Here is a 121896-nt window from a genome sequence, read left to right as displayed (position 1 = left end):
ACGCCTCTCGGCAGCCGGTCCGGCTCCGACCCGGCCGAGAGCTCGCACTGGCCAGAACCGGGGGCCCTGCTCCTACCCTGCCCTCCGGAACCCCACATTCTTGTCTCCTAACTGGGAAAACCCCACCAAATCGTTTATAAATACAAAGTACTTGGGCCTTAAAACTCAGTATACAAGGTAATGAGGTGCACAGGGGGACTGGGGGCAAATCGAAGCTGCATTCCCGAAATTCAGGTTGGGTTGGAAAGCTGAGCAGGTTGGGGTGAGCGGATTGGAGTATCTGTCTGCAGTCGGCCCGGCAGTTAGGACCCAGGTGACCCACGCCTTCTCTGCTACCTCAGCACCTGGAGCCTCTCGGCGCCCAGACGCCCCCTCCACCTCCCCCACCAGCCCCACGGGCCGCACCGACTGCGCACGCGCGGGCAGCGGCACGGGGGGGGGCCGGGAGCGACGCCCACTGCGCACGCGCGCGCCGCCGACTCAGGGATCAGCGTAGCAACACGGCCGCGCGGAGCCGCGCTGGCCAATCAGCGCGGCCGGGGGCGGGGCTTCCCCGCGGCGGCTCCCGGGTAGGCGGTGGGCGATTTCCGGCAATAAATCCCGACGGGCCGCCGTCAGGTGCCGGCTGAGGGTTGTCAGTGCGCCAGGTGGGGCCCGGACCGTCGGCGCGCCAGGTAAGGACTGGGACGCCGCGCGCGCTAGGTGGGGACTATGGGCGTCCGCGCGTCAGGTGGGGACGGAGGCAGTCTGCCCGCCACACGGCGCGGCCCACCCGTCCTCAACCCCACGCCCACCCTGCGCGTCCCGCAACCCAGCTCCCCTCCCGCTCCAGCATGAACCCGCCCCCACCGGGTCGGCCCCCTCCTCCTCCGGCCCGGGGCCTCCGGGACCACCCCTCCCGCGCGGGCACCTGCCCGGGCCTGTCCTCGTCTTCCCGGCGTCCGTCCTCTGCTCCCGTTCTGCTCCGGCTCCGGCCCCTCTTCGGTTGCTTTTCTTATTTTTCTTGAGCGGACGCGTTTCAATTTTGCGTCCTTCTCTTCGCGGTAAGCTCCGTTTGGACCCTTCTCCCAGCCCTGGCCCTGCTCAGACTCATCTTGAAGGAGTGTGGGGAATCGTGCCTTTTCCAGCGGAGCCCTCCTTTCTTGCCTCTTCCAAATCCTTACCTCCAGCCCTAATCACAAAAGACACGCTTTCCCTTATTGTTTCGTGTTCCACTTTCCCCTCTTACGGGAATGTTTTCCGTTTCCGTGAGGCATCCGTGATTATCTCTCAGGCCTTCTTGCAGTAAACCCCATTTCTGATTCTCAGCCCTCGGTTTATCATTTCTTGATGGTCTTTCTGGATCAGATTCTTCCACATTTATAAGCCGTATTCATGTTTGACCCTCAATTATTTGGAAATCTTGTAAGGAAGAGAAAGCAATAGAAAAAGCCAAATGCTTATCAAATAGAGGATCAGTCATTCTTATCTCAGAACAATGCAAATTATTTTCTCAAAATTTATGATGAAATTTCCAGTATAAGAAATACTGGAAGAGAAACTCCTTTGCCAGCTTTTTTCTCTGAATATGAAAGTGCCTTTTATTTTCACTGTAACTTGTTTGTTTATCTGTTTGTAATGTGTTTAGCCATAGCTCTTGCTCTACAGGTATAGTCTTTATTGTTCTGAAAATCAGTTTAGTAACTGAAGAGAGTAAGTACTGTTACACATGTAACCTTTTCAAATTTTTTAGAGCTGTTTCCTGTCGTGTTTTCCTTGTCTTAGTGTTTTTATATTTAGATCATTCATTACTTTAGATCATATCTGATGATGTATGACATATAAGCTAAAAAATGTAAGAAAAAAAAAACTCCTGCAGTTTCATGACATCTGTTTCTAATAGGGTGTTCAGGAATTGCTGTTTTAAAAATATAGTGGTAGAGCATGGATTGTGGATTGAGATTCCATGACTGTAAATCCCAGCTCCACCAAACTTTTTGCCTCAGTTTCTTCATCTATAAAATAGAGATTTAAAACTTTTAAATGCGGATTGCAGCATTTCCTACCTTATACGGTAGTGTGAGGACTAAATGAGATAAAAGAGGTAAATTGTCTAGGGTGATGCCTAACCCATGCTGAGATCTAGTAAATGTTTGCTGCTGTTATCATTAGTTAACGGAAAGTGTGCTTATTGAAGGAAAGACATTTCTTGTTTTGTGCAGGAGTTTCCACTGGCAAATGAACTTCATGAAGCCCTGTTCTCCTGCAGTGCTTCACCCCCATGTCCTGCCATATAAAATAGAGATCGAGGGAAGATCTACAGCAGATGGCCCCATATGCTCTGTGACATTAGTTGGCATGAAATGTGCACAAAATTGCAGATTGTACCAGCTATTTTACAAGAGTAGCCACTTTTGAGTAGTTGCTCTTACACATTTAATAATTTTCAGGAGTAATTTCTAGTTCTTATTTTTGTATTTGGAAATTATCAAAACAAAGGTGATTTTAATTAAATTTATAACATGATAGCGATTCAGATCTTTTAGCAGAACAGATAAATACATTTCCATAAAAAATAATGGCTTGTCATCATTCCACAAGTTTAACAGTATTTTTCGATTTGCAAACTTGTTAGATGCTTCAGACTGGGACTATTTTTGAAAATTTGAGACCGAAGCCTTTCACATTGCAACTCGTGTGTTTTTTCTTTCTTTTCCCTGATGGCTTTTTTGTTATTGTTTGTAATAACTGTGCTTCCAGAATCTCTGCTTTAGTTCATGAACTAAAGTATAAAGTATAAAGATTATGTATAAGTATTATATAAGTATATAAGTATTATATAAGGTTATATATTGTAATAATCTATGATGGGAAAGAATATGAAAAAAAATGTACATAATTGAATCACTTTGCTGTACACCTGAAACTCACACAACATTGTAAATCAACTATACTTCAATTTAAAAAAAGGTTATATGCAAGTGTAAAGCATAAGTATAAAGATTATACACCTATATGGAATGGAATACACACATTTATTTTGAAACAAATTCTTTTCCTCTGTGTTGAAAATAAAACTCTTGGAAATGTACTATTTTTATTTCCATGGTCCATTTAGCTGCATTTCACTCCTTCCAGCCCATGGAAATATAAACACTTAGCAACTGAAAAATTCAGGCTAACTATATTTGTTTCTCACAGAGTTGTTAAAGTCAATATAAATGATCTGTAGAGTTCTGGTAGTTGTAAAGGAATCAATTATCTTACAGGAAACCCCAAGCTGACTCTTAACTTTACAGCAGAAACTTAGTGTAAATGTTATAGGGATTGCTTGTGAGCCCTGAATATAAGTGCATTAAGTGGTGAGTGGGCATGGTGTCTAAATAGGCAAGTACAATGTGTGTCATCAAGTCTTAAAATATCTTGTTAGCTGAGGTGTTGGTAAGAAGTTTCTGTTGCTTAAGTAGTTGTTCTTTCTGCCTCTGTTCTCCACTTCAGTCTGTCCTTCACGCCCTGGCAAATTATTCTGAAAATAGCACTGCTCACGTTGCTGGATTGCTCAAAAACTTTTAACTATTTAGAGAATAAAGTCCAAACACTTTTGATATTCTGCATTCTCCTAGTCCCCTTTCCAATCTGTTCTCTATTTCAGCCAGCCTATTCTGCTTATTCTCAAACATGTCACATGTATTCCTGTCTTCATTTTTTTCAGCCACCATTTCTGTGATTGGTATTTTTTTCCTTTCTTCATTCACTTAAGATCTAACCATGCTTTAAGGCCAAGCTCATGTCCTAGTTTCTCTTCAGAGGTTTCCCAGGTGGTTTGCTTTTTACTCTGAGTTTCTTTTAGTTATTCTCTCTTTACCACTCATTTAGTACTCATATTACAAGATTGCATGTATGCACATTTATATATATATGTATATATTTAATGAGAAACCAATTTTATTAATTTAAATGTATGAAGACTTCTAAATTCTACAAGAAAGGAAAAAACTAAAATAATAAATTTGTAAAATCTGTGAGCATACAGGTCACAAAAGGAAAAAGGAAACATACTGGGGACAATTCTTCAACTGCATCAGGAATCAAATAATATAGGTTAACAATGTCACCATTTCTGCCTTTCAGATCAGCAAGTCGTGTTCTATAAAAATTGTCACATGGGTAATACATTTTCATCTAATAAAAGAAATATTAAAAATAAAAATGCTTCAAATAAAAAATAATGTAAAATCTCTTGAAATTCAAACATGCAGAGATATTCACTGTTTACATTTTGCTATATCTGCTTTCAGATTTTTTTCTATACACACATGTATAAACTTGTGCCTGCATGTAGAAATACACAGAAGTATCACATATATTTTCCTAAAACTTGCTTTGCTTTCACTTAATATACTGTGAATATCTTTTCATATTAACAAATATTTGCACAATTATTGTTAATAGCCATTTACAATCCCAGTGTAATAACAAATATATTTAACAAAACCTCTTTTAGATATTTTAATTGTTTATAGTTGTTACAGTTCCTGTTACAAAGAATTCTTCAAGGGACAGTTTTCTACATAACATCCCCCCTGCCCCGGTTTTATTGAGATATAACTGACATATAGCACTATGTAAGTTTAAGGTGTACAACTTGATGATTTGACTTACATACATCATGAAATGATTACCACAATAGATTTAGTGAACATCTATCATCTCCTATAGATACAACATTAAAGAAAAAGAAAAACTATTTTTCCTCATGATGAGAACTCTTAAGATTTACTGTTTTAATAACTTTAAAATATAATGTGCAGCAGTGTTAATTATCGTGTTGTACATTACATCCTTAGTGCTTATTTATTTTATGACTGTTGGTTTGTACATTTTGACTATACATATGCATATATTTTAAAATATTTTAAATATACTTACATATATTGTGTGTGGAGGGGGTTTTCACTTTTTTTTTTTAAATTTATTTATTTATTTATTTACTTATTTATTTTTTGGCTGTGTTGGGTCTTTGTTTCTGTGCGAGGGCTTTCTCTAGTTGCGGCAAGCGGGGGCCACTCTTCATCGCGGTGCGCGGGCCTCTCACTATCGTGGCCTCTCTTGTTGTGGAGCACAGGCGCCAGACGCGCAGGCTCAGTAGTTGTTGCTCACGGGCCTAGTTGCTCCGCGGCATGTGGGATCTTCCCAGAACAGGGCTCGAACCCGTGTCCCCTGCATTAGCAGGCAGATTGTCAACCACTGCGCCACCAGGGAAGCCCTTCATTAGTTTTTTAGTTCCTCAAGGGTTTACCGGTGTACCCTTAGGGAAGGGACACATAAGGTAATAACACATTTAGTCTGTGCTTATATGTTTGTCATTGAAGTAATACTGTATTTGACCTATTAGCAATATTCTGCACAGTTGCCACTTGATTTTTTTATAAACGCAGTTTAAATATGATATTGAGAGATACTTTGGCAATTGTCAGAGGTGGTCCTCACAGACATTCTTCTCTTGTTTGTGTTTTATGAGACTAAATTTGCCGTTTAAGCATTATCTACTACATCATGGTACTTGCCTTCTTTTGTAAAAGTATTCTCTGGCTTCTGTCTGAAGCTTCATGAAAAAGTATCAGACACCTGCTATTGGAGACAACCTTAAATAATCTGGATGGACTAGACATGGGTGGTAGCTTTTGCATTTTAGGGTGATCAGTAGTTGTGAAACAAGAGCTTAAGATGAGGCTTATCAAAACAGTGTTGAAATTTAAGGAATTATTTTTAATTATCTTCTAAAGAAAGAATTTCAGTTAAACAATATGTGACTGAAAAAGATGTGTTCTGATTATTACTTAGTTTAGCAAGGTTTTGAGATCCTCTTGGTACAAAGGAAAATTACTTCATCATACGTTTCATGTTGAGCACTTGTAGTTGACACAGGAATATTGTTGAGTTATAATTTCCCTCTGAAATTTTTTTGTCTCTTCTAAGCCAGTATAAATGCCTATTTAATAGCCTATTTTTTGTTAGTTGTATTAAATATATTTGGGAGATGGTATTTGAACACTTTCATCTCTTGTGTACTCTATGATATGATGTGATATGATACTTCCACGTTAGTGAAATATCCCAAATCTCCGTCGTCAGACATGAGATTAATATAACACATTACTCTATGGAAACTTTTTGTTGAGTTATCAACTACCTTTTTGTAGCTAAATACGATGTATACTTTTTCATTCTTACCATACTGGCTTCTTTATAACACTTTCCTCTCTGTTGATAATTTCTTTCTTAAACCCGTTCTTCTCTTGCCTTCCCACTTCCCCTACATCCGTGGCTCTTCCTGTTCTGTGTCCTTTCTCGACTTGTCTTCACCTGCTTGTCCCTTCAATGTCAGCGACCCTTGGAGCTGGCTCCTTGGCTTTCTTCTGTCCCCACGCTGTCTGGTCTCTGTCTGGACGGTCTAGATGCTGGTGGTTTTCCTGCCTTGCTCTCCAGCCTTACCCTCCCCTCTGAGCCATTCATTCAGTGATTGTTGAGCTACCCTTGTGCGCCGGGCATCGTTCCAAGTGTTGGGATACAGAGTTGAACAAGACATCGCATTTTCTTGAGGAAGGCAGACTGTAGCCATGTAAGTAATTTCAGACAGCGTTTATTACTAGGAAGACACTAGGCGCTGGCAGAGACCGAGTAGCCCTGAGGTCTCTGTGAAGCTCAGATCCGGTTGAATTGCCTCCCTGCGGAGTGGAGGTTCCTTTCTTGGCCACTTGGTGTCCTCAGAGTGCAGTCCAGCTCCTTTGACTTTGTTTGCCCCCAGTGGCCTCTCCATTCTCACTTCCAGCCACTCCCCACTCCCCCCTTACATGGTCAGCCTCAGGCGGACTGGACTGTGTACAGGGCTGAGCATCCGTGTTTCATGTTCTGTTGCTTCTAATTTCTGGCATGAGTTTTCTGTTCAGTGTCATACTCCTTTTCTTCCTCACTCCCTGACTGCTTGTTCTTCAGGCATGAGCTGAGACGTCCCCTCTGGGAAACCTTTCATGACACGTGCAGGGTTGGGCTAATAAATCCACCAGTCCTCATCCGTGTTATCATTTTACTACAACTGAAGTCCTGTGTTACCTTCAGTGTTTTATCTCAGTGTCCAGCTGGCACGTAAGGCATGTGCAGACATTTAAATATTAAGTAAGAATTGTATTCATTAAAGTTAAGGAATAAATGTTCTAAATGAAAAGAAACTTACATCAATTACACATACATTTTTAACCTAAATTATAGGAGAGCTATGCCATTTTTGGGCCAGGACTGGAGATCTCCTGGATGGAGCTGGATTAAAACAGAAGATGGCTGGAAAAGATGTGAACCCTGGACTGAGGGACTTGAAGGAGAGAATAACCGGTGTGGCGCCAGCCACGGCACGTGAGTCGCAGCTCAGCAGAGCCACACCGTCCCCGCCTGACTCTTACGGCTTCACCTGTTGGAGCCCATGACTTACCGCTTGGCTGAGAATCCCCTCCCGCACCTGCACAAGGCTGGTGTAAGGAAACAAGTTACTAGCCAGAGTCTGAGCCTGGTAGATCGCCTAGTGCCCACGCACAGATGCTGCCGTCTTCTTTTTAATTTGAAACGTTTAACCCTTACAGTAGTCCGAGAGATAGGTATTATTCTTATTAACCTCCCGTTACAGCTGAGGAACCTGAAGGATTAAAAGATGTAGTTTTGGCGGCCTGCGTCAGAGGCCCATGGTGACAGTGGCTTGTGCGAGACAGGAGTATAGTCTTCTCTGTCAGAGGCCTGAGTTGGTGAGGTGGCCTTTAGCTCTGCCATCCCCAGAGGGTAGCCTCGTCGGCGGGGTTCAGGGTGGAGTTCTGCCCCCACCTCCGCGTTCCGCTTGGCAGGGTAGAGGAGGAGGGTGCCCGTGCCACACCTCACCGGCTGGAGTGGGAGCTGCAGGGCAGGCTGGGGGCTGTGGTCTTTCTCCAGAGGAAAGTGAGAGATTGCATGGATGCAGGAGCAGGCCAGCGTGGCCGTGGTGTGCTCACCCGCAATCCCCGTCACAAATGTATTTGAGCATTTGGAGGATTGGGGAGGTCTGCAGGCCTCTTCCTCCAAAGTGTCACGGGTCTAGTCATCCATTTTACTGCATATGTTTATCTCACATTTGCGTAACTATCAATTGTGTATTTCGAACTGACAGGTCATCTGTTTTTCTGATAGGAATTTGGTACCTTTAGACTGGAGATTGGGGTTTGCGGTATTTAAAGCAGAAATTAATTTTATATTTAAGATTATAGGAAGGATAACACACAGTGTTCGTTGAATTTATATTGTGGCATTTCTCTGCCTTTCTGAATTCTAAAATGTCAGTTTAAAAAAAGCTGTAATGCATGAAATAGAAAGTTACTGCTACTTCTACACTAAGGAATTTGCATGTGTTTTTTTCCTCATGTATTCTTTATTTCCCTTCATTCCAAACATGTTGTGAATATCAAAGAATACTTTTTTCTCATATATGCATAGAATTAGAGAAATACAATCAAGACCTCTTTTCTTTGCGTGATAAACTCCATGTTCTCCTGTCTCCCTTCCCACCTTCCCCACAGACACTCCCACTCACCCACTCCTGTGCACACTCATTTGAAAATCCTTTGAAATATAGTGGTGCTGGCAGAGGCCTTTCTGTGTGGGTGTTCTCACAGGGACAGAGGCTGTGTCACAGCAGCCGTGGACTCTCCACCACGGGTGGAGTGAAGACACCTTGCTCCCATCCAGGTGCCTCACAAGTCTGGCTGCCCTCTCTTTATACTAATGGTATATGTAATTACCAACCTTACATAAACTTTACAAACAGGGTGGGACCGTGGGCAACTCACTCACTCCCTGCCAGAGAACATGGTGGGACCATTGTAAATGAATCGTTCTCAGACCCTTGCAGTTGGACTTTTAGTTTTCATCTTTATTAAGTTCATCCTGAATCTTTATCAGCTTCATCCAGAACACACAAAGATGTGTGGATCAGAGATGTTTTCATTAATTACCTTCTGTGAACGGAAAGTGTGTTGGTCTCCCCAGCCCAGTGCTTACTCCAGACCCTTCACAGTGTGGGACCAGGAGAAGGTGACTTTGCTTCGCTTGTCCACAGAAAGGATGCGGCCGTCCCCTCCCCTCCAGAAGGGGCTCCTTGGAAACAGAAGGGGCCTGAGTCCTGCCTGTGCTCCTTTGGTGTGTAGATAGATCCCTCCATGAGCCAGACCTGAGATGCCTCTGGTTTTGTTATTACACATGCTGTTGTATGTGCTCAGTCTATACCATATGTCAGGCATTTACTGTGTATTCCCAGTGCTGGGATCCAGCAGTAAACAGAAAGAGGCAAAACCCATGCCTGGAGGAGCTTGCATTCTAGTGGGACAGTCAGACGAAGGACAAAATGAGCTCTGTGTGGTCTGTTCCATGTCGTAAGTGCTGTGAAGGAAAAAACCCGGGGTGGGAGGGAAGACCATTGGGGTGGGGGTGGTGCGTGGAAGTGTCGAGGTGGAGCCTCTCTGAGAAGGGTCAGCTGAATGACACCTTGGGCACCGAGAGGGCGGCCCAGGTGGGGAAGGGAGAGCAGAGACCCCGAGGCAGGTGTCGTGAACTCGGGAGCAGCGGGGACAGCGAGATGGGTGGGATGAGGGGCAGCAGGGGACCAGATGCCAGCGTGGCCATGGCCGGTCATGAAGGGCCAGCTGGGTTTTCTCAGAGCTAGACGGGGGGTCAGAGAGAGGGGGGGTTTTGTTCAGGTTTGTGTTTTAACAGGCTCCTTCTGGCTTTTGTGTTGGAAATAGGCTGCAGAGAGGTGAGGCAGAGCAGATCGACTCATTCCTAAGAGCCTGTGTAATGACCCAAGTGAGGAATGACTGTGGCTCAGAGAGGATGGAGGTGGCGGGTGATGAGAAGTGCTCAGATTCAGATGTTTTGCAAGTGGAGCTGGCAGGTTGCTGAGCTGTGGAGTGGGTGGGCAGTGGCAAGGGGCGTCGGCGAAGGCAGGCAGGTGGTCGGCCTGCGCGGCTGGGAGGGTGGCCGTTCATGTGATGACAGTGGAGTCTGACCGTGTAGCTTTCTGCGCACGTGCGAGATCCTCAGGGCTCGTGCCCGGGAGAGGAGCTGCTGGGTCACGGGCAGGCCCACCTTCCGTTTTCCAGTGAGGTGGTGTCTATTTCTGCTCCTGCTCTCGGTGCCTGTTCATCTGACCACACTGCTCATCCTTTCTTCCCATTTTTTATTTCTTGCAAGTAAATCTGGGCAGAGAAGAATAAGCTCAACATCATTAGTCAGCAGGGAAGTGCAGGCAATCTGGGAAGACACACGTCGCAGCGAGCCTGAGATCACAGTGCAGTGTGGGGTCAGCAGCAGACCAGCTAGAAACGTAATGGAAGTTCCAGGGGAGTGAGACAGCCGAGGTGGCCTAGACAGAAGTGTGGAGAAAGTGTTCACCTTCCAGATAAGGTGCCATGACACACCTACCACAGCGGCTGCAATTAACAAACAACAGAACGTTACAGGTGCTGGTGAGGGCAGTGCCGAGTGCTGGCAAGAATGTCCTCTCGTAAGCTTGATGGGAGTGTAGAATGGCACAGCCACTTTGCTGACTAGTTTGGTACTTTCTTATTAAGTTAAACATAAAGCTGCCGTATGACCTAGCATCTCAGTCCTAGGTATTTACCCAAGGAAAATGGAAGTTTATGTTTACACAATACCTGTATGTGAACGTTAATAGCAGCTTTTTTCCAGTAATTGCCAAAGCTTGGGCATCACCCATGCTTTTCAGCTCTCCAGGGGAGGGCCACTCAGGAGCGAAAGGAACGAACCGTTGATTGACACAACGTGATGAATCTTAATTTCATCTTGCTTAGTGAGAAAAACTAAACCCAAGAGGCTTCATATTGTGTGATTCCATTTATATGGCCTTCTGGAAAAAGAAAAACTATAGGGACAAAGGGGTGAAAAACAGACCAGTGGATGCGAGGGGTCTAGAGGTAGGAGAAGGAGTTGATTACACAGATGACAGGAGGCTTTTTGGGGAGTGGTAGAGCTGCCCTGTAGGGAAGGCGCCGGTCCCTTTATGATTCTGCATTCGTCAAAACCCATAGCGTTGTGCAGCACGAAAAGCAAATTTTGCTCTGTGTAAATCTTAAAAAAAAAAACCAACCAGGATGTGTGTGATGGGGAGCTGGTCACCCAAATGATCTAAACTGTGACAGATGGATGTGATTGTGTTATAGACGAACCCCATAACCACCCTGAGGTGGGTGTGGAAGAAAGGAGCTGACCTGGGAACTTGGGAAAACCATGTTGACAGGATATTGTCAGGCTATAGACGGACGCTGAAGGTGGTAAATGTGCTTCTCATGCCCCAGGGTGTGGGTTAGCAATTCTGAAACTACTTTATTATGTAGGGTTAATCGGGGTGAGTAAATAAAATGCAGATAATGACAGCCAGATCTCTCACTTTGGAGAAGGAAGTCACAAAATCATGCTAGACTGTACCTTGTGGTGCTGCATTGTTGTGGTGGTGTCAGTGTGTACTCAGGCGGTTGTTGCTCTTGTGGGTGGGTGGGTGTGTAGGTGAGTTAATATAACGTGTTCCCCAGTTCTGTCTACTGGGAGGCCAAGAGCGGTGGTGCCCCAGTAGCCATGAGCAGACTGAATACCAAGATCTTGGTTTTGAAGGGTTCCTGGGGAAGTGGTTGATTCCAGAGCTGGGGTAGGGAAATATAAGCTGAGCCTAGAGCATCTTGTGGTGTCCAAAAGGAAGGAAATACTTAACAAAAAAAAGGGGGGGCTGCAATGGGAATATGTCGGATGTCAAAAGCGCAGAGGCCAACCTGAAAGCAGTCCAGTGGCCAAAGCTGGAGCCATTTGAGCAAAAAGCAAATAATGGTGGTATTGGATTATAACTCAAAGGAGAAGATAAATACCCCTGAGTTTATGGGGATATAATACATGAATAAGTGGGGAAGAAGGGACAGCTCTTCCTGACAGAGTAATTCTAGTTAGTGAATGTGGAAGGAATAGGGAAGTAGAGTGTCACCATTAGGACACCACAGTAATGATGGCTATAGGCAGAGTCCACTGATAGATGCTGAGATTAGTGGGTGAGATGTTTAGGGAAAACAATATTTGCAAAGCGTTCTCCAAAATATCTATGAATTCACAAAGGGAAAACAGTAGCTTTACAGTTGAGAACCCTGGCAGATCCCACCTTAAGCGAGTGATCCAGGTGACATGACCAGGAGCAGGACACAGGGGCAGCGTGTACCCCGATCGCATAGGTCCGGATGGGGTCCTGGAACAGCGAAGGGCACCAGCGGGAGGCTGGCGAGACACAGGTCTGTGGGCGAGTCAGCAGTACTGTGCCAGCATCCACTCCTGGCTTTGGTCGCCGTCCTGCATTCCTGTGAGATGGTGGGGAAGCTGGGGGAGGGGACTTTGTACTGTTGCTGCAACTCTTCTTGAAGTCTAAACCGATCTTTGAAAGTTGCTTTAAAAAGTCACCGTTGAGAACATCAACAGGCAAGCCAGTGACTGGGAGAAAGTATCGTGTTCTGTAAGCTGTCACTAAGCTGTTTTCTGGGCTCCGTTCTACCTACTCACACCTCCCTGTGACACTGCAGCCGGTGGGCCCTGCTAGGCCCTGCCTGGGGAGGGTGCCACGGGGCCTGTGCGGTGGGACTGGGGCAGCTGCTGCCGGGGCCCTTCTGTACCTGTCCCCCCAGGTCAGCAGCACTGGACTCTCCCTCCCAGCTTTTCTGACATTTGCAGACCTGGCTCATCGTGTCCCTTCAACACCAGATGCTAGTGCCCCCACCCCACCCCGCAGCTGGACCCCAGGCCCCCGGGGCTTCTCATCTGAGCTCAGACTCCAGCACCAGCCAACAGTGCTTCCTCCTGCTGGTGTCAGCCTGTGCCCTTCGCTCTCCCAGTGCAGTGTGGTGACGGCTGTTTGCAGTCACTACCTCTGGAATGCTTCAGTGTTCTTTTCGGCTGTTAGGTTACCTAGTTAACAAGGTTTTGTACATATTTGTACATTTTCATTTTAAGTTTCTCAGTTAAAATAATTGATGTGTCTTCTGTGTCCTGATTGAACCCAGCTGTTATACTGACAGAGGCTTTTCTTCCAGGATTTCGGCAACTTAGTAAAGAGACAAGCAACTCAATTAGCAGCTGGGAGAATGACTTGGACAAACATGCAAATAGCCAGTATGATAAAAGTTCAAATCTTTAGTTATCAGGGAAACTAAATTAAAACCCCAGCGATGTGCACCTTCTTCTTGGTTTTGTTGTAAACCTAAAACTGCTCAAAAAATAAAGCCTTTTAAAAAAGCCGCAGTGAGGTAGAACTATCCACCCACCAGAATAGCTGAAATTAAAAAGGCTGACAATAAATGGTGATGCAGATGTGGAGCAAACGGAACTCCCCCGTTCAGCTTTTCACCATTGAGTATGATGATAGCTGTGGGCTTATCATATATGGCCTTTATTATGGTAAGGTACGTTCCCTCTATACCCTCTTTATTGAGAGTTTTATCGTAAATGGATGTTGAATTTTGACAAATGCTTTTTTTGCTTCTATTGAGCGATCATATGATTTTTTTTTCTTTTACTTCATTTTGTTAATGTGGTGTATTACATTGGTTAATTTGCAGATATTGAACCGTCCTTGCATCCCTAGAATAAATCTCACTTGATTATGGTATATGACCCTTTTAATGTATTGTTGAATTCAGTTTGTTAGTGTTTTGTTGAGGATTTTTGCATCTGTGTTCATCATTGATATTGGCCTGTAATTTTCTTGTGGTTTGCTTGTGTGGTTTTGGTATCAGGGTAATGCTGGCCTCACAAAATGACTTTGGGAACTGTTGCCTCCTCTTTGATTTTTTTGGAAGACTTTGAAAAGGATTGGTATTAATTCTTCTTTAAATGTTTGTTAGAATTCACTAGTGAAGCTCTCTGGTCCTGGACTTTTGTTTGTTGGGAGGTTTTTGGTTACTGATTCAATCTCCTTACTCTTAATCAGTCTGTTCAGATTTTCTCTTTCCTCATTATTTAGTCTTGGTAGGTTGTGAGTTTCTGGGAACTTAACCATTTCTTCAGGGTTGTCCAGTGTGTTGGCATATAATTGTTCATAGTAGTCTCTTAAGATCCTTTATTTCAGTGGTATGAGCTGTGATGTCTCCTCTTTCATTTCTGACTCTGAGTCCTCTCTCTTTTTCCCTTGGTGAGTCTTGCTAAATGTTTGTCAATTTTGTTTATCTTTTCAGAGAACCAGCTCTTAGTTTTATTGATCTTTTCCATTGTCTTCCTACTATTTTTTCCATTGTTTTTAGGCTTTGTTCTTCTTTTCTAGTTCCTTGAAATATAAAGTTACATTATTTAAGATTTCTCTTGTTTCTTGGTGTAGGCACTTATCACTATGAACTTTCCTCTGAGAATTGCTTTTGCTGTATACCCTAAGTTTTGGTATGTTGTATTTCTATTTTCATTTGTCTCAAGGTATTTTTTTGATTTCTCCTTTGAATTCTTCTTTGGCCCATTGGTTGTTCATTAGCATGTGTTTAATCTACACATATTTGTGCATTTTCCAGTCTTTGTCTTGTAATTGCTTTCTTGTTTCATATCATCAAGGTCAGAAATGTGCTTGATATGATTTCAGTCTTTTTTAAATTTATTGAGACTTGTTTTGTGGCCTTATAATATGATCTATCCTGGAGAATGTTTTCTGTGCTCTTGAGAAGAATGTGTATTCTCTTGTTTTTGGATGGAATGTTCTGTATATGTCTGTTAAGTCCATGGGGTCGAATATGTCATTTAAGTCGCCTCCTATTGTTGTATTGCTGTCTGTTTCTCCTTTTAGGTCTGTTAATATTTGCTTTATTTATTTAGGTGCTCCTGTGTTTACAAATGTTATATCCTCTTGTTGGGTTGATCTGCTTATCATTATATAATGACCTCCTTTGTCTCTTATTACAGTCTTTGTCTTAAAGTCTATTTTGTCTATTTCTGATGTAAGTTTAGCTACCCCAGCTTTCTTTTGGTTTTCATTTGCCTGGACTATCTTTTTCCATTCCTTCACTTTCAGTCTTAGTGTGTCCTTACATCTGAAGTGAGTGTCTTGTAGGCAGCATATATATTGGTCTTGTTTTTTTAATCCATGCAGCCACTCTGTATCTTTCAATTGGAGAATTTAGTCCATTTACATTTAATGTAATTATTGATTGGTATGTACTTATTGCCATTTTGTTAATTTCTGGCTGTTTTGTAATTCCTTTGTTCCTTTCTTCTTCTCTTGTTTACTTCCTTTGTGGTTTGATGACTTTCTTTAGTGGTATGCTTAGTTCCCTGTTTATCTTTTGTGTATCTACTATAGATTTTTGCTTCGTGGTTACCACAAGCCTTACATAAAACAACTTGTATTTGTAATAGTGTGTTTTAAGTTGATGACATCTTATGTTTTGAATGCATTCTACAGCTACATTTTTACTCTCCCTCCACGTTTTATATTTTTGGTGTCGATTTACATCTTTTTATGTTGTGTATCCATTAACAAATTATTGTAGTTATAGTTATTTTTACTACTACTATTTTTGTTTTTTAACCTGCATACTGTCTTTATGAGTGATTAACCCACTGCCTTTACATTAGATTATTCTTAATTTTACTACATATTTACCTTTACAAGTGAGATTTATACTTTCATGTTTCCCTCTTTGTATTTAGCACCCTTTCATTTCAGCTTAAAGGTATCCCTTTAATATTTCTTGTAGGGCTGTTCTAGTCATGATGAACTCCTTTAACTTTTGCTTCTCTGGAAAATTCTTTATTTCTTCTCAATTCTGAAGGACAACTTACTGAGTAGAGTATTCTTGGTTGGCAGTTTTTTTTTTTTTCTTTTTTTTTTCCCAGCACTTTGAATATATTGTTCCACTCCCTTCTGGCCTACAGAGTTGCTACTGAAAAATCTGCTGATATCCTTATGGAGATTCCCTTGTATGTAAGGAGTTGTTTTTCTCTTGCTGCTTTTAAGATTCTTTTCTTGTTTTTAAATTTTGACACTTTAATTATAATGTATCTTGGTGTGGCTTTCTTTGGGTTCATCTTATATGGAAGTCTCTGAGCTTCCTGGATCTGAATGTGTGTTTCTTTCTCCAGGTTAGGGAAGTTTTCAGCCATTATTTCTTCAAGTAAGTTTTCTGCCTCTTTCTCTCTCTCTTCTCTTCTGGGACCCCTATGATGTGAATGTTGGTCTGCTTGATGTTGTCCTTAATGCCTTAACGTATCTTCATTCTTTTTCATTCTTTTTTCTTTTGGCTGCTCTGATTGGGTGAGTTCCACTCCCTGTCTTTGAGTCACTGATATTTTCTTCTGCTTCATTTAGTCTGCTTTGAAACCCCTCTGTTGTATTTTTCAGTTCAGTTATTGTATTCTTCTGCTTTGTGACATCTATTAGGTACTCTTATATTTTCTATCTCTTTGTTGAAATTCTTATTTTGTTCATCATTTATCCTTCTCCAGAGCTCAGTGAGCATCTTCATGACAATTATTTTGAACGCTTTATCAGGTAAATTACTTATTTCCATTTTATTAAGGTTTTTTTCCCTGAGGTTTTACCTCGTTCTTTCATTTGGAACATAGTCCTCTGTTTCTTCATTTTCCTTGACTCTCTATGTTGGTTTCTGTGCATTAGATAAAACAGCCACCTCCTCCAGTCTTGAAGGAGTGGCCTGGTGTAGGAGATGAACCTTACTGTTCAACCCTGCCCCAGCTCTTGGTTGTCTCTCAAACCTCTGTGATTGTCCAATCAGCCTACTTTATTTTTAGTCTCTCTCAGTAGTTGAGAGTGTGCCAAGACCTGTCAGTGTCACAAAGGGGAGTATATCAGTTGTTACCTAGATTCAAGCTGATTGGAAGCCAGACCCTGAGGCAGCAACTTTTGAAGTATGCACATATACCTCTCAGGGGAAGACTGGGAGGTGGGCTTTTCTGTCGGTTTCCTCTGAGTTGAGCCCTGGGGTAGCCAGTTAAGAACGGTTTCCTTCTCTGCTACTGTCCTGTTGAACCCATGAACAGCGCCACTGGCCACCAGAGCCAGGCTATCAAGGGTTGGGTTCTCTGGGCAGCAGGCATGACAGTCCACGCACCAGATATGTGCATTGCTCCTCACTCAGAGATGCTGATGACCCGCAGTGGGGCAGGGAGAGAGTATGAATGTGGCGCCTGCCAGGCTACTGTCTCTAGAGAGGGTTGCAGTCAGCCCCCAGATGAGTATTTCATTAGCACCCTGCCCCTCCGGCCATAGCTGAAGGTAAACTGACAGGCCTCTTTCACAGAGAGGCTGGTGCGTTTTGGGCTGAGGTCTCTGTACTGTGTTCTGGAGGCAGCTGGTGGAGAGCTCCCTCTGGATGTCTGGGGGCTTGTCTCTCAGGTGCAGGTCTTAAAAGTTGGGGTGCTGATGTGGGTTCACGTCCCTCACTCCTCAGAGAGAAGCTCCAGGCTGGGAGTTCCCTCCCAACTGTGGGCAGCCCTTCGGGGCTGAGGTTTGTGGTGAGATGTGTCAGGGCCTCTCCTACCCACTTAAATGTGTTGTTTTCTTGTTCAGCTGATGTGTAGGGGTGCTCTGCTGGTTTGGGGTTTTTCCCCAGGGAAAATTGTTCCATATGTAGCTGTCAATTCCATGTGTCTGTGAGGAGGTGAGTTTGGGGGTCCTCCTTTGTCACCATCTTGAACTGGACCAGAGGCAGTTTTCTTGAGGCTTTATAATTTGTTTTAATATCAGGTAGGACTAGACTTCTCCCACTGCTGTTTTTGTCCTGAATCGTCTCCTAATTCTTCCTCGCTTTCTTCTTAAATGAACTTTGTATTTAACTAGCTCTAAAGGAAAAATCTGATATTTTTATATTGGTTTAATTTATATTTTTAAAAAACTTGTTTAATTTCTTCCCATTTATTTACAAAGAGTTTTACAAAGTAGCCTTTTACGATTTTTTAAATTTCCTGTCTGCGTTTGTAATTTTCTTCTTGTCATTAATTTTATATAGTGTACTTTCTCTATTTTTTCTGATAAGATATCTAGTGGTTTATCTTGCTGGTTTGTTTTGTCCAATGAACCAGCTTTGGGGCTTATTTTTCAGTTCTATTCTTTTACTATTTATTAATACCTGTTTTGTCTTTTTTTTTTTTTTTTTAATTTATTTGGCTGCGCTGGGTCTTAGTTGCAGCACACAGGATCTTTTAGTTACGGCACACAGGATCTTTTAATTATGGCATGTGGGATCTAGTTCCCTGAGCAGAGATCGAACCCGGGCCCCCTGCCCTGGGAGCGTGCAGTCTTAGACACTGGACCACCAGGGAAGGCCCCACCTGTTTTTATCTTTAACAATTCTGTCTTTTTGTTCACTTACTCTTTTTCTAGCTTTCAAGTTATATGTTTATATTATTTACTTTTTTATCGATATATGTATTTAATGCTATAAAGTTTCCTGTCACAGTTGTCTTTCTTGGGTTCTGTAAGTTCTGATGTGTACTTCCCCATCCGTTTATACATGTGCGTATTCGGTATGGTGTTTGTTTTGCTTTGTGAGCCAACCCCAAACACTTATCCTTTAAGAGTGAGCCAAGCCCCTTCACACTTACTGCTCTGTTTGGCCTCAGTTCCCTGAAATTAATGTTTTGGATGTACAGTACACGTTTGCATCTGTATCTGTCTGTCTTTATTTATGTTCACCTCTCTCATACACACAACAGAGAGTCTGGCCCCTTGTGTTTTGTTTTATTTGCTTTTACTCTTTTGATATTTAGGAAGTTTTTTACCTCTTATTTTCACCTTTATGCTAATACCTTTGTGTAGTATCCTTGGTTTCTTCTTTTTGAACACTGACTGTTGGCTCTGTACAGTGTGTAATATTGCAGTTAGCTGCTGACCTGTCTCCCCTGCCCTCCCCTACCTTGTTAGCCATTGTTCTCTGCTATGTGTCTTATAGCCATCACTTGCTGTGTCTTTTCTGTCATCATGGACCCTTCGTGTACGTGTAGAAACATGTAATTCTACAAGTACATACATGTTAACTTGTTTAACACCAGCCTTCTTGCCTCTGCCCCTCTAGTCCTGGTGGCTTCCCGAGCTCATTCTGTAGTGAATTCTCCACTAATTTCCTGGTTGCAGTACTTCTCTGTTCATGCACATTCATAACGTTTGTTGTGACCTTTACCTTTAAGACTGGGTTTGTCTAAATGATAAATCCTTGGCTCACTTGAGTATGTTAAATATGTCACCTGAACCCATTCCATTCCTGGCCTGTGATTGCTCCTACAGAACTGCTGTCAGGTCTTTGTGTCTTTCTCACGCTATGGACGTGCACTCTTAGAGTAAGCGGGAGTGTGACCGTCGTGAGGTGCTCGGTGGGTGTGTCATTCAGGCGAGGCAGCAGGTTGGAGGCGAGCCGTCAGAGCACGCCTGCGGGGCGTCGGTGGAATGCAGAGGGTGGCCGCTATGCCCTCGTGCCTTCCTGGTTCTCTCTCATGGAGTCTGCAGCTGCTGTGGTTGGACTTCTTACACGGCCCTTCTCCAAGAGAGCTCCCTCTGGAACCTCTGAAAGACGGTGTTCCCCTCGCCAGGTTGCATGGGGGTGTCCACCGCTTCTCCCGCTGGCAGAGCCGTGGGGCTGCCTGGGCCGCTATCCGCCTTGGTCTTCAGTATCCCATCCTGCCACCTGCCTGCTGCTCCCTTCATGCATCATGTCTGCATCAGAGTCCTTAAGCATGTCACATGAGGTGTTTAGGACAGAAGCGCTAATGCGAAAAACAAACAGGTTCTGCATTTTTTTTTTAACTTAAAAAAATTGGACCTTTTTTTAATATCTTTTTTTGCAAGAGAGGCTAATAATACACTGATGCACAAGTGACTTTATATCAGGAAAACAAACATGAACATTTGGCCAGCAGGAGAAAGTAATATAACCCTGACCCTTTGTGGGTAATGTGAGGATACAAAGCTAAGTTTAATAGGTGACCGACATACAACTGAAAACAGTAACCTGGGACTGTTAGAGCAGAGACTGTGGCCCTGCTGGGAGAGAAGTTTCTTTCACTGAGAGAAACTCCCGTGGAAGTCAGCTTGGCAGTCAGTTACTGGTGACTGTGTCTGAGGGGTTCCTCTGTTTTGTTTTTCGGTAAAATGATCACATTTTGTTTGTCATGTTTACTTTGGTATGTTAAATATTTCATTTCGCTGAGTTTTTCTTCCCAGAGTCTCCTCTATTTGAATGGTAGAATTGATAGCCCATATGTGCTTTCAAGAGCAATACCAACTGAAGTAATTTAAGAAGGTAGAGAATTGTATTAGTTTTCTAGGGTTGACATACTGAAAACCCAGTGGTATAAGACAACAGAAATTTTTTCCTTGCAGTGTGGAGGCCAGAAGTCCGAAATGCAGGTGTCAGCAGGGGTGGTCCCTTCTGGAGGCTCTTTGGGAGAATTTCCGGCTTCTGGGGTTGCCAGCAATGCTCGCCGTCCTTCAGCTCCAGTCTCTGCCTCTGTTGTCACTCGGCTGTTGTCCCTTGGCTGCTGTCACCCGCCATCCCCCCGTGTCTGTCCTGTGTGGCCTCTCCCCATATAAGGTTTAGGGCCCATCTGGTTAATCCAGGATGATTTTGTCTTGAGATCCTTCATGTAATTATGTCTGCAAAGACCCTCATATTCACAAGTTCCAGGGGTTAGGACTTAGACATATTTGAGGGGCCACTATTTAACCCAATGCAGCAATAAATATTTCTGGTTTAGTACAGTTTTTAAGATTCTGATTTCAAGCAATTGGGTGGGGATGGATGCTGCAGTTTCCCCTAGCAAAATCCTAGAAATGACTAAAAAGGTATATATTATCTTAAATACTGTAAATACATATTGTACTTGAGAAAAAATGGGGGGCGCAACTCTCAGTGTCTTGGTGCACCCGAAAGGATAAGGAGTCTGTGAGACACGCTTGCATGGTCTGTAGCTGAAGGGCTTCCCGGTGGGGAGAGTGTGGGGTGGTACCGCCAAGGAGGTGGCTGCAGCAGGGGACTCCTCCCAGGGGCAGCCTCGGGGTATTTACTTGAGAAATGCAGTGGGAGCGACCAACAGAACATGTGCTGGGCATCCCTCCTTCCCCCAGGCTGTGGAGGTACCTGACGCCAGCACTGAGCAGTGATGTGGTCAGGGCAACGCCATAGATGGCCAGGGTGCCCGCAGTTCCAGACCTGGTATACACACGGGCCAATAGCACAGCCCACCTATTCCCCATCTCTCACTGAGGGCCAGGCAGGGGCACCCAGGCAGCAGTGCTTGCCCATCCCCCAGCCAGGGGGTAGTCCAGCAGGAATCCCTGCCTTCTGGGCACCTTTAAGAGACATCGGATGCTGATGGGAACGCCCCAAAGAACTCATCCATGAAGAAACACTAATTACACAAATCACAGCAGGACTAAGTATCATCCTGAGACGTTTACACCTGAAATGACAGCCTACCTGGGATTTATGTCAAAATAATTGAAGTGGGTCCCCGGCCAAGAAATGGGTGGAGAGAGAGATGAGGTAAGATGGGTCATGAGTCGATGATCGTTGAATGATGAATTGCCAACCAGAATGGAGAGGAGGGTAGTAATGAGGTTAATTCCTTGTCTCTTACAGGCAACTCAAAACAGAGGTATGTGCCTGGGTGTTTTGTTTTGTTTTGTTTTGAATTATAAAATTAGCAACCAGAACAAGTGAAGATAGAAATAATGAAAATTTAGCCAATTCTCATGCGTGAGATTGGCAAGGGAGACTTTTCATTTTATACTTGGTTTTTTTTTTTATTAGTACAAGTTACCTTTATAAATATTAAAATGTAAATCATTCACAAATCTTGGTAATTTTTCTTACTAATTACAAAACTTTTGTGACTTGTCTTACAACATTACAGTTACGAACTGCCGATTAACCGTTTTCAAAACCGGAGGTTTACCCTCCCTTGTCTTATTTCCTAGAATTGGGTGGAAATGATTGGAAGGTGATAGCCCATCACAGAGTACTGCATTCAAGGCTGTGCTGACCCGAGAAAGGTCTGGGGATGAAGCTTAAGACCATGTTACGTGACTCGAGGAAAATGTCACCAGTTGTCTAATGGGTCATCACTAGGGTGCGGATCATAAGGCGGGAAAAGGTCAGGTCACACTTGGACAGTGCTCAAAGCTGCAGGCTGACTTCAAGGAGTGAATTAGGAGAAGAGGCGGGAAAAGGTCAGGTCACACTTGGACAGTGCTCAAAGCTGCAGGCTGACTTCAAGGAGTGAATTAGGAGAAGAGGTGGGAAAAGGTCAGGTCACACTTGGACAGTGCTCAAAGCTGCAGGCTGACTTCAAGGAGTGAATTAGGAGAAGAGGTGGGAAAAGGTCAGGTCACACTTGGACAGTGCTCAAAGCTGCAGGCTGATTTCAAGGAGTGAATTAGGAGAAGAGAGTTACTTCTTTCCTCGGCCCTTGGTTATTTCTGTCAGGAGATTTTTTTTTTTTAATTGAAGTATGGTTGATTTACAATATTGTGTTAGTTTCAGGCGTACAGCAGAGTGATTCAGTTACACATATATACATACGTATCTTTTCTTTTTCTAATTATTTTCCACTATATGTTATTACAAGATAGTGAATACAGTTCCCTGTGCTATACAGCAGGTCCTTGCTGTTTACCTGTATGTCAGGAGATGTTTTTGATGGTTCTTCTCCACACCCATGCTTGTCTTGGTTGGAAATGGACGTGGGGTGTGGGGAAGCCATGCACCTTTGGTGGGTTTATCAGAAAAACATTCCCGAGAGAGAGGGTGACGGTGTGCTGGTGGAGTGCTGAGCGGTAGGCGTGGAGGGCTGAGAGTGTTGCCTTCGTAAGTCAGCGCGGTTGAAATGTATAGATGTCTGGGCTTCCTTCCTGTACGTCTGTCCCCTGGGCCTGTTGCCTCCCTTCAGACGGCTCAGCCCTCCCAGGGCAGAGTCAGGGCAGAGCACACGTGGGCGCTTGCCCAGTGCCCCTTGCTTGCCTGTGCCTAGCCGGGCACGGCTCCCTCTCCCAGGAGATAACGGGCAGCTCCCTCCTCTCCTGGTGCCTGGTTTCCTTTCTGTGATGCTGTTTCTGGAGAGCAGTGTACTTCTGCTTTCCCTTGATGCCTTTGTGATTGTAGTTGGAAAAGCTGTTCACATTTGAAATCTTCTACCTTCAGTATTTGAATCAGTGACGACAAACCAATGTGAGATACAGCCAGGATCAACCCATTTCTATGAATTGGTGTTATTTAACGCCTGCCACTGAATGTTAAGTTGTTTGTTTTTTCTAAATGCACTTTTGCTTGTCTTCATGATTTACAACTATTGCCAGTGTTCTTTAAGTCTGTTCTGATGGTGATAAATGGATTCATTTGGGAAAATCAGCTGTTTTGATTAAAAGTGAATACAGGTTAGTGGAAGGAGCTTGTGTACAATTTTCTTGTCAAAGAGTGGCGACGAGGCAGCCAGCAGGGTTACTCCCTGGGCTTTGAGTATCAGTCCCTGGCCCTCTGCTAGCCAGCTCATCTGCACAGAGCCCCTCCTTGCTGTCAGACTGAAAACAATCCAGCTGTCAGTGTGCTGAAAATAAACATTGTGTGCATCTTTAGTTTTGAGGGGGTGGACTGCTTTTTGCATAGTCTTATTTATTTATTTTTTACTACAAGGAAGAAATTTTTTTAAGAAAGAGTGTGTTCAAGTTGTTTAGTTATCACCTTATGATTTTATTTTCTTATTTCATCCAAAAGAAAAAAAAGAAAAAAATAGGAAAGCTTTTAATTAGATGTATTTAGGTGGAAAAAAGAAATGTTTTACTTCATCTGGCTTCAGTTAAGCGCCTTAACAGGTAGCATTATTTGGTTGATGCTTAGTAAGGAAATACAGTAGTAGTTCCAGTTAAGTCTTTGGAAGTATGGGGACAAAGAGAAATGTTGAGTTTACTCAGCACTGGGTCAGGCATATAGCAAATCATTAGTATTAGGTATCATGTTGTCATGTTAACTTTTTTCCAGAGTATAGACTATAAAACTATAAGTTTTAAAGTCTGAAACTACCTTGGTTGAGCATTTCAAAATCCTTAGGCGATTCTAAAACTTGTGCATCACTTCCTGATACAGCATTCTGATAAGAACCAGGGTAAATCTCAGGTTTCTTAAAACAAGCAAAAAACGTAGACATTAGCCTTGTAATTTCAAACCTGTGATTTGTTGCTTTGAAAATTAAGGATTGCTTTCAGAATTTAACATGATTTTTATTTTGGGCTCCTGAATTGCAAACCAAATATTTCTTTTGTCTTTTTTCTTTTTAACAAAAGAAAATCCAGATGAAGAAACCCCTGTAAAAATATTTTAATAAAATGTATCTTTATTTCAGTATCTTAAATAGTGAAGATGAAGAAATATTCAATAACGAAGAGCATGAATATGCATCCAAAAAAAGGAAAAAGGACCATTTTAGAAATGACAAAAATACTCAGTGTAAGATCATTTTCATTAATAATTTCATATTTACTTGTTGAATATGTTGATAAATTGAATTGCATTGACAGTGCCGTCTTATGACGTAAATGCTGATACAGTTATATAAGTAGCAGCACTGTATCCAGAGTTGCCCACTGACTTAGTGGTCAGATATTTGCAGCTCAACCATTTAGCTGAGTAAGTCATTAGTAAGATTTGCTACAATGAAACCGAAGACAGGAAAACCTACAAAACAGCCTCTATGTCTGAATGTTGAATAGCAGTCCTGAATTCAGGTCCATTCACTCCCAAGCAGTGGGGCCGAACCTTAGGGACCTTGACATTGGGCTTTGGTGCAGGAGACGCTGCTGGTTCGGAGCAGAAGGCAGACATGGTCAGAGCTGGAGCCATGCAGGCGGGATGGGGACGGGGATGGGGACGGGGATGGGGAGGCTCTGAAAGGGCCCCTGTGCAGATGCCCAGACTTGAGTCACTGAGACCCTGTGAGTGAATCCAGTCGTGCGCCCTCTGGAGGCTCCCATGGACAATGTAGTCGTGATCCTCGAAGCTTTGGGATATGAGTTACTTAGAAAGTGTATTTAAATGGAACACCATGTGGGGCAATGAAAGAGGAAGAGAACTTTTATTAGGGTGTATACCAAATGCACTTTTATAACCATTTATGTTTGGATATGACTGCAGTCACTTGGTGACACTATTTTCTTCCAAGTTACCTAGATGTGGTACTGTCATAAATCATCTTTCATGTAAAGATGTTTCAGTACCTCTGAAACTGATATTAGGAAACGAAGCAATTCTGGTTGCATTTAGCCAAGTCAAAGCATCTCTTATCTATATGATGTCAGATAATTTTGTTAGCATGTGCCACTGTTGAAGTTCCTTAAAATCTTCATTTTGTAATGATTCACCAGCTTTTAAAAACAAAGTTAATTTTTATTCTAGGTTTTTATCGTGAAAAATGGATCTATGTCCATAAAGAAAGCACAAGAGAAGTAAGTATTCTATTATAAATAAGAGTATATTTTGTATTGTTACTGTTGAATATGTGATGTTACATTAAACTGTTTCTTTTGCAATATCAGACCTGTGTCCACATTCTAAGAGGTGAAAGCATAAGAGGGTCTTTGAGACAGTGTTTCGTGTGTGTGGTGTATGTCAATGCCCCGTACGAATCTGAATCAGCAGAGGGCTGTTTCAGAAGAAGTATGGACCCCCAGGTACTTTGATATTTTCTCCCCCGCCCTTCCCAAAAGCTGTTCATAGTGAGCCTCTGGTACTAGTAGGGCTGTGTCTTGGCTCTCCTGTGTTTTGGGTTGGTGAGAACAGTTTGTAAACCCCTCATTTATTTTGTAGAGTAGTAGCTAAGATGATGTTGGTAGTTAAGCTGGAATCTGCAAAGAGCAGTTCGAGCCCTGCCCACCTTTCTTTTGCAAAAGGTTTGTTCACCTCCACTCTGCATGTTTCCTTTTTCTCTTGGTATCTGGGGAAGCTTGCTTCCATCTGTTGTCTGAGAAACTCTGCATTTGCCTTATTTTGCAACAATGGGGGAAAATATTCAGGGAGCAGTTGTTTAGCATGTATTATGTTAGCGTAAGTTAAGGATTCCAGAAGTGTTAATAGTGGGTGTTCTGAAACCAGCCCAGCTTCCTAGAAGCTTAAGGATTAGATTCTGAGATAGAAAATTTATCCGACCTATTTGACGATGGTTAACATTGTTAAATGGGTATGAAACCACTCTAACCCGTAACATACACTCCAGTGCACCATTGGCAGGTGTTTGGTGAATCTGACCTAGTTTGAGCTTATGAAAGACTGTTAGACATTTGGACTTCCCTGGTGGTGCAGTGGTTAAGAATCCACCTGCCAATGCAGGGGACAGGGGTTCGAGCCCTGGTCCGGGAAGATCCCACATGCCGCGGAGCAACTAAGCCCGTGCACCACAACTACTGAGCCTGTACTGTAGAGCCCGCGAGCCACAACTACTGAGCCTGCATGCCACAACTACTGAAGCCTGTGCGCCTAGAGCCCGTGCTCTGCATCAAGAGAAGCCACCGCAGTGAGAAGCCCTTGCACTGCAACAAAGAGTAGCCCCCGCTCGCCGCAACTAGAGAGAGACCGCGCGCAGCAATGAAGACCCAATGCAGCCAAAAATAAATAAATTTTTTTTTTTTTTAAAAAAAAAGAAAGACTGTTAGACATTTCATTTGCTGGGTGTCACCACACTGATTACAGAACAGAGGTCCAGCTTCGGCTGCACATGCAGCAGAGGGGGAACTTGCTGTGAGTCTGCAGGGTGTTGCATGGGTCCTGGGAACCGGCACAGGCAGGCACAGGAAGGGGCCAGGACTCGGAGCTGGTCCCATCTCTCTCCGCATCACATCACGCCTTTGGTCTTCTCACCTGGGGCCCGCCAGGTGTTTGCTGCTCGTGTGCTTCAGACGTGTGATTTTATTTCCCCCCAAAGAAGAGGCTGTTGTGAGATGGGTGGCAGCCTGGGAGGAACACCAGTGTTTGGAATTCTGTTCACTGAGAAAGAGAATAGTTACCGGCTGTGATTGATTTCAGGTTATGATCGATATCCAGTTAATCTTGGCTTCCTCCACAGCTCCCAGGAAAATATTTTGTACTTAGTGGATATTCAGTAAAAATACATAATGAATGTTTTAAATAAGTGTATCTTGTTGGCTTGTGCACACATTGAGAGTGTTGTTGGGATTTGGGTGTAAAACCAAATCAGCCCTCACGGTGCGTCTTCTGTCAGAGACTAAGGATTTCCCCTCCAGCTCCCCCTCTGGCCCCTCTCCTGTCCTCTGTTTGAAATGTGAGGCGTATTTGTCACCTCATGTTTTCTGTGATTATTCCCCACTTTATCTATACCCACAACTCTGCACTGAAGATCTCTTTATGTTCTAAGTATTCCAATACAGAAGATCGAGTTTAAAATGTCTTCTAAAACCTAGGGTAGAGATCTGTACAAACCAGTATGGAATATAGGGCATATCACTGCCCACGGTCACGTCCCGTCACCTCTAGCCCTTTGCACCCACACGCTGGTATTCAGAACCCCACCCAGCTCAGGTGCCTCTCGGCCTTGATCCTGAGCGTCTGGGCGTACGTCCAGGCCTGCAGGCACACAGGACTCCCCGCAGAGGAATCGAATTCCAACGTGTAGTTTATAGCAGATGCTTCTTCATAGTGGCCAAGCATGATTTATGTATTTGTAGTTGCACAACCTAGAATACATCGAGTTATTTTATGATTTTAGGCTTAATTTTGTCCTCCCCCAAATGCATGCCAACAAAGGAAATTGACAAATATTTAATCAATATTTATCCTTGTCATTAAGTGGTGTAGAAATGTCAGTGCATAGTGTCTTGACTGTACATAAATTACTTAAATTTAGCATTGTTTTAATTTCACTCTACTTTCAGCTAAATATGGAACAGATCATAATAAAAACAAATATCCTTTGCCAATATTAAAAAAGAAATTGCGCAGACTAATTCACGTTAACTGTTAGCTCATTTTGACTCATGACTCATTTGACAGATTTTCACTTGTGTCTGTTTTTCCAGAGACACGGCTACTGCACTTTGGGAGAAGCTTTTAACCGCTTAGACTTCTTCAGTGCGGTCCAGGACGCCCGGAGGTTCACTTACGTGGCCAGAGTGAGTATTTTATTTCAGAGACACTTGATGACACTTTGGAGCGGCTGCGTTTTGAAGATTATCATGTGAAATATTTAAGATGCTTTTGACGGCTGCGTACAGTTGTGCTTGTTCGCTGGTAGAGAACCCCCGGGGGCGGGCGGGCGGGCGAGGCTCCGGGCTGGCGCTGGGGCTTCTGCAGGCTCCCGCGGGGGCAGGGGCACGCTCCCCGCCCGTCGCGCTGTCGGAGATGCAAAGAGGAGGCGGAAGTTATCCTGGGAATCCTTACCCCGTGGTTTCACATGCATTTTCTACTTTGTGTTTTTCACGGAGTATGATTCCTGCTTCATGGAGGGACAGTGGGCTAACAGAAAGAAGGAAATCTATACCGAACGGAACTCCACAGAAGCCTTATTGTGTTAACAACATGTGTTTAGAGGAAATTTTTATCTTGGCCTACATTCACAAAAGAAAGGATCTTGCCATATATTCCATTTACTGTCTGCTTTTATTTGCCTAACAAATTTATTCACCTTCTTACTATTATAGGCAAAGAGTAGGTGATGGGTCACGAAGCTGTTAATTTTTGATTTTTAATGGTGCTGTGAGACTCTGGAAAGATATTCCTTGTAATGGCTGCTAGGCATTTGGAAGTGCTACCGGAAGGACAGAAAACTGGGCGGTTAAATGATTTTAAGCCCAAGTGTTTGGTTTGGTTCTGGTCAGAGTTTGCCGGGCATCCATGTGACTAGCACCTGGGGTTCCTAGCCACGTGCTCCCTGCAGCCTCGCCAGGTGGGGGCTGTGTGGAGGCTGTAGCCCCACCGAGGGTTCGAGTTCTCCCAGGTGCCTGCGCACCAGACAGGGGCCTCCACCAGCTACCTCTTCCCTCCAGGTGACCGAACCAGTATTTGACTCCACTTTGTAGAAATGCCAAGATTTGAGTATCCAGGAAAACGTGTGTCAGCAGAGAGGTCTGTTATACAGTAAGCGTTTACCCACATGCTGTGTGATAGTTCAGATCATGCTTAGTTGTCTAATACCAGCCGCTCTGGACGGCGATCTACACAAGGGATTTTACTCGTGGGGGCGTGAGAGAGACTCTGGGGCAGGACGGAGACGCGGGAGGGAGGACGGAGACGCGGGAGGGAGGACGGAGACACGGGAGGGAGGACGGAGATGCAGGAGGGAGGACGGAGACGCGGGAGGGAGGACGGAGACGTGGGAGGGAGAACCGAGCCTCCTGGTTTCAGTGCCGGGCTTTCTGCTCGTCTTGCTGGTCCAGGCCCTTGGTTTGCTGACCAGAGAAGGTCTGAGCGTTCTGTGCTCTGTGTCCTACTGAACCTGGTCACCTGAACAGCCTTGGGATCTTTGTTTTGTCCGCATGCCGATCTCTTTTTCACAGAGGAGCCTTTCTTCAGACGTTGTCCTCATCCTAGACAGTAGTACCTGGCAGATGGTAGACTTTCTCTGCTGGTTCTTTTGTAGTACGTGTAAAAAAATACGTAACTAAAAAGTAAAATGCGTGGTGTGTCCACGTGCTAACGCGTGAAGTGGCGTTTCTCTGCGTCGCCTCTAGAAATGGCCGCCGGGGCTGCTGGCTTTGGCAGCTGCTGAGGCCACTGTGCGATGCCCGCCGCACCACTGGGCCCTCCCACATGGCTGGCCTCTCTCTGTGGCACTTCCATGATGACCGAGTGCTCCCGCCAGGTGGAGCCTCCCCATCAGGGATCCTCACCTCCTCACCCTCCTCCTGCCCCTGCTTCCTGCTCCTTCAAACCCTTCCCGAGGCCAGTTACCTTCCCAAACTGATCTGCTTATGTCTACCTTCTCCGAAAGACAAAGACAAATGAAGCCAGCTGTCAGTGACTCTGTGACCGGGTCCACGTGCCGTGGCCATGGCGTGCTGTCCCCTGGCCCTAGTGACTCTGTGATCGGGTCCACGTGCCGTGGCCATGGTGCGCCGTCCCCTGGCCCTAGTGACTCTCTGTGATCGGGTCCACTTTGCTGTGGCCATGGTGTGCTGTCCCCTGGCCCTAATGACTCTCTCTGACCGGGTCCACGTGCCGTGGCCATGGCGTGCTGTCCCCTGGCCCTAGTGACTCTGTGATCGGGTCCACGTGCCATGGCACGCTGTCCCCTGCCCTAGTGACTCTCTGTGATTGGGTCCATGTGCCGTGGCCATGGCGTGCTGTCCCCTGGCCCTAGTGACTCTCTGTGATTGGGTCCACGTACTGTACTGTCTCCTCTCCCTTCCCTTTCCTCCTGTTGCCTCCCCAGCAGGCCTGACGCCCCACTTGCTTTCTTTTGATCGTGCTCTGTGCCTCACCTTTGGGTGACATGTCCCCCTGCACTTGCTGCCACCTTGTCTGTGGGGGTGGGATCCCCTCTCCCTCGGCATCCCGGCACTGGGGCGGAAGCACTGCTTTGCGAGTCTGTTAGTGCGTCATTGTGTGGTCAGTACCCCTGAATCCCACTGAATCGTAGTTGGCCTCAGTGGCTGGAGTGGTGTCCTTGGCACCTCTCTGCTGCTTTCATGTTTACACCACACTTACCAGGACAGTGAGGGTCTCTTGCAGTTCTTCTCAACAAGACAATTTCCCATAACTTGTGCTGTGTTGTCCAGATGGCCACTCCTTAATATTAGAAGAGCTGTAGATGTACACGCAGTGGTTTTGAAATGACTTATGAAGGAGTTTCCTTACATTTCGGATGGCTTGCAGAAATACTTCCCCTAAGAATTTATATGAAAAAAATGAGTAGAATGCATCTTTTAATAAACATTTTATATGAAATCCCTTTGTTTATCTAAAGTTAGCATTTTAAACTGAGGCTAATCAATAATTACTACATAGTTTTGGAATAAAAATTAGTATTAGAGTTTAGCGTTCAGTATAAATTGTTTTAGTTGTCAAAAATAAGTAGTTTGGAATGGAAGTTTAGTCTTTATTCTCCTATACTTTGGCAGGAACGGAAATTTGACATCTTCTAATGACACAAATCCAAATTACATTGTCTCTTCCACATCCTGTATATGAAATAAGCCACTTTTGGTATTGTCTGTTAAAAAATATTTGAAACATCTTCACACCTAGGTTACTTTTATAATTTTTCAAAATTTTAGTCTGACTTTGAGGAATAAACATTGTTTTTCCAAGCTGCATTCACTCAACTTTTTAAAGGAGAATAGAGAACTAATTTCATGTGCCATGTTCCTCAGAACATGGCACCTAATTTAGGGTCACTGTTGAATCACATAGGCAGTGCCTGCCGGCGCTGGCGGGAATCGTGAGGAAACCTGTAAACATGGGGTTGTGAGCTGCCCCCTCAGCACTGTGGTGGGATAAGTGGGTGGTCTCTCACATGCTCCTCGTGCATTTGGCCTGTTCTTAAACCTCATTCACGTTACATTTTGTCCATCTGGCCACGGATAAGTCCAAACACCACTTCTTGCTCTGGGCTAACACGTGCGTAAACACACACACCGCCTCCGCTGCTGCGCTTCGCCGGCACACTTGTAAACAGTCGTGTTCTTCACCACCATTCAGCAGAATTTGTGTTACAAGTGTAATGCTGTATATTTAGTTTCAGGCTAGTTGGTTGTCAGTGATATGGCTATTGTGTTAAACTGCTGTTAAAACTGTCTTGTAATTTACAAAAAAAAATGCTTATTTATAGATTGAGAGTGTTGTCTTGGCCGGCTACTGAAAAGGCTTTAGCATAATGTATTGAACTAATAAATTTATTTCCAGAAAATCAATAAAAACTGGTCTTTACTCACACTAATTTTTCTCTCCTTAACTGATTATTTGCAGTTATTATTTTATAATATGTGGTGAGAAACTTTCTTATTGGGGGAAAAAAAATGACAGTCAAGATGCAGTTTAGATTTGGCCCTGGTGAGTGGACAGTTCTTAATATCTGGTCCGTAATTGAGCTTACTTCTCATTCATCCCATTTCTATGTAATGTATAAGTAAATTAAAAGCATTTTTGGTCAGTTTTAGGACCTTACTTTCATTAAGATAAATCAAAGACTTAAATTTGGTGGAATTTTGAAAATTTTAAGTAGAAAATTTAACCAAAGACTTGGAATTATTAGCACATAGGTAGTTATTTCGCCGCAGAGGGGGAGATGGATAGCAGTCAGAGTTGATATTTTAGAAGGCCTTTGAAGTGGGCTTTCAGCTCGGTGTCATGGTTGGAGACTGAGTGTCAGCACCTTTACCTCCCGTCTAGCAGTCGGTGTCCCCTGGTCTGAGGTGGGAGGGGTGAGAACCTTGGTGCCCATATTGCTGAGCACCCTTAGGAGAGGTGCACGGTCACATCCTGTGAGGTTGACGTGTCTTTCCAAACTAACGGTGTCAGGGAAACTTCTAATTCACATTCCAGCCATAGACCTCGTCCCGCCTGTCAGCGATACACACTGAAGTTCAGCAGTGCAGAGAGGTGGCGTCTGTCCTGACTGTCAGTGCACACCCGGAAACTGGGCAGCGCCTCAGTGCCAGCCCTTCCTGGGGGAGAGTTGCGTTGTCTCTCTCTGCGGGGCGTGTAGGTCGTGCATGGTGGCTCCCTGGAGTCCGAGGCCCCCCAGCACTGCGGGTCCCCTGGGAGAGACGGGGCGGGCGCAAGGAGGGCATGGAGTGGGAGGGTCTGCGTCTGGGGGCGGTGGCCAGAGAGGCTGTCAGGAAAGTGCCTGAGAGCAGCGCAGGGTAGCAGTTGACATGTATAAAGATGCCAGGTGTGCTGTGCTTCCGAAAGTAGGTTCCTGTTAGGGGAGAAACTCTCAGAATCGTTACGTTTATGTACCTTTATCTGGGTTATTTGGAAAATGAGTTTATACTTCATTCCCTGCCTGTGGTCAATGAGACTTTGCTGCCGTCTGTGACACATTATTCACTTTATTTGGCTTGTAAATAGTGACTTTCTTTTACCTTGGTTACCTTAACTTCCTCACATTAACTTCCCTATAATTGGAACGTGTTACTCACTGACAGTTTGGTTTCTCTGAGCTTTATTTGAAGCCTTGTCACAGGAGCATCAGGTATCATCTGTGACAGTAACTCAGCCTCTTGACGGCCCTTCCAGCTCTCCCGAGGCTCCGCCCTGAGCCCGGGGAAGCCGCGCCCGGCGGCTCTCGGCTCAGGAAGCTGCCCGGGCCGTCCTGCGCGTCGCCCAGGGAGCAGCGCGAGGTGTCGGATGCTGGCTGTGTGTGCTGCACCGTCGTATTCGTAGCGTTAGGAGAGTCAAGCTCTGTAGCTTAATTATTAATATATTTGTTAAGAAACATTTTAACTAGACGTTAATACTCGCTGCTAGCATTCACGGCCTGTTTAGAGAACAGGTGCTGCCTGGCAGGGCGGGATCTGCGAGGTTTAATAATTGATCAGGCCTTTCCAGCGGTGCTGGTGAACCTGTCGTCTGTGACGTATTTAAGTCCCTTCTTGTACTCGGGGTCGTACAGAAGGAATCTACTAACCCCCTAGTCTCTGTAGGGGATCAGGAAATATTAATGAATACAGGGTGTGCTTAGGGTGTAACAGATGCACTTATTAGGGTGCTTACGAGAAGTCGGTCATGGAAGATTCATGTTTATACAAGGTGGGATCACGCAGAATAGTATTTCTCCATTCAGAACATTTCGCTAAAGGGGTAGGTCTTTCCAGAAGCGCATACGATATTCTGAAAGGATATTTCAACAACTTTATGACTTAGAAGGAAGTTTGGCAGTGGAAACCGGATTTCTAAGAGGGATTGTTGGGTAGGGGTAGGGGATTTAGAGGAACAAACTGCTATGTATGAAATAAACAGGCTACAAGGATATACTGTGCAGCACAGGGAATGCAGCCAGTAGTTTATAATAGCTGTAAATGGAGTACAAGCTTTAAAATTGCCAGTCACTGTGTTGTGCACCTGAAACTTATACAAATGAACAAAATAAAAGGATTGTTGAGTGGCTTGGCCAGGAGGATGCAGCAGGGCCGATTTCCTGGTTTTGCGCTGTGGCTCTTGAAGTGAAGGGCGCCAGGGACCAACGGTCGGGCTTGGAGGCCCCATGGACGCCAGGGGAGCTCTGAAAGGCCACAGCGAGTGCAGCCCCTCTGCCGCTCAGCCCGGCCCCCAGGGACTGCCCGCGTTTTGTCACAGACGTGTACGTGCAGGATCCCATCCCGAAGAGCCAGAGACGAGGGTGTCGGCGTGAGCCGGAAGAGGGGCAGTGAAAAGGTCTGGCGACAGGAGGCAAAGGGGACGAGTGCGGATGCGCGACTTGATCTCAGTGGACAGACCCTGAGTTCTCACTGTCCGTCGAGATGGCACACCTCTCGCCACTTTCTTTCCATTTTTGTCCTGTGTCAGGATTAACTGCGGGAGGTGGTGGTCAGAACGGGACCCGGCCTCGGGCCGAGGAGTTGGGCAGCTGAGTGGTGGGCCCGGCCCTGCTCCAGGTGCACACAGGCCATCCCGAGAGACTCGACAGCTCACAAAGCACCCTCCCTGCTTCTTCACTTCTGATCCTCTGCCAGCTCGATAGGCTGGGTCACCGTGCGTGGCAGATGCTGACCTGAGCCACAGAAGGGTTAATGTCTTACGCATGGGCTGCCTGCATGAAAAGTTTAGTTGTAGAGTTTTGCTTAAGTCTTTTCACTGTTCCACATTCCTATATTAGAGGAATTATCATGTTTTTGAGGAATTACTTCTAAATAGCGAGTCTGCAGGCCTGAACAGTGTCCCCCAAGGTTCACGTCCACCTGGAGCCTCAGAACGTGACCTTATTTGGAAGCAGGGTCTTTGCCACGTGTAATCAGTTAGGATGAGGTCCTACTGGAGTGGGAAGGGCCCTAAACCGATGGCTGTGTCCTTAAGAGAAGAGGAAACAGAGACACAGTCACAGGGAGAAGCCACGTGAAGAGATTGGCCCAGGGACTCACAACAGTAGGAGCTGAGTGAGGCGAGGAGGTCCCCTCCCTGGGCCAGAACGTAACAGGGCCCTGCCGACACCGGAGCCTGGACCTGCGACCTCAGAACCCTGAGAGTGGTGGCCGCTGACGTCCCCCACGTGGCGTGGGGCTGCCTCACGGCAGCCGCGGAGACCGTGCAGAAGGGCCGTTACTTCTCCCCTGGGGCGCTGTGTGCTTTTCTCCTTGAGAGGAGCGGTCGTGCTTGTTCATGGTTTGTCTTCTGCGAAGGACCAAGCATACTTCTTTACACGATGATCAGATATTCTCACACCACCTCACTTTGAACATGTGGAAAATGAGCCTGTGTTAATGGTGGGTGAGATGACATGATTGCAAACTAGTCAGTGGAAAAAATTACAAGGAGCAGAACCCGGGAGGCCTTCGGTTTTCTGGCACAGATTGGAAGGAGACCCTGTTGCCACTGGAGTGCGTATGAGAACACATTTTGCTGATGAATCGTTGAAACCGACTGACGGTGAAAAGAGCAGGGGGCCTCAGCAGACGGTTGTCGTGCATGTGGGTCTCCTGCAGACTTGCCGCTGGCCTGCATGCCCGGAACCCAGGCAGCGTCGGAAGGCTCCATAGGGAGGGCTGTCCCTGTGCCACTGAGGTCCCCCAGGAGGTGCCCGTCATGGCGACTCTGGGTGAAAAATGTACCTGATGCACCTCCTCCATGTTAGTGACACCCTTTCCTTCTGTTCGAGGTGAGGGATTGGTGGTGGTGGGGTGTCATTTGGGCCCCTTAGCTGTCCGTCAGCCCCTCTGGGAGGTTGGGCCTCCTCACTGCGGGGCACCAGGTGCAGTGCGTGCAGGGCCGGGGCCACTCGGGTGTTCATGTGACCTCTGCCCTTGAGCTGGGGAGCTGCTCTGCTCATCTTTACATGCCTTCTTAGGTCCTGGGACTTTGGCCCCAGGAGTTTGTTTCCCAACACTCCTCAATTTTTGGACGTGAACTTCAGTTTCCCACGTGCTTCCTGGGTCCTTTAAATAGTGGGATCATGAAAACAAGGGAAAGGACGTCTCTGGCTGGACCGTCTGGTTATGTGAAGATGTTTAGCTTCTTCCTGATCTCTGCCGAGGACGATGTGGCATGAACAGTTCATGAGGAGACAGGAGTGGGGAGACCATGGTCGCGGATGAGCTTCCAGGGACCCATGAGGCAGCAGCAGGGCCGGGGGGTGGAGGGGCCAGACCTCTGTGTTGGGTTCTGTCTTGTTTTCTCAGTTACTGACCGGGGATCTCCTCTTCCACGACACCTAATGGGGTTTGTATCTGCCCCGAGGCTGCCATGACGAGTTCGTGGTGGGATCGTAGCGAGCCCTCGGATGTGCTCAGCTCAGGAGCGCTGCTGCGCTTGGCTGGTCTTTTGAGGGTGGCTTAGATGGAGGGACAGCCCCCATGCAGGTCCAGCCCCGTCCCCGGATTCAGGGAGGAGAAGCGGGCGAGGTGTGCCTCAGGTCACAGGTGGTCCTGACCGCAGAGGTGCCTGTGTTAAAGGTCTTCTTTGTCTTGATCCTATAGCCGTCTCCTCTCGTGGAAAGCAGTGACTTCCTGACATGCGTGGAGACATTAAAAACAGTGGCCTTTTGAGTTCAGGGAGACTGTTGAGAGGGACTGTCCGTAGAACCTCTGACCTGAGCCTTTGTGTGCCACGTTGCAGTGTCTTGGGTCACAGCCCAGCTAGGTCCGTCACGTGCCCACTCCCTGGGCACCTGCCACACACATGTCCCCAGCCCCCGGCACAGACCTGGAGCTGCTCCACTCGCAGTGAGGGGACGGTTGAGCAGGCTGCTCTGTGAGTTGTTTCGGTTGTTTTCTCCATGGTAAACATTCTGCGCAAATTCTACCTGAATACGAACTGGCTCGTAAGAGACTCTAAAGTAATTAATTTGCCAGTGGTTTTACTGATCCTACAGGCACCTCCAGGCACCTCCTCTTTTCAAGAAAACTGGTATTTAGAAATGGAGGAAGTTCCTGATTAGAAAACAGATTCTTCACAAAAGGAATGCCCTCTGAGTTCCTTAGCACAAAAAGATATGTTTACATTTTATTTTTTTAAAAACGTCCTTCTTGTTGATTCAAGAATTGGCTATAGGCTACTTACTCCAGGAGTTTCCTCTGATTTTTCCCCTTAAAAAGTGTTGGATTAAAGTGAGCTAGCAAAATACGTAACTGCTCCTAAGAACAAGATTCATGAAGGAGAAGAGACCACGTGGGACCTCCCAGGGGTGCCTGCTTCCAGTCGAAGGAAACACGACTGGACGCTAACTGGACAGTTTGACCTCAAGAGAATTAAATTTGATGTTGTAGCTCTGACGTTTCATGGGATGTGTGTGTCCAGCCAGCGGGAGTGCGCTGATTAGATGGCATGTCCTCTGGAAATCTGAAATGTCACTAGCACAGAGTCTGCAAGTGTCCAGTACCATCTTCATTTTTCTTTAACTTCCCGCATATTTATGCTGCCAACAATGTAACTTGTAGAATGTGACCAAACGCAAGAACTAAAAATTCTTTTAACAAAACTGAAATTATAAATTGTGTAACAATTCAATTCATAGAAGACAACAGTTTTTCCTTCTGCCAGTATTAGGAGTGAGTGACTAGGATGAGAGTCAAATGAGGTGTTAATTCCCACGGAGGGTGGACAAGAGGGACAGTCCAAGAAGAGGTCACTTCTCACAGGCCACCTGCCCGAGCTGGTCCCCCAGACGGGAGCCTTGTTCTCGACACAGCCTGCGTTCACTCTGCGTGAGATACCCTCATCCCGGGGGAGGAACGGGGCCGCGGACCTTGGGAGAACCTGATGAAAGCTCCTGACACTCCCCAGAGAGTGATGACAACATGGACAGAGTCTGCGAACAAGCCTGGGTGCTGGCACTGCTCCGGCTTCGTGAACATCTAGGTGAGAATCTGCTATTGCAGAGTTTAGGTCTCATTCCTTTTTCATTAAATACAGTAAAACTGAGAAGACCTTTTAAAATCAGGTAATCAAATTGCACATCGCTGAAGCCTGTGGAAGCTGTTCGCTGTGTCCTGACACACGTGAGGTGCACGGGATGCAGCGTGGCAAGAGTTTGCAGTGTTTCAGTCCTGAATCCGGTCCCTGTTACTGTGTGACTTTGGGGTCATTTTCCTTCTCTCTGGGCCTCAGTTCTCGCTGTGCAGCGTGATAATACAGTACGTCTCCTGGGGGTGTTGTAAGAATTAGGCAGTCACATCCAGCCCTTCCGGTAGCACCTCGGTAATAACGGGTCAGTGTGGAAATCTGCGTGAAGCCAGGAGTGAAGACGGCACGGCCCCCGGCCTCTGCCCATTGAGGGTGCCCTGTGCTGCACGGGAGAGCGACCTGAACACGAAACTGTCCCCCTCTGTCCTTCCCGCATGCACACCCACACCGTCATCCTGACCACGTAACGCGTGTGCTCGGGCATTCCAGACGTGCCTGGGAGCTCAGATAGCTGAGGTTTTCTGTACTTTTATTTAATTCTAGCTTTAGTATATTATCATTAGAGAGTTCGGCCTGTACGATCTCTGCTTTTTTGAAATGCGTTAAATTTTCCTTTGTGGCCATTTTCATAGTTGATTTTTGTAAATATTCTATTGACACATAAGAAAAATGCAGATTCTCTATTTGAAGGATGTAAGTTTTTCTGCTTATTTATTAAACAGGGTTTGGTGGTTATATTATTTAAATCGTCCACATCCCTACTTGTTTAGAATTGTTAAATTTGAAGAGACGTATAAAAATCTCCCACAATATTTGTATTTTTGACAAAATCTCTTTAAGTTTCCAACAGATTTTGTCTTACATATCTAGCTGAATAGAGGCTAATGCGTGGTTATATTTTCTTTGTAAATTGTCTTCTGGGGGTTTCCCTGGTGGCGCAGTGGTTAAGAACCCACCTGCCAATGTAGGGGACACGGGTTCAAGCCCTGGTCCAGGAAGATCCCACGTGCCGCGGAGCAACTAAGCCTGTGCGCCACAACTACTGAGCCTGCGCTCTAGAGCCCGTGAGCTACAACTACTGAGCCCATGTGCCACAACTACTGAAACCCACGCACCTAGAGCCCGTGCTCCACAACAAAGAGAAGCCACTGCAATGAGAAGCTTGCGCACTGCAACAAGAGGAGCCCCTGCTCACCACAACTAGAGAAAGCCCGCGCGCAGCAACGAAGACCCAAAGCAGCCAAAAAATAAATTAAAAAAAAAAATTGTCTTCTGCACTTTTATGTTAATTACCATTTTAACCTAAGATTTCACTGTCATCTATTAGTATGGCCACTCTTGTGTTTGCACATCCCACTGTGGTGGTTTTCCTGGTGGGTGCCCTGTGGGTAACTAGCTAACCCACCGTGCCAACCCCACGCCTTCTGCTAGTGAGTTCAGCCTTTTTCTAAAAGATTTTTTTACGTGGTATTAGAAAACTGTAGTTTTTGTTGATGATAGGAGGGGGTAGTTGGAATACTTATTCCCTTTTGTGACAGAATATCCATTCTCAGACTAAGACCTGGTCTCAGGGGTCCTCCTCACTTTGAAACTACTGAGGACCCCAAAGAGATTTGCCTATGTGGGTTTTGTCTATTAATATTTACCATATGGAAGTTAAAATAAGTTTTAAAAAAAACTTCTCTATTTAAAAATAAAGAGTGCCTGTGTCCTCCCGTGCCCATCTTCGCAGCGTCTGCGATGGTGGAAGGTGGCGCGTTCTCAGGGCTGGATTCAGTGTGTGCAGCCTCCTCGGGGGGCCCCGGGACCCTGCACTGCACATGAGCGAGGCGGCAGTGGTGCCAGGGAAGTAGCTTAGATCTGGGGTGCTGGGGGCTCCCTGGACGGCTCTCTGAGGGCCGCGGCCCACGGGCTCCGCGCTCTCATTTTTCTTTGTGGAGCAGGAGAGGCATGTATTTGCATATTCTGGTCTGTTTCTCTCAGGTCCTGAGGGTCTTGAGAGCAGGGAGCCTGTCAGGGAAGGTTGGTTGTTTCTCACACTGCCCAGGGCCGGTGGCTCGGTCTGTCGGTCAGCGCTGGGAGCCCCACCCCTTCCGGCTGTCCTTGGCAGTGAAGCTGGCCTCAGGTCTCTAATTTGGTTGTAAACGCAGGCGGGGGTGGGGTGGGGGGGTGGGGGAAGGGTCTGAGTCAGTGTTAAAGTGGTGCTGATTGTGATGCTGGTCGAACAAGGAAGACGGAAGACGCCAACATTTTGCTTTGTGACCACCTAGAGGGGTGGGACAGGGAGGGTGGGAGGGAGATGCAAGAGGGAGGGGATATGGGGATGTATGTATACGTATAGCTGATTCACTTTGTTATACAGCAGAAACTGACACACCATTGTAAAGCAATTATACTCCAATAAAGATGTTAAAAAAAAAAAAAAAAAAGATTGAGGAGCCGGACTGACCTTGTAGCCTTGGGTTTCTCAGGTGTTCTCTGGCCAGGGCCCTGGAGTGTTGTTTCTGTAATCACTGCAGTATAGGACACTTTTATGTAAATATACTAGAAGTTGCAGAATGATTTTTTTCCCAACAATCATCGTGTGATTGTCATATTTGTAATTTTCTTTTAACTTCCACGGTCAACATGGCAATGTGAGTACGTGAGTTAGCATTTTCTTTTCTCCTTCTGGACACTCACAGAGGCAGCTAGGAGGATTGGAAAGGAGGGATGAAAAATTCCTTTTTCAGAGAAATAGGCAGATGTAGTTCACAGATTCTAAAATCTGTTTAAGGCTTACCCAGAGTGGCTCAGATTGGGCAGAAACAGTATGGGAAGAAGTGAATGGATGTGTCCGGGTGGCGAGGAATTGGCAGAGGCAGGTCTGGACCACACCACAGACACGCGTGGTCCAGGGCGAGGCCTGGCGTGGGTGGCGGAAGTTACAGGATGTGAGGGGACGCGGGGAAGGGGCTGACACAGGACTCCTGAGACCCAGGTTGTACAGAGAGGTGGGCCATGGGTTCACCGAAGACTGATAGGGATGAGCTGTGTTTGAGACACCAGCTCTCCCCGGAGCAGCAGAGGGGAGGGGACAGCACTGGGGCAGAGAAGCGGGAAGGCTGTCCCGTCCTTCCCAGGCCTTCCCCGCCGGCCGCCGTGCCGGCATCGTGTGCTGAGGGCAGCCGAGCCCCTGACGGAGCAGGAGCCTGGGAGGCACGACGGCCAGCAGCTGTGGGAGGGGCAGTGCCGCGCGCATCAGGCGGGAGGCTGGGGGGGCAGATGTGATGTGAGGCCGTCGGGGAAGGTCCGGCTCGGCTCGTGTGAGGCTGGGACGTTCAGAGGAGAGGGCACAGCAGGGCGCTGGGTGGACGCCCAAAGAGGTCCAAGAACACGAGCCGAGCCGAGCCGTCGTGGGGAGGGCGTCACGGCCTGCGGCCTGCGCTCTCCTTCCCTGTCGCTCGGGGGCGTTTCCCTTCAGAGGTGATGCTCACCTGTAACTACCCCCCCGGCCCCCACCCCACAGCTGTTGCAGCTGATAGCAAAGTCCCAGCTGACCTCGCTGAGTGGTGTGGCCCAGAAGAACTACTTCAACGTTCTGGATAAAATCGTTCAAAAAGGTAAGGTGATGACTGATACTTTTAATAATCTAAATCTTAATTAGAAATTCGGTGCAAGGAGATTGGATTTTTCTTTTATTTTCCCCCAGTATTAATGATGTCAAATAATGTGATGGTGTCAAGGCAAGGGCAAGGGCTCGGGTTGGCTGCTCAATTCTTGATGTTGTTATTGTTGTTCTTTAAAAGGTGCTTTTGCATACAGAAGAACATATTGTAATGAGAAAGATAATTTTTTTTGTTTTGGGGCCACACTGCGTGGCATGTGGGATCTTAGTTCCCCAATTAGGGATCAGACCCGTTCCCCCTGCAGTGGAAGCGCGGCGTCTTAACCGCTGGACCACCAGGGAAGTCCCAGAGAAAGGTAATTAATCCCTGAGTTTTAAAAAGACACTTACTGTTTCATGGGTAACTAGTCACAGCTCACCTTAGCTGTATAGTGTTTCTATAATTAGCAAGGTTGTGACTTAGTTCTTAGGTATCAGATAAGCCTGTAATTTTAATTTAATGTTTGTCCTGATTAGTTAGTGGCCAGTAATAAACGCAACTTTGAGTTTATGCATATATATGCCATTTTAAATATCCATTCTCATGATTAAGTATAAAAGAAAACAGAGACTGACAGTTTTAAAGGCAAAACTGTAGACTCAACCAAAAATACACTATCAGACAACATTTTGAAGTTTTAAAATCTCATCATACTTGTGATATCTCAGAAATGATGCCACTTTGGAGTTGCAGTGAAATTAGATCATAATTTTTTATTGTGGTTAAATATACATAAAATTTACCACCTTAACCACTCTTAAGTGCACAGCTCAGTGGCGTTAAGTACATTCACATCATTGTGCAACGATCGCCACCATCATCTGCAGAGCTCACCTTGCAGAGCCGACACTCTGTCCCCACAAACACCAACCAGCACAACCCTCCCCCCACTGCCCAGCCCCTGGCGCCCACCGTCTACTTTCTGTCTCTATGAATTTGACTGTTCTAAGGACCTCATATAAGGAGAATCACACAATACTTGATCATTTGTGGCTGGTTCTTATCATAAGGTCTTCAAGTTTCATCCACGTCGTAGCACATGTGAGAATTTCCTTCCTGTTTAAGGCTGAGTAGTATTCCATTGTGTGTATATCACACTCTGCATATCTGTGTTATCTGTTAATGGGCCCTGGGGCTGTGAAAGCAGGTCATTCTTAACAGCAGGGGTTGACTGTATCGGTGCATTGTTTTTGTTTTTGTTTGTTCCAGTTCTGGATGACCACCAAAACCCTCGCCTAATCAAAGATCTTCTCCAAGACCTAAGCTCTACCCTTTGCATTCTAATTAGAGGAGTGGGGAAGTCCGTTCTGGTGGGAAATATCAACATTTGGGTTTGCCGGTTAGAAACTATTCTCAACTGGCAACAGCAGCTACAGAATCTTCAGATGACTGAGGTATGCATTTCTTGGCCTACAAGTGAGTACGCTCTGTTTTTCTATTACAAACACCGTTGTTACTTCTAAGCATATGTGCAAGACTATTACAGCTTTTCCAAAGGTTTTTTTCCTTTACATTTCATAAATATTAAGCTGTTGTAGGATGGATTCAGACCAGAAGACCCTTTAATGTGTTATAGGTGTCATTGGAAAGACGGTGGGGATGGTAATTATTAAAAAGAGCTGATCCTGTGGGTGATGAGGTGGTGAATTAATTTACCTTTACAGGAGATTAGGTATTTCAGGCTAAAATAACGTTCAATGAATTAAGGCTAAATTGTATAGTGACTCTGTTCATCTGCTGTTGCTTCTCTAGGGTTGATGTGTTGTACGTTGCTTGGTGTGCGTACATGTGTTTATAGTTCAAAAGGAGCATGCAGATCACTCCAGTTGTTCTGATGTTTTTTGTTTATTCTGGTAACTAGTTTCATCAAGAAAAATGTTGACCCTGTTGACTAAAGTAAGTGTTTTAGGTTGTGTTTTATTTATCTCTGGTTGCTTTCAAAGGTGGCCTTGGAACACTGTAACTTTGGGCCATTTATTTGCTATCTAAACGTGTGGGATTTACAAAGAGCAATGATTCCCTAATTAAGGCCCTGCAGTTACAAGGGACGATCTAACAACCAGCGTCCAGGCGGCCTTGGTGTGAGCGCCGCACAGACCCCACCTCGTTCCCACGGGCAGGGGCTTGTGCTGTGAGGACCACCTGCCTGAAGACACATGCACCTGGGGCGTGTCTGCTACCCAGGCCTTGATGGACGTGGCCAGGTGCCACTGTCCCCTAGTAGCTGATGCGTGGTGACGCCTCGTCAGCTGGCGAACTCGGGGAGCGTGGGTGTCAGTGGTCGGGATCCCCAGGGAAGGGAATGCTTGTCGCGCAGGTCCAGGCAGGGCCGCTGCTGGGCGTTATCTGGAGAGAAGTGGGGAGGAAGGAGGGGCGGCGGCCTTCCCGTCGCCTGGGCCTCAGACGTCAGCGTGAGTGCCGCGCTCCTGCGCCCTCTCACTGGAGTAAGCGCGCGGGTCCTCCCAGCAGGTGGACAGCGGCCTGACGCTCAGCGACCTTCCCGTGCACATGCTCAGCAACATCCTGTACAGGTTCTCGGATGGGTGGGACATCGTCACTCTGGGTCAGGTGACCCCGACGCTGTCCGCGCTTAGCGAGGACCGGCGGCTGTGGAAGAAGCTCTGCCAGTACCACTTCGGCGAGAAGCAGGTGAGCGTGGGCTCCGGCCCCAGCGGCCAGGCCTGGCCACTTTGGGGAATGGACGAGAATCACTTACGGGAAAGCTTGTTCTTCACGTTGAGAAAGAGCTGTGATTCTAAACACAGCCCAGAACAGAGACGCAGAACAAGAGCAGGTTCTTCCTGTCGAGGATGGGCCCCTCGTCTTTCCCGTAACTCGAGGCCTCTCTCCGGGGGGCGTGTCACCTCTGAGATCATGGGTGGCCATCCGCTCCCCGCACCCCTGCCCTCCCAGGACCGGGACTAGCCACGGGGTCCGGCGGACTCCTGTGTGTCCCCCTCGTCGTTGCCCCCCTCCTCGCCCCCTGCCCCGTGTTGTTTCTGGAGGGAAGCACCAAGAGCTGGGCATCCACGACACCCATGGCAGCGTGAAGGGCAGGGGACAGTCTCGGACGAGGCGGGACGCGGTCCTGCCCCAGGGAGTCCTTGCCGAGGGGACAGACATCACGTGTCTCTTCAGACACGGGCTCGGGGGACGTGTGGGGTCACGTGCCCATCCCCCAGGGGGACACGGCCACTGCGGAGGGCATGGCGGGCAGGGGCGTCCTGGCGATGAGCAGGTTCAGGCCCTGAAACGGAGAAGCACGCGCTGGAGGGGGTGAGGCTGGGCGCGGCCAGGCCACGGGGCCGCCATGGTCCCCCTTCTCTGGGCGGGGGCGCCCCGGAGTGGAGTCTAATGTTCCAAGGAACCGAGCAGCTGTTTCTCAAAGTCGCCGCCCCGTCGGGCAGCCCCCGCCTGCTCCACGTCCTCGTCCCCGCCTGTTACTCTGAGTGTTTGGTCACAGCCTCACGGGGGGTGTGACGTGCTGCCTCCTCCCGTCCCCGATGCCTGAGGTGCTGAGCCTCTTTCCATGTGCTTGTTGCCCATTTGTATGTCTTTTCAAGTCCTTTGCCCATTTCGTATTTGGATTGTCTTTCTGTTACTGAGTTGTGTTCTTTTTGTGTTCTAGTTACAAGTCCCTGTCAGATACACGATGTATGTAACTTATTTTTAGCTTAATAGTATGTCGTGGACATCATTCCAGATCAGAACCTTTAAGTCTGTTTAACAGCTGCATGGTATTCCATTGTATAGATTGAATTATATTTGAAATTTAATTTCAAATAATTGAATGTTTCATGCAGTATGTTACTTTTAAAATTGTTATGCTATGAAAACCATCTGATTCTGAACAGAATTTTGTTTGTCTAGTTTTGTAGACACTTGATCCTTTCAGAAAAAGGTCACATCGAATGGAAGCTGATGTATTTTGCGCTTCAGAAACATTACCCCACTAAGGAACAGTACGGAGACACACTGCACTTTTGTCGGCACTGCAGCATCCTCTTTTGGAAGGTAAAAATTTCAGATGTGCTCTTGGAGTTTGAGGATGAAAATTTGGAGAAACAAACTATTCACCTAATGGTAATGGTTAAAAAAAAAAAAGGCATGTTGTATTTGTGATAAGATAATGATGCAGCACGAAGGACTGGGGCAGGGGAACAGGTTCACAAAAGTAGAACAACTTGCGGTTGGACCTGAACATCGGGCCACCCACCCCGTCCCCTTACACTGTGGTAGCAGGTGGGGGCCTGTCCCCAAGGGCGGTGAGCGCGCTGGCTGACGCCTTGGCCCGAGTCCTGGCGGGGCTGCTTTCTGCTGTTGTCGAGGCTCAGCCTGAGATGAGGCTCAGGATCCCCCACCCTCTTCTGGAAGCCGAGGGGGGCCCCTCACCTGTCCTCCACACTCGGCCTCAGCCTCCACTGTCGGGACCCCCGAAGACGGCGCCTCCATGGGGCTTCTCCTCACAGCCCTGTGCCTGGAGCAGAGGCGAGGCCCACGAAGGTGCCTGGGTTTCTCATGTGTTTGAGCCACACTTAGCAAGTCTGGTCCTCGGTGGAGACTGAGCCATGTCCGCAGTTGTCTGGGCCCATCCCCTCCCTCTCTGGCTCCCTTACCCTCCTGTCCAGACTCTGATAAAAACAAGTTTCCAGGGCGGGGGAGTGGGGTGCTTCCGTGCACCTCCTCTCAGTAAAATCATTTCCATAGTTTGCCTTGAGTTTCAATTTGCTTATTAACGTTGTGAAATTTCACTAGGGAGAAAAGTGGCGAACCTGGCAGGCGGTCTGCGCCTGCCCCTCCGTGTCCTCGGGCGTGGCTGTAGGGCCGCAGGCCTTCCGCCTGGTCAACACCTTGGCTGTGTATTTGTTTTGCTCTTCGTTTATCTGTAATTTGTTGCATGGATTACATGGCAGACTCTAAACTGTTGGAAGAGAAATGACTACTTTAAGCTGTTTTCATTTCAGATTATATCCGTGGTAATGTGGCTCTTTTTTAACTATAACCCGTGGTTGTGGGGTGAGAGTCCCTGTGTCAACAGAGCTTTACCCTCCTGTGCTGCAGGCGAGCAGGTCCTGCTGTCCCCACTCATGACCAACAGGAGGTCACGTTATGGGTAATCTGTTGTTTTGTATTCTAGTGTGGCTTTTCCCACACAATTAAAAAGAAATGTGTTACGTGGCTGCAGTGGCTGTTCTGTGGAACCTTGCTCCTCTGGGGCAGGGGCACCTCGCGCTCATTCTCGCCGGCGTGCCGGCTGCGTACTGCGGGGACGCGGGCGAATCAGTCAGCGGGATGACAGTACGTAGAGCGGAGCCCTTACTGTGCGCCCTTGGTCCCAGTCACAGGGATAGAAACGCACACGCGGGCAGGTGCCCGTGGAAAACACGTGAGGAGGCGTCTTCACGGCCGAGTCAGAGCAGATGAGACCGTCTGGTTGCTGCTGTGAACTGCCGCTCCTCCCCGGGGTTTTCTGTTCTGCGCAGACTGCTTTCTTCCAGAGAGAGACCAGGAGCAGTGGTGTTTCCTCCTGGGGTGCAAGTCTCCGCCCTTGCATGTGATGGGCGTTTCTCTGAGAATGCCGTTGCCGAGTGTGGGAGCCCTGTCTCTGAAGTAGTGAACAGAGAAGCACCCGCGTTAGTCTCCCTGTTGTTGGTGTAAGAATGTGCTGCTGAGGCATCGAGAAGCACAGAAGTTCTGGATTTTTTAAAATTGAGAGGTGATTTTTTAGGTTTCCAGAAGAATTGGCCTGCAGATTCTTTTGTTTATGAAAATTCAGAACAAGTGTCTCCTGCTGGTCTTTTGGCTCTGAAATGTTCAGTCTTGCCTTGAAGGCTGAGCACCTCGATGTCGGTGCAGCCTCAGGCCTCAGGGCCTGGCTCGGTCCACCCATGGGGTCACATTGCAGCTTTTTCTCCTAGAGGCCTTTCCAACTTTATTCTGAATCTGTGGGTGGAAATTTAAAAAAAGACCACAACGACGAGTCTCTGGAATTTCTGGTGGAAACTGCTTGCAGTGTCAGTTCCCAAGGAAGGCCCCCTGCGTTGCCCCAGCTGACCGGACTCTCCCCCTGGCTCGTCCCGCACCATCCCGCGGCCTCACCCCAGTTCCCAGCCTCGTGGAGCCTCCTGTCGGGGCAGACCTGCCGCATGGAGTCGTGAAGGTTAAGCAGTGCCCTGCCCTGCACGGGGCTGGTGCTCGGAAGTGGCCCCTGCGCTGTGACTCACCTTCGCCGGCACTTTCTGCTGATGGGGAGACAGCAGCGTGACACTGTCAGATGCCACTGGGTGCTGGTGAGGACCCGCCATGGTCCGGCTCCCGCACGCTGCCAGACTCGTCCTCTTCTGCCCACGTGGGCCTGGGCTCTGACCTCTCAGCTGCCCCAGCCATCCTGTCTGTTCTGGCTTCACTCTCTGGAGCCTGGGGGTTAGTTTTCTACCTGCCTTTGTGGGAACTCCTCCAAAGTGAAAGGAGGGGAAATACTGGGCTTAAGAACTGTGCACCACGGTCTTGGAGTCACTGAGCCGAGTCACCCAGGCGAGCTCAGGTGCCCGGCTCGGGGTCTGTCTGGCTTCCGTGGGGCGGCCCTCCCGGGTCGCTGAGTAGTGACGCGAGACCGCTGCGTTCCTTCCGCCTGACCGTCCTCCAGCCGAGTTTCTCGACTTCATGGAACTTCAGTTAACACTGGGGGTTGGGTGAGTTGGAAGCCGGACAGAATGAGTCCAGTTAAAGGCTGGAAATCAGGACCCCGTGTCCTTTTTTGTCTTGGCGTGTCCACTGCCAGGTCCACACTGCGGGTCTGTGGCCGGAGCAGGGAGGCTGCTGGCCCCAGCCCGCGCTGGTGGCCAGCCCCCGTCTCCAGCGAGGGTGGGGAAGCCGGGCCAGGTGGCTGGGCCGGCAAGAGGCGAGAGCGGCAGGTTGGTGCTGACCTCGAGCTGAAAACCATGGATGAGCAGGAGGGCTCCGGGGCGCCGGGGCTCACGTGGGATCTGGTTCATGCACTTGATTCCTCGGAGTTGACTCTCAGACAGTAAAGAGGGAGTGAGGGAGCTTCCGAGAAACCTGCCGTAAATATTTGCAGTGTAAACCGTGTGTGTCAGTGTCGCTCTGCGTACTTTCAGTGAACAGTTTCGGCGATTATTTAGCTCTGCAGCCTCATCAGTTGTCAGTCCGAGACTCGAGGAAGTGGAAACTGTGGCAGTGTCCCAGATGGCCTGCGGGTGCTGTGGCCCTTCAGGTGCCGGATGGTGCCTCTGATTCAGCTACCCGATGATTTTAGCTATTTTCGTAAATAATACACATCCAGCCTAAATGCTAAGTACAGTCTGGCTCTTCCTAATAACCCTGTTTTCCCTTTTTTCCTCCCTTCTCTGCACTCCTTCCTGACCCTTTCTCCGCCGTCTCCAAGGACTGCCGCCTTGCTTTATTACTCGAGGTACCTCCTGCTCTGCCCGCATCTGCGCGCGTCCCCAGGAGGCTGGTGCCCCTCAGGCCGCACCCTCTGCCGATGTGCGACTGGCCTGCTTGCTTCGCCACGACCGGGGGTCCCATGAGCTGCCCTGTAGACCAGAGGGAGGGTGTAGACTTGGCCGCCGGGTCCCCGGCCTAACTGGCCCCCAGTCCCGAGGCTGCTCTGTCTCCTGACCTGAGCCCTGTTTCTGCTGCGGGACGCGGTGCTGGGCCCTCGGGTGAGTGGGGTGGGCGGTGCTGAGAGCAGGTCGCGGGGTGGACCCTGACCCACGGCGGGAGGGGAGGAGCGCGGCCAGGATGGGGGCCCAGAGCCCAGGGCTCCCTCTGGGGCCCTAACTCAGGGCGGCCCGTCTTCCCATCCACTGGAGCAGGAATTCCTTCGGGAAGTCTCCCCCGAGGAGCCACGTGGCTGCCTTCATTTTTGTAGTTCTCATCGCTTGCTGTCCACGCACCTTTGTGGTGGGGTCCGGGGCGCGTTTAAACAAGCAGCTGGCGACTTCTGAGCTGCATTCCCTCCAGAAACACGCCCCGTATGGTAACGACCCACTCCTCCCACAGGACTCGGGCCACCCCTGCACGGCCGCCGACCCCGACAGCTGCTTCATGCCCGTGTCCCCGCAGCACTTCATCGACCTCTTCAAGTTCTAAGGGCCCCGCCGCGCCGTGGCCTGGGCAGCGTGGTAGGACGTGTCCTCCGTGACTGAGCCGTGACCTGGTGCCCAGGCTGGAGGGTGTGGAGGGACGTGGAAAATTGCCCTGGCAGCTGTGGGCAGGAGCACCTGTTGTTTCCACCTTTGAAGCGGGGTCAGGGAACCCAAGGAAAATCATTTCTACTTCCTTCTTTAAAAAATTCGTTTCCTCTAAGCGCATTAAAATGTGCAACTTTGCATGTTTGTGAATGTGGTTCAAAAAGAGTGTATTTTCAGCACCATATTCTGTGCTGAACTGACACTAACAGCCAAGCATATGCTTCTTAATTGTCAAATGATAGTTTCCTGATTTTGTAGTGATTGGGGGTGGGGATAGATCATTGATCCTTGTAAGGACATTGTGCAGAATATTTATTTTTCTTGAGATGTATTTTAACTGCATTGGTCGTGTCCATATGAATCCTCTTGGATACAGAAGGAACCCAGGGAAGTATGTGCATGTCTTCTGGGTGCTCAGCATTGGGTTGTGAATTGTGCAGACATCCGAGACCCACAAAGGCGTGAGTCTGGGGCTGTGGTCCTGGGCTCATGGCCCGATGCTGGCAGGCAGGGGCCCTGACCTGGGGGCCAGCCCAGTGTGACCTGCACTGTACTGCTCTGAATCTCCTTTTCCAGGCAAAGTGATAAATCATGTTTATCTACCGATTTTAACTTCATCAGTTTTGCATCTTACTGAAGGAAGTAGTATCAATGATTTTGATATCATTTATTGAAACCTTTCAAAGATTGTTTTATTTTAAAAATATTGCATGTACATTTTAGAAAATTTTGAAAATAAAGGTTTATAAAAGAATAAAACTTGCATATAACCCTGCCACCCAGAGATAGCTGTGCTTGCCAGAAGGAATGCAGGAATGGCCCTGGCAGGTGTAGGGGAGACTGAACAGGGTCAAGGCCCAAGCAAAGTCATTTCTACTTCCTTCTTAGCACATGGAAATTTGCTGTTTTGCATATTTGTAAATAAAGAGTCTGTATTTTCACTACATTCTGTGCTGAACTGACACAGCCAAGACTATGCTTAAGTATCAAATGATAGTTTCCCTCTGTGTGTATTGGGTGAAAGCTTTTCATAAAACCGTAAACATCACATATACTGTTTTCATTTTATAACCAGCCTTTTTTTCAAAAGTGTTTGTGAAAATATGGTTTTTACTGGCGACATGGTACCACACAGCTGGAACAGATCACTTTTTGATCAGCATCACCACATGTGCACTTTTGTGCATCTGATGATCTCCTTACGATAAACGAGAAGCAGAACCAGGGAAACGAGTCAGTTGTTTGTAAGGATGTTTCCAGAGCACTGGCGAGGATGGAAGGTGGCATCTTTCTCCCCCGAAGATGGACGTGAAGAGGCTGTGAGGTAGGACATGTCTTCTGAAAGCTTATTGGCGAGTTGTTTCTGTATTTTTTTTTTATACATAAATTTATTTATTTATTTTTGGCTGCACTGGGTCTTCGTTGCTGTGCGCGGGCTTTCTCTAGTTGAGGTGAGCGGGGGCTACTCTTTGTTGCAGTGCATGTGCTTCTCATTCTGGTGGCTTCTCTTGTTGCGGAGCATGGGCTCTAGGCACGTGGGCTTCAGTAGTTGTGGCACACGGGCTTCAGTAGTTGTGGCACACGGGCTTCAGTAGTTGTGGCACACGGGCTTCAGTAGTTGTGGCACGCAGGCTCAGTAGTTGTGGCTCACGGGCTCTAGAGTGCAGGCTCCGTAGTTGCGGCGCATGGGCTTAGCTGCTCTGCGGAATGTGGGATCTTCCCCGACCAGAGCTCGAACCCATATCCCCTGCGTTGGCAGGCGGGTTCTTAACCACTGTGCCACTAGGGAAGCCCTGTATTTTGTTTTGCTTTGGCAAATTTACCTAATTGTGTTCTTTGCCTGTTTTACTTTTGGGGTGTTTGTCTTTTTTGTATTAGTTTCTTCTTAAGAGGACATTAACCTCTTGAAGTGAGTTCTTTTCCCCAGATAACATTAAAAGTCTTGGGAGAAGAGTCCAGCTGTTCCCCCTATTAGCCCGTTTCCAGAGGCAGCAGACGTGCTTGGACCCAAAACTGCACACAGGCATTGGCAAAACCTAGAGCAGGTGTGCCTGAGGCCCGCAGCGCTGGGAGGGGGCGTGAGCGGGATACATTTGGCGGCAGGCAGAGAGTTCCAGGCACACAGTTCCTGGGCCCTGATCAGTCATTTACGGAAGATCTGATGATGTGAACAGGAAGAGAGCTGCAGGTCGTCCTGAGCTGCAGGTTCGTGTGGCATTTCTGAGTGTGGTTCCATCAGAGGGCTCGCCAGACTCGGGCTGCACGGCGTCACTCCCCGTGATGTGTCATCTGCACGCCCTCTACCCTCTCAGGACGGCCAGGAGTGGGCCCAGGCCCGGCCCAGAGCTGCACCTGTGGGAACTGCCACCCCCAGGAAGTGGCGTCTGGAAGTCTGTGGCCTCTTCCTTTGCCTTGAGGTACATTTTCTCACCTGGGTTGTGACTCGTGGGTCAGGAGGAGCCACAGTAGGTTCTGCAGCAGGTCCAGGTGCTAGTCTGGGAGTTTCGTGGCATCTGTTGTGCGTTTGCTCAGGGCTGCCCATGGAGAACCATGTCTCCTTTAGGGACAGTATTGAAGGATTTGATGTTATTTCTGCTGTAAATGCTGCTTTTAGAATCATATAGATTCTAACATACAGAATCAAACAAAATGCCCACGTAAGGTGTTTGTATACTGATTTTGTATCCTGTAACTTTGCTGAAATCACTAATTAAATCTAGTGGTATTTTTTGTAGATTCCTTGGGACGTGGCTATACATCGTGTCCTCTGCAAATAGAGGTGGCTTTTCACCTTTCCTTCTTCCCTCCCTCCCTCCCTTCCTCCTTCCCTCTCTCCTCTCCTTCCGAGCTTTCCGGCCAGACCCCCATGCACGTGGACGGCAGTGCACACACATCCTAGCATGCTCCTGGGAGGCTCTCCGCCCTTCGCCTGTGGGTGTGGTGCATGCTGGGCATCTCTGTGGGCGCCTGTATCAGGGTGAGGTGCTCCCTTCCAGCCTCGCTTTGTTGACGTGTTTTTTTTTTTTTATCATGGAAGGGTGTTAGATTTTGTTGAGTGCTCTGTGTCTACAGAGGTGGTCGTGTGTTGACTTTTGTATGTTGAACCAACCTTGCATTTTCAGGCCCACGTCCCATGTGGTTTCCATACACGGTTGGTGAGTTTAGTTTGCTGGTTTTACTGAGCGTTTTCACAAGAGAGATTAGCTGTGCTTTTCTGGTGAGTCTTTGTCTGGTTTTGGTATCAGGGTGAAAACAGCCTCCTAGAAGGGGCTTGCCTTGGGAGCGTTCCCTCCCATTTTCTGGGAAGGGTTTGTGAAGAATTGGTGCGAGTTCTCCTTTAAGCATTAGGATAATTCCTTGGAAACTGAAGTTACTGAGGAGAAGCATCTGTTTTCAGTTTAGTCACATGCTCCCTTTTGGAAAACCCTTTGCCTTTAACGGGATAGGGTAGTTTTGTCTTAGCTGAGACATATCTTGGTTAGAGCTCATTTTCTTCATCATGGGGCCTAACCTAGCAATAAACGGGCTGTAAACTTAATCTGCTGCTTTCCTCCATAGTTACAGAAGGAAGTGTGCTGAAAACCATAGATGAAAAGGCAGAAGCTGTCTTGGCTTATGAAATTTCTTTCATTAACGGTGTGAGAAGATGCATATGCTTCACTCCTCTCCCTTTCCTGTATGCCCCACCAAACGCAGCCTCACCCCCACCCGGTGAGATGCCCGAGGACCTGCAAACCTGGGAGGGAAAACCCTGAGGGACCCAGTGACTTCCCGGCCCGACATCCACTTGCTTCTCAGCTCGCACTCCCTGCTTCTGTCTGGGTGTGGTCGCCTCTTCTGACCTCACTCCAGACGAGCTCTGCTTTTTGCCCCTTTCTGCAGAGGGAGCAGACCCTCACTTTTGGAGAGCAGTGTCCCCTGGGCGCCCCCCAGAATCCCAGCAGGGACGTGCCACGTGCACCTTCCCGACCCCTGCTATGGCTGGTGTGGCCTGCTCCTTCCCACCGCACAGGTGTGACTGCAGTGCCCCCTCGCCAGCACCTTCTGGGTGTCATCGGCACATGCGTCTCTCAGGCGTATTCCTGGGGGGGCCTGCTGCCCTCCCCGCCCCCAGCACCGACTCAGGCCCACATGGAGAACAGAGGTGCTCAGAGCACAGCCACCTGAGGACGCGAGAGGGCTTTTCACGTGCCTCTCGCTCAGGATGGCGAGATCCTCCACACACAGTGTTCTTCTGTGTCAGACGGGAGAGACACCTCAACTGTGTTGTTTTTATTATTTGGGTAAAATTTTCACTTTTCTTTGATAGTCATTTGAGAAATTTGCACAGACGAATGCAAGTAGCTTTTTACTATTTAATCTACATAGAAAATTCAAATGTCATTAAAAATTTTTAATTACAGTAAAATACACATAAAATTTGCCATCTTAACCATTTTTCAGTGTACAGTCCAGTGGCATTAGGTACATTCACATTGTTGTGCAAACACCACCACCATCATCTGCAGAACACTTTTTATCTCTGAAAACAGAAATTGTCCCCTTAAACACTAATTCCCTGTCCCCATCCTCCAGCCCCTGGCCCCCACCATCTACTTTGTCTCTATGGATCTGACTACTGTAGACACACCATGTAACTGGAATCATAAAGTAGTTGTCTTTTCATCCGTGTTGTAGCATCGCTCAGGATTTCCTTCACTTGTGAGCAGAATAGTGTTCCATTGTGTGGTTGGACCACATTCTGTTTCTCTGTCTGTCAATGGGCACTTGGGTTGCTTCCACCTTTGGGCTGCTGTGAACATGGTGTACAAATCTCTCTTCTAAAGGTTTCGTTTCCTTTGAATATATACCCAGAAGTGGAATTGCTGGATCATGTGGTAATTATATAGTTAATATTTTGAGGAACCACCATACTGTTTTCCATGGTGGGAATGTAACATGGTGCAGACACTAAAAGTGCCCAGGGGCTCCAATTTCTCTACATCCTCACCAACACTTGTTATCTTGTGGGGTTGGGTTTTTTTGTTTGTTTTTTATAGTAGTCGTCCACATGGTTGGGAGGTGATATTTAATTATGGCTTTGATTTTCATTTCCCTGATGAGAAGTGATGTTGAGCATCTTCTCCTGTGCTTGTTGGCCGTTTATATGTCTTACTTGGGGAAATGTCTATTCAGGTCCTTTGCCCTCTTTTTAATTGAGTTGTATGTGGCTTTGTTGTTGAATATAGAAAGAACTACTACAACTCTGGACACTAAGTCCTTATCAGCTAGACGATTTGAAAATGTTCTCTCCGATTCCCTAGGTTGCCTTTTCACTCTGTTGATTGTGTCCTTGGATGTACAGAGGTTTTTAATTTTGATGTCCAATTTCTCTATTCTTTTTTTTTTGGTGCCTGCACATTTTGTATCATATCCAGGAATTCATTGCCAAATCCAATGTCATGAAGCTTTCTCCCTATGTTTTCTTCTAAGAGTTTTATAGTTTTAATTTTTGCACATGGCATAATGAGGTAAGGCTCCAACTTCATTCGTTTGCATGTGGATATGTGGTTTTCCCAGCAACATTTGTTGACTGTCCTTTCCCTACTGAATTGTTTTGGCACCCTTGTTGAAAATCATTTGACCAAATATGCCATTATGACTTGGGTGGGGATTGTATTGACTCTGTAGATTGCTTTGGGTGGAAGTTTTCCAATCCATGAACATGGATGTCTTCCATTTATTTGTGTGTTTTTCTTTCAGCCTTTTTCACTCAGTTCATTCCTAAGTGCTTTATTCTTTTTTGTTGCCATTACAAATAGAATTTTCTTAATATCCTCTTTGGATTTTTCATTGTTATTGTATAGAAATGCAACTGATGTTTGTATGTTGATTTTTTGTTGTTGTCTTTAGGATTTTCTACATGTAAGATCATGCCACCTGCAAAGAGAAAATTTTAATACTTCCTTTCCAATTTGGATGCTTTTTTATTTCTTTTTCTTGCCCAGATGGCTCTGTCTGGTGCAGACTTCCAGTCTGTGTGGAACACAAGTAGTGAGAGTGGGCATTTTGTCTTGTTCCTGATCTTAGAGGAAAAGCTTTCAGTCTTTCAGCATTGAGAGGATGTCAGCTGGGACTTTTTATATGGCTGTATAATGTTGGGGCAGTTTCCTTCTGTTCAGGATTAGTTGAGTATTTCCATCGTGAAAGGGTGTTGAATTTTGTCAACTGCTTTTTCTGCATCAATTGAAATGATGTTTTTCCTTTGTTCTGTGTATAATAACGTGTATTAAATTGATTGATCTAATGGTGGATATTGTCTCTTCTTGAAAGTGGGGTATTGGGGTCTCCTACTATAATATAGAGCTTGCTCTTCTTTCCTTCAGTGTTTGCTTCATAATGTTTAGAAGCTCTAATGTTTGTTCACGTATGTTTATGATTATTACATCTTTTGGTAAATTCTCAACTTTTTAATTTAAACAACATGAAGATGATGAAATTACAGGATTATGGGATTTACTTTAACATAATTCTCTTGGTTGAGGCTAGGGGGTGACTAAAGATAAAACAAGATTGGCCAGGAGCTGAAAACTGTAGAGGGGAAGGATGTGTACATGAAGGAGTTTTCACCAGGGTTCAGCAGATTTTCTGTGAGGAGGCAGGTGTTAAATATTTTTGGCTTTTCAGGGCCCACATTCTCTCTTGCGGCCATAGACAATCTATACGTAACTCAGACTTGGACTGCGTGGGGGACATTGATAGCGAGCGTTCCAGTTAAACTCTGCGGGATTTCATGTGTCACAGTATATTATTCTTTTAAGTTGTTCTACCATTTGAAAATATAAAAACCATTCTTAACTTGTACGCCATATAAGTAAGTACAGGGGGACGGCCACATTTGTCCACCAGGCTGTAGTGTGCCAACCCATGATTTATATAATTTTGTTTCTTCTTTTGGATATGTTTGATATTTTCCATTTAAAAAATGAGATGTTACTTTTTCAACATTTGTCGCCCTGTTTTTTGATCACAAAAGTAATGTATATTCACTGTAAAAAGTTTTGTTAAAAAGCCAATATACAAAAAAAAAGAAAATGCTACCCATAATTCTACTTCAAGGTAATTACTTAAATTTTGATATCTTTCCAGTATTTTATCTCACATTGCCTTTTGAAGACCTGTAAGCACCCAAATTACAAAGTGAGAGAAACAGCGAAGTACTAGAATAGAGCTGCGGATCTCCTGGGGGAGAGCAATGCCCTCATCTGGGTCCTGCTCACTGGTTCCCAAGGGAAACGGGTCTTCCAGGCGCTTCTGAATGTTGAGCTTTGGAGATTTCTTACAGAACAAAAATTCTTGGCATCCTGCCGCTAGCTTACTGAGCCAGTTCTAAGTTTCTAGGGAGAAGAGAATTTTGAAACCCTAGCCTCTAAAGAAAAAAAAATACTTCTCAAAAAGAAAACTCAAAGCAAATGGTATTTTTCCCATCACCACCCCCTTCCAGATATATTCAACTCTCTTGAAAGCTAAAATTCTACCCCGCCTTTATCACTAAATTCTGCAATTCTGAAAAGTCATGCTGAGACATTAACTTCTAATTACATAAACTTGCCTACCACTTCACTGAGGCCAAAGACCCTGGAGGGAGGATGGCGACCAGAAGACAGATGACGGAGGCCTGGGACAGAATCAGAAACTTGGCCGATACCCAGAGAAAGGACTCTTTGAGTATCGGAACCCAGCACAAAGTGGTGGATTCGTACAGAAGCGAGTCCCCAGACACACATTCCTGCAGGAGGAGAGGCGATTGCAGGCAGGTGAGGAGGGAGGGAACTTGTCATCCCCATGCCCACATTTCACACCTACCTCAGTATCGGCTGAGCCCCTGCAGCAGGCCAGGCACAATCCATACACCATGTCGTGGTCTTGAGGACAGAATTAAAAGCAGCTAAAAAGGCATTTTGCAGACAGTTGGGAAAACCTGACTGTATCTATGGGTATTGGATGATGTTAGGGAATGGTTAGTTTTGTGAGGTGTGCCATTGACGTAGTAGTTAGTTATGCAGGGGGAATAGATTCGTTTTTAGAAATGCATGCTGTACGCATTCAGGAGTGAAACGTCATGATGTCTGTAATTTACTTTTAAATGGTAAATATATATCTCAGCCTTGAAGTCGTTTATCAGGTAAACACACATGTGAAGCAAATGTGACACATTCAGCAACTGTGCAATCTCAGTGGCTGAGTTGCCCACTGCACTGTTTTTACTTTTGCATAGGCATTTTCCATAATACAGTTTTTAAAAACTGAAATGCTTGTCACTTCCAAAAATAAGCCAAATTGAAATGTGCCGGGTTAATTATGAAAAATAACCACCACTTAGAGGTTTAGGTGTAATCTGGCCTCCCTTGCACATGCCTGCTGCTACCGGGCTCAGGAGTGGCACACGCTGTACAGAAAAAGCACAACTCTTAACACTCCCACACACACTGAGACCCGGGGGCCCCCAACTCCTCAGGACCCACAGAGTGACCGAGGTGTGGGGACTCTTGTTCATAGCCGAGCATGGCCTTTCCTGTTGTTAAAAGGAGAACGACTGTTTCACTGGGGATGGTTCTTCTGGATGAGCTGTGAATGCACAGAAGCTGGGCGCTGGCTTCCTCACCATCGGGACCCTGGGTGGCTGACAGGTGCGAAAAGCAGAGTCCAGGAGGAGCCCCTTTCCTTGAACCAGCCTCACAGAGCCTGCAGACCTGGGGTAAGTTCCCGCTCCGAGGCCCTGGCACCCCTGCTGCCCCAGGAACGTCTCCCAAACTCCGCCAGCCTCTCAGCTTCCCGTCCGCCAGCTACACGGCCTCCTCACCCCCACTGAATCCCATGCTCCGTCTGCTTCATGAAAACGTTTGCCCGGTGCATACGGGCAGGGGGCTCCACCCGTCCGGGAGGGACTGCCAGATGGGGACACCTGCCCAGATGCCCCGCAGCCTTGCCTGGCCCTCACCACCGCGTCCCACGCCAGCCACGCCCTGTCCAGCCACGCCTTCTGCGACGAGGGACAAACTGTGTGGCCTCCCGGGGTCTAAGCCAGCATTTAGACCCCGTCCCTGTGAGTCTGAAGCCAGGCCCTGTGCCCCCAACCAGTCCCGGGGACACGTCAGACCCCTAGGAACAGCAGGTGCCTCCAGCTTCCCCACCTGTGCCCACCTGGATCTCAGCTCCTGGTCCAGCGAGTGCCTGGGCACAAACACCCTTGGAGCCTCACTCTGATCATCTGCGAAACGGGCGCAGCGGCACCGCCTCTGGGAGCCCCGATGGGCCAGGTGCCCCGCGGGAGGCCGGGCGGCACCAGGGAGTGGAGTGGACGGCGCCTGAGACCCTCGCCCGACGCCAGGGTCTGAGGTCTCCTCCCTGTCCTCCCTCTGCGAGGCAGACGCACGCACCACAGCCACGTGCCATCGCTCCCTGGCTGTTCTGTTTAAAGCCACCATTTCTAAATTCAGAATTTCTGCATGAAGGCTGGAGTCGCCACTTGGGAACTGGAACACAGGCACTCGGTCAAAAAAGACGGCCTCTTCCTCACGGGGAGGAAGCCGATTTTTGGTTTATTCCCCCTGTGGCTTCACTGCCAAGTCCCCGTCTCATCTGTGCAGGTGGGGGGACTCGGGGGCCACAGGCCCAGGTGGGTCGTCCTTCCAGGCCACATCCCCACTCTCGTGAGGACTTGGGAGCCGTGCCCAGGCCATGGTAGCCTTGGGCGTGGCCCCAACAACCGAGTGGGTCAGGGCCCCCTGCGGGGCTGGCCCGGCCACACCTCACCTCCCCACGGCCTCAGGACCAGCCGCAGCGCCCTGACCTGTCCTTGTGCGAACACAGCAGGGAGACGACATGGATAGAAAAACCCAGAGCGGAGCTGGTTTGCTTGTTAATATGGTCTGTATGCTTGTCTAACTGATTTTTCAAAATACCCCCCCCAGAAGGCATGAAAAACAGAGGTGAAAGTCACCTGTAATCCCTCACCTGAACGCAACCGTTAAAAGGTCTCGTCTGCCACGTCATTCTCCCCGTGGGTTTGAGGAAAGTGGGGTGCTGGGCCACTATCTCCAGGGTAACACGATGACCTCATCAGGGGCACCAAATCTGGGGTGCTACCCAGCTACGCGGGGCTTTCCTTCTAGACCCATTGCGACACCTCACACCCTGGGGGTCACCTTTGCGTTTGTCACCCTGTTACTAAAAGACGCAGCTCAAATATTTTCCAAATCCTGAGATGGCTTCTTTCAGTAGAAATTTTACATTTTTCAACAGCGGGCAAAATCTATCAATAGTTCATCACTTTGTTCTGCTATTAGTGAAGATTGGTGATTTTTCATTGCAATGTGACTCTTCGTGGCTTTCGAAAATTGAAAGCCATTTAGGTTACAAAGTAGTGCTTTTTCTGAAAACAGGTGCATTCAGCTGGCTGAACGTAACAGCTGGCCGGCACCGAGTGGACCAGGCTGGGACAGGATGTGGCCGTCCACCACCCCACCCCACCCCCTGCCCCAGGAGCCCCGAGGGACCCTGCAACCCAGGAGGTGCCCTGCAGACAGTTCTGGACCAGGCCGGGTCCTGTATCCACGATTACAAATGACAGAACACAGCCGTGAGGACACACACTCACCATGACAGCGTCACGTGCAGGTCGCAGCCCCATCAGACCCTTGTGGTGAAGCGGCAACTACTAGGAAGTGACGGTGCCTGTCCTCAGGGCACAGGCGCTGGGAAACCCCCTCGGAGGGCGTTCCTGCCCCGCATCCATCACCCAGAACCGCTCTTCTGCCAAAAGAAAGCAGTGGCAGCAGCAGGTCCCTTGGTTAGTCATTCAGCACCATCTGTACCCCCTTTGGACTATTTTATCACAAAGTTAAAAAATTTTTAGCCAATTCATTTCTTTAAAGCTTATTAAATAGTGTTCTGCCCTTCTTCGATCAAATATCAACTGAGAACCATAAAAACTAGAAAGTAGATAAATGGCTAGAAGTAAATGGGGAGAAAGAAGAGAAAGTCCCCTGGCCTGTGACAACAGTCGGAAAATATCTGGTGACGTACATCCGTGAGTGAGCATCTGAGGTTCAGGGTCTGACGCCACCAGCAGAACCACACGCCCCCAGAGGCAGGTGTAGAGCAGGACGGGAGCAGGAGTGGGTGAGGTGGGGGGGAGGGGAAGAAGAGGGGACGAGGGCAGGGACAGGCCAGGAGACCAGCAAGGGAAAGGCAGAAACACGCACACCACGGGAAAGGAAGGCGGTGGGACTCGGACGTGTCACCTGGCTTGAGACGGCATCGCGGTCACCCAGTCCCTAAGGGAGGTCAGGGTTTCTCTCCAGAAGAGGCCACTGTTTAGGAAAAACAGATGGAAACCTTTTTACAAGACGAAGATGATTAAGTAAAGAACGTACTCCTATCAGCTGGGTGCTGAGGGGAGGCTTGCTTCAGGCTCTAACTCGTGAAGTCACTGCAGTGCAATCGGAAGCAGGGCCCAGGGCAGGGCAGGCGCAGCGCCTGCTGTTCTCAAACAGCATCCATTCAAATACACAAAAGATACGTCCCGACAGCTGAGGTTGAAGTTGGTCGTTTATTTATGAGTCTACACATTTTGTTGGCATCTTAAATGAGGTTGAAGGTGTCGAGACAGGTGCCATCAGCTCTGAGTGACTGAGTCACCGGAAGCAGATGCCAGTAACCGTGCAAACTAACAGAGTATATAAAGCATGTTTTTATTTTAAAAAACCTCAGCATTAAGGATGAATTCAACCTTCTTTGAAGCCAATCGCTTTCCTGTTAAAAACGACAGTCGAAAGAGCAGACACTTCACTCTTCACACAGAGAAGCTATGTTTTTACAGAATTCAAACAAACCTGTTCTCTCATCAGCCAGTGAACAAAACAAAGATGCTTCGGTAAATTCTATCAAGAAAAAATATCTTTCCCCCAAAGCATACCGATAAATATTTATATTAAAACCCACATAGTTATCTTCGTTTAATCAGATACAACAGAAGAAAAATTCGTTTTTACGTTAATCTTTGTAGGTAAGTGTGATTTATGTGCATATTCCAACCCCGGTCTGGTTTTGAGGAACAATGGTATGAAGGGCTGTCCTGCCGGCTGTGCACCATGGGTGTGTCACAGGCACTGAGCGTCACAGCAAACGGGCACAGGCTCCCCACGGTGGGGACGCTGTCCCCATCCCCACACCGAGCTCCCTGCCCAGAGCCTCGGACAAGAGGTCTGCGTCCCTGCACCTCAACACAGGATTAGCCCAAGGCAAGCCCGCGGCTCCTGCTTTAAAATCCTCGCGTAAATGACGGTCTGGAGCTGGTCTGCAGCCACAGCAAGTGTCTCTTTAGGGAGAAGGACTACAGTCTATGTACTGAACTGTTTACCTGAGGAAACGTGGTTTTCAGTTCCAGTATTAACCATTTCAAGGTTCTAACGCAAACTGGATTTTACCACCACTTACATGTCCCTCCTTTCAAGGCTCAGTGAAGTAAACTTCTTGTCTCAGAAAAAGATGGACATAGATGACTGATGGACGCTATGTAGACAGAGAGAGAGAGATGGTTAGAGGACAGGTATACATTGTACACAGATGGCTGGAGATGACAGAGTGTAGACAGATGACTGAGAAATGACAGATGACAGGCAGACAGTGTCACCCCCCGGAGTCCACAGAAATGCTAAATGACACCCCCTTACATGGAACAGCACAGAACTGCTCACTGAACACTGAGGACAGTGGCTTTTAAAGAGAGGAATGCACAGTGTTAACTGGAGGTTTTTGTTTTTAACCAAAAAACCCCTATACCTTCTCTGTGAAGCCACCGTGACCTGAGATAGACACGTACTCCTGGGGATCGGAGGTGTCCTGCTGAGGACACACGTGCACGGGTACCCGACCAAGGGGCCAGTCTATCAGGGAGACAGAAAGCAAGTCTGGAGACACACGAGACGCCTCAGTGACGTGCCCAAACCAGCCAGTCTCTCATTTGGAAAAACAAAACCCTGGGTGTTAAAGAAGAGAGGCACTTTCATCATTTTACATACAGTTTTAACTCTTAACGAGCGAGTTATTATTTTCCAAACAAAATTAAGTGTCAAGTTACTAAAACTGATCCATGCTTTATAGCATTCTTTAATCTGCAATCAAAAACGGAGAACAAAGTTTTAGAAGAAAATAAGATCAATATTTAAAAGTTCAGGAGAAGTAAAAATAAAACCTCAAGGTAAGAACCACTGTCACCATCTAATGCACTCACGGGAGGCTGGAGATGAAGATGCGTTTGCAGACAGTGTGTTCACGCTGATCAGATAGAGCCTTCGCTTCTCCAGGGTTTATTCTGCTTGCATATTTTAAAATTTAGTACAAAAGAAGAGTTAACACAATGTAACACCACCTTTGGAAGATTCATTTTACACCTGGATTGCAGGTTTCTGGCAACAGAAGAGAATTGCGCAGCTGCTACATTCTTGTGTCATAGACTACACGTATGTGCTACATGCAGAGAAAGGGATCAAGCCACGGAACAAAGAACTGCAACCGAGGACACAGGAAGACGGTTTTGTGGTAAAATGCAAATTACCACTGCGCTTCTCCCAGACAGCAGCAAACCTCACACCCTCCAGTCTCAGCAACACGTGGACGACAGGAGGACGTTTCCACATAAGGCAGTCGACGTGTGGTCCCTGTTTGTGTCCACCGAGGAATTTCCTAAGTAAGCATTTGAAGAGGAGAGTCCAAATAAAACGGCACAGGGCAGATTCTCTGCACTTTTCATCTGGGAAAGACCAAACTTGATACTCTACTAAAAAAACACCATGATACAGCAAACTCTAGGAATCTGAATGAAATAAGATACGAAGGTGCAAAATTAGGCAGATTTTGGTTTGCGAACACGTGGGAGTTGGGGCCGTCACTCCAGCTCCTCCCAGTCGTCCGTCAGGTGGCCTCTGCTCTGCCGACGGATGCTGACCAGCTTCCCCGCTGACCTGAGGCTCCAGCGAGAGCTGTTCCCGGCGCCGGCCAGGCTGGTGTATTTGGTGGAGCCCCTGGCGTCCTCCTCCCAGCCCGGCCCAGACAGACGGTCACTCATGGGGTCGCCCGAGTCGGCTGCCACGTCTTCAAGAGCAAGTTTTGGAGGCTCCCAACCTTCGATCTCGTCTGGTTTCTTAGACTGTGTATTCTGTTTCAAAACCAAATTGTCCCAAAATCCAGACTTCTTCTCCGTCTTCAAGTCTTCTTTTAATCGTAAGTTAGCTCTACAGGAGACGGAAGAGTTAAGTGTTGGTGATCAATCATCTCAGAGCCTCAAGTTGTGTTTATTTTATAAAATAAAAGGTTCTTTTTAAAAAAAGTTTTGTTTGGAAAGCTCACACAGATCTATGTGTAAAACTTGAAATATTAATATTAATAAGGAAAAATCAGTCACTACACATGATTAGGGAAACTTGTGAACACTGTATTTGAGGTACCACACTTGGCAAAATGCAAAGTCACTCTCAGAAGAGAAAAAAGCGGACTGTCTCAAGGCCACACGGAAGGCTGAGCTTGTCTCTGAACAAACCTGAGAAAAGAAGCCCCAGGTCCAGATTCAGAAATGGGGGGTTACTCCATTTACCACGTCAGTTTTCCACAGGTTTATTCAGAGCTGCAGCCTCAGACGTTCAGAGCTCAGAGCGCTGTGCACTCTGAGGAAAACACGGCCGACTGTGGAGGCAGATGCTCACGCACGACTCAGGGCTCCGGCCGCGGTCCCCCAGCCTGGCTGCCGGGAGCATCCCCAGGACACAGGGGTAAAAACGCCGGTGTCCAGGCCCCACCCCTTCAGAGTCTCATTTAATTGGACTGAGCGGCCAGGACAGAGGCGTGTTTTCAGGCCCCCCGTGAGCTGCCACCCTGACATCCAGGAGGACCGACTTAAACAGTCCCTGCAGAGAGGGCGCGTGAGGTCACGACCACGGGGTCAGAGGCAGGGGAGGGCCAGACAGTGTTGGCGGGTCACGAGTGCTGCCGAGGCACCCGGTCCTCAGAGGAGAAGCCTCTCTACAGTCAGCCTCAGCCAGGAGTCACCTGCTGCTGGCAATTCCACTAGGTCGTCACTGAATTTATATTTTCATCTTTAAAAACATTTTTTTGTTGTTGTTGGCCATGCCGCACAGCTTGTGGGATCTTAGTTCCCCAACCAGGGATCAAACCCGGGCTCAAAAGCGCAGTGAAAGCGCAGTCCTAACCAGTGGACCACCAGGGAACTCCCTAAATACATTTTTTAAACTTTCAAAATATTTATAATAAACTAGCAGCACTGTCAGCTTAAATATATTCAATTTTCTAAAATCTTTTTTTTTTTAATTTATTTATTTTTGGCCGTGTTGGGTTTTTGTTGCTGTGTACAGGCTTTCTCTCGTTGTGGCACGCAGGCTTCTCGTTACGGTGGCTTCTCTTGTTGCAGAGCACGGGCTCTAGGCGCGTGGGCTTCAGTAGTTGTGGCTCATGGGCTCAGTAGTTGTGGCTTGCGGGCTCTAGAGCACAGGCTCAGTAGTTGTGGCGCACGGGCTTAGTTGCTCCGCGGCATGTGGGATCTTCCCGGACCAGGGCTCGAACCCAAGTCCCCTACCTTAGCAGGCAGATTCTTAACCGCTGCGCCACCAGGGAAGCCCCAATTTTCTAAAATCTTTTACAGTTTACTATCAATCTTTGCATTTTTAACTGGTTTTTTTTCTTGATTTTCTGAAACTACTACACACCTTAAGCATGGCTACAAGCTGCTTTAAGACTCATAAGTTCTATTTACTGTTAAGTTTGAGAGCTGGTCAGAGAAGCTTTTTTTCCACTTTTCCATAATCTTTCTAAGTGCTTACTGTCAAAATCAGTACAACTCATTTCTGTCTCCTCACACGGGGAAGGAAGCCCTCAGCGTACCCACACACGGCCCTGCTCTCTGCCGCCTCTGGAACGGCCGCCGTCCAGACAGCAGCTACTCACCCTCTGGACTTGGGGGATTTACATCTTTCCAGCAGGTGCTGCTCGTCATCCTTGTTAAACAGCGAAGTCACTTCTTTCCAGCCTCGGAAACTCGCTCCCTGAACCTAATAAAAGGTTAAGAAAAGATCACATCTGACATAGTAAATAAACAGGTCACAGCCGTATTCTGCAGTAACTGCGGGGCTGACATTCAGCACAGAAGCTGGCACCGATTTCCTTACTTGCTGTATCCGCACACCGACTTTTCCCATCAGTTGCAGGTAATCTCCGTTACCCAGTGGGGACAGTGGGTAAACCCACCCACGTTTAATAACGGACGATCAGTGACCACACTTCAGCCAAACCAGGTCGGGATGGTGGGGCTCCTGACACGAGGTGGGGGGCTGCAACAACCTCCAGGTGGACTTTGAGAAGAAACCACACGTTTTTGTTTATTCTAAGACAAATAATTTTGTACTTTTTCATTTCTGAAATCAGCATGTAATTAACGCCTGGCATCTTAGATTCAAAGAGATACAGTAATAAGGGAGGAATGGAGAAAAGGAAGTACATCTCCAGAAGTCTCGTGTCAAGTGCCTTTACCGTGAGCCACTCTGATGTCCCTGGAGCCCAAAATCACACCAACTGCAGCTGGTTTTCTTTGAAGGGGATGGAGGAGGGCATCTCCCATAGGGCAGACCTGGCTTTAAATGCTTTGAAATGTTAAAAATGCAGCAGCACTGAAACCCGAACCAGGAGGCCGCAAGCGAGCACTGGTGTGAGACCATCCACAGAACAGGAAACAAACAGCTTGCGACCCTGCCGCGCTCGCCCCTCCAGGGCTGATTATGTCTCGCTGAGGGCTCAGATGATGGTTGGCATGTTTTTTAGCAATTAAGCATTTTTTAATTAAGGTGTCTACGTTTTTAAAGACATAATACTACTGCACATTTAACAGACTACAATCTAGCGTAAACAACTTTAATACACGCTGGGAAATCAAAAACTTGGCATGACTTGCTTTATTGCAGTGATCTGGACAGAACCCACTCTCTGCCTGTGCAGCAAGGTTGTTAAGAGAGTACATCCTACATTGTCATCAGAAGGAGAAAAACCTATTTCCTTCTTTTTCCTGTATCTACACGAGATGATGGGTGGTAACTAACCCTAGCGTGGTCATCACTTCCTGACGTACGTCAGTCACAGCATCGTACTACACGCGTGGAATTTATACAGTGAGGCGTGTCAGTTACTTCTCAATAAAACTGGGGGAAAAAAGAGTTCTAGGGCCACCACTCTGTAGCCTACAGGAGAAACTTACTACAGATCACTGAGATGATCTAAATGAGATGGTACTACAAATCGTTGAGATGATCTAAATGAGATGGTAAGTCTTAGATGTGGGCCCCAGAGCTTGGGGGAAACTAGAGAGAAAACCACCACCAAAAGGAGCATCTAAAAACGTTTAAAATAATAAAAACCTCAACACAAACCACCTGTGCCCTTCAGTCCGGGAGGCCCACACTGCAGGAACGTGTCACCGGCTTAGGGCATTCTCCCCCTTCTCCCCTCTCCTTTGCCTCTAAACCCTCCCTTCCCAGCTTCTTCTCACCTGTAATTGGGAAACACAGATGCGCTCGCCCTCTGAGCAGGTGCAGGGATGCACGTGAGGCGAAGAGCTCTCTGCGTGTCACCCACCACCTTTCCGTGGAGAGCATAAGGGCCCATGCCAGACCCTGAGCTCTAACAAACCTCAGACCCACACCTCCCACTGGACACTGCCCACCGGGCTTGCCTCCACCTCGCTGCCCCACGAGAAGGGCAGCCTTCTTCCCGCCTCTCCCTCCATGGGCTGGACTTGGTGCCCATAGTCCGGCCGGGCTCAGAACCTGTAGGTGACCCCACCCCCTCGGATGCCACATCTGTCCCCAGTGTGTGAATCCAGGCCTCTGGTTGTGGGGACTCAGGACACCTGTCCCACTGCCACACGTCACTCAAGGGCTGGCAATACCTTCCAGGTGATGTAAGAGCGAAGCTCCACGTCCCCAACGAGCAGACGTCCCAGGTCACAGCTGACACAGCACCCGGAAGAAATCAGAGAGACCAGGTGCGAAAACCTCTCTCTGCTGGCAGATAACTACTAAGTGACAAGTGATGGCACATCTGCAGACAGGGCAGTAGGAGTTCTGAGTGGTGAGCGCTCACGTACAGCGTGGGGCAAACGGCCGGCTGGCAGCCTGAGGGAGACCCACCCTGGGCCAGGCACATCCTACAGGAGCGTGGCCGTCACACTAGGCTTAACGATGCCAAAAGAATGTGTCAAAGCCAGACCGCTCCTTCACTGACAAACCTGCTCTGCCTGCAGTGCCCACGTTTACACCTGAACTGTACCCCGAGAGGGACACGGGGATGTCACCCACAGACATGACTGCAGCCACCCAGCAGATCCCAGCCCAAGGGCTCTGCCCCTGATCTCAGGGAGGCTGCCCTCCACAGGCGCCACGTGAAGGGTGCCCATGGACACGGAAGCGCTCCTGAGCTCAACTGGAACTGTGGGCTGTGTGGAGTGCAAGTGCCGTTCGCAGTGTGGGGTGAGGAAGTTTCCATCCTCAGAGGGCAGAGGTGACAAACTCAAATGCGTCCTGCAGTCAGAAGGGCCAGGGGTAAAAAATTCTTTATAAGTGAGATGAGAGGCAGGGAGAAAGGGACGGCCCCAAAATAAAGACAAACATGATACGCTATGAAACTCTGAGCGGTACCCGAGAAGCTGTCCAAAAGAGATGAGAAAGTGAATTTCAGCTCCGAACAAGGAAGAATTACTTTTCCCTGTGCCCATAACTCAGATGAAAAAAGTACTTCACACCCCATGGGAGGAAAATCTATGAAATCCTAGAAAGAAAGTTGTCATCCATAACTTACCAAAACTCGTTCTGTTGGAGCAATTTAGCGGGAGGGTTTTGTCACACCTCGTCTACTGCCCCACGTGAGCACAAAGCCCAACTGGGATCTCCGGGCCTCCCGCTCTGCCTGGGCAGAAAGTGAATTCACAGCACTGCCCACGGCTGAGTAAAGCTCCCAGCCTTGCCAACCAGAGTCCAACAGGCAGAGCTGATCACCCACAAAGCGAAGCCAGCAGCACCATCTGACAAGGGAACTTGGGGCGTGGGTCAGCTTGAGTCAAGACCACAAAGAGCCTTACCATCTGCTGCTCCTGGGAGGGGAAACCAATCCACGGCCCGCCCACAGCTGAGTGCAGCCTTCAGCCCACCTGACCAGGGGCCCTGGGCAGAGCACACAGGAGGCGGTACTGTCTCTCCAGCAGCCCTGCTTACGGTGGCAGCTGAGTGCAGGGCACAGCCTGAGGTTCTTCCCTTCTGCAGAGCAAAACCGGTGGCCCCGCCTAGCCAGGGAGTTCAGGCACAGTCCAGTCTGATTTGGGATCCCAAACATTGAGCCGGGCAGACCCTGAGGCCCACCCTGCTGCCCCGCCAGGGCACGGAAGCTAATGCACAGCCCCCTCTACTGCTGAGGATAGCGTCCCATCCTGGCTGTTTGTGAAGCCTAACCAGAGAACCCAGTCCCCTGCAGTCCCTCTTACAGTCTCACTTGGGCAGAGAACCAAGCCAGCCAACCTGTCTGAACACTGTCAGCCAGCAGCAACCCCCCCCCCCACCCAACACGACCTCAGGGCCCAGGGCTCAGACAGTGGCCTTGCCCCAAAGTAAACATGCATAGCCCCATCGGCCCAAGCACGTTAGCAGCTGACAGGTCCAGAAACCCAAACTAAGCTGGTCAAGAACTGTCTCTAGCAAAGAATCTATAAGGTCTGGAAGAGGAACCCACTCACTCAAAAGCGCAGAAAACAACGTAGGGAATCAAGCATCACAACAGCAGGTAAATGTCACACCACCAAAGGGAACTAATAAAGCTCCAATAACTGACCCTAAAGAAATGTGATATCTATGAACTATCAAAGAATTCAGAATAACCCTATTAAAGAAGTTTAGTGAACCACAATAACACAAAGACAACTAAATGAAATTAGGAAAACAACACATGAACAAAACAGGAAGTTCAACAAAGAAGTAGACACCATCAAAAACAAAGAAAACCACACACCAGAAATCTTGGAACTGAAAAACACAGTCACTGAACTGAAAAATTTCAATAGAGAGCTTCAAAACTAGCCTTTACAATACAGAGAAACAATTGAAATGATCAGTGACCTGGAAGACAGCTGAAATTATCCAGTCAGAGGAGCAAAAAAAAGAAAGAAAGAATGAAGAAAGCCAGAGGGACTTGTGGAATACAGTCAGAAGCAACAATATCTACATTACCAGAATTCCAGGAGAAGATAAAGGGACAGAAAGTATATTTAAAGCAATAATGGCTGAAAATGTCTCAAGCCTGGGGAGAGAAATGGATATCCAGATCCATGAAACCCAAAGGACCCCAAATAGGTGGAACCCAAATACATCTACATTGACACACACAATTAAATTGTTAAAAGTCAAAGACAAACAATTCTGAAAGCAGCAAGAGAAAAGAGACAAGTTACATACAAGGGAACCCACTACCCTCCCCCAATAAAACTATGGAGAGATTTCTAAGAGAAAATTTTCAGGCCAGGAGAGGATTGGATGATATTCAAAATATTTTTTTTAATTATTAAAATTTTTACTTTATTGAATTATAATTAACATACAATATTATAAAATGTTATAAAATAGTAAAAGAAAAAACTGTCAACCAAGATTTCTATACCAGCAAAACTGTCCTTCAGAAATAAGGAGAGATAAAGACTCTGCCAAACAAACAAAAGCTGAGGGAGCTCATCAGCAAAATATAAGGATTCTAATTAACATCATAAAGACATATGAAGAGAGTGTAAAACTCACTAGTACAGGTAAATTTATAGTCAGAGTTAGAGTCTGTAATATGGTAATAATGGTGGTGCATAAATCACAACTCTAGTTTAAAAGTAGAAAAAAAGTACTAAAAATAATCATAACTACAATAATCTGTCCTTGGATATACAACGTAAAAAATACGTAAACTATAATATCAGTAACCTAAAATGTGAGGGGGGAAAAGAAACAGAAGTTAAATACCACCTGCCAATGCAGGGGACACAGGTTCGATCCCTGGTCCAGGAAGATCCCACATGCCACGGAGCAACTAAACCCGTGCACCACAACTACTGCGCTCTAGAGCACACGAGCCACAACTGCTGAAGCCCATGTGCCACAGCTACTGAACGCTGCACGCTTTAGGGCCTGCGTGCCACAACTACTGAAGCCCATGCGCCTAGAGCCCATGCTCCGCGACAAGAGAAGCCACTGCAATGAGAAGCCCGAGCACCACAACGAAGAGTAGTCCCAACTACTCGCCGCAACTAGAGAAAGCCCGCACGCAGCAACTAAGACCCAAGGCAGCCAAAAAACAAACAAAAACCACAATAAAAGAGAGCAGGATAAAAAGCAAGGAACAATGGATCTATCACATAGCCAGAAATAAATTAACAAAGTGTCTTGCCTATCAATAATTAAATATAAATGCACTAAAGTTTCCAATCAAAAGACACAAAATGACCGAATGGATTAAAAAAACAAGACCCAACAATATGCTTCCTATAAAGAGACTCACTTTCGCCTTAAAGACACACAAAGGCTGAGAGTGAATGGATGGAAAAAGATACTTCAAGACAAAATAGACTTTACAAATGGTAAAGAGAGACAAAGAAAGCCATTATATAATGATAAAGGGGTCAATCCATCAAGAAGATACAATTAATATTTATGCACCCAACATTGGAGCACATAAATGTATAAAGTAAAAACTAACAGACCTAAGGGAATTCCCTGGTGGTCCAGTGGTTAGGACTCAGCTCTTTCACTGCTAAGGGCCTGGGTTTGATCCCTGGTTGGGGAACTAAGACCCCACAAGTCATGCAGTGTGACCAAAAAAGCAAAACAAAACTAACAGAGCTAAAAAGAGAAATAAACTGCAATACAGTAATAGCTGGGGAATTTAATACCCCACTCTCAACAGTGGATATAGATCAGACAGAGAATCAATATGGAAACAGTGAGTCTGAACAACACTATAGATGAAATGAACCTAACAGACACATGCAGAACATTCTATAGCATGACAGCAAAATACACGTTCTTTCAAGCACACATGGAACGTTTTCTATGACAGACCATATGTTAGGCCACAAAACAAGTCTGAGCAAATTCAAGAAGGCTGAAAGCACGGTAAGTATCTTCTCTGACCACAACATATACCATCAGTAAGAGGAGGAAAACTGGAAACTGCATGAATACATGGAGACTAAACAAGGCTCTCCTGAACAACCCACAGGTCAAAGAAGATATTAAAGGGGAAATAAAACTTATCTTGAGACAAACAAAAATGGAAACACAGCATACTAAAACTTACAGATGCAATGAAAGCAGTTCTAAGAGACAAGTTTACACAGAAACAAGGAAGATCCCAAATAACATAACTCTGTGCTTCAGGGAAGTAGAAAAAAAAGAACAAACTGAGCTCAAAGTTAGTAGAATAAAGAAAATGATAAAGAGAAGAAATAAATGAAATAGAGAACAAGAAAATGATAGAAAGATTTACAAAACTGAGAATTGGTTCTTTGAAAACATAAACAAAATTGACAAACCTTTAGCTAGACTCACCAAGGAAAACAACCAAAATCAAAATTCTAAATGAAAGAAACATTACAACTGATACCATGTAAATATAAGGATCATAAGAAGCTACTACGAAATTACAACTCATATCACAGAAAAACAAACAACCATAAGAGAATACTATGAACAGTTACATGCCAACAAACTGGACTACCAAGATGAAATGGAAAGATTCTCAGAAACATATAACCTACTGAGACTGAATAAGAAGAAATATAAAATCTGAACAGACCATTCACTAGTAAGGAAATTGAATCAGTAATTTAAAAAAATCTCCCAATGAAGAGAAGTCCAGGACCAGATAGCTTCACTGGTGAATTTTATCAAACATTTAAAGAAGAATTAACATTAATTCTTCTCAAACTCTTCCAGAAAATCGGAGAGGAAGGAACGCTCGTAAACTCATTTTTCAAGGCCAGAATTACCCTGATACCAAAGTCAGAAAAGAACAGCGCAAGAAAAGAAAAATTATAGGCAGGCCAATTTTCCTGATGAACACAGATGCAAAAATTCTCAATACTAGCAAACCAAATTCAGCAGCACATTAAAAGGATTATTCACCATGATCAAGTGGGATTTCCCTGGGATGCAAAGATGGTTGAAACACACAAATCAAATAAGTGTGATACATCACATTAATAGAACGAAAGAAAAGAAATATCTCAGTAGATGCAGAAAAGGCACTTGACAAAATTTTCAACATTCATGATAAAAACTCAAGTATGGAAGGAACATACCTCAGCATAATAAAGACTACAGATGAAAAGCCCACAGCTAACATCATACTCAATGATGAAAGGTCAAAAACTTTTCCCCTAAGATCAGGAACGAGACAAGGATGTCCACTCTCACCACTCCTATTCAACACAGTACTTACTGGAAGTCCTAGCCAGAGCGGTCAGGCCAGAGAAATAAATAGAGGGTATCAGAATTGGAAAGGAAGAAGGAAAACTGTTTCTATTTGCAGAATCCATGATTTTATATACAGAAAATCCTAGTGACTCCACCAAAAAAAACCTGTTAAAACTAATCAATAAATTCAATAAAGCTGCAGGTTACAAAATTAACATTCAGGACTTCCCTCATGGCGCAGTGGTTAATAATCCGCCTGCCAATGCAGGGGACATGGGTTTGAGCCCTGGTCCGGGAAGATCCCACATGCCACGGAGCAACTAAGCCCATGCGCCACAACTACTGAGCCTGTGCTCTAGAGCCTGTGAGCTATAACTACTGAGCTCTCGTGCCACAACTACCAAAGCTGCATGCCTAGCGCCCATGCTCTGCAACAAGAGAAGCCACTGCAATGAGAAGCCCACCACCGCAGCGAAGAGTAGCCCCCGCTCACCTCAACTAGAGAATGCCTGCGCACAGCAACAAAGACCCAACGCAGCCAAAAATAGAAATAAATAAATAAATAAATTTAAAACATTAATATTCAAAAATAGGTACCATTTCTACAAGCTAACAATAAATTATGTGAAAAAGAAATAAAATGATACCATTTACAACGGCATCTAAAACATAAAATACTTAGGAATAAATTTAACCAAGGAAGTCAAAGATCACTGAAAACTATAAGACGTTGATGAAAGAAACTGAAAAAGATACAAATAAATGGAAAGGTATCCCATGTTCATGGGTTAGAAGAAATTAATATTGTTAAAATGTCCATACTACCCAAAGCCATCTCTAGATTCAGTGCAATCCCTATTGAGATTCTAATGGCATTTTTTACAGAAGTGGAAAAAACAGAAACAATCCTAAAATGTGTATGGAACCATAAAAGACCCTGAATAGCTAAAGTAATCCCGAGAAAGAAGAACAAAGCAAAAGGCATCACACTTCTTGATTTCAAGCTATACTATAAAGCTGTAGTCATCAAAACAGTATGGTACTGGCATAAAAACTGACACACAGATCAATGGAACAGAACTGAGAGCCCAGAAATATACCCATGCATATACGGCCAACTAATACTTGACAAGGGAGCCAAGAATATTCAATGGAGAAAAGACAGTCTCTTCAATAAATGGTCATGGGAAAGCCACACAGCCAAATACATGCAGAAGAATGAAATTGGACCCCTATCTTACACCAACCATTCACAGAAATTAACTTGAAATAGATTAAAGACTTAAATGTAAGACTGGAAACCATAAAACTCCTAAAAGAAAACATAAGAAAATAAAGCTCTTTGACATAGGTCTTGGCAATGATTTTTTGGGGAAATCGCCACTAAAGCACAAGCAACAAAATAAAAAATAAGTGGGATGACATCAGACAAATAAGCTTCTGCACAGCAAAAGAAACCATCAACAAAGTGAAAAGACAACCTACAGAATGAGAAAAAATATTTGCAAACTATATACCTGATAATATCCAAAATATCTGAAGAACTCATACGACTCAATAACAACAACAACAACAACAACAACATTTAAGCAAACAATATGGTGTAGAAATGGGCAGAGGATCTGACTAGAAAATTTTCAAAAGAAGACATACAGGTAGCCAACAGGTACATGAAAAGGTCCTCAACATCTCTAATCATCAGGGAAATGCAAATCAGAACCATAAGGAGATATCACCTCACACCTGTCATAATGGCCATCATCAGACAGACAAGAAGTAACAAATGCTGGAGAGGGTGTGGAGAAAAGGGAGCCCTCGTGCACTGTTGGTGGGAATGTAGACTGGTGCAGCCACTGTGGAGAACAGTGTGGAGGTTCCTCAAAAATATTAAAAATAAAAACTACCATATGACCCAGCAGGTTCCACTTCTGGGTATTGATCTAAAGGAAACAAAAATACTAACTCAAAAAGACATATGTACCCCCATGTTCACAGCAGCACTATTTACAACAGCCAAGATATGGAAACAACCTAAGTGTCCGTTGGCAGATGAATGGATAAAATGTGGCATATATACAATGGAACATTATTCAGCCATAAAAAAATAAAATCCTGCCTTTTGTGACAACATGGATGGACCTGAGGACATTACGCTATGGAAAATAAGTGAGACAGAGAAAGACAAATGCCATATGATCTCAGCTATCAATGGAATCTTGAAAAAAAATTAATTTGTGGTTACCAAAGGAGAGTGGGTGGAATTGGGGGAAGGTGGTCAAATGGCACAAACTTCCAGTTATAAGATAAACAAGTACTGGCCATGTGCAGCGTGATGACACGGTCAGCAATGCTGTAATGTGCATTCGAAAGCTGTCAAGAGAAAGCTGTTAAGAGCTCATCACAAGGAAAATAATGTTCCCTTTTTCTGTATCTATGAGACCATGGATGTTAACTAAATTTATTGTTGTCCTCAAACTAAATTTATTGTTGTCCTCATTTCGAAATATATATAAGTCATCACTGTGCTGTACATCTGAAAGTTATTCAGCGCTGTGTGTCAGTTATATCTCCTAAAACTGGAAAAAAGCAAACTAACTAGACCTATGAACTTCGTCTCTTTGGATCTGGAAAAAAGAGCCTTATCTGACCAAGTTAAACACTCTAAGCTGCCATCCCTCCAACTCGGTCTCACAGTTTGTAATCTTAAAATATTGAACAAAATGTCCCAAAGTTAAAGACCAAAATATGGTACCATTTGCATTTACTCTTGTTTTTCCTCAAATATAAAGCTCTAGCTTTAAGTGCTTTAATTATCCAAATGCGACAGATGCAGGTTTCTCATCTCAAATTTTTCTGGCAAAGTGTGTAACCGAGTTATTAGAAGTGTCTGATTATACGTGCACTGTGAGAAAGCAGGAGCTACCTGCCCCCAGGCTGCCAGGGCAACTCTTGGTCCAAAAGAGGATCAAAACACAAATTTTACCCAAGCAAGAAAAATTACATGAAAACTGCATGGTGATAAATGAGATGCGCCATTTCAATGATGGGGGCGAAGGAAATATTATGCCAAAATATCTCTGAAAATCAGAAACTAATGCAAGGGACGAAGAGGAAGAATACAACACAGTGCTCTGGTGGGTTCTGTGGACGCCACGTGACCTGAGGGTACTGGTCCAGTCCGGATCCCATGGCATGTGAATGCTTTAATAAAAGCAATTATTTTTTAAAGGTATTTAAGGTCAAACATCAGGAAAAAATTGTTACTCTTCCTTAGGTCAGGCATCCCAATCTTTTAGCAGGAAAACACTGCTGTCACCCTGCAGGGGTGGAGCTCAGCTTCGGTGTCATGGTCGTCTGCACCAGGTGACGTTACTGCAGTGCTATCACCCCACAGTCATCTGCCCAGGAGTGCGTTTCCTTGTGTGGATCAAAGAGGTCAAAGCATAGGGCCGGCCGCCTGAAGCCGGAGGCCACGCGCTGTGTCAGGGCAGAGCCCAACTCCAGAGTCATGCTGTCGGCGGGCTGAGGGCCATCACTGCCCCAAGAAGGGCTTGGATCTGTGTCGGGAAGCTGCTTCGGAGTGAGAAGTACTCAGGTTGGGCAGTGTGGGGTGGCTTGGGGCCGGGCGGGAGCCTCCCCAGAGCCCCCCCTCAGCACCCCAACTCTGCCCGGGGACTCTGGAGGCAGTGGGTGCTGTGGGCATGACTTCCAAGCCACAAACCGGGGCCGAGGCCCTGCCCTCAGTACCCCGCACGGGAAGGGGCTCAGTCTGGTGTGTCCCAAAGGACAGCGACGGCCAAGGTTCCGATTAAAATGTAATTAAAAAAGCCTAATTTCCTAACCCTTCTAAATTTTAGAACTCACAACCACTTTATGTTTAAACACTGAATTTATTGAGAAACTGGTAATCCTGGAGGAGACTGATTTCACAGCCCAGTCCAGGCCTCTAGGTCAAGCTGTGAAACCAAATCCCAGGCCCCGTCTCCAGACTAGAGCTCTCCGGCTCCGGGAAAACTGCTAGGGGGCCCTCACAGGCTCACAGATGCACGAGGTGAAGAGGTCTGAGAGGAAGGCGGTCCCGCCGCTGCTGGCAGAGACAGAAACGGGAGGGAGGGCGTGGGAGCGGCCACTGGTGTGAAGGGGGACCAGGGGGACCGAGGCTGGCGTGAGGCCGAGGGGGCGCCCGGCCCTCAGCCCTGCCCATCAGACACTGTGCAGCACAGGGAATGCAGCCAGCATTTTATGATGACTATACATGGAGTATAACCTTTAAAAGCTGGGTCACTGTGTTGCACACCTGTAACGCATATAATATCGTACATCACCTGTATCTCAATTTAGAAAACCCTTCAGATGACACACACACACTTCAGGCACACTCTTCAGACCAGAGGCAGGATGACACCTGCTGAGGACCTGGGGGTAACAGAGGCACCTGCGCCCTCCCTGTCCCCGTCCCGGGTAGAGTGAGGCAGGCGTGCTGGCTTGACCGTGTCCCTGTGCTTTCCCTCTGCCCAACGCAGGGACACAGCAGTTCCCCCACTAGTGCACTGAGCTTTAGGGACGGCTGGGGTGAGCCAAGGGCCCTCTGTTCCCTGCACTGAACCCGACCAGAGGCAGCCACTCCGCAGCCGGGGGCTCTGCATCCATCCGGCTGACAGTCTTAATCTGTCGGGATGGCACTCACCAAAGAACTCTACGCAAACTCCTTGGACTAAGTGGAGAAACAGCTAAGGCTTCACGTGGCTTGCTCTGAAAACTACATTCTGTACAACGGTCTGCTGTGGAAATGCTCCTTGGTGGGGACATGCACTCGTTCTGGAGTGTGCAATGTTACAACTGCGTTCGCTGATAGTAACAAACACATGTAGTAGTTTCTAAAATATGAAAAATGTTCCTGATCAACCACCAATTAAACTTTGGTTACTTGGTTTGTTTGGTCACTTGTTCAACAATGTTTAAATCTTTTAAATACCCTAATCATTTGACAGTCAACTAAATTATTCATGCTAATGGAAGAAAAGAGAGAGGTTCGTGATTCAAAGCAAAGTGCATCTTTGTACCGAAAGCATGAGCAGGAAAATACACTGCAGAGTCCCAAGGGGGGCGACCCGAACGCCTGTCTGCTGAGGCCTCCTTAGGCAGACACGGTGCATCCACACCTGGGGGCAGAAGGGGCCGCAGGACTAACACCAACCCCCCAGCAGGACGCCAGCGGTGCTACCAGCTGCCCGTACAGATCTGGGGACACACACACTCTGTGTACTTAGGACATCTGGGCGTGCATGTGTGTACTGACATGTCCTTCTGTGTTTATATGTGTTACATGCAGACAGGATCTCTGGAGGGAAGAGCAAAAACTGTGAACTGGAGAACTGGGTGGCAGGTAGACATGAGACGCAACGTGTCCCCTTTAGTACAGCTACAGTTGCAGACCATGTGTCCTAGTCGGAGAGCGCAGGGAACAGGGCATCTCTGAAGGGCTGGCTGGCGGGGGCCAAGGCGGGAGGAGGCCCCAGGAAACTAAAAGGCAGACGGTGGACAGAAAGGGTGCGAGGTGTTACCGAGCGGATACTGAGTCTTCTGGGAGGAGGAGACCTCAGTGCGACAGGGCAAGTCGCCAGATAGAAACTGACGCAGGGCAGAGCTCAGCCAGAGTCAGGGTGCTACGCAGCTAAGATGGGTTTCATGAGGAAAAGCAAGAGCACGGCTGAGGGTTTTCCAGAATCAAAGACAGACGTGTAGTAGCCACAGCAGCAGCCCCCAGTTAGAACAGAGCTCCCTGCTGGGGGGACCACGCCTCCCAGACGCTGTGGATAGGAACATGTGCAGCAGTGCATTCTCAGGTGTCGGAAAACGTCTGATCCGCAACAGAGGCCACTGAGGGCATGTGGGATTCTGCCCCGTAGGTGACAGGTCAAATAAAACACATCTCAACCCCGTGCCCGTGGGAAACGTCTCCCTAATGCTGCAGAAAAGGCTGCTCTGAAAAGTGCTTCCCTCTGAAACCCAGAAGCAAAGAGCAAACAGTTTATACACACAGGGGCCAGTCTCTACAGAGGCCGCTTTCTACAGAATCTCTCTGCAACGTACGATAAGCACTGAGCTTGGTAACCTGCAGGCAGGTATCTTGAGAGAGAGCTTCAACATTAAAAGGGGTAACTTCTGAGACCAGAACTCATGGTGGGGAGGGGAGAAATGAGTACTGCTTCTTTTATTTAATTATAAACTTTACAGTTCTTTCTGAATTTGAAAAACAAAAAAAAACAAGCTATTTTTCTAGGAAAGATTGCAAAAGTTTTTGGATTTTTAATGATAAAAATCCAAAGTCCTCAATATAAAGAGTTTTATAAAACAATAAAAAAAAAAAATCAAAACAACCTAGTAGGAAAATGGGCAAAACGAAAGAAAACAGGATCTTCTCTGACTAGGGAAGGCCGAGTATATGGGAGAAGCTTGGTCATGCGACCAGGTCTTCAGCTCAGGAGACACAGGACCCGGTCAGGTGAGCCTTGTGTTCTACAGCCAGAGAGAAGGGGAGGACTCGTGGCCTGAAAGGACTCGGATCTTCTGTCATTAAACAGCTCCCAGCAGCTCTGTGCCCCCCGCCACCGACAGCCCTCGGCCTTTACTGACGCCCGAGACGCTGTCTTCTGCATAACATGCCCTTCTTTTCCTTCGGTTTTCTTTCGCTCGTTTAGCCTTGGGGTGCAGCTATGAAGTGTTACTAAAAGTCCTGAAGCTAGAAACAAGTCCCCAAATGAGGTGCAAATTGAGATCTCTTCAGGAGGCACAGGACCGTGGACACTGTCCCCACAGAGGTGGCCCGGGTCTCTGCGCCTGCCCTGGATCTGCACACGCTTGGCCACCACCTTATCATCACCCAAAGCGTCTCAGGAGGAGAAGCTCAGCACTCGGCCCTCCTGCAAACACTACCCGTTCACACTCCCGGTTCACTGACTTCTTTGTGCTCTACTATCTCAGGAAGTGAACACAGAGATCTTGGAATGTTTAAATTCTAACACACCAAAAACTATTCAAACACAGACAATGGTTAAGACAAAAGAACTCTGCTCTTGGCTTCTGCACGTTTCGGAACCAAACGTAATAAATTCATTCAGAGCTTTTAAGCTGCATCTTTAATCATTTCCCATTCTGAAAAACTTCTACCTTATGTCCTTTTTAAAAGAGCTATTTGAAAACTAACTGGCTAATTGTATGTTATAGTGGTAATTACTTAGAGCAGGATTTAGAGAGTGGGGAAAAGGGAATTTTTCCTTGCCACACCAAATTTTTTAACAAAGTATTTACCCAAAATAAAAATTAACCTTAAATGATGACTTAAATACTCAACTTATGTAACCAATATAAATTATAACCTTCATATAATCTTGTAGGCCTGATGAAAACAAACATTAATACATGTGGAGTACTTATGTAACTGGAAAATCAAAACCCATACACACTGCCCACTACAACCTTCCTTGGTACAAACTGTGCAACAGGTTTGCCAAGTGCTGAAAAGGACTAATCCAGTAGGAGCGTTAACTGTTCCATACAAATCCACGCACCCCAGGCGCTAAGTGCTAATCGGCTTTAATAACAGGCTCATTATGCAGGCCCTCTGGTAAGACTCTGGGGCCGAAGGGCCTTCAGGAGGGAGAAATGCTGTTTGTCAGCACATGGAAGGCCATGGCTTAAATATATGTTTCCCCCCAAAATTCACATGTTGGAATCCTAAACCCTGATGTGATGGTATTGGGGGGGGGGGTCTTTGGGAGGTGACCAGGTCCTGAGGGTGGAGCCCTCGTGCTGGGATTAGTGCCCCAAGTGGGGATGCTGCCCTCCTGCCCCTCTGCAGCTGGCCTTCCTGCCAGCCCCCCTCCCCCTGCCCACGGTCCCCGGAGGAGGGGCAGGCTCCAATGCACGTGGTCTCAGCTCCAGGTCTCCTCGGCCCAGAGGGTAGCCGTTCCCACGCTTCACCCTCGTGTGGCGAGGCCGCTGCCCCACCTTCACACGCGGGCACCAGGCTATTTGCACTTCCCTCCAGCCCCTGATAGCACCACCACCACCGCTGTCCCGGCCCTTCCTGCTCTGCCGCCGTGGGCCTCTGTCCTAGGAAAGGCGATCTTGGCCACCTCCTCGAGGCGGTTCAGCTCTCACCGCCAGAGAGGGGTGCCAGTGAGCCACCAGCAGCGGGCAGAGCAGGAAGGGAAGGCTGATGGAGGGCCCGGTTCCCCTCTTCCTCCCAGGCTCCCGTGTGGGTTACATGCGTGGTTTCCAGGGCAGAAGTGACAGAACAGCCCATAATCCTACCAGAAATTTAGATTCAGTTCTCCACTCCCACAGCGGGATGAGAAGCTAATCGTCGTTAACTGTATAACAATCACATAATCATCAGCTATTCTAAAATTTTAGGTATTTACAATCATACTACTAAAACTAGTAGTAAGAACCTAACTTGTTCTAAGTATCAAAACAGAGCAATTACAAATTGCATAAAGATGCCGATAAACACATGTAAAAATCAGACCAAAGGTAGCTAGTGTTTATAAGTCACGGCAGTATTCTAAGTTACTACTGCAAAAATAAACTTAAAGGTAGACACGTATATGTAAGAGCCAGAGATAAGAATCAATAGATAAAAGAAAAATACTCTCATCTTAACTCAATCCCTCATTCCTTTTGAAAATTACTTGAGACATACAACTCACTAAATGGCACTGATCCTAAACACTGATTTTAAACAGTGGCTCCTGAACTGATGGTAAACGACGGGTGCAGCCTCGGAGCAGAGCTGCGCCCGCAATCACCACGTTGCTGTAGCGTGGCGGCTGCTGTGTCCTCTCCACACAGGCCTGGAGAACGCCAGAAACAGCAAAGGTAACACAGGACTTTTACCTCGCGCACTCCCACCCTCCATTCACTTCTGTACCACATACTTCCTATTAGAAGGAAGAGGAGGTGGAGGATTTGACTTCCGCCAAGAAATGAGCAAAACGAGAAACGGAGACAGCACCGGGAGTGGGTGGGTCATGTTGACCCTGCCCCCGCACAACGCGACACCTACTTAAGTGGGGCTTTAAAAATTAAGGCAAGTATCACCCTCCACCACGATGGCCTGAAGAGACCAGGACCCACTCCCCAGTGAAACTACTGAAATGTGTAAACAAACAGAACCACAACCATTAAAAGCCTCTGGAAATGCTCCTTAGGGTGAAGAGTAAACGAAGAAATATCTACTCAAGAAAATCGACGAATATTTGAAAATCCAGAAATTAAGAAAGTGTACAAAAGGCAAGCAAGCGTCGGTGGCATTTGAACCTGACCACGGCCCCTGGGCCCCCCAGCTGCAGCCGGCAGCACTGAGCCTGCTCTCCCCCAGGCCCCAGGCAGGGTTCAGGGCTCCTGCATTTCTCATCCCGAGGCGCCCGAGGAGTGGGCCCCAGAGGTGAGGCCCCCCTCCTTCCATCCAGCCCCCACTCCACAGACAGAGGCTCACCCTGGGTACGGAACACTGGAAACCCTGGACCCTGGTCTCCTGGTCCAGCTCACGCAGTGGCAGCTACTACACACCAGGAGACCCCAGGCTGCTCCCCAACCCCACTAGCGCTCAGCTCCTAGAGTGGGGTGCCACTCAGAGAGAAGCTTGTCGTGGTCTCCACCCCAGCTCCAGAGCCCTGGCTCAGAGACCCTACCAGAGGAAAGCAGGACACGAGATGCTGTGAGCCAGCAAGAGCTTTGGAGCCATGGAAGGACTCCTCCCAAAGGCACCGACTTCATTTGTGACACAGCACAGGGGAGGGTGCTCTCAAGAGCAGGGGGTGGTGGAGAAAGGTAGTCAAGAGAAGACTTGAGGTACAGCTAAGCTGAGCAGCGAGCTTGCAGGAGAGAAGCGGGGAGGAGAAGCCAGAAGGGGCCCCTTGAGGTCAGAGCAATGATGAACCGGGGCTTCAGAAATGCTTCCCTCAAAGGAGCCAGTCAGAGTGCATGCATCTGCAGAGCAATTTATGCCCCCGAGTATTACTGGAAATAATAGAGTAGCCAGCTGGCAGTCAGTGGAGTTTAACAGCTGGATGTTGTCAGGGCAAGAGGAAGGCAGGCCTGCCAAACCCACCGCAGCCCAGGCGATGTGGGTGCACCCAGAGAAGGGCTTCCCTGAGGGGCAATGCCCAACACTCAACATTGGGGGGCATGGGGCAGACCTCACTAAGATAAATCCAGCGGGACATGAAACAAGGAGGCGATAAGTAAGTTAGTTACGAAGTAAGCAACAGGAATGGGGGGTAGTGCCCAGATTTACTTACATACAGAACAAACAATCCTAAAATTTGTATGGAACCACAAAAGATCCCAAATAGCCAAAACAATCTTGAGAAGAAGAACAAAGCTGAAGGCAACATGCTCCCTGATTTCAGACTATGTTATAAAGCTACAGTAATTAAAATAGCGTGTTACTGACATAAAAACAGACACATGGGTCAATGGAACAGAATAGAGAAGCCAGAAATAAATCCATGCATGCATGATCAGTTAATTTACAACAAAGGAGCCAAGAATATACAATGGGGATAGGACAGTCTCTTCCATAAATGGTGTTAGGAAAACTGGACAGCATATACATGCAAAAGAATGAAACTGGACCACTACCTTACACCATACACAAAAATTAACTAAAAATGGATTAAAGACTTGAGTGTGAGACTGGAAACCATAGAACAAAACACAGCTGGGTAAGCACCTTGACATCAGTCGTAGTGATGACTTATTGGATTTTCTACCAAAAACACAGACAACAAAAGCAAAAATAAACAAGCCAGACTAAATCAAACAAAAAAGCTTCTGCACAGCAAAGGAAACCATCAACAAAACGAAAAGGTAATCTACTGAATGGGTGAAAATATTCGCAAATCATATATCTGATAAAGGGCTAATATCCAAAATATATAAAAAACTCATACAACCCAGTAGAAAAAAACAAACAATCCAATTAAAAAATGGGCAGAGGATCTCAACACTTTTTCAAAGAAGACATACAGATGGCCAACAGGTATGTGAAAAGATACTCAACATCACTAATCATCAGGGAAATGCAAATTAAAACCGCAGTAAGATATCACCTCACACCTATGAGAATGGCTATTACCAAAAGACAAAAAATATCAATAACAAGTGTTGCACGGTTGGTGGGAATATAAATTGGTGCAGCCACTATGGAAAACAGTATAGAGATTCCACAAAAAAAAATTAAATAGAACTACCATATGATCCAGCAATTCTACTTCTGTGAAAACACTAACTCAAAAAGATATATGTACCCCATGTTCAGTGCAGCACTATTCACAATAGCTAAGACATAGAAACAACCTACACACACACACACACAAACACACACACAATGGACTATTATTCAGCCATAAAAAAGAATGAAATCTTGCCGTTTGCAACAACATGGATGGACCTTGGGGACATTATGCTCAGTAAAATAAGTCAGACAGAGGAAGACAAATACTGTATGATCTCACTTATATGTGGAATCAAAAACAAAACAAAGCAAAACAAAAAGAACCCAGTTCAGAGAGACAGAGACAGAGACAGATTGGTGGCTGCCCAAGGCAGAGGAGGGATGGAGGGAGTGGGTGAACAGGGTCAGAGGTACAAACTCTCAGTTATAATAAGTTGTGCAGGTGTGATGTCCAGCATGGTGACCATAGCTAATAACACTGTGCTGTACTTCTGAAAGCTGCCAAGAGAGTAGATCTTAAAGTTCTCATCACAAGAGAAAAAATTTTAACTATGTGTGGTGATGGGTATTAACTAGACTTACTGTGCTGATAATCTGCAGTACACATATCAAATCATTATGCTGTACACCTGAAACTAATATAATGTTGTATCTTAGTTATACCTCAATTTTTAAAAATTTAAATAAAATAAAATGTCCATTTTCTAATGAAAAATTCTGAAGCAGCCAAAAAAGGGGGAAAGTATGACCCATAGACCCTCCCCACAAAAAAAAAAGTGGGCAATACAAACTGACTGTGAGAGCAAACCAGATGTTTGACTTAACAGAAAAACACTAGAAAATAGCCATCATAAACATGTTCACAGGACAGAAGGAAACACGATTAAAGAAGTAAATGAAGGCATGCTGGCACTGCTGCACCAAGGAGAAAACAGGAGTAAAGAGGCAGAAATGACCAAAAAGAACCAAGGGGAATTCTAAAGTTGGAAAGTACAATAAACAAAATTAAAAATGCACTACAGGGGCTCAACAGTAGGTCTTAATTTGGAGAATAAAGAATTATTGAACTTGAAGCCAAAAACCAGAGAGAAAAAAAGATGAAAAAAAAAATGAAGAACCTCAGAGAAATGTGTGATACCATTAAGCACATCAACATATGCAAAATGGAGTACGAGAAGAAGAGAGAAATTAGCAACAACAACAACCAAAAAAATTCAAAGAAATAACAGAACATTTCCCAAACTCACTGAAAAACAAAGATCCATACATTCAGGAAGCTCTAGAAACTCCAAGTAGGATGAACACAGAGACCCACAAACACATACCTCATAGTTAAACAAAGTCAGAGTCAACATCAGCTGTTTTACTGTAATACAATTCTGAGGCTAACTACCTGGAGTTAGTCTCAGACTCAACAAGTTCAAGGCTCAGTCCTCCTCAAGACTGTCTTTACTGAAGACACCAGCCTCATTTCAGTGGCCCCAAGCAATCAAATAGGTATAAATTCAGAGGCTGGGGGGAATGCAGAGCTTCCCTGCCCTCTGCCTGGGGATTCAGAGCCAGCTTCTCTCTCTCTCTCTCTCTCTCTCAAACACACACACACACACACACACACACACACACACACACCCCAATGTGTTTACCAACCATGAAGCTCCACTGAGTCTTTACTGGAATTTCATTCTGTTGGCATGATTCATTGATTAAATCATTGACCATGTGATAGAACTCAGTCTCTAGCCCTCTCCATTCCCTGGGGGTGACATGGCTGAAAATCCCAAACCTCTATCCCTATGCCTGGTCTTTCTGGTAACCAAGCCCCATCTTGATGCTGTGGAGGGGCACACCGTGAGTTCATGTCTTAGCGTAACAATGACTCCTGACCCTCAGGAATCCCAAGGGTTTGGAACCCCTGTGCTAGGAATGGGGGGGTGGGGATGGGAAAGACGAGACATTTTCTTTATTACACCACACGAAGACAAGGAGGAAGTCTTGAAAACTAGAAGGGAAAAACAACCAGTCACTTACCAAGGGACCTCCCCATCCAAGTGAGATTAGGAGCTGACTCTCAGAAGAAACAATGAAGGCCAGAGGCAGTGGAATAACATACTCAAAGTACTCCATGAAAAAACTGACAAACACAAATCCTGTATCCAACAAGCTGTCTTCTCATAAATGAAGATGAAATAAAGACTTCCCCAGATAAGCAAATCTGAAAGAATTTGTTGCTAGTAGACGTGTCTTACAAGAAACACTAAAGGAAGGTCTTCGGACTAAAAGTAACTCCAAATGGTAATTCAAGTCCACATGAAAAAACAAAGAGTACTGGTAAAAGTAATTATGTAATTATAAAACAGAGTATAAATGCTTATTTTCTTACTTCTTGTAACTAACTTAAAAAGTGTATACAATAACATGTATCTAATGTAATGTTGGGCTTATGTAACGCAAGTGTAATACATTTGCCAATAATAGCTTAAAAAAGGCGGGTGCAGGTAAAACTGTACTGGACTGTGAAGATGACTACAGACGGTAAAATAATAAGATATTAAGATGTTACGTTAGAAAGTATACACTTAACACAAAAGAAACTAGTAACGGAGGAACAGCGGAACAAAAAAGACATGAAGAAAACAAAAAATGGCAGATGTAAATTCAACTAAGCAATAATACTATTAAATGTAAACTGATTAAACAATCCAATCAAAGGCAGAGATTGTCATACTGGATTTTAAAAAGTGATGCAACTAAATGCTGCCTACAGGAGACATACTTTAGATTCAAAGATAAAAACAGACTGAAAGTAAAAGGAAGGGAAAAGATAAATCATGCAAACAGCAACCACAAAAAAAGCTGGAGTGGCTATATTAATGAATAAGATAAACATTAAAAATTTTAAAGTTAATAAAGATAAAGAGATTATTTCATAATGATAAATGGCTCACCATCAGGAAGATATAACAATTAAAAACATATAGGCACATAATAACAGAAAAAAATACAAGAAGCAAAAATGTAGAGAAATAAAGAGAGAACTAGACAATCCAACAATAAAAGAGACTTCAGTATGCCACTACCAATAATGGATAGAACTAGACAGAAAATAAACAACACGTGAAAAACACTACAAACTAACTAGACCTAATAGATCTCAATATAACACTCTGTCCGACAATAGAATACACATCCTTCTCAAGTTCACGTGGAGCATAGACCATATGCTAGGCCATAAAATAAACCTCAGTACATTTAATAGGATAAAATTATTCACATTAGAGCCTCTGACAACAGAGGAATGAAATTAAAAATCCATATCAGGAAAAACTCACGAGGTGGAAATTAAACAACGCATGCCTAAATAACCAATGAATCAAACAAGCACTCAAAAGGGAAATGAGAAATAGTTTGAAATGAATTAAAATCAAGACACAACATTCAGGTTTCAAGTATAATTTACATATATTGTATAGTTATAATAGAACTGTCACTGTATGTTCTAAGCATGGTAGCAATAAGTTTTATATGTTTGTTTTGCTTGTTATGCTATTTAAAAAATCAATGATTATTTTTTTTAAAAAAAGAGAACTTCCTCAATCTGATAATGAGCATCTATGAAAAACTCACAGCTAACATCAGACTAAATGGTAAAATATTGAAAGCTTTCCCCCTAAGATCAGGAATGAGTCAAGGATGCCTATCGCTATTCCACACTGTGTTGAGGTGCCAGCAAGGCAATTAGACAAGAAAAAGAAATAAAAAGCATCCAGATTGGAAAGGAAAAAGTACAATACTTCTATTTGCAGATGACATCATATTTTACATAGAAAATCCTAAGGAATCCCCTAAAAACCTATTAGAATAAATCAGTTCAATGTGGTGACACAATACACGATCAATATACAAAAATCAGTTGTGTTCCTATATACCAGCAATGAGCAATCAAAAAAATAACAATGCCACATACAAACACATCAAAAAGAATACTTAGGGATACATTTTACAAAAGTTCAAAATTTCTTCTCTGAAAACCACAAAATATTGTTGAAATAAACTTTTAAAAGATCTGGATAAATGGAAAAATCATACAATGTTCACGGATCAGAATACATAACATGGTTACAGATTCAATGCAATGTAATCCTATCTGACTTCTTTGTAGACATTGATAAGCTGATGTCTTATCAAACCATGAAGCAACTGAACTTCATCAAAATTTAAAACTTCTGTGCTTCAAAGTACACTATCAAGAAAGTGATACAAATAGCCAATAAGTACACGAAAAGATGCTCAATACATCAGTCATCAGAGAAATATTGATACAAATCAAAACCACAATGAAATACTACTTCACTCCCACAAGGATGGCTAGAATCAAAAAGTCAGGTAATAATACGTGTATGTGCGGAATTGCAGAGATCAAACCCTCAAACACTACTGGTGGGAATGAAAAATGATGTCACTTGCAGGAAACAGTCAGCAGGTCTGTAAAACGATTTCACACAGAGAAACCATGTGATCCAGTGTCTTCTCCATGTGAGCTGCTGTAACAGAACACCATGGACTGGGGTGGCTTACAAACAATGGAAATTTATTGCTCACAGTCTGGAGGGTGGGAAGTTCAAGACCAAGGTGCCAGCAGAGTCGGTGTCTGATGAGGGCCCACTTCTTGGCTCACTGATGGCTAAGCCCAGCGCACTCCCACGTGATGGAAGAGGCAGCCAACTCTCGGGGGTCCCTTTTATAAGAGCACTAATCCCGTTCATTAGGCTTCTGGCACCCGACCTAATTCACACTGGGGGTTAGGATTTAACATATGAATTTGGGGGGCATAAACATTCAGTCTGAGGCACCTAGAAATTCCACTCCTAGATATATACCCATCGGAAATGAAAAACAGGTCCACACAAAATCTTTTCCACAACTGTTTATAGTAGCATTCATAATAGCCAAAAAGTGGAAACAACCCAAACGTTTGTGGTAAATTGATAAAATGGAATATTATTCAGCCATAAAAAGTAACAAAATATTGACACATGCTATAACATAGATGAACCTTTTAAAGTATTATGCTCAGTGAAAGCGGCCAGTCACAAAAGTCCACACACTACATGATCTGTGAAAGTCCAAAACAGTGAAATCTGTAGTAATACAAAGTAGATCAGCAGTTGCTGGGGAGGGAAAATAGGGGGGGTGGAGAGCTACAGGGCACAGGGTTTCTTTCTGAGGTCCTGAAAATGTCCTAAAATTGGCAGTTGCACATATCTGTGAATACACTAAAAACCATTTAATTGCACCATTTAAGTGAATGAATTCACTGTTATATGCATGACGTCTCAATAAAGCTGTTTAAAGAGAAAAAGGTAGGTGGTTATATTTGAAAATACTGTGGAAGGGGCGCAGATCACACTCAGAAGCCCAGAGAGAGCTTATTCCTACCACCTCTTACCAGCCTTGGCCCAACAATGGAGGAAAATGCCTGAAATATCTGGTCACATCACAAAAGTAGACTCTTAATAGTAGTTTTACAGCTGAAACAGTTCATAGCAAAGGCATGGTACGCACTACCCTTTTCACGCCTGTGTAAAGATGCCTGAGCGCAGATGCCAACTGCCATGACTGATCTTCACATGTTCCAATCCTGGGAGCAGCACACCCAGGGCCTACAGAGCTGGGTACAGACAATTAACAGCAGCCACTATTTAACTCACATACAGAGATTTAATACAGAAAAATACAGCTGCACGTCCAGCTGCTGAAAGACTGAAGGATGGGGCTCCACACTGAGCCTGCAGGAATGACCCCCAGAAAACGGGACCAGAGCTGACCTGCCAGGGAACAGCCACGGATCCACAACCACAACACGGGAGTGGGGAGGCCGCCGTCCTCCACACTTCTCTGGATCAACATTCTCTGCAACAATCCAGGGTCCAGGATGCCTCAGCCTGACCTGCTACTCCTTAGCTCACACGTGTAAATACAAGGAACCCTTTGGTTACAAAGCCCCTCGGTGACCAGAAGGTCCACATCGGCACACTGGACTGTTTTCTGTAAGTGGCTACAGGGAAGGGTAGTCCCCGCTGACACTGGGAAACGGCAAAATCAGCTTTCCAGCTACGGGGAAGGAGTCCCACCCAAAGACCGTGGGGACACATGCTGAATGAGCTGATTTGCAGCTCTCACGTGCCATCCTACCCTCGCCCCCAGAGGCTGGCACCAACAGGTTGAGAGTATTTGCTTCTGGCCTTGAAGGGCTACCTAAAATAAAGATTCTCATTTTGTATGTCGAATGAACTGGATATTGATGGAATTTATCCTGAAAAAAAATCTAGGAAAGGAAAAGTCTTACAATTCAGACTTTATTACACTTCAGCTAATATCTCTGAATAAAGATACCACAAACACTGGGAATGCAGGTCAGGTCAGGTCCCCACTTACCATCTGCAACCTAGTGGAAATGACCTACTGCCTACTCAGCCTGAACTTCATTAAATTCGGACAACACTGGACTCTGCATACTGAGACAGCGGTGGGACTGAATCTGACAGGTTCCTCCTCCACCCTCACTTTAAATATATTTTCTGCTCTACATTTTCCATGATTTTTAAATTCTCACTAATCTCTTGGCCAGCCAAAAAAACTGTATCTATGAAACTATGAAATCTCCCTCTCTGATTAAAACTACAAATACAGGCATTCAAAATATTGTGTACATGAGCATGCTTAAAGTACTATCAAAATAAATGATATTCTAGCCAGCATAACCCAAAACAAAGTCAGAAAAAATATATAGCAGCCCTCCCACATTATTACTCAGTATTATTCTGTAAGTTCTAATCAGTACAAGGCATAAAACAGAAATGAGTTAAAACAACTGGAAAGGAAAATACAATTATTATGATTTAGGCAAAGACCATATAACTAGAAAATGGAAAAGCATCAAATGAAGAACCATTAGACCTAATGAAATGGCTAAATATAAAATAAGTGTATAAAACTAAATAGGTTTATTGCAGTTAAAGACAACAGAAAAAATGCTATTCTCAAGACAAGAACATTTAAGATGTCCAGAAAAAAGTTACACATTACCTTGACAATTATATTTAAAAAATAACTTGAATAAATGATAAAAGATAAAAAAATCATTACCTGAATGACAAGAATAAATATTAGGAAATATATTTCTTCTCAAATTACTGATCTGGTAGTATGATTTCTACCTGGGATGGGGGTAGAATATGTGGCAGCTCTAAGTCCTATGGGCCTCAGAAGATGCAGGTCTAAGCCCCTTGCTTCTCCCCAAGTCCCTCCAAACAGTGAGCTGCTGCCCCCATCAGCATCAAATCATGGTCCTCAGTAATGTGGAATACAACAAGAAAAGGTGAAAATTCAAGAGAGTGAGAAGAAAATCCATAGACCTGAAGAAAATATTTGCAAAAGACATACCTATCAGGTATTTGACTATTGTCCAAAACATACAAAGAACTCTTAAATCTCAACAACAAGAAAATGAAAACCCAATATAAAAATGGGCAAAAGACCTGAACATACCCCTCACCAAAGAAGATATACAGGGTGAAACCAAAAAGGTGAATTCCTATTTTCTCATACAAAAACAAACCTGTTTTCCACTTCCACATGCAAAAGTGAATAATCAAAGATGTCAGCTGTAACTGGTGTCCCAGCCAGTGAACCTGTGTACACTCATTAAATATCGGGGGGTCCACAGCACATTTATTTCATGGAGAACAATTAAGCGTTAACTAAAACATGTATAGACAGACAGTGACTAAGCATATGAAAAGGTGACAAACAACATATGTCATCAGGAAACTGCAAATTAAAACAACAGTTAGATACCACTATGCAACTATGAAAATGGCCAAAATGCAAAACACTGACAACACCAAGTGCCGGTGAGGATGTGGACCAACAGAACCCTCATCATTACCAGCAGGAATACAAAACGGAAAAGTCACTTTGGAGGACAGGTTGGCAGTTTCTTATACGAATAAACATACTCTAACCATAAGGTCCAGCAATCACACGCCTTAGTATTTACCCAAAGGAGTCAAAAAGCTATGATCACACATAAACCTGCATGTGGATGTTTATACAGAAGCTTCATTCATAATATCCAAATCTTGGAAGCAACCAAGATGTCCTTCAGCAGTTGAATGGATAAATAAACTTGGTCCATCCAGACAATGGGGATATTATTCAGCTAAAAAGAAATGAGCTATCAAGTCATGAAAAGACATGACAAAACATTAAATGCATTTAACTGAGTGAAAGAAGCCCATCTGAGAAGGCTACAGACTGTGTGATTCAACTCTATGACATTCTGGAAAAGGCAAAACTGTGGGGACAGTAAAAAGATCAGGGTTTGGGGGAGGGAGGAACAGGTGGAGCACGGAGGTCTTTTAGGGCAGTGAAACTACTCTCTATGACTCTATAATGGTGGACGCCTGTCATTAAACATTTGTCAAACCCACAGAATGTTCAACGCCAAGAGTGAGCCCTGATGTAATAAGCCAGGGACTCTGGGTGGTCATGATGTATCAGTGCAGGTTCATGGATTGTAACGAATGTCCCATCTGGTGAGGATGGTGACAGTGGGCTGGGGGAGGGGCGGGGGGAGGGGTACATGGGAAATCTCTGTGCCCCACCCGCAATTTTGCTGTGAACCTAAAACTGCTCTAAAACATAAAGTCGTATTAAAAACAAAAAAAGAAGATAATAACCTAGCTCAATAAAACACATACATACAAAAAGTAAACAGGAAAGTGTTGACTGAAAAAAAAAAAAGCACAACCTAAAAGTTGACAATTGTTTTATTTCTGCGGACTCCAAGCCTGGGATGCAGCCTCTTAGATGGCTCTGAGGGACTGCTCTGAAGAGGTAAGGGAGGAGCTAGGATACACAGACGTTTTTCCAACAAAGACCAGGTAGTGGGAACATCTAAAGAGTACTGTTAATTAAAGAAAACCAAGTTAAGGAATTTAGTGCTTTTCTATGCATGGCAAGATGCAAGAGTCTGGACTCACTGAAATCATTCCTTTGCTATGCACCTCAGCTCTCTGGGGCCAGCATCCTGTGCTTTCCCACCCTGAGTTCCCTCAGGGTGCACAGTTTGGGGGGAGCGGGTGGGGGGGGGGGAAGGGCTGCAGTGGCTGAGTCAGCCCATCTGTCTCCAGCCTGAGTCCCCTCAGGGCTCACCATCAGGAGCGGCTGTAGTGGTTTGATGGCTGCAACATCCTTTTTTCAGGATGTGGCAGGCAACATTTTTCATTCACAAAAAGGAAGACATTTAAAAAAGTCTACTAAAAGGCAATTTGTGCCACCAGTTATTAAACATATTATAAAACTTCAGCAAGTAAACTGGAAATGTAACAAATAGGCAGAATTCAAGAGAACAGAATGGAAAAACCCAACAAACAGTAACACACAGCAATTTTAATAAGAGTGATGTGTCAAAGAGGGTAAAAGAACAATGATTAAAAAAAAAAAAGATTTAGAACAACTGGTTATCTACTTTGAGAGAAAAAAACTTAAGTTCTTATTTTCACAACAGAGAGCAAAATAAATTCCACACAGATGAAAGAGTTTTTCCTTTTAAATGAAGCCATAAAGGAACTAAGGAGAATCTGATCTCAAGGAAGGAAATGCCTTTCTCAGCATAAAAGCAAGAGGAAAAACACAGAGAAAAACTGAGAGATTTTATCATTTTTTAAAGTTTTTTAAGAAAACATTTACATATTTTAATAAAAAGTCTAGTTTGAAATCCATATACATTTACAACAAATCAAATATTGGGGATTTGGTAAAGATAAATATTTGGTCTTTGTCTCTGCTTCCTGGCACAAAGCCCCCTAAAGCCTTGGAATTTACAGTCTTTTGTATGCTAGTAAGATGACGCACGGGGGTCTTGGGGGCGGGGCTAGAGAACTTCAGGATGGGGGCTGGTCACCAGAAAAGCAAACTCCTATAGTTAGAACTTTCCGTCTGTCCGTCTGTCCGTCCGTCCGTCCGTCCGTCCGTCCGTCCGTCCCACCACCACCCCCTCCCTTGACCTCTGGGAAAGGCTAAAATTGACTCAGTGACCAATGCCAGTGATTTAATCTATCCTGCCTGATAGGAAGAAACAACCTCCAGATAACAGGTTCAGGAGCCTCCAGGCTGGTGAGGGCATGTGTGGGGAAGACAGCAGGTCCACAGAGGTCGAGGAGGCCCCTCCCCACGCACCTGGCTCCATGCATCTCTTCCATCTGGTTGTTCCTGAGTTTTATCCTTTACAATATACCTGTAATTCTAAGTAAAGTGCTTTCTTGAATTTCTGTAAGCTTTCCTAGTTAATTACTGAAACCAATGGGAGATCATGGAACCCCTGACTTGTAGTCAGCTAGAGAGAAGTGTGGGTAGCCTGGGCACCCCACTTTTTTATTATGATAAAAAACACATAACACAAAATTTACCACTTTAACCATTTCTAAGTATATAGTACTGTCTTAGGCAGTTTGGGATTACCATACACAATACAATAGACTAGGTGTCTTATAAACAACAGAAATTTATTTCTCATAGTTCTGGAGGCTGGAAATATAAGATGAAGGGGCCTGCAGATTCAGTGTATGGTGAGACCCATTTCCTGGTTCACAATGGCACTTTTTCCCCTATGTCCTCAGATGGCAGAAGAGGGAAGGGAGCTCTCTGGTGCTTCCTTTCTAAGGGCACTAATCCCATTCATGAGGGTTCCATCCTCATGACCTATGACCTCCCAAAGGCCCCACCTCCTAACACCATCACCTTGGGGATTAGGTTTCAACGTATGAATTTCTGAGGAGACACAAACATTCGGTCTATAGCAAGTACAGTACTAACTATAAGCACATTGTTGTGCAAGAGAGGTCTAGGATTTTTTTCATCCTGCAAAACTGTAACTCCTAACCACCAAACAGTAGCTCCCTGTTTTCTGCCTTCCCTAGCCCTGGGCACTCCAATTCTACGTCCTGTGTCTGAGACTTTGATTATTTCAAGACCTCATATAAGTGGAATCATATATATTCATCTTTTTGTGGTTAGCTTGTTTCACTTAGCATAATATCCCCAAGGTTCATCAATGTTGGACCATGACAGGATTTCCCTCTTTTTAAAGGCTAAGCATTATTCCATTCTGTGCATGGACCCCATTTTCTTTATGGAAGGAAGGAGTGGGACTACTGAATCATATGGTACTTCTCTATATTTAAAACATTTTCGAAAACTCCAGGCTGTTTTCCATAGTGGCTGCACCATTTTACATTCCCACCAACAGTGCACAGGATTTCAATTTCATCTTTACCAACACTTGTTATTTTCTGGGGTTTTTTTGATAGTGGCCATCGTAACATGTGTGAGCTGATACTGTGGTTTTGATTTGCATTTCCATGCAAACAGAATATAGTAAATTTGCACAGTTCTTTGGAAAAATGTATACTCAAGTTCTTTGCCCATTTTTAAAATCAGGTTTGTTTCCTTGTTTGTTTTTGGTGTTGAGCTGTAGGAGTTCATTTCTATATTCTGGATATTAACCCCAAACCTCAGGTATGAGGTTTGCAAATATTTTCTCACATTCCATAGGCTGCCCTTTTTACTGTTGTTTCCTTCGCTGCACAGAAGTTTTTAAGTTTCATGTAGCCTCACTTGTCAATTTTTGCTTTTATTGGCTGTGTTCTGGTGGCATATCCAAGAAATCATTGCCAAGACCAATATGAAGAAGATTTTTGCCTGTTTTCTTCTAGGAGTCTTATGGTTTCAGGTCTTATGTTTAGGTCTTTAATTCATTTTAAGTTATCTTTTGTATATGGTATAATGTCAGGGTTCAACTTCATTTTTTTGCATGTGGATAACCAGTTTTCTACATTTCATTTGCTGAACAGACTGTTCTTTCCCCATCATGTGTTCTTGTCACCCTTGTCATAGACCATTTGACCATATAAGTGAGAGTTTATTTCTGGGCTCTCTAGTCTGTTTCACAGGTCTGTATGTCTGTCTTTATGCCAGTGCCATACTGCTTATATTACTGTAGTCTGTAATATGCTTTGAGGTCAGAAAGTGTGAGGTCTCCAGCTTTTTCTTTCTCCAGAAAAAAATTGGGGGCTAGTCAGAAAGTATTTTGACTATTCATAGTTCTTTAGGATTCCATATGAATTTTAAGATGGATTTTTCTATTTCTGCAAAAACTGCCACTGAATCTGGTAGGGATTGCAGCGAATCCATAGATCACTTTGGGTAGTGTGGATATTTTAACAATATCAAGTCTTCCACTCCATGAACATAGGATGTCTTTCTACTTATTTTTGTCTTCTTTAATTTCTTTCAGCAATGTTTTCTAGTTTCAGTGCATAGCATTTTTGTCCCCATGGTTAAATTTATTCCAAGTTTTTTATTCTTTATGATGCTACTGTAAATGGGATCTTTTTCTTAATCTAATCTCCTTTTTGGAATTTTCACTGTAGTGTATAGAAACAAACCTGATTATGTATCCAGCAACTTTTCTAAATTTGCTCATTAGTTATAACAAGCTTTTTTGTGGAATCTCTAAGTTTTCTATGTATAAGATCGTGTCATCTGCAAAAAGAGATAGTTTTACTTCTTTCTTTCCAATTTGGATGCCTTTTATTTCTTTTTCTTGCCTAATCTGCTCTGGCTAGGACTTCCAGTACTACATGGAACAGAAGTGGCAAGAATGGGCATCCTTGCATTATTACTGATCTTCGAGAAAAAGCTTTCAATTTTTCACCACTGAGTAGGATGTTAGCTGTGGGCTTTTCATATATGGTCTTAATTATGTTGTGGTATTTTCCCTCTGTTTATAATTAGTTAAATGCTTTGTCATGATAAGGTGCTGAATTTTATGAAATGCTTTTTCTATATCAATTGAGATAATTATGTGGTTTTTCTCCTTCAATATGTTAATGTGGCATGTTACACATAGATTTTCGAATCTTGAACCATCCTTGGGTTCCAGGAATAAATCCCACTTGGTCATAGTGTATCATCCTTTTAATGTGTTGCTGAATTTGGTTTGCTAGTATTTTGTTGAGGATTTTTGTATCAATATTCATCAAAGATACTGTTCTATACTTTTCTTGTAGCATCTTTTTCTTTTTTTTGGCCACGCCACGCAGCATGTGGGATCTTAGTCGCCCAACCAGGGATCAAACCCACGCCCCCTGCAGTGGGAGCATGAAGTCTTAACCACAGGACCGCCAGGGAAGTCTGCTTGTAGTATCTTTTTCTGGTTTTGCTATCTGTTTCTGGTTTTGCTTTTTCTGGTTTTGCTTGTAGTATCTTTTTCTGGTTTTGCTATTAGAGTAATGCTGGCCTCATAAAATGAGTTTGGAAATGTTTCTTCCTCTTCAATTTTTGGGAAGAGTTTAAGAAGGACTGGTGTTAATTTTCTTTAAATGTTCAAAAGAATTTTCCAGTGAAGCCATCTGGTCCTAGGTTTTTCTTTGTTGGGAGGTTTCTGATTACTGATTCAAACTCCTTACTAGTTATATATCTGTTCAGATTTTTATTTCTTCATGTTCAGTCTTGGTTGGTTGTATGCTTCTAGAAATCTATTCATATCTTCCAGTTTATCAAATTTGTTAGTGTATAATTGTTCATAGCAATCTCTTGTAATCCTTTTTATTTCTATGACATCAGTTTTAATACCACCTTTCATTTCTGATTTTTCTTTTTTTTCCTCTGAGAGTTTGTCAATTTTGTTAATCTTTTCAAAAAACCAACTTTTAGTTGACTTTTTTTCTATTGTTTTTCTACTATCTAATCATTTCTCTCTGCTCTATTCTTTATGATTTCCCTCTTTCTGCTAAGTTTGAGTTTAGTTTGTTCTTTTTCTAGTTCCTTAAAGTGTAAATATATTGACTTGAGGTCTAATTTTTTTTTTTTGAGGTCTAATTTTTAATGTAAGCATCTGCCACTATAAACTCCTTCTTGGTACTGCTTTGCTACATCCCATAAATTTGGGTGTCTTATGTTTTTGTTTTCATTTGTCTCAAGATATTTTCCAATTTCTCTGGTGATTTTAGCCTACTGGTTGTTCAAGAATGTCTTACTTTCTACATACCTATGAATTTCCAGTTTTCCTTTAGCTATTGATTTCTAGTTTCATTCCATTGTGGTTCAAAAGATCCTCAGTATGATTTCAACCTTACTAAATTTATTAAGACTTGTTTTGTGGCCTAACATGATTTCCCTTGGAGAATGTTCTTTGTAAATCTGAGAAGAACATGTATTCTGCTGTTGTTGGGAATGTTCTATATAGTCTGGTTAGGTCCATTTGGTCTATAGTGTTGTTCAGATTTGCTGTTTGCCTACTGATCTTCTGTATGTTGTTCTACTCATTACTGGAAGTGGGGTATTCAAGTTTCCGACTATTATTATGTTGTTGTCTATTTCTGTCCTTAATTCTGTCAATGTTTGCTTCATGTATTTGGGAGCTGTGATATATGTATTACATATATAATATATAATATATATAATTATATGATGACCCACTTTGTCTCTTGTGACAAATTTTTGACTTATTTTTTATCTGATGTACTTGCATACTTATTTTTAAAAATCTATTCAGCTACTTTGTATCTTTTGATTGGGGAGTTTAATACATTTACACTGAAAGTAATTACTGATAGGGAAGCACTTACTATTTCCATTTTGTTGATTGTTTTTTGTATGTCTTATTACAGTTTATTTGTTCCTCTTTTCTGTTCTTGCTTCCTTCCTTTGTTTCACTGGTTTTCTATAGGGACATGCTTTGATCCCTTTCTCATTTTCTTTTGTGTATATTCTATGGGTATTTTTTTGTGGGGGTTACATAATATATTTTATAGTTACAACAATCTTTTAAACTAATAACTTCAATCACATACAAAAACTCTACTCCTTTACATCTCCCCTCCACTTGTTATCAATATCACAAATTACATCTTTTTACATTTATTTATAGTTACTATATTTATGCTTTTATCTTTTAAGTTCTATACTCAAATTAAAAGTGATTTACGTACCACCATCACAGTATTACAGATTTTAAACCTGTCTATATATTCACCTTTAACAAAAAAGCATTATGTTTTCATGTGCTTTTATGTTACATCAAGCATCCTTTCATTCCAACGTGAAGGAACTCCCTTTAGTATTTCTGGTAAAGCAAGTCTAGTGACAATGTAATTACTCCCTCAGCTTTTATTTCTCTGGGAAGGTCTTATTTCTCCTTCATTTTTGAAGGATGGTTTTGCCAGATAGTTTTCCTGGTTGGCATTTTTATTTTCTTTCAGCACTTTGACTATATCATCCCACTTCCTCCTGGCCTGTAACGTTACTGCCAAGATATTCACTGAGAATCTTATGGGTGCTCCCTTGTATGTGACAACTCGCTTTTTTCTTGCTGTTTTCAAGATTCTCTCTTTGGCTTTGCCTTGTGACAGTTTTATCATAATATGTCTTGGTTTGGGCCTCTTTTGAGCAACTTGAATTTGGATATTTATCTCCTTCCTCAGGTTTGGGAAGCTTCCTGCCCTTTTCTCCTAGTTCTCTGACACTGCATGTATTGGTCCACTTATTCATGTCCCATAAGTCTCTTAGGCCTTCTACACTCTTTGTCATTCTTTTTCCTTTTTGTTCCTGACTCGGTAATTTCAAGTGACTTGTCTTCAAACTCACTGATTCTTTCTTCTACTTGGTCAATTCTGTTGTTGAACCCCCTAGAGAAATTTTCAATTTAGCTATTGTATTCTTCAGCTCCAGAATTTGGTCTTTTTTATACTTCCTCTTTGTTGACATTTACATTTTGTTCATGCATCATTTTCACAATTGCAGTTAGTTCTCTATGCTCTCTTGTAGCATACTGAGTTTAATACAATTAATTTGAATTTTTAGGTAATTCACAGATCTCAACTTATTTAGGGTCAGTTTCTGGATATTTATTTTGTTCCTATGACTAGGCTATATTTACCTGTTTCTTCATATGCCTCATTATTTTTTGCTGTGATTTGGGCATTTGAAAAAACTGCCACCTCTCCCAGTCTTTATGGACTGGCTTCATACAGGGAAAGACCTTCACCAATCATGCTGGCTAGAGATTCTGGGAGCCTCTAAATCTTTTCTGGGGATGTGTCTCCTCTGAGGTTGTGCATGTAATTTCCCAATTAGAGAGTTTTCTCAGTTTCTCTTTCCAGAGCTTGTAACCTCTTTTTCCTCTGGCATCTGTCTGTGGGACTGTAGGTTCTCTGGCACTGCAACAAGCAGCTGAACTCTCATTTGTTCCCAGTGGCCCCAGGTGTGCCAAGTATGCCAGTCAGGTGAGACAAACTAGTCCCTTGGGCAGCTTCTCAAAAAGCCAGAACGTAGGGCACATGCTCCACTCTTCTATCACCTTCCTGACGAAGAAGTCATGAGTTTGGCGTTTACTACCAATTGTGCTAAGGTACACTTGTGGGAATGGCTACTGTGAGTGAAATGAAGCAGCCTCCTTACCCATTTCAATGCAGCTGTTCTCAGCTTTGTGCTTGCCTGGCTTACTGCAACTTCTTAACTGGTTTCTGGAGTCATAAAGGCTTTTTTGGACCATATATGGTTAAGGCAGTGTCTCCGAGGGGAAATAGGTTTGGGGCTTCCTTTCCACCATCTTGCTGGCATCACTCATCTTATGTTTGCCTGGGCACCCAATTTGTGACTGACTTCTGACATGGCAGCAGTCCTGTGGGACTGAGCCCCTTCACTTGTGGGGTCTCTGCTAACTTCAGGTAGTGTCAGAACTGAAATGAATCGCAGAACACCCACTTGGTGTCAGAAAACTGGAGAACTGCTTGGTATCAGGAAAAAACAACATGGAGATATATATATTCCTTATGATAAAAATGGAAAGGTGTGGAGATGATCAGTCTTTTTTTTTTTTTTTAGTTTCTTTAGGAGTTTTTTTGTTTAAATTCCTCTACTTTTTTTCTAAAATTTATTTATTTATTATTTTTATGGGTGTGTTGGGTCTTCGTTTCTGTGCAAGGGCTTTCTCTAGTTGCGGCAAGTGGGGGCCACTCTTCATCGCGGTGCGCAGGCCTCTCATTATCGCGGCCTCTCTTGTTGCGGAGCACAGGCTCCAGACGCGCAGGCTCAGTAATTGTGGCTCACGGGCCTAGTTGCTCCGCGGCATATGGGATCTTCCCAGACCGGGGCTCGAACCTGTGTCCCCTGCATTGGCAGGCAGATTCTCAACCACTGCGCCACCAGGGAAGCCCGATCAGTCTTAATTATAGTTACAGACTGTCTTTTCTCTGTAAAATTTCTTAGCACACTTTCTTGCCACATCGATCAATGTCTATAATTACATCTTGGGGCAAAACTTCTCCATTTATTGTTTAAAACACCATCACTATAAAACTTTGTTTTTAAAAAGTATTATTGGTCTCCAGTCAACAAGCTTAGTATTTAGCTATAGCCAAATACCTGGCAAAGAAGATCTAAAAAGAGATATAAATAGTTACAAGGAAGCACTAAATCACATCAGGTATTATTTTAAAGTTTAACTGATACAGAAGAGGGAGAATGAAGTAACTGGTACGTGACTTACAGTAGGTCACTGGGGGTAATTGTGTAATAAAGCCTCTTGGTTGTAATAAAATTTGCTGCTGTAACACAACACAACACAACACCACACCACCTCTGGGGTGGAAGACAGCCCGCCACCACTGACCTATGTGACGAGGCAAAGAGAGGAAGCACGGCAGGTGCACACACGGCTTCCTCTCACATGACAGGCCAGAACCTGGACACAGAGCCCCTGCTGGTGCAAACGATGCTCTCTGGTTAGGGAGCTGTACACCCAATGAACACATGCTACTAGGGGAAAGTCAGCAGTCTCCCCAGAAGGGCACCTGCTGGCCCCCAGGCTCCACAGAACTAAGATGAACACCATTACACACACAGTTCTTACTGTCTACAAAACACCTCCCGGTTCCTTTGGCCTCCACGCTCCATCTGGGTTAAGATGATGCGGACGATTCACATGCTGTTCTTAATGTCATCTCCTTGACCATAAAAGCATGACTCATTTCATCATGGAATGAGATAAAGGACCAAACTAGACAATTAATTTATGTGAAAGCATGGAAAGCTATACAAATGCACACTTGTTAATTAATAAAATGTAAGCCCAGGAAGAATATAAATGAGCTCTAGCACCCTGCCATTTATTTCCAAGTTTAGCAATTAAGACTTCCTACTTGTACCCGAAATCACAACAAATTCCACACTGCAAACCTCTAATGAATCAAGTTGCCTTAGAATTAGAAGAGACTTCAAAGATCCTTTAGTCTAAACCAGGGGTCAGCAAAGAATGGCCCAGCCCTGTTTGTGTAAATACAGTTCTATTGGAATGCAGCCACACTTGTTCACTTACACACGTCATAGCTGTTTGCACAGGACAGCTGCAAAGTTAGCAGCTGTGATGGAGACTGTATAGCCCGCACAGCCCAATTCCTGCTCTAAACCTCTCACTGAGAACAGGGATTCTGGAGAGGAAATAACTAACTCATCTGCCCCTAGTCACACAATTAGTGACAGGTGGGCCCAGGTCTGCCTGCTGACACTGGGCTACCTACTCCCTTTCCCCTGGTCCCAGTTCATTCATCAGCTGCCGTGTAAGTTCTGAAATGGAGAGCCAGGTCCTTGCGGTTTTTCACAAATGATGAGCCCTTCAGCTCCTCCCCCAGCAGCGCACCTGCGCGGCTCATCCATCAGGATGTGCGACGCTGTCCCCAAGTCACACGTCCACAGTCAACTCGCTAAGCTGCTCCCAAAGCCACAGCGCCCTGGGCTTCCCTGCTGCTCAGAGGAGACATCTTCGTCCTGATCACTCTGACTGCCCTTCAGCCTTTGACCTGCACCTCGAAAGGCAACAGCTCTCTTCCATCGGCTTTGGCAAGCTCACTTCTTCCCGCTTGTCCTGATACTAATCCATCTAGAATTCAGGCTCTTATTTCACGTCCGAACTCCTACACCAGAATCCTGTTTTAAATGCACCTTGCCTCTAACCCCTCCTCCTCCTCAGACAAGTATTCCCTGTCAAATAGCATGAAGCCCTGACTCAAAGGCCTTCAATATTTGTCTAAAAGGTGAAGTCTGAAACCCTTAATGGGGCTTCCCAACCTCCCGTGCCAGTTAAATTGGTTTGTTCTCTATCTCCCAAACCTCTTTCCGATCCAAAGCTACGCCATTTCCCCCCCTTCTCACTGTCTTTCCTCAAGAACCGGCTTAGAGTCTACCTGCTCTTCCTCCAATAATTAAGTTGAAAAGGAGGTGAATAAAGAAAAGGGAGCGTGTATGTGTGACAGCTCTGCTTTTCTCACAACGTTCTAGTACTTTTCACTTGCTAATTCACCGGAGAACCATCTACCTCCCATAGTAAGACTTCGATAAATACACTCATTATTACAATACTTAAGCATAGCAAAAAGTAAAAGCATCCTAGGGTGTTTGTTTTGTTGAAATTTGAGCCAAGACACAATTTTATCAATGCTTTTTAAGGCACTAATTGTTGAAGCCCTAGAATTTGTTGAATATAAAATATGAATGTTTGGAAAGTGAAGAAAAATATCACAAATTTATGATAACCTGTAAGGTAAGAGAAAGAGGGTAGCAAAAAAAAAAAAACCTCAAGAGAAACCCGGATTCAAATTCCTATTAGTGGCTACATAACTCTACACAAGTTTTTTAGCTTCCTTAAGTTCCTCAAATGTAAAATACAGTTGATTCTCATTATTCAAGGCAGCTGTGCTGTAAAAGTTGCCACGGACAATGAATCAGCAAATACTGAATCACTGCTCTTACAGGAAATACGGGGTCAGGTTCCTGTGAGCCTCTGTCACATTTTCATCAATCATTCAATACATAACCTTGTTTTGTGTGTGTTTCTGTATAAAGACACTTTATCTAATATGTATTGTATAGTCACTAACGTTGACCTCACGCCTGAACAAAGCTCACCTAACATGCATCTTCTCCTTAAGGTACATCACAATCTTCTGTGATGCAATTTTTAATGAGTAGCAATTTTTAAAGAATATTCTAAGTCATACGACCTTAAGCTCTAGTAAAATCAGTAAAAGTGAATCTTATGAACTAGGATTTTAAACTCTTAGGAATAACAATTTCAATCTAAATGCTTAATATTAGCATTGACGGGTGAACATTATACAGAGTAGTGTGCTGGGGCCTGGGGCTTGAGATGGACACCAAGCCTTAACCATTTCCATCCTCAAGTGGCCACTGTGCTAACAGGACAGGGCGGGGGACCTTGGAATTCGACCAGCTCATGCCTAGAGAGGTTCACAGGCCCAGGCACGTACAAACATCCGCAAACCTGAGATGAGCTGATCTGAATCTGAGGGAAAAGTCCAGAACTATGCCATCCAATTCACTAACCAGCAGCTAAACACAGTTGCCAGGGAGCTGGAACAGGGCTAGCATGACTGAGGAAGCGCATTTTAAATTATTTATGTATCAATTCAAAAAAAAGACACTCAATTCAGTTATTAGAAAACTTTTATGTATGTTCAGAACAACTTGGGTAAAACAATCTACTTCTTCAACTGCAAATTTTATAAAATCTAAATACTGACCACGTATTTCTGAGGAAAAGTGAGTATACAAATTGAGATGTGCTAGTAAATGTAAAATACGCACCAGATTTCAAAGACTTAGTATGAAAAAAAGTGAAAGTAAAGTAACTCCTTAACAAATTTTTATATTGGCTACATATTGATATAATTAATATTTTGGATATATTTAACTTAGAATATTGCATTGAAATTAATTTCACCTTTTTAAAAAACATTTTTAATGTGGCTACCAGAAAATTTTTGCACTGTATTTCTATTGGACTGTGCTACTCTGTCTCATAAACAGGAGAAACTTCAGGCCTCCTTTGAGATGCCTTAAATGAATCTAGAGGGAAGGAGTATTTTACCTCTGATCTTTTATCTTCTCCTCCTCTTCCTCCCCTTCCCTCAACTAACTGTCTGCTTTTATTTGATGAAAGGAGTTCTGCGGACTAAACATCAGATTTATCATGGGAATGTCCAATAAGACTAACCCCACAAAGAAGTATCTGCCTAGTCCCAAATGAACCTGTATCCAGGAAGAAATCAGATCTTCTAGGCTAGATGACTCCCACTCATCCTTCCAGGCTGGTGAAAAGAAAACGGACGCTGCGATTCCTTCCCTGACGACCTGCACTGACCCCCTCAGCACTTTACACACAACCCCAGTTCCCACACCTGGTGGTGCCGACACTCCTGCGCCCAGTCCCTTCACTTCACAAGCACGGACAGCACCTCCAGCCCTTTCTCGGCGTGAGGGTCACAGCAGTGGACATAAACTCCTTCTCTGTGGAGCCTCTGGACTAGAATCTAGATGACTCTCAGGAAGAGAGTTAAGTGCTCTCTAAATGCTATCAAATCAGTAAGATGCAGGAGGTCGGTGCCACTGGTAGGACCGCAGCTGGGCTGATGCTGGGACCACCGTCACTGCCACCCTCAAAGCTCCTGTCAATCTGCAGCCTCCCACCCCCACCCTGGCCAGGCCACATGGGCAGCAAGAAGATTCCAGAGCTGCTGACAAAGATTCTCAGGGTCAAGACTCATTGACATTGATCAGAAACAGGGCACAAGGGAGCCTGACTCCATTCTGGTCAAGTAGAGAGTCTCTGTCACCACCTAGTAGTAGCTGTCACCCTCCTGCTTTGTGACTGGTTTACACATCTGGCACATGGTGGCACTAGCCCAGTCAAGGGCTTTTAACAGTGTCTAAGGACAACAGACAATACACGGTAGAGTAGCTTCACCTTATCCCAATTTCACAGATGAAAAACAAACCTGAAGCTTGTCTGGATCGGGGGGCCTGCACAAGGGCATCTGGCTAACAAGTAGCAGGGGTAGGACTCAACCAAGGCATATGGATATGGACACCAGAGACAACGTCCATATCTGAACCACCAGGCTATATCTGCACATAAATGCAGTTATTTTGACTCCAGTTTAATCCATCTAGTGACACGGTAACAGGACTGATGGGGAAGATTTTAGAAGTCTTCATTTAGGCTTATAAACATAGGAAAAGCTATTTAATATCATCCACGAGGGAAACACAAATTAAAACCACATTAAGGTAGTACTTTTCACCCATCAGATCTAAAACTCTGCAGACATACTGCATCGTATCATATCGGCCAGCCCATCCTGAAAGCCAGTTGCACACATGGCTGGTTGACGCATACATTCATGCAACCTCTTTGGGAGCACAGTTTCGAGACATCTATCAAAATTACAAAGGGAGATTTTCTGATGATGCCCATTCTAACCAGTGTGAGGTGATACCTCATTGTAGTTTTGATTTGCATTTCTCTAATAATTAGTGATGTTGAGTAGCTTTTCATGTGCCTCTTGGCCAACTGCAGGTCTTCTTTGGAGAAATGTCTATTTAGGTCTTCTGCCCATTTTTTGATTGGGTTGTTTGTGTTTTTGATATTAAGCTCTATGAACTGTTTATATATTTTGGAGATTAATCCTTTGTCTGTTGATTTGTTTGCAAATATTTTCTCCCATTCTGAGGGTTGTCTTTTTGTCTTGTTTATAGTTTCCTTTGCTGTACAAAAGCTCTTAAGTTTCATTAGGTCCCATTTGTTTATTTTTGTTTTTATTTCCATTACTCCAGGAGGTAGGTCAAAAAAGATCTTGCTGTGATTTATGTCAAAGAGTGTTTTTGCTATGTTTTCCTCTAAGAGTTTTATAATTGGTCTTACATTTAGGTCTTTCACCCATTTTGAGTTTATTTTTGTGTATGGTGTTGGGGAGTGTTCTAATTTCATTCTTTTACACGTAGCTGTCCAGTTTTCCCAGCATCACTTATTGAAGACTGTCTTTTCTCCATTGTATGTCCTTGCCTCCTTTGTCACAGATTAGTTGACCATAGGTGTGTGGGTTTATCTCTGGGCTTTCTATCCTCTTCCATTGATCTATATTTCTGTTTTTGTGCCAGTACCATATTGTCTTGATTACTGTAGCTTTGTAGTATAGTCTGAAGTCAGGGAGTCTGATTCCTCCAGCTCCGTTTTTTTTTTCTCAAAACTTCTTTGGCTATTCGGGGTCTTTTGTGTCTCCATACAAATGCTGGAGAGGGTGCGGAGAAAAGGGAACCCTCTTGCACTGTTGGTGGGAATGTAAATTGATACAGCCACTATGGAGAACAGTATGGAGGTTCCTTAAAAAACTAAAGTAGAATTACCATATGACCCAGCAATCCCACTACTGGGCATATACCCAGAGAAAACCATAATTCTAAAAGACACATGGGGCTTCCCTGGTGGCACAGTGGTTAAGAATCTGCCTGCCAATGCAGGGGACACGGGTTCGAGCCCTGGTCTGGGAAGATCCCACGTGCCACAGAGCAACAAAGCCCGTGCGCCACAACTACGGAGCCTGCGCTCTAGAGCCCGCGAGCCACAACTACTGAAGCCCGTGTGCCGCAATGAAGAGTAGTCCCCACTCGCTGCAACTAGAGAAAGCCCCCGCACGGCAACAAAGACCCAACACAGCCAAAAATAAATAAAATAAAATTAATTAATTAAAAAAAAAAGCTTTAAAAGAAAAAAAAAGACACACGTACCCCAATGTTCACTGCAACACTATTTACAATAGCCAGGTCATGGAAGCAACCTAAATGCCCATCGACAGATAAATGGATAAAGATGTGGTACCTATATACAATGGAATATTACTCAGCCATAAAAAGGAACGAAATTGGGTCATTTGTAGAGACATGGATGGACCTAGAGGCTGTCATACAGAGTGAAATAAGTCAGAAAGAGAAAAACAAATATCGTATATTAACACATATATGTGGAATCTAGAAAAATGGTACAGATGAACTGGTTTGCAAGGCAGAAATAGAAACATAGATATAGAGAACAAACACATGGACACCAAGGGGGGAAAGCCGGGGCAGGGGGTGTATGAATTGGGAGATTGGGACTGACATGTACACACTAATATGTATAAAATAGATAACTAATAAGAAAAAAAAGAAAAATAAGCTAATAAATGATAAATGTTTGATTAAAAAAAAATTACAAAGGGAGGTGCCCTTGGACTCAGCAGCTCCACTTCTAGACATCTATCGTCAGATATGTGAAATGATTTATGCTCATGTTTGTAATAGAAAGAGACTAGAAATAACCTCCTAAAGGTCACCAATAGAGGTCTGGCATTTAAAGTCTATATATCCATACCAGGAAATACCATACAACACTGAAACACACACAAACACTGGAAAGAATAAAGCAGCTCTTCACATAACAGTCGGATCCAAAATGTATTGCTAAGTGGAAAAAGCAAGGGGTAAGTGTCTTAAAGTTGTTAATTAAAGTCCAGTCTATCCTCAAAGCCCATGCTCCTCCCAGTATATCACCCCCAAGAAAGAGTGTGAGGCCTTAGAGCATTTACTTTCTGAACTAAAGCACTCCCATAAACCTTCAAGCATCTACTTCACTCCTTTCTTCCCATCACCATAAAGCAAACTTAAACAGAGCTCTCACAGTACCCCACAAGAAAGATTTGGTGTCATCTCAACTAAGACTTACTACCCCTTGGTTCTTCCTATCTTCAGAGCAGAGTAAAAAGCACCTGAAATGTTCCCTGAATTTTTTTTTGGAATGCCTACAGAATATGTCTAAGCCTTTTAAAATTTTAACATGAAAATAGGCCAAAAATGCCGTGAGTTTTGTTTTTAAGGACGTTAAAGTACAGCTAGCTAACTCCCAGTGCAGTGCAGCTCAAAGCAAGTGAAGGCTGGCCCAAACCTCAGCATGCGGATCTCATCGCAGACCCCCATTTCCTTCTCACCGCTCACATACCCCGGAGCAGGGCCTAAAGAAGACTCAGCAACTCCATATCCACCAGAAGGAGCCCAGTTAGATTTAATAATACACAGGCTTAAAGATGATTTTTTTTCAGCTGCAGTGCTAAGACAGGAAGTGCTCCATGATACCCATATTATTTATCGAGGGAACAATTCAAAGTGCAGAAAAATGTTTGTAGTGGGAAAACAAATGCATGATTTTAAACATACATTTATGTATATGCATAAATGTTTCATGGATAGCTATATAAAAAAAGGTAACAATACTTCCCACTGGAAAGAGGAAGAAGTTAAGACCCAGCATTTAATATCCAGAAATCTTTTACCATATGCACAGCAGATTTGTTTTTTTTTTTAAATTAGACTCATTAAAACTTGTAAGTCTCTCTTTTTTAAATATTACAATAAATGATTCACCTTAAAAACCCCACTGTTATACTTTAACACAAAATAGATGTGTATTCATGACAAAAAAGGCCAACTGCCTAAAGAAATGCTCAGAGAAATTTATTTTCTATAATGTTAAAGCTATTTTAGTAACAGTCAAGTGTTCCTTAAATCCAAGTAATGACTGAATGCCTCACATTTCAAACTTATTAGAACCTAACACTAAGCTATTTTTTTCTTTTTTAAAAAACAACACAGATTACAGCCATGTGACCTGATTTTCAAGTAGGTCGAACAGACCAGATTTGAATACAAACTAAATGCCTTTCTAGAATAAGACAAAGTGTACTCTGAGCCTACATGTTTAACATGAACGGGCTGACAGGGGTGGAGGAGTGGTGGCGGGCCGCTGGAGACTGAAAATGAGACAGAATGAGACCATCTTTCTAATGAGACACAATTTAACAGATCCATTAAATTCTTCTCGTATTAATTCCTACCTCTTTCAATTTTAAAATAAAATTTTGCCAGCAGAAGTTTTATGGTAGACTTGTCGTGAATTTTAAAGTTTAATGCTAAGAGAAGCTGGCTTTGGGATAAAGATCAATCTACCTGATGAAATGAACTAAATTTAGAGTATGACTGACTTGCCACAAAAAGTCTGCTTTTCTATAGCAAAGTTTTCAACACATCAAACTATAGATACCCTTAATAAAGTAACACAGAAGCTGCAGTCAAATCTCACTCCTAGAAGATAATGCAGGATAAAATCCAGATGACTTTGGGTGTGCTGATGGCTTTGGGGAAACACCACCAAAGACATGATCTATGAAAGAAATAACTGATAACCTGGACTTCATTAAAATTAAAAACTTCTGCTCTGTGAAATGTAATGTTAAGAAAATGAAAAGACAAGCCACAGACTGGGAGAAAATATTTGGAAAAGACACATCTGATAAAGGACTGTTATCCAAAATACACAAAGAACTCTTAAAACTCAACAATAAGGAGAAAAAGCAACTCAATTAAAAAATGGAGCAAAACAATCTGACCAGACATCTCACCAAAGAAGACATACAGATGGCAAATGAGCAATATAAAGAGATGCTCCACATCACATGTCATCAGGGAAATGCAAGTTAAATGAGATACCACTACACACCTACAGAATGACCAAAATCCAGAACACTGATATCGAATGCTGGAACGCAAGAACAGGAAGCAAGAGGAACTCTCGTTTATTGCTGGTGGGCACGCAGATTGGTACAGTCACTGTGGAGAGTCTGGTTTCTTACGAAGCAAAACATACTCTTAGCCTATGATCCAGGAATCACACTCCTTGGTATTTATCCAAGTGAGTTAAAAACTAATGTCCAGGGCTTGGCTTCCCTGGTGGCGCAGTGGTTGAGAATCTGCCTGCCGATGCAGGGGACACGGGTTCGAGCCCTGGTCTGGGAAGATCCCACATGCCGCGGAGCAGCTGGGCCCGTGAGCCACAATTACTGAGCCTGCGCGTCTGGCGCCTGTGCTCCGCGACAAGAGAGGCCACGATAGTGAGAGGCCCGCGCACCGCGATGAAGAGTGGCCCCCGCTCGCCGCAACTGGAGAGCCCTCGCACAGAAACGAGGACCCAACACAGCCATAAATAAATAAATTTTTTAAAAAACTGTTAAAAAACAAAAACAAAAAAAACTAATGTCCACACAAAACCCTGCACATGATGTTTTATAGCAGCTTTATATACAACTGCCAAAACTTGGAAGCAACGAAGATGCCCTTCTGTAGGTGAACAGGTAAACTGGTACTTGCAGACAATGGAATATTACTCAGCGTTAAAAAGAAATAAAGTGGGGGCTTCCCTGGTGGAGCAGTGGTTGAGAATCTGCCTGCCAATGCAGGGGACACGGGTTCGAGCCCTGGTCTGGGAAGATCCCACATGCCGCGGAGCCACTAGGCCCGTGAGCCACAATTACTGAGCCTGCCTGCGCGTCTGGAGCCTGTGCTCCGCAACAAGAGAGGCCGTGATAGTGAGAGGCCCGCACACCGCAATGAAGAGTGGCCCCCACTTGCCACAACTAGAGAAAGCCCTCGCACAGAAACGAAGACCCAACACAGCCATAAATAAATAAATAAACAAATAATTAAAAAAAAAAAAGTCCTTTCCCATTCCCTTTAAAAAAAAAAAAAAAAAGAAATGAATTACCAAGCCGTGAAAAGACAGGGAGGACCCTTAAATATACTGCTCAGTGAGTAAGAGAAACCAATCCATAAAAGCTGCATATTTTATGATTCAACTCTGACATTCTGGAGAAGACAAAACTATGGAGACTAAAAAGATCAGTGGTTGTGGGGCTGTAGGAAGGGGTGAACGAGCAGAGCACAGAGGGTTTTTCGGGCAGTGAACCTCCTATGTATGGTACTATAATGGTGAGTTCATGTCATTACACATTTGTTCAGACCCACAGAACAAACAACACCAAGAGGGAACCCTAATGTAAATTGTGGACTCTGGGCGATAATGATGTGTCCGTGGAGGTTCACTGGTTGTAACAAATGGGATTTTGCTAGTATCAGGGGAAGGCTGTGTCTGTATGGGGACACGGGTATATGAGAACTCTGCATTTTCCACTCAATTGCTGGGTACCTAAAAATAAAGTCTATTAAAACACACACACAAATATACAGTGAGAAAAAAAGGTATAGATTGTAATTCTGTAAACTTGAATATCGGGAAAAAAGTTTTAATAAATGTGTCACTAATGGTTGAGTCTAGGAAGTATATATGTGGGTGTTCAATCTCCCATCCTTCCAACTTTTCCCTGTTAGTAATTTAACTTAAGAGGAAAAAAGGTGTTTTAGGATTCATTAGGAGAAATAGAAGCAGAACATAGGAAGAATCAATTTAAAAATTTTAAGAGTTTGTTCAGAAACAACAAATATTGCTTATCTTTGACCAATAAATTATTTACAAAATTAAGTAACTCTGTAACCACACTTAAACTGCATATAAATTCTCAACATTATATTTAAGACAGCTGCTGTTTAAAGTAACCATAAAGGGCTTCCCTGATGGCACAGCGGTTAAGAATCCACCTGCCAATGCACGGGAGACGGGTTGCAGCCCTGGTCCGGGAAGATCCCACATGCCCCGGAGCAGCTAAGCCCGTGCGCCACAACTACTGAGCCTGCGCTCTAGAGCCTGTGAGCCACAACTACTGAGCCCGCGCTCCGCAACAAGAGAAGCCACCGCGATGAGTAGCCCCCCGCTCGCCGCAACTAGAGAAAGCCTGCGTGCAGCAATGAAGACCCAACGCAGCCAAAAATAAATCAATAAATAAATTTATAAAGTAACCATAAAATTTTGAGATTTAAAAAATAAATAGTAGGGTGAGCACTAATACCACCAAAACTTGATTTCTGAAAGACACTTCAGATAGGGACCATATTTAAATGCTTAATCAAGGGCATTTAACTCCTGTAAAAAAATGTCTTATCAAGATGAGACAACTTCAGTTCCAAGGGAAGTTATTTAGAACCAACTAGGAAAGAAACAATCTGGTGAACTATTTACAAGTCCTGAGAAGAAAGATACAGATCCCCATTAACTTCCGTTACAGGCCACAAGCAACAGGAGAGTTTCCAAACATTTAACAAACAAGAAACCGTATGACCACCGTCATTTTAAAAATAAAATAAAATGCTGAATTTCACAGCACATGGAAAGGAACGCTGCGTTGGGGGTGAGGTGGAGGGAAGCATTTGTAGCGCAGACAGGATCCACCTGGGATCCTTTTTAATTGAAAAATTCTAAACATTCCAAGCACATCTCTGAACTTGTAAGGCCAGTGTCTTTCTGTATAAAGGACATCTGCCTTCTTCCTCCAGCCAAAGGTTTAAACACAGGTGAAGGTCTGCTGGTTATCCAAACAAGTATTTAGCACACTTAGCGCGCTGCTTTGGCCCCCACCGGTCCAGGCCTTGCCCGTGAGTCCGCCCCGGCGTGGCGCGGTCCCGGACTCGACGCGGAGAGGACGGCCCGGGCACCATCCACCCGGCAGGCAGGTCCCCGTCCGCAGCAAGGCCACGGCCCGAGGTTTCTGGGTGCGCGCCCTGCGCCCTCCCACCTCCGGGGACTGCGCCCGCGGTCCCGAACCCGCGCGAGGCGGGTGGCGGGGCGCGGGGTTCAGTCACTCCTAACGTGGGGGGGGTCACCACGAGCCACGCGGTGGCCCCCAGACCAGCCTCGGGATCCTAACGGGCCGCGCGGCGCGGGCCTCACCTGCGCACCCCACCTGTGCGCCTCTCCAACCTCGCAGCGCAGGCCTCACCTGCGCCCTCCCCCACACGCGCCCTCCCTCACCCGCGCCCCCTCACCTGCGCGGCAGCGGCGGCGGCGGCGACGGAGGGCGGCGGCCCCGCCCGCAGGCCATCCTCCTCCTCGGGGGGCTCGTCCAGGAGCACCCGGCTCCGGCCCAGCTTCCACATGCTCCCGGGCGGGCGCCGGCGTCCGTGCATCCGTGCGTCCGTGCGCGCCCCTCCTCGGTCGGCCCGCAGCGCGGACGCACCGGCTGCGGCTCCTGCAGGACCGGACGCGGCCAGTGGGGCCGGGCGGGGCCGGCCTGTGGGGCGGGCCCACCTCCAGGACCGGGACCTCCCCACCCCCGCCCCGCCCCGCCCCGGCCCCTCCCGGACCGGACCCGGTCCCCGCACCGAACGAGACCCACCGTACGCCCAGGACCGGGCCCACCTCCGGGTGGGGCCACACCCCCCGGGCCCCCATTTCCCCTGCTTGCGGTCCCCCCCACCCAAGTCACCGCCCCTCCGGCCAGGCCCTGACCCCGACCGACCCTCCCACACCTCCAACGAGGCTCCTCCTCCTTTCAGCGAGGTCCCCGCCCCCCACATCACTCCACGAGGTCCTTACCTCGGGTCGCCACCCCAAGCTGACCCCCCTCACACCTCACCCCCACCACGGGCCCCCCAACACCCCGGGATGATCCCCAAACCCCCGGCCGACCCCCTCACTCTCCACCCGAGATCACCTCTCACCCGGGCCCCCTTCACCTGGCCCCCACTCATCTCGGACCGCCCCTGCTCACCCCTCAGGCCGAGGGCCCCGCAACCCGGGCGGACCTCCTCACCCCTCACCCTGGGATCCCCCCCACCCCGAGCTGACCCCCTCACCCCTCACCCAGCGGGGGGGCGCGGCCAGGTCTGCGGGGCAGCGGCGCGGGGGGCGGGGCGGCCGGGGCTCCGGTCACCATGGCGACAGCCGCCGGACGCGGAGCGGGCATAGTGCGCATGCGCACACCCCTGGGTCCGCGGCTCGAGGGCGCGGTGGGCGGGACTGGAAGCGGTTCCAGTTCCCGCCAGGGTGCCTTGTCCCCGCGCCTGGTGGTGCCGGGGCTGCGCACCAGCCCCGCCGTTCGGGTGGGAAACTTCGCGAATGGTGGCAGGGACCCCCGAGGGCGGAGGCGCTGGGCACGTGGACCTGCCGGGGGGAGGGTGCGGCCGAGCCCTGGGATGGGCAGCAGGCGGTGGGCTTGGCCGGGACGGGTGCAGGGACCGTGTTCAGCCATAGGCAGGGGAAGGGACGCGAGCTTCCAACGTCTCCACGTTAGGAGCCCAGGGGCCGAGGGAAAAGTGGGCAGCTGCGCTGGCCAGGCCACCTTGGAACCCGCCGTGGTGCTCGCTGGTCCCTCGCATTCGGGGAGCCTCACGTTGACGAGCAAGTAAGATGTGGCACACGTGGTGTAGTTCACAGGCAGTTGAAGGGACTTTGACGGCTAATTATGACAGCCGAAAATTGTTACTTTTTGTAGGTAAGATAGGTTACAGCCACGGTCATGGCGAACGTGGCAGGGCCCCCGCCCTAACCCCAGGCTGGGGCAGAGGAGGACCGGCCCGAAGCGTCCTCTGGTCTCTCACCAAAACTCAGAAGCAGGAGAGGTAACCTCACACATTCCCAAGTACAAGATGACTTTGATTTCATGTCTCACAAAAGAGCCAAACAATAAAATATAAAAAGATATTCAACTCCATTGTAATGAGGGAAATGCAAATAAACATGAAATGCCCTTTTCCGCCTATCAAAGTGGTAAACATTTGCAAAGCTGTACCCAGTGTTGGGAAGCACCTAGGGAAACTGGTAGCTGTGCAGGGAAATAAGCTGCTTGTGGCGTGTAAACAGTACAACGCTTTCGGAAGGCATCCATTTGTTAGTATCCATCACAATTTTAACGTGCAAACGCTCTGCCCAGCAAATTACCATCCACAGAGAAACTTTTTACTCGGTATACGTCAGTATTGCTTATGTTTTCACACCAAACGTGTATTACTTGAGGGATTTAAAAGTACGTTTTATAAAAAGAATCCAGAACTGTAGGCGTCTATAAACATTTTCTTAAGCTTTGTATCTTTACTACTCTGAAAAAGAAAAAAAATCAACTGTACCTGTTGGGTTTTTCCAGAAATGATTAGCAGCAAAATTTTTAAAATGAAAAGAGGCTCTGAGTCTGTCTTTGGAAGAGGCCTGCAGGAGCCCCGAGAACAGACCCTGTGGTGACAGGCACGGGGGCCCTGTCAGGGTTAATGGTTAGGGCATGGAGGGGGAAAGCCAAATTTTACATACCAACCAGCTACCTGGAAAGCAAGGCCGTGGCAAGAAGCCCAGTGGTCCCCACCTTCCCTTCTCAGTGAGTCGCGAGGGTCAGGAGATAAACACACAGGCACACAAATATCTCTGGGCCCACCAGGCACAAATATTACAAACTGATGTGAAACCCCAGCACACCCACTGAAGAATAATCTACCCAGTAGAAATTAAAGAACTCCTTCTTCATGGGAATATATAAGAATGATAAAATTATATATCTACACACCTTTTCAAACCAGGTCAAATAAGCTTGGTCTTCTGGACTGGAAAGACTTCAGGATGGAAATACTGAATGTAGACATGGTGATGGTTCTAAGATGTGCTACCTACACAAGATGAATTTGTACCTGGGGCCCACCGGGTTCTGTCAAAATAAACATGCTGCAAGCACAAACATTGATAAAAATCAGAAACAATAAAGTAGAGGTTACAAAACAAAGCCAGGATCCAAACACAGCCCCTTCAAGGTCACTGTAAACAAAACAGAACACTAACTCAGAACACTTCAACAAATAACACGGATGCCTTTATTCTCACCAAGAGAGCACGGGGCCTGTGCCGGACCACTGGCTTCCTTTGTCTGGCATATCCGCATTTCTCTGCTTTGAAATTTTTCTTTATAGATTAATCTGTAACCTCCTGCAAATCCAGGCCGATCTGGAATAAGAAGGCCAGGGTAACTAAATAAAAAAGCTAAATTCCAGTATATTTAAACAATGTTTTGCATTATTTCTAGGAGAGCTCAGGAGGGAAGACCTGCAACCCAAAGCACAGTGCCTGAGGCGAGCAGGAGGGGGCTGGTGACTGAGCTTTAGGCATCCTGGAATTCTGAGCACTTCTCGGGACTTCTTGGAATTTGGCCCTAGTCATTCATTTACTCATTTATGAGTTTTATAAAATTAAGTCATGCTATTGTTAAAGTTCCGTAAGAGGTGTGCTTGACACAATCCAGTGTCACAAAAATACAACGCTTATGGGGCTTCCCTGGTGGCGCAGTGGTTGAGAATCCACCTGCCAATGCAGGGAACACGGGTTCAAGCCCTGGTCCGGGAAGATCCCACATGCCGCGGAGCAACTAAGCCCGTGCGCCACAACTACTGAGCCCACATGCCACAACTACTGAGCCCACATGCCACAACTACCGAAGCCCGCGTGCCTAGACCCCGTGCTCCGCAACAAGAGAAGCCACCGCAATGAGAAGCCCGTGCACCGCAATGAAGAGTAGCCCCCGCTCACCACAACTAGAGAAGGCCCGTGCGCAGCAACAAAGACCAACACAGCCAAAAATTAATTAATTAATTAATTATTTAAAAGTACAACGCTTACACATAAGAATCCATTTCTAGATCTAGAAAGACATGGTTACAGAACCTTTCATTTACTGAGCTCTCCTTGGAGGAAGCTACTAATTTTAGCCTGAATTGCTCTTACTGGCTAATAGAGTCCTGAAAATTCACTGGTGTAGGAACTCTGTTAACAAAGATCAAGTGTGCCATCCCTGTTTGAAGGCTCAACTTAGTGAGATTTTACCCTGGCAAAATTAGTTTTAAAGGAGAGTGCTGTCTGGGGCACCACACAGAAGCTTCTAGCAACCAGAACTTGAGTGAACTAAGCGGCCTCCAGAGACAGGTCCGCACCCCGGGAGGGGATGGTGCAGAGGCGGATCTGAGCAGCAAAGGCAGCTGGATTTGAAGTCGTTATTCCAGTTATGTGGGCCATGAAGGCAGGCATATCCGATGGAGTTCGAGCCTCCACAGGCTGGTGGTTTTGTTACCCAAAAACTGGGTTCGCCTCTTGGTGGCTGGCGAGCCAACAACCAAGCCGAAGATGGAGAGAAGGAGGGATTTACTATTACTTGCAGCAAGTAAGGAGAACACCGGGGATCTCAAGGCAGTGTCTCCCCGACAGCAAAACCGAGGAAGTTTTAAGCTAGGGTACACGCATATTCATGAGGGGCTTGAGCAGAGGAGAACTCAGCATAGAATTGGGGCAAAGGTTGACAGAGTCCAAGCTCTAGTTGATTGAAGTCAGGAGGGTCACCGTCATTGTTCCAACCTCCACTGGGGAGGGGGCCTTAGTTCCCTCAGAGCTCAAGGATGTATTATTAGGCCTATCCCTTGAAGAGGAGCTAGGACTCTGCTTATCACTGCACTACTTTTGACTGCCTCTTCTCTGTTCCTGCATTCCTTTGTTCCCTTAAGATTAATGACTGAGATCCGTTCAAGGGCAAGCACTGTGGCCAGGCTTACATCACAAAATGGGTTCTCTTATGTCAAGAAAGCCATTCCTAGTTCTCTCTCTCTGGGGACCCCCTAACCTATCTGCTTACAGTTACATTTGCCACATCGAAGGCCCACGTGGAAACTGCCATACGCCTGCAATGCATTTTTATCAAAAGCGAGGAAACGGTCATTGACAACACCTGGAGGATTAAGGGGTATGATCACTGTGGCCTTGAAGGTCAGCCTTCACGCCCTGCTCTGTTACCAGGTTACCTAGTATCCTCCCGGCCAGGCTTCTGTCTGGACTCCCTTACCTGTAGGTATTATTAAAATGACATTCTGTACCCTTCACACCTTCTCAAGTACATCCTATACCCAGTGTGGTACTGAGAACAAAACTTGCACCAAGAATTCACTGATTTGATCACTAATTCCATTCAGCGGTGTTAAGAGAAGTGAAACAAAACTACAGCTTACTGAGTGCTTACTACACACCAGGCATTTGCTGGTACTTTACACACACTATCTCACTTAATGGAAAGAACACAGAATTTGGAGCACATTGACCTGGATTACAATTTTAGCTCTACTTAAAAAAAAATAGAGCCTGAAAGGATTTGCACCAAACTTCAGTACTGGTTACCTGTGGGAAGTAAGCTTGAGAATCAGAGTAAGAAAATTCCACTCTGGTTTATGTAGTTATATATATGAATTTTGACACATATAGACAACAAATTATGTATAGGTCATATATATTATGTATCTAGTATGTAAGCAAGGTGATCAAAAAGTATTTGCTGTTTTGAATTTTTAAGAAATTTGCTACTCTAAAATATAAACAATCTACACATTGCAACAGATAGGGAATTTACAACAAACTTAAATGATTGATTTGTTCTAATTTATCTTATTTTGCATGTTAAAACCCTATGATAACCTCAGTGACTATATCCAAATGTATACATAATGATGGTGAAAACATAAAAGCTCACATTCCTGCAATTAAACGTAATATACAGCATGTTACTAACAATCACATGTCTGTTTATGGGAACTTTGTTTTCTGTTTTTGTACTCTTCTGTATTTTTCTAATTAAAAGGTTCCTTGGGGAATATAAATAGTTCAGCTCTTTGACTTACTAACTCTGTGACTCTGGAAAGTCATTTTAGCATCTTGAGCTATTATTCTCTGGTCAGCTAGTGATGAGAAGGCTTCACAGATGAGGTGAGGATGGTAGGGCTCGTCTTCAGCATAAAGACGCAATGTGCGTTCACTGTGAAGCTTTGCAAGAGTTCCTTGCCCTCTCTGAGCCTCAGTGTTCCAGGTCTTTAACCTGAACGGGATTCCTCTTCCACTTGTAGAGCCCGACCAGCACGGGTTCTAACCACAGCCAGACCGCATCTCTGGATAAACGCGGTGCGTGAAGCACCTGCTTCCGTGACCTGGGTCCGAGCTCCCTTCCCCCTTCCACAACAAGCCCTCTGTGAGGCGCACAAACCCTCCGGGCCCACACTCAGCCCCTCCAGGCTCGACCTCCAGTGTCTGACCGTCAGCGTCGGTCCAGCTGGCCTGCGTCGCCCAGTCTCAGCAAGACCCCTGCTGGGTCAGCTTAGCCGGAGCTCGTGCTGACCACCCAGGGGAGCCTGACCCCCTAGCCTGCCTCCAGAAAGAATCCCCTCGCCCCTGATGTTTTCCATCATGACCCCGCCCCACTCCTGGGCTGGAAGCCCCGCCCGCCCAGGCCCAGCTGCAGCGCCCCAGGGAGAGCCCCGCTGGAGTAAAGCCGGACCATCTTTAGCGACCGTCCGGATACCTTTCTTAGCGGTGCTGTGGCTGCCCAGGGATCAGGACTCAGCCTTCGTCCCCCTCACACTCTGAAACGATGAAAGCACAGAAGAATCAAAACCCTCCCACCCGAGTCCCCCCTCAGCCATCTCCATCCAGGATGCTCAGTTTCTGAGGGCTGGTGGTCACCAGTTACTAGCCATCCTCTTTGTCACCAAACCAAAGGCCTGTGCCTTTTAATTAAACCTGTTTTCTCCAAGGAAATAATAGGGTAAGTAATACGATAAAATACTGAGAGGAACAATGAATACACTTGCTGCCCACCCCCAGCACCTTTATTTTTAAAGCACTTTTATATCTGCTGTCTCATTTGAATCATTCCCAACGTCTTAATTAACAAGCGTAATATTTATTCCCTTTTTTTTGTTTTTTATTGAAGTGTAGCAGATTTACAACACTGTGTTAGTTTCAGGCAGGTGTACATCATAGTGATTCGGTTTTTTGCAGATTATGTTCCACTAGAGGTTATTACAAGACATTGGGTATAATTCCCTGTGCTTTACAGTAAATCCTTGTAGCTTATCTATTTTCTGTATACAAGTTTGTGTATTTCCTTTTAAAATTATAATCATGTTAAGAGGTTGTACTGTATTTAAATAGTTATTTTACATGCTTAAAAAATGTGGAAACGGAAAGTAATAAACGTACATTTTTAAAACCTGTAAGCCGTGATCACAGGCCGCCCAGCAGACCTAAGGCCCCCCACCCTCCGGGACGCAGGCCCCACCAGCTGCGAGCTCTGTGACTTCTCCCCCGCTCCTCCCCTCCTGCGGTGGCTGCCGAGGGGAGCAGGGTCAGGGGACCCGAGGCCAGGGGATCTGCTGGGCAACCCGACAGCCAGGTTGGACTAAATGGGGCCGGGCGGCGCTCCGGAGGTGCCCCCGTGTCCCAGCCCAGCCAGAACCCGCTCGGCATCTGACCCTCCCCCCAACCAGGAGCCTCACAGCGGCGCCGCCGGCCTTCTCTGGGGGCGGCCCCTCCTTCCCAGGAGCGTGGAGACTGCGGGGTCCGCCAGAGGGAGGGGAGCCCCGTGGCTTCCCCATTTGACTTTGCTTCCAACTCTGGGGTCTGTGCATGGGGCAGGCGCTGGGTGAGCCTGT

The 121896-nt window shown here is 45.5% G+C and overlaps 2 protein-coding genes across 7 annotated transcripts; one reads left to right on the top strand and one right to left on the bottom strand.

Moving 5' to 3' along the window:
- The first annotated feature begins 551 nt into the window (after positions 1–551).
- FBXO25 (F-box protein 25) lies at positions 552–56230 on the top strand. Of its 5 annotated transcripts, none has more exons than XM_068532315.1 (11): positions 552–674; positions 7249–7389; positions 24424–24527; positions 25473–25522; positions 28106–28198; positions 41590–41683; positions 42938–43122; positions 44198–44377; positions 45599–45742; positions 49134–49160; positions 49754–56230. In XM_068532315.1, exons 2-11 carry the CDS (start codon positions 7256–7258, stop codon positions 49841–49843), a joined length of 1101 nt encoding a protein of 366 aa, XP_068388416.1. In that variant the 5' UTR covers positions 552–674; positions 7249–7255; the 3' UTR covers positions 49844–56230. The 5 variants fall into 5 exon arrangements, with proteins under 5 accessions (XP_068388416.1, XP_068388418.1, XP_068388415.1 ...); XM_068532314.1 differs by having other exon boundaries at positions 554–674; positions 44195–44377; XM_068532317.1 differs by lacking the exon at positions 49134–49160.
- A 6890-nt stretch (positions 56231–63120) lies between these two features.
- Positions 63121–117028, bottom strand: TDRP (testis development related protein). 2 transcript variants are annotated; one of them, XM_068532200.1, is made up of 4 exons: positions 116955–117028; positions 66165–66347; positions 65944–66047; positions 63121–64220 (listed from the first exon to the last, which is right to left on the bottom strand). In XM_068532200.1, the coding sequence occupies exons 2-4, from the start codon at positions 66192–66194 to the stop codon at positions 63875–63877; spliced, it is 480 nt and encodes a 159-aa protein (XP_068388301.1). In that variant the 5' UTR covers positions 66195–66347; positions 116955–117028; the 3' UTR covers positions 63121–63874. The 2 variants fall into 2 exon arrangements, with proteins under 2 accessions (XP_068388301.1, XP_068388300.1); XM_068532199.1 differs by lacking the exons at positions 66165–66347; positions 116955–117028 and adding an exon at positions 114448–114645.
- Positions 117029–121896: the final 4868 nt, after the last annotated feature.

This window comes from Eschrichtius robustus, chromosome 21 (assembly GCF_028021215.1).
Source record: "Eschrichtius robustus isolate mEscRob2 chromosome 21, mEscRob2.pri, whole genome shotgun sequence".
Classification (NCBI taxonomy): Eukaryota; Metazoa; Chordata; class Mammalia; order Artiodactyla; family Eschrichtiidae; genus Eschrichtius; species Eschrichtius robustus.
The sequence above is the reverse complement of the archived record's forward strand: the minus strand, read 5'-3'. Positions and strand labels throughout refer to the sequence as shown.

Excerpts from the sequence above, each read along its gene's own strand:
- FBXO25 (XM_068532314.1), top strand. The coding sequence starts at position 7,256 with ATGCCATTTTTGGGCCAGGACTGGAGATCTCCTGGATGGAGCTGGATT. Across the intron at positions 44,378-45,598 it reads ACCACTTCGGCGAGAAGCAG|TTTTGTAGACACTTGATCCT; the intron begins GTGAGCGTGGGC and ends TTGTTTGTCTAG. Across the intron at positions 49,161-49,753 it reads GCCTTGCTTTATTACTCGAG|GACTCGGGCCACCCCTGCAC; the intron begins GTACCTCCTGCT and ends CTCCTCCCACAG.
- TDRP (XM_068532199.1), bottom strand. The coding sequence starts at position 114,588 with ATGCACGGACGCCGGCGCCCGCCCGGGAGCATGTGGAAGCTGGGCCGG. Across the intron at positions 66,048-114,447 it reads CCGCCGCCGCTGCCGCGCAG|GTTCAGGGAGCGAGTTTCCG; the intron begins GTGAGGGGGCGC and ends ACCTTTTATTAG. Across the intron at positions 64,221-65,943 it reads AAATCCCCCAAGTCCAGAGG|AGCTAACTTACGATTAAAAG; the intron begins GTGAGTAGCTGC and ends CGTCTCCTGTAG.